The sequence below is a fragment of the Salmo salar genome, unplaced genomic scaffold (assembly GCF_905237065.1).
Source record: "Salmo salar unplaced genomic scaffold, Ssal_v3.1, whole genome shotgun sequence".
Taxonomy (NCBI): domain Eukaryota; kingdom Metazoa; phylum Chordata; class Actinopteri; order Salmoniformes; family Salmonidae; genus Salmo; species Salmo salar.
The window spans coordinates 1-135369 of NW_025549114.1; the positions used below are offsets into that span (position 1 = coordinate 1).

At 46.6% G+C, this 135369-nt stretch overlaps 4 protein-coding genes and 1 pseudogene across 5 annotated transcripts; 3 read left to right on the plus strand and 2 right to left on the minus strand.

The window, feature by feature from the left end:
• The first annotated feature begins 7406 nt into the window (after positions 1 to 7406).
• Positions 7407 to 26578, plus strand: LOC106598751 (uncharacterized). The gene is made up of 18 exons (XM_045713012.1): positions 7407 to 7528; positions 11559 to 11791; positions 12045 to 12211; positions 12315 to 14232; positions 14316 to 14489; positions 15659 to 15832; positions 17082 to 17255; positions 17955 to 18001; positions 18138 to 18711; positions 19947 to 20134; positions 20749 to 20786; positions 21845 to 21909; positions 22042 to 22256; positions 22449 to 22705; positions 22863 to 22988; positions 23089 to 23221; positions 23307 to 23327; positions 26056 to 26578. Exons 2-18 carry the CDS (start codon positions 11586 to 11588, stop codon positions 26454 to 26456), a joined length of 4878 nt encoding a protein of 1625 aa, XP_045568968.1. The 5' UTR covers positions 7407 to 7528; positions 11559 to 11585; the 3' UTR covers positions 26457 to 26578.
• A 2959-nt stretch (positions 26579 to 29537) lies between these two features.
• Positions 29538 to 55955, plus strand: LOC123735260 (NACHT, LRR and PYD domains-containing protein 3-like). Its single transcript, XM_045713013.1, has 12 exons — positions 29538 to 29762; positions 31813 to 32090; positions 46301 to 46467; positions 46569 to 48375; positions 48459 to 48632; positions 48910 to 49083; positions 51781 to 51954; positions 52034 to 52207; positions 52471 to 52644; positions 53284 to 53330; positions 53467 to 54016; positions 55794 to 55955. The coding sequence occupies exons 2-12, from the start codon at positions 31840 to 31842 to the stop codon at positions 55942 to 55944; spliced, it is 3843 nt and encodes a 1280-aa protein (XP_045568969.1). The 5' UTR covers positions 29538 to 29762; positions 31813 to 31839; the 3' UTR covers positions 55945 to 55955.
• Positions 55956 to 56554: 599 nt separating this feature from the next.
• LOC123735259 (NACHT, LRR and PYD domains-containing protein 1 homolog) lies at positions 56555 to 58515 on the plus strand. Its single transcript, XM_045713011.1, has 5 exons — positions 56555 to 56593; positions 57403 to 57467; positions 57600 to 57814; positions 58003 to 58255; positions 58413 to 58515. Exons 2-4 carry the CDS (start codon positions 57460 to 57462, stop codon positions 58137 to 58139), a joined length of 360 nt encoding a protein of 119 aa, XP_045568967.1. The 5' UTR covers positions 56555 to 56593; positions 57403 to 57459; the 3' UTR covers positions 58140 to 58255; positions 58413 to 58515.
• Positions 58516 to 82110: 23595 nt separating this feature from the next.
• Positions 82111 to 90722, minus strand: LOC123735262 (NACHT, LRR and PYD domains-containing protein 1 homolog). Of its 2 annotated transcripts, none has more exons than XM_045713015.1 (10): positions 90571 to 90722; positions 89371 to 89414; positions 88711 to 88748; positions 88004 to 88068; positions 87699 to 87871; positions 87209 to 87468; positions 86923 to 87051; positions 83056 to 83182; positions 82949 to 82978; positions 82111 to 82569 (listed from the first exon to the last, which is right to left on the minus strand). In XM_045713015.1, the coding sequence occupies exons 1-10, from the start codon at positions 90705 to 90707 to the stop codon at positions 82235 to 82237; spliced, it is 1338 nt and encodes a 445-aa protein (XP_045568971.1). In that variant the 5' UTR covers positions 90708 to 90722; the 3' UTR covers positions 82111 to 82234. The 2 variants fall into 2 exon arrangements, with proteins under 2 accessions (XP_045568971.1, XP_045568970.1); XM_045713014.1 differs by having other exon boundaries at positions 82112 to 82569; positions 87657 to 87871.
• Positions 90723 to 91355: 633 nt separating this feature from the next.
• LOC123735261 (NLR family CARD domain-containing protein 3-like) lies at positions 91356 to 107517 on the minus strand (annotated as a pseudogene).
• Between the last annotated feature and the right edge of the window lie 27852 nt (positions 107518 to 135369).

Sequence of the window (135369 nt, forward strand, 5' to 3'; positions counted from 1 at the left end):
TATATATCACGGTGTCAAGGCATATGAATTAACAGGTTATAGAGCACACAATGAAATGATCACAACACATGGGTTTTAATATGGCTGCCTCCCCCAGTGATTTTACCCACGCATCGCTACTGATTCAGAGTTGACCACATTTGACTCGCTAACTCCTCATATCTGATGAACAGTGATTTGTTTACACCGGAGGGAGAAAAGCATCCGGCAGCGTGTGCAACGATGTCCGAGAGGGAAAGAAAACTGTGTTCGTTGTTTGTAGTAACATCTTTGTTGTTGTAACATCCCAAACGGATGGTTTCACCGTTAAGGAATCTAGCTTTAAGAGAACTGTATATATTTACAATTAATCACTTACCTCTTAGAACTGGTGTCTTGAGTATTTAGAGTCAGTGGTTTAGAGAGTGGTCTCCTCCTCTCTCTCCCCAGAGAGACTTGTTTTAGAGGCAGTGGTCTCCTCTCTCTCCCCAGAGCTAGGAGTGGTCTCCTCCTCTCTCTCCCCAGAGAGACTTGTTTTAGAGGCAGTGGTCTCCTCCTCTCTCTCCCCAAGACTCATTTTAGGCGGGTTTCCTCCTCTCTCTCCCCAGAGAGACTCGTTTTAGAGGCAGTGGCCTCCTCCTCTCTCTCCTCAGAGAGACTCATTTTAGAGGCAGTGGTCCCCTCCTCTCTCTCCCCGAGAGGGGCAGTGGTCTCCTCTCTCTCCCCAGAGAGACTCATTTTAGATGTAAGTCACAGCTCACACAGCTACAATAAGAAATAACAGAACAGTCAATATTTCTGAACATTGAAGAACCAATAACAATGACAACACTTTTACAGTCTGTGGTCAGAGTTTAAACAGAGACTTCATGTTGCATTTAAACATTTACAGTCCAATCTGTTATTACTTTGACCTGGATCTCCATTAGCTAGTCTACCTGGTTGGATCCCCTCAGTCCATAACAACAGCTGTCTACATGGGCTCCACACACAACTAAAATACATTATAGACATCTACTTTACATTGAAAGATGGTAGTAGACATTATAATGTGCAATCAATCACCTATAACAACTCTATACCTCATAGCCTATAACATCACATATTAATTAGGCTAATCAATATAAATCAACATAAAAGCCTACAATTATTATTCTTGAAAGTTGAAATCAGTATTGTAATAACTTTACAATTCTGCGGATGTTTAACCCCCTAAATCACCTCTCTCTACAATAGTCTAAGTTCTGCTTAGTAGTAGCCTACAAGGTGACAGCATTGAAACTGATTTAGTACCATTTACATATGTATGTTTTTTCAGGAACAACGCAAAGTGTGAAGGATAGAAATCAGATAATGTTAATCAATCACAAAAACTACAAACATAAATAATAAAAATATGATGTAATCAATATAAATATTCTCAAACACTTTTCTATATTAAATTGTAAAAGGCTACAAACCTCAAACATGTTTCTTCGACCGTTATTTCTCTACTTCCTTATAAAATGTTGGCTACTTCCCATTTCAACACAGTCGACGCGTTCAACACGTATAGGTTTATATTATATGTTCATATTTATGTAACATTAAGTCCCCTAACCCGGACGACGCTGGGCCAAATTTTGCGTTGCCCTATGGGTCTCCGGATCACGGACAGTTACAGCCCGCGATCGAACCCGGGTATGTATTGATGCAGTGGCTTAGACCGCTGCGCTACTCGGGAGCTTAAGTTAAAATAGCTGACAGATATTTCTTCCTTACCCTTTAAGAGAATACAGCCTACACACCATCGTTTCTTGTTCTGGTTTAGTAGTAGCCTACAAGGTGACAGGCATTGCTTTGTTATGCAAGAAAATGTCCAAAAATGGACACATTGGTTTGTCTGGCAAGTCCGTTTGATTGTGCATGACCTAGGGTGTAATAATTGCAAAGCGTTGCAAAACGTTTTGGAAAAACAGTTAATTCAGAGCCGGACCGACTTTTGGAAACCCTGATTTAGTCAACATTTACATCGTTTATGTGCCAATTGTTGCATGTCACTTTTACTTGACCGACTTGACGAGACGGACTAGTTTCTTTAGCGACAGATTTACAAAATTCCGACGCACGTCGTCTTTCAGGAATTGAAACAACGCAAAGTGTCGACTGTGTTGGGGATCATCGGATAGCAAATCACGATAATGTGCAATCAATCACCTACAACAACTCACTACCTCATAGCCTATAACATCACATCATATTAATTAGGATAATCAATATAAATCAACATTTAAGCCTACAATTATTATTCTTGAAAGTTGAAATCAGTATTGTAATAACTTTACAATTCTGCGGATGTTTTACCCCCTAAATCACCTCTCTCTACAATAGTCTAACTTCTCAAACACTTTTCTATAATAAATTGTAAAAGGCTACAAACCTCAAACATGTTTCTTCGACCGTTATTTCTCTACTTCCTTATAAAATGTTGGCTACTTCCCATTTCAACACAGTCGACGCGTTCAACACGTATAGGTTTTTTATATTATATGTTGATATTTATGTCATATAAAGTCTTCATACACTTCATGCAGGTGTTCAGCATTGCCATAAATTATATTGTCACGTCTTGGCGGGTACCTGCTTTATTGTTGTGTTGTTTTGATGGTGTGAGCATATTGTATCTGGTAAAAGTGGATTTGTATTAATGTGATGTGATTGAGTGATGTTTTGCAGTGCTACCAGCAGAGGGCAGTGGGACAACAACCAGGTTCGGCAGAAGGACGCTGGACGGGTCATATCTGTGTTGTTATGGTAACATGATAGGATGGGTAACCAATGATAGACAATGATTCTGCAGAACCCAAAACAGACTGATTATAATGTATAGTATATGATGTTACATTGAACTAATCACATTTATTAAAGACCAACTCACAGAGACACATAAATACATTCTATAACTTTTCCTTTTATTTATTGAAGATGTATTTGACAGGGATACTGCACATCAATCAACATTTCTGTAAATGTGACAGATTTAGCCAGCTAGCTAGGTTTCAACTGTAGTCCCTGGGCTGGTAGATAAACATTTTAATAAAAACAAAATAAATGTTTTTGCCCTAACACAACTGATTCTACTAATCAAAGGCTTGATGATAATTAGTTAATTAGTTTAATCTAAGGTGTTCGTTCTCGGGTAAAAACTAAAACATGCAGCCCTTTGGGGTCCCAGAGGAGAGGTTTGGAATAAACTGACCTACAATGTTACACAAATTAACTCATTATTTATTAATTATCTCACCAATTCACACACACACACACACACACACACACACACACAGAGGCCGGGACACACACACGAGCATGTACACAGACACACAGAAAGAGACAGACACACAGAGATTAAAACACTACATATTAATAAACACAATATTTCACTTTTACTAAAAATATCATTAAGGTCTATATTTTCATAGTGACTATGTACATGGTTGGGGCCACTTCCATTAGAATTCGTCAATTCAGAAAGTAAGTCAAATTCCAAATCTAATTTGTCTTAATTGAAAAGCATTGAGGATAAATGGAATTAGAATTTCAGTCTACTTCCTGAATTGAGTGGAATTTAAATGGAATTGACCCCAACCCTGACTATGTATTGGTTTACCAACCTTTCTCAATATATTTTTCACTGATGAATTCTCACACCTAGGGGCCATTTAAATCAAATGTTATTGGTCCATTCACATATTGAGCAGATGTTATTGGTCCATACACATGTTTAACAGATGTTATTGGTCCATACACATGTTTAACAGATGTTATTGGTCCATACACATATTTAACAGATGTTATTGGTCCATACACACATTGAGCAGATGTTATTGGTCCATACACACATTGAGCAGATGTTATTGTGGGTGTAGCGAAATTCTTGTGTTCCTAGCTCCTACAGTGCAGTAGTATCTAACAGTACACAATAACACACAATAACACACAACAATACACAATAATAAAAACAATACACAATAATACAAAACAATACACAATAATGGACAATAATACACACATCTAAAGTAGAAGAATATGTGAAGACACACACACACACAAAGCACACGCGCAGACAGACACACAGACGCACACACACTCTCCTTCCCGCTAACTTTAGACCAGGCATCCTTACAGTTTCTAGTGGTTGAAGTCTTGCTTTGCAAGAAGACAAAAGTAGACTAGTAGTAGCCTGGTGCAGATGGGGAATATATGACGAGACTCTTATTCAGAACTAAAGAACAGGTAGACCTGGCTAAATATAATAACAAGATGCAATCATTAGCTGTAAGTGAGAAGAGCGTTAATCGATGTATCTTTACATTCTATAATAACTAGAAATAGGCATATATTTCCTGTTATTTATTTCATTTCCATGATCATTGCAGAATAAATCCTATACTCGCCAAATATCCTATAGGCCTATAACAAGTTAGGATTGGCTACCATTCGTCCCATCTCTCATTTAATTGGACCCACTTCACAGTAGTAAACAGATAAGCTACGGTATTTCAAGCAGACTATTTTGCTCTGTGCGATAGAGCAAAATAGTCTGCTTGAAACACCGTAGTTATCATCTGACCCCAGTCTCTCTGAAGTGTAACTGACGAGTGCTGCTCCAAGACAGGTTAGTTAACATCTTAACCCAGTCTCTCTGAAGTGTAACTGATGAGTGCTGCTCCAAGACAGGTTAGTTAACATCTTAACCCAGTCTCTCTGAAGTGTAACTGATGAGTGCTGCTCCAAGACAGGTTAGTTAACATCTTAACCCAGTCTCTCTGAAGTGTAACTGACGAGTGCTGCTCCAAGACAGGTTAGTTAACATCTTAACCCAGTCTCTCTGAAGTGTAACTGACGAGTGCTGCTCCAAGACAGGTTAGTTAACATCTTAACCCAGTCTCTCTGAAGTGTAACTGACGAGTGCTGCTCCAAGACAGGTTAGTTAACATCTTAACCCAGTCTCTCTGAAGTGTAACTGACGAGTGCTGCTCCAAGACAGGTTAGTTAACATCTTAACCCAGTCTCTCTGAAGTATAACTGACGAGTGCTGCTCCAAGACAGGTTAGTTAACATCTTAACCCAGTCTCTCTGCAGTGTAACTGACGAAGTGCTGCTCTAAGACAGGTTAGTTAACATCTTAACCCAGTCTCTCTGAAGTGTAACTGACGAGTGCTGCTCCAAGACAGGTTAGTTAACATCTTAACCCAGTCTCTCTGCAGTGTAACTGACGAGTGCTGCTCCAAGACAGGTTAGTTAACATCTTAACCCAGTCTCTCTGAAGTGTAACTGACGAGTGCTGCTCCAAGACAGGTTAGTTAACATCTTAACACAGTCTCTCTGAAGTGTAACTGACGAGTGCTGCGGCTCAAAATATACTGTTATACTATTATGTATCCACGTATTCTACAGATATACTACATATTCTATCCACATACTGTCTATAATGTCTCTACATCCCATTATATATATATATACTACATATTCTATCCACATACTGTCTATAATGTCTCCACATCCCATCATATATATATATATATATATATATATATATATATATATATATATATATATATACTGCATATTCTATCCACATACTGTCTATAATGTCTCTACATCCCATCATATATATATATATATATATATATTCCATTTCAATTCCAGCCTTATGAAAAAAAATGTTTTTATTCCCCTCAACTATACTCCATAATGGCTAAGCAAAAACTGGTTTTTAGAAATTTTAGCAAATACATTTTTTTAAAGAACACGGAAATATCACATTTACATAAGTATTCAGACCCTTTACTCAGTACTTTGTTGAAGATCCTTTGCCAGCGATTACAGCCTCGAGTCTTCTTGGGCATGACGCTACAAGCTTGGCACACCTGTATTTGGGGAGTTTATCCCATTCTTCTCTGCAGATCCTGACAAGTTCTGTCAGGTTGGATGAGGGCTGTTGCTGCACAGCTATTTTCAGGTCACGCCAGAGATGGTTGATATGGTTCAAGTCCGGGCTCGTTGGGTAACTGCGAATGTGTCTGTGGAAACTGGCTCTGAGAATGGTTGTATTGATATTCAGTCTCTCTCATGAACCTCTAACAGGAAAACTGCTGATAGACTGAGGTGGTTGTGTTGATATTCAGTCTCTCTCATGAACCTCTAACAGGAAAGCTGCTGATAGACTGAGGTGGTTGTGTTGATATTCAGTCTCTCTCATGAACCTCTAACAGGAAAGCTGCTGATAGACTGAGGTGGTTGTGTTGATATTCAGTCTCTCTCATGAACCTCTAACAGGAAAGCTGCTGATAGACTGAGGTGGTTGTGTTGATATTCAGTCTCTCTCATGAACCTCTAACAGGAAAGCTGCTGATAGACTGAGGTGGTTGTGTTGATATTCAGTCTCTCTCATGAACCTCTAACAGGAAAGCTGCTGATAGACTGAGGTGGTTGTGTTGATATTCAGTCTCTCTCATGAACCTCTAACAGGAAAGCTGCTGATAGACTGAGGTGGTTGTGTTGATATTCAGTCTCTCTCATGAACCTCTAACAGGAAAGCTGCTGATAGACTGAGGTGGTTGTGTTGATATTCAGTCTCTCTCATGAACCTCTAACAGGAAAGCTGCTGATAGACTGAGGTGGTTGTGTTGATATTCAGTCTCTCTCATGAACCTCTAACAGGAAAGCTGCTGATAGACTGAGGTGGTTGTGTTGATATTCAGTCTCTCTCATGAACCTCTAACAGGAAAGCTGCTGATAGACTGAGGTGGTTGTGTTGATATTCAGTCTCTCTCAAGAACCTCTATAAGGAAAGCTGCTGATAGACTGAGGTGGTTGTGTTGATATTCAGTCTCTCTCAAGAACCTCTATAAGGAAAGCCCCTTCAGAAAGTATTCAGACCCCTTGACTTGTTACATTACAGCTTTATTCATCATATCTTTACTGTAATATATTCTAAATATATACCACAGCATATCTTTACTGTAATATATTCTAAATATATACCACAGCATATCTTTACTATAAATGTAGTGTAGTCAGTCTGTTAAGGTGAGGTGCTGTAAATGTAGTGTAGTCAGTCTGTTAAGGTGAGGTGTGTGTGAGTTAGTGAGAGAGACAGATCCTTTGTCAATAATCTATAAGGTCCTATGTTACCACACAGTGTATAGAGTACGTACCCTCAAATGACACCCTTTTCCCTATATAGTGCACTACTTTTACAGTATATCACTGATACCTCTCTACCTTCCTCTCTCCTCCCTCCACCTCTCCATGTCTTCTCCCTCCCCCTCTCTCCTCCTCCCCCTCTCTCCCTCCTTCCCCCTCTCCTCCCCTCCCCTCTCTCTCTCCCTCTCCTCCCCTCCCCCTCTCTCTCTCCTCCCTCTCTTCCCCTCCCTCTCTCCTCCCTCTCCTCCCCTCCACCTCTCCCTCTCTCCTCCCTCCACCTCATGTCCCAACACAGGTAGTCCATGTTTAAGGACCTAGAGGAAGAAATGGACCTTACAGGTAGAAGACTGAAACATTTGAGGTTTGTTACGTTCTTTTATAATTTAATGTAGAAAAGTGTTGTGGAGAAGTTAGGCTTTCATATAGAGACAGATGATTTAAGGGAAACACACCTGAAGAATTGTTAAGTTAATACAATACTGATTTCAACTTTACAAAATGATAAGTTTAGTCTTATTTACATTGGTGTTGATTCGTATTAATTAGCCTAATCAATATGATCCAATGTGATGTTATAGGCTACAGGGCTATGAGGGTATTATTGGTAAAGGCGACTGACAGCGCATTATCGTGATTATTATCCGCATGATGAAACTACGTTAGAAGACATGAATCGGAATTATGTAAAGCTGTCACTAAAGAAAACGCTCTGTTTCGTCAAGTCAGTCAAGTAAAGTGACGAGCAACAATGGTACATAGAAACTATTTAAATGTAGGGCTAAATCAAAGATGAAAATGCTTTCTGGCGACACGGATCAGGAAAGTGGTCGTCCGTTTTGCTCACTGCTGTGCGCTCGATATAAGTTGGACGGCGCACCGTTGCATAATGTTACCCACTGGTTCAATCGCTGTCGACACACCTTTCTTCTGAATACAAGCCCCGGTACAACGGGCGAGATAAACTGATCGCACCTCATGTGAACTCAAGCAGTGCTGAATGTATTTATAGCTGTCTTGTAGTTTATTCTTATCTTTTGTTGTTGTAATGATGGAATTGTTGTCCTCAAGACACCATTATAAATGAGACACTGGTCTCAATTGAGCTCCCCTGATTCAATTCAATTAAATAAAGAAATAAACAATAAACCATATTTAATTAATTTACATATGAAGATGCAGCCGCGGAGATGAACAGCCACGAAGTCAGAAGGTCCGCCTACCCGACCAATCAGATGAGGGAGTGTGATGACGCGTAATCTTACCGACCAATCATATGGTTGCGGGAAACGCTGCTTTCTCCAAATGGTAAATCTCGAGTTCAAGTTCTGAGGACCAAATAACGAAATACATTCAGGAACAAGAATTGGCATCGTCACTAAAATTCATAACATTAGGAAAATACAAAAGTTTTGTCCCAAAAAGTTGTTTTTCTTTTTGTGGATAACTAGTATTTAAATGATTAGATCACCTGTTGTTTTTTACGCACTACAAAGCCTTGACCAGAATGAAGCGCTCTCCCCACTATTTATTGTTTCTGCAGTCAGGATTCACCCTCTTTAGAGAATTATTGTGTCACTTATCTGCAGGTAATCGTTGTTTTGAGCTCAAAAAGCACCTCGTAGCTGTATGTAAACCAGGGAGATAAATGAACGGCTCGTTCACCGATGCAATTCGGTTACCGACGTTCACCAAAACGATCCGTTCAAAAACAACCTTTCGTTACCGAACGACCATCACTAGTTGAAACAGGAAATACTAGTATAAGGAAGTAGAGGAAGTAACGGACGTTATCGTCGGAGAAACATGTTTCAGAGGTTTGTAGCGTTCTTTTACAATGTCATGTAGAAAAGGATTTTTGAGAAGTTAGGTTATCATAAAGAGAGAGATGATTTTAGTTAATACAATATTGATTTAAACTTTCAATAATTATTATTTTAGGTTTATTTACATTGTTGTTGATTCATAGTGATCAGCCTAATCAATAAGATGTGATGTGATATAGGCTACAGGGCTATGAGGTATGGTATTATTGTTATAGGCTACAGGGCTATGAGGTATGGTATTATTGTTATAGGCTACAGGGCTATGAGATAGGGTATTATTGTTATAGGTGATTGACAGCACATTAAGGTGATTATTATCTGTGGAAACTGACTCACTTTCACTTCCTGAAAGAAGACGTGCATCGGAATTATGTATAGCTGTTATTAAATAAAATAGTCTGTCTCGTCAAGTAAATGTGACGTTCAACAATGTGCATATAAACTATTTAAATGTAGGGCTAAATCACATGTTAAGTTTAAAGCTTTCTGGTGACAGATCAGGAAGGCGGTTGTCCGTTTCGTGAACTGCAGGTGCGCTCGATATAACGTCACCGGCTCATCTACGCGCATTGTGAACCCCGGGTTGAATCATCAGCGCTACTTTTCTCAGAATACAAACCCGGTGCGCCGGGCGAGATAAAGTGATCGCACCTCAAGTGAACTCAAGCAGTGCATGGGTCTATTCACTAAACCAGGGATGGACAACTGGCGGCCCGGGACCAGTAATAAAACATTGTTTTGGAACTCAGTCTGGGTCTCAACTTACTGTTGACCGTTAGAATAATAGAAAACACATGGTTCAGTGTGTAAATGTGGTTGTGTATCAGCAGTCAGTCTATTAGCCCATGTTAGCTACATGTTTTTACATTGGTAAATTAGTCTAGCTGCTAAACTTGTAGTCAGCATGGTTGAATTACCTACCGGGGTGGGACCATTGATCATCAGTTATCACATTAAAAACTGTTAACATTTGCCTCCACTCTATGGCAACATGTGTAGAATTAGCTGTAAAACTGAAAATGTTTTCTTTGAATTGCAGGAAATGAGTTATGAAATTTCTACATGGCAACATGGCCCCATGGCAACATGTGCAGGATAAACTGATATTCATTTGTATTCATTCATTATTAAATGATTAAAACTAGTAATTATGTTACCAAATCTGAAACTAAAATAATTAAGAAAATCGTTTGAAAAACTAAAACTATAATCATTGATTCCAAAACAAAAATTAAATAAAAACCATCATAAATTATGTTCAGGATTTTTTTTCCTTCTATACATTGTCTGGTAAATGCTGCCAGGAGATGGTGATGTTTCAAATAGGCCTAACTTGTTCATCACTAGTCTCCCTAGACAGACAGGTTGCCTCCCACAATGTACCAATGTTCCTGCATGCAAGCAAAGATTGTCTATTATATTGAGAAGATACTCAAGTGACCGCTCTAACAATGGAAATGCATGTCCTCAAAGATGGAAGGCAGGCGGGAGGAGGTGAGATCTGGTGGGACCATCTAGCCAATGAGAGGGCAGATATGCGTGTGAACAACAGGCCATAGAGATGAAGGGACTGATTTTTATATCTGAGCCATTATAGCCTCTGTGACAGCATAGGCAGAGCCATTGACGATATCTCCATTTTAAAGTAGTACATTTTCTTATTCATTGGCTGATTGCTCCCAACTCATAGGAATTCCCACTCAGTTGACTATTTTAAAATGGTGGAAGGCCTCAAGCACAATGTCCGTTCTAAAACAGATTATATCCATGATGAATCCTCCATCTCTATGACAACAGGCACAACTCCAATATAAAGTATTTTCCCTCGTAACAACCTAACCATTACGGAACTTCTATTAGATCAAATAAGCCTCACGTAGCAATTTAGTAATTCCATTTTTTGTTGACCAAATTCGACAAACTCTCACTGACCTCCATACAAAAACTCCTCACATCGTGGGCTTATTTTCGTGGACAGAGTTTGCGCTGAGTAAAACCTCTCGCTTCGCCTCTTCCTCTCTGATACATGTCTGTAGAAGTTTCTGAGGTCAGTTGGGACAGAGAGGAAGAGGCGAAGTGAGAGGATTTACTCTGCCCAAAATCTGTCTTTTATTTTATTTCACCTTTATTTAACCAGGTAGGCCAGTTGAGAACAAGTTCTATGAGAGTGTGGAGTTACGTGAGGCTTATTTGATCTAATAGAAGGTTTGTAATGTTTAGACTGTTACAGATGTACTGATATAAGTGGATGGATGTTGCATTCCGGTGTTATGATACTGATGATTTGTCTCCATAGATGGTTTGTTTATGTTTCTACGGTTGTGGCTAGATGGAGTAGAGCTGTAGGCCTACAGCTCCATCTAGTGGTTGAGTTGGGGATAACAGATTTTGACAAATGTCAGCAAATGGGGATCCAAGTCAAATCAAATGAATAACATATTGGACTGTGTATGTTTGAATACAATATGAAGTCTGATTTAACTCTTTGACCTCAGACAGGAAATGTGTTGTTAATGGTTCTTCAACAATGTTCAGAAATATTGACTGTTCTGTTATTTCTTATTGTAGCTGAGTGAGCTGTGACTTACATCTAAAATGAGTCTCTCTGAGGAGAGAGAGGAGGAGACCACTGCCTCTAAAACGAGTCTCTCTGGGGAGAGAGAGGAGGGGACCACTGCCTCTAAAACGAGTCTCTCTGGGGAGAGAGAGGAGGAGACCACTGCCTCTAAAACGAGTCTTTCTGGGGAGAGAGAGGAGGAGACCACTGCCTCCAAAATGACTCAAGACACCAGTTCTAAGAGGTAAGAGATGACATGTAAAATATACAGTTCTCTTAAAGATATAAAACTAAAGAGAAAAGTGTTCCCAAATTACATAAAATGTAGGTCTATATCATTCACTTAAAATGCCAGAAATGGATTTACCAATTGCAGACTGTAGCTTTATAAAGAAACATCACGACTTCTAGAAGTTCCACTATACAGTTGTTAAAAGGAAGTAGATGAGGTATTGATGAGGTATTGATGAGGTGATCTGTCTCCCTGTTTTGTTCAGTGTCCAGAAGCCCAGAGCAGAGTCCCCTACAACCAGCCTGCTATCAATGACGAGTGATCAGCCACCTGCTTTCAGCCAGGAACCATTACCAGATGACAATAATGAAGTGGAGAGTTTGGACAGTGAGGATCCATTAAAGATCCCACACAACCTTCTGGACAGAAGAAGTGAGACTGTATTTCATACAATATTACAAAGAACGGTACAAAGACCCTTATAAAACACACACACACAAACTTATGAGTCCCAACTCTCATTGTTTTCCTACAGGTCAAACTCTGCTGACAGTCCAACAAGACATTAAGGCTAAACTGAAACACAAGTATCAACACATATCTGAAGGAATTGGACACCATGGAAACCAAAGTCTGTTAAAGGACATCTACACAGAGCTCTACATCACAGAGGGTGGAAGTGGAGGGCTCAATAATGAACATGAGGTTAGACAGATAGAGATGGCATCCAAGAAACAAACCACACAAGAGACACCAATCAAATGCAACGACATCTTCAAGCCTTTACCTCGACAAGACAAACCTAGCAGAACTGTGCTGACAAAAGGAATCGCTGGCATTGGAAAAACAGTCTCTGTGCAGAAGGTCATCCTTGACTGGGCAGAGGGAAAAGCAAATCAGGACGTTCATTTCATGTTTCCTCTTCCTTTCCGTGATCTGAACCTGAAAAAGGACCAATACAGTCTGATGCAACTTCTTTCCCACTACTTCCCAGAGCTGAAAGAAATTGACAGCATTGAAGATGGTGAAACCAAAACTGTTTTCATTTTTGATGGTCTGGATGAGTGTCGACTTCCTCTAGAATTCAAAAACAATGAGAAGTGCTGTGATGTCATGAAGCCAACCTCAGTGGACGTGCTGCTGACAAACCTCATCGAGGGGAATCTGCTTCCCTCTGCTCTCGTCTGGATAACCTCACGGCCTGCAGCAGCCAATCAGATCCCTGCTGAGTGTATTGACCAGGTGACAGAGGTACGAGGGTTCAATGATCCACAGAAGGACAAGTACTTCAGGAAGAAAATCCCAGATCAGAATCTGGCCAATGAAATCATCAAACACATGAAGACATCAAGGAGCCTCCACATCATGTGCCACATGCCAGTCTTCTGTTGGATATCAGCCACTGTCCTTGAGATGATACTAAAAGAGGCAGAGAAGGATGAAGTCCCCAAAACTCTGACCCAGATGTATTCACACTTCATGCTCATCCAAACCATTGTGAAGAACAAGAAGTACAACAAAGCAACAGAGACAAACCCAAAGGAACTGTCTCAGTCAGACAAAGAGATGATCCTGAAACTGGCAAAGCTGGCTTTCCAACAGCTGCAGAAGGGCAACCTGATCTTCTATGAGGACGACCTGAGAAAGTGTGGCCTTGATGTCACAGAGGCATCAGTGTACTCAGCATTGTGTACAGAGATCTTTAAAGAAGAATCTGGGCTGTACCAAGAGAAGGTCTACAGCTTTGTGCATCTGAGCATTCAGGAGTTTCTAGCAGCAGTGCATGCTTTAGAATCATGTCTGGGCAAGACGGAAAATGTTTTCCCCCACAAAGCAGTCACTAGTGATGATGATGAGGAGTCAATCAGAAAAGCAGTCACTAGTGATGATGATGATGATGATGATTACGATGCTGATGAAGATTATCATGATGAAGACGAGAAGGATGATGATGATGACGATGAAGAGGAGTCAATCCAGTTGTCTTACTTACACAAGAGAGCAGTGGACCAGGCATGGAAAAGTAAGAATGGACACCTGGACCTGTTCCTCCGCTTCCTTCTGGGTCTCTCACTGGAGTCCAATCAGAAACTGTTACGAGGCCTTCTGACACAGACAAGAAGTACAACACAGACCATTGAGGAAACAGTTGAGAGAACAGTCAGGTACCTTTCATACAAGATCAAGTACGAATCCTCACCAGAAAGGATCATCAACTTGTTCCACTGTCTGAATGAACTTGGTGCCAACTCTCTAGTTGAAGACATGCAGACCTCCCTGCGATCAGGAACTCTTTCAGAAACAGAGCTAAAACCTGACCAATGTTCAGCCCTGGCCTACCTGTTACTGATGTCAGAGGAGGTGCTGGAGGAGATTGACCTGAAGACATACAACACATCAGAGGAAGGTTATCAGAGGTTGCTGCCGGTAGTGAAAACCTGCAAGAGAGCACTGTAAGGTCTGTTATTGAGTTGATGTATACAGTATCATTATAATGAAGGATTTGTATATCTAACAGATTATCTCCTCTCTCCAGACTGGATGGCTGTAAACTCACATATGAATCCTGTGAGACTCTGGCCTCAGCTCTGCAGACACCAAACTCCCCCCTGAGAGAACTAGACCTCAGCTACAATGACCTGGAAGACAGAGGAGTGGAGCTGCTCTGTGTTGGACTAACCAGTCCACTCTGCAACATACAGACACTAGTGTGAGTATCCACTGTCTTTATAGTGTTTATATATTTATAGTAATTATGTGTTATAATGTTTTTAACATTATTTGAACATCTTGGTAAATATGCAGAAACATACATGAAATGTGATAAATATATGAAACTAAGGTTAAATATCTTGAGTGAGTTAGTATGTTTTTAACATAGTCTAGTCATGTCCTTCTGTTATTGTCTTAATGCATCTCGTTATTCTTAAAGCTTTGCATATTTAACAGTGTATCGACATATCTCCTCTCTCCAGACTGGATCACTGTAAACTCACATATGAATCCTGTGAGACTCTGGCCTCAGCTCTGCAGACACCAAACTCCCCCCTGAGAGAACTGGACCTCAGCTACAATGACCTGGAAGACAGAGGAGTGAAGCTGCTCTGTGTTGGACTAACCAGTCCACTCCGCAACATACAGACACTAGTGTGAGTTAACTATCTTCAGTATCCACTGTCTTTATAGTGTTTATATATTTGTAGTTATTATGTTAACATTATTTTAACATCTTGGTAAATATGCAGAAACATTCATCAAATGTGATAAATATATCAAACTAAGGTTAAATATATTGAGTGACTTAGTTTGTGTTTTTAGTAAAAAATATAAACTATAGGAACCAAGACTTAAAAAGAATTGATATTGGTCACAAGATGGAGGGAATGTTGGAACATAACTAATGAAATTAAAGTTAGCAAAAATATATGATTAATCCAGTATAAACTAATGTATAGAGTTTATTACACGAGACAAAATTAACAAATTGTACAGCACAACGACAGTCATGTCTTAAGTGTAAAACTAACAATGAGTCAATAATTCATGCTTTCTGGGAATGCTATAATTCCAAAAGTTATGGGCGGAGTTAGAAGTTGTCTGTCAGAAGTATTACAATGTAAACATACTTTTAATCAGTCTGTCTGCATATTTCATGACATGGCATATGGGGGGTGTAGAGAGAGACCCAATGAGCTGGATGATTCACTTCTCGTCACTCATCTTGTAAAAACGTATACTAAAAATATATGAAAATATGAAAATGGTTGTAAAAAGTTAACATTGGTTAATAATGTGTCCTTCTGTTATTGTCCTAATGCATCTCATTATTCTTAATGTTTTGCATATTTAACAGTGTATCGACATATCTCCTCTCTCCAGACTGGATCGCTGTAAACTCACATATGAATCCTGTGAGACTCTGGCCTCAGCTCTGCAGACACCAAACTCCCCCCTGAGAGAACTGGACCTCAGCAACAATGACCTGGAAGACAGAGGAGTGGAGCTGCTCTGTGTTGGACTAACCAGTCCACTCTGCAACATACTGACACTAGTGTGAGTTAAACATCTTCAGTATGAGTTATTATGTGGATGTTTTAAACATGTGTTAATCATGTGCTCTTCTGCCCTCTAGTCTAGTTCAGTGTGGTCTGACAGAGGGTTGCTGTTCAGATCTGGCCTCAGTCCTGAGTTCACCCAACTCACAACTGAAACAACTGGAGCTGAGAGACAATGACCTGCAGGACTCAGGAGTTACACTGCTGTCTGCTGGACTGGAGGATCCAGACTGTAAACTACACATACTGGGGTAAGTACAGCTGTTTCAGTCAGGTCAGTACTGAGCTGAGTTACACTGCTGTCTGCTGGACTGGAGGATCCAGACTGTAAACTACACACACTGGGGTAAGTACAGCTGTTTCAGTCAGGTCTGTACTGAGCTGAGTTACACAGCTGTCTGCTGGACTGGAGGATCCAGACTGTAGACTACACACACTGGGGTAAGTACAACTGTTTCAGTCAGGTCCGTACTGAGCTGAGTTACACTGCTGTCTGCTGGACTGGAGGATCCAGACTGTAAACTACACACACTGGGGTAAGTACAGCTGTTTCAGTCAGGTCTGTACTGACCTGAGTTACACTGCTGTCTGCTGGACTGGAGGATCCAGACTGTAAACTACACACACTGGGGTAAGTACAGCTGTTTCAGTCAGGTCTGTACTGAGCTGAGTTACACTGCTGTCTGCTGGACTGGAGGATCCAGACTGTAAACTACACACACTGGGGTAAGTACAGCTGTTTCAGTCAGGTCAGTACTGAGCTGAGTTACACTGCTGTCTGCTGGACTGGAGGATCCAGACTGTAAACTACACACACTGGGGTAAGTACAGCTGTTTCAGTCAGGTCGGTACTGAGCTTAGTAAAACAAGTACTGTGAAAATCTAATGTTTCATCACAATGTTTGTGTCATGGACTAATGTATTTATTTTATTTATTTTATTTCACCTTTATTTAACCAGGTAGGCAAGTTGAGAACAAGTTCTCATTTACAATTGCGACCTGGCCAAGATAAAGCAAAGCAGTTCGACAACATACAAAAACACAGAGTTACACATGGAGTAAAACAACATACAATCAATGATGCAGTAGAATAAAAAAAAAAAATAAAAAAAAATTAAAAAAAATAATAAAAAAAAAAATAACAAAAAATATAAAAAAAAATAAAATAAAATGGGTGTATGGGTGTCCTACAAAATGATTGACACCAGTACACCAACCTAGACAGCTGTTGTGTGTCTCTCTGTAGGCTGTCTGGCTGTCTGGTCACAGAGGAGGGCTGTGCTGCTCTGTCTTCAGCTCTGAGGTCCAACCCCTCCCACCTGAAAGAGCTTGACCTGAGCTACAATCACCCAGGAGACTCTGCAGGAGGACTGCTTTCAGCTGCTCTGGTGGATCCCACATATAAACTGATGAAGCTGAAGTAAGTCAGAATAGATGTCCTAATAGTGTGAGCAGTGGTTGTGTCATATGTAGTGATGTAGGGTCAGTAAAAGGAGGACATGATGGTAGAATTAAGAGGAAGTTTACTCAGCAGGCTGAGCACTCCAACACAGCATACATCATCACCACATGAATACTCTTCTTCTGCATCTCTGATATCCTGTTGGAATTGTACTCTGTTCTGTATGCAGTAGGTAGGATAGAATACCTGTATGTCTCTAGTAATGAATTGTACTCTGTTCTGTATGCAGTAGGTAGGATAGAATACCTGTATGTCTCTAGTAATGAATTGTACTCTGTTCTGTATGCAGTAGGTAGGATATAATACCTGTATGTCTCTAGTAATGAATTGTACTCTGTTCTGTATGTAGTAGGTAGGATAGAATACCTGTATGTATCTAGTAATGAATTGTACTCTGTTCTGTATGCAGTAGGTAGGATAGAATACCTGTATGTATCTAGTAATGAATTGTACTCCGTTCTGTATGCAGTAGGTAGGATAGAATACCTGTATGTCTCTAGTAATGAATTGTACTCTGTTCTGTATGCAGTAGGTAGGATAGAATACCTGTATCTCTCTAGTGATGAACTTGGATAGTGCACCAGAACACAACAATATGGTTTAAATGTTGACTGCTTTATTAGGTCTTTGTCAGTCAATAACCTGTTTCTCCTACAGTGTTGATCATGGTGGAGAGTGCAGGCTGAAATCAGGGCTGAGGAAATGTAAGTCTCTTCAATCCTAATTAACTGCATATTCAGAACTATAGTAACATAGTAACTAATCAATACTTGTTCTGTAACTACAAAACAACATTTTATATGAAGATGTGGTTTGATTAAACTCTCCTTTTGTCTACAGATGCCTGTCATCTCACCCTGGACCCAAATACAGTAAACCCAAACCTGATACTGTCTGAGGGGAACAGGAAGGTGACATTGGTGGAAGAGAAGCAGCATTATGAAGACCATCCAGACAGATTTGACAGTTGTCACCAAGTTCTCTGCAGAGAAGGCTTATCTGGATGTCGTTATTACTGGGAGGTGGAGAGGGATGGTGACAGGGATGGTGACGTGGCTTTCATTGGTGTGGTGTACAGAGGAATAAAGAGGAAGGGACAGGAGAGTGAATGTTGGATTGGATTCAATAGGAAGTCCTGGTGTTTATTCTGCTATGATAAAGGTTATCACTTTTACCATGCTGGAGTCCGTACGAGATTCATCGCTCGTCCTCATTCTGACAGAGTTGGAGTGTATCTGGACTGGCCAGGTGGTATTTTGTCCTTCTATAGTGTGTCCTCCTCTGGTACACAGACACACCTTCACACAGAACACACCACATTCACTGAACCCCTCTATCCTGGATTTTGGTTTTCCCCCTCCTCCTCAATGACCTCAGTGACCCTGTGTCAGATAGATGACCAACACATTCAGAGGTGAGTCATAGCAATGTTTCATCATTTGTTTTCCTCTGGAATCATTTCTATAATTACATTAGTAGTGGTGTGTTTTAATGTGTTCTGTTGGACCTACAGACAGTTAGATTAGTAGTAGTGGTGTGTTTTAATGTGTTCTGTTGGACCTACAGACAGTTACATTAGTAGTGGTGCTGTGTTTTAATGTGTTCTGTTGGACCTACAGACAGTTAGATTAGTAGTAGTGGTGTGTTGTAATGTGTTCTGTTGGACCTACAGACAGTTACATTAGTAGTGGTGCTGTGTTTTAATGTGTTCTGTTGGACCTACAGACAGTTAGATTAGTAGTAGTGGTGTGTTGTAATGTGTTCTGTTGGACCTACAGACAGTTAGATTAGTAGTTGTGGTGTGTTTTAATGTGTTCTGTTGGACCTACAGACAGTTACATTAGTAGTTGTGGTGTGTTTTAATGTGTTCTGTTGGACCTACAGACAGTTAGATTAGTAGTAGTGGTATGTTTTAATGTGTTCTGTTGGACCTACAGACAGTTAGATTAGTAGTAGTGGTGTGTTTTAATGTGTTCTGTTGGACCTACAGACAGTTACATTAGTAGTAGTGGTGTGTTTTAATGTGTTCTGTTGGACCTACAGACAGTTAGATTAGTGGTAGTGGTGTGTTTTAATGTGTGCTGTTGGACCTACAGACAGTTAGATTAGTAGTAGTGGTGTGTTTTAATGTGTGCTGTTGGACCTACAGACAGTTAGATTAGTAGTAGTGGTGTGTTTTAATGTGTTCTGTTGGACCTACAGACAGTTACATTAGTAGTAGTGGTGTGTTTTAATGTGTGCTGTTGGACCTACAGACAGTTAGATTAGTAGTAGTGGTGTGTTTTAATGTGTGCTGTTGGACCTACAGACAGTTAGATTAGTAGTAGTGGTGTGTTTTAATGTGTTCTGTTGGACCTACAGACAGTTAGATTGGTAGTGGTGTGTTTTAATGTGTTCTGTTGGACCTACAGACAGTTAGATTAGTAGTGGTGGTGTGTTTTAATGTGTTCTGTTGGACCTACAGACAGTTAGATTAGTAGTAGTGGTGTGTTTTAATGTATTCTGTTGGACCTACAGACAGTTCGATTAGTAGTAGTGGTGTGTTTTAATGTGTTTGACCTACAGACAGACTGTATATATGCTATATCAAGCCTTTATAAGTTGTATTTAGTTTAATCACAGTCTATCTTTTTGCTTCTCCAACACCAGAGACCATGGTGGAGAGAGTTGGATCAAGCCTGGACCTGAGAACACCAGAGACCATGGTGGAGAGAGTTGGATCAAGCCTGGACCTGAGAACACCAGAGACCATGGTGGAGAGAGTTGCATCAAGCCTGGACCTGAGAACACCAGAGACCATGGTGGAGAGAGTTGGATCAAGTCTGGACCTGAGAAATGTGAGTGTTAACTGATAATTGTTTTTAAATCAAAATAGTTTTAAAGCGTTCATTCTAGTTGAGTCCCAGTCAAGGAACACAATCATGATCTATTTGGTCAAAACAAACTTAAAGGTAGAGTCAGCAATATGACGTAGATGCACAAAGTAAACAGCATAGTGGGTCAATTTGTACAACAACTAAGAGTGTTGGAGCACAAGGCTAAATTTCTCTGCTGTTTTAGTCCCGTGACTAACACTCTGTAAGAGTGAAGAGAACCCTTGCACATGGGCAGATACTGTGTGAGAGAGAAGTCAGGCATCTTGCTCATCACAATATCTGTGGTGCTGCTCGTACATCATCATTTAGCTGACTCTACCTTTAAGCTCTCATCCTAGGATCTACCAGAAATCAGACCCCAACATCTACAAAACATGGACCAGAACGATGTTGTTTCCTGCTTCCACAAACATTAATTAATATAACACTAATGTCAGATTATGGTATGCTAATGAGTGTACATTCTGAGACTGTTGATCACTTATATTCATTTTTATTTAAAGTCTATTTAATAATTATTCATTCATTTTTACATGAGATTGTCCATTTTAAATAACAACTTCTTTTGACTTCAGGGATTCCTCAGAGCTGTAAGACTTGTGACCATGTTGAGGTAAGTCATAATGTCAATTCTTACTTTTACATACCTGCAGGAGTCAGGCACAGTCTCAAAGCCAGGTGTGTACTGACCAACCATTCATACTGGGATATAGACAGTCCTGTGTTCTGCTTTAGTAATATAAACACAGTCTCAAAGCCAGGTGTGTACTGACCAACCATTCATACTGGGATATAGACAGTCCTGTGTTCTGCTTTAGTAATATAAACACAGTCTCAAAGCCAGGTGTGTACTGACCAACCATTCATACTGGGATATAGACAGTCCTGTGTTCTGCTTTAGTAATATAAACACTGTCTCAAAGCCAGGTGTGTACTGACCAACCATTCATACTGGGATATAGACAGTCCTGTGTTCTGCTTTAGTAATATAAACACAGTCTCAAAGCCAGGTGTGTACTGACCAACCATTCATACTGGGATATAGACAGTCCTGTGTTCTGCTTTAGTAATATAAACACAGTCTCAAAGCCAGGTGTGTACTGACCAACCATTCATACTGGGATATAGACAGTCCTGTGTTCTGCTTTAGTAATATAAACACAGTCTCAAAGCCAGGTGTGTACTGACCAACCATTCATACTGGGATATAGACAGTCCTGTGTTCTGCTTTAGTAATATAAACACAGTCTCAAAGCCAGGTGTGTACTGACCAACCATTCATACTGGGATATAGACAGTCCTGTGTTCTGCTTTAGTAATATAAACACAGTCTCAAAGCCAGGTGTGTACTGACCAACCATTCATACTGGGATATAGACAGTCCTGTGTTCTGCTTGTAGGCATGCAGGATTTTAGCTGTTGTCACCTTTGTTCATTAGACAGTTTAATTGATAAATCACCAGCATTCTATGTAACATTGAATAAATACATTAGATACGATAGTTTGGTTAATGGGCCAGTTTCCCAGACACAGATTAAGTCTAGTCCTGGACCGTAAAGAACTTTCTATTGGAACTTCCATTGAGCATGCTTTTTAGTCCTGCACTAGACTCAATCTTTGTCCAGGAAACAGGCCCCATATGTATTACTGACATGCTTGTCCTTGTTCAGGACTCCACACACTGGCTTCAGATTGAACCCTTGACTTCCACTGTCCAGGGAGTGACAATGTTCAGGTAAAATAACTACTTTTAACATTTCATTCCACTTGCTAGTGTATTTCCCCATTACCTTTGGGAATAGTCTTCTAATCCAACCTCTCCATTTGACCATTGACCCTCTCTACCATATCTTGTTGTTGCACTCAGGCACAGGACACCCAAAGGGAGTTATGAGTGCACAGTGTCTGGGCTCCGCTGGCTGTGTGAGAGAGATGTCATTCTGAAGTATCATTTCAGGAACTGGGAACCCTACAGTCAACTTCTGAAAGACATGCAGTACACACAAGGTGGTCCATTGCTGGACATCACGATGGAGTTAGGTGAACTGGAGGAAGTTCATCTGCCACACTTTGTCTGTTTAGGTAAAACCATATAGAAATAGTATTCAGAAAGACATTTCCATGTAACTGACTTTCACTTCCTGAATTAATGAATGAATGAACTATTCTGGGAGTTTGAGTTTACTGTGATCTGGTACTGCATATTCTTTGTGTTTTAGTTGGATGAATACTATAATATTTGTCTTTCTGTCTCCTTTTTATTGTGTTGTTCAGGGACCAACCCTTCCCTGAGGAATGAGATGAAGATTCTTCATGTAGAGGAACATGGAGTGTCTTTAGAGGAAGTGCATGAGGTCACCAGATTCCATGCTAAGATTCTCCATCCCAAATTCTCTGCTTTCTCTGTTATACTGAGATTACTGTCTTGGAAAGTAGATGTCCACTGTGAGCTGATGCTCTATCTGACAGTGATGAAGGAATCACTAATTCCACGCCTATACCTGTTCCCTAGTAACCCCGGCCAAATACAGGTGAGGGACCATTATTATAGAGATGACCTTAACTAACCAGTGGTGCAGTTTATGTTGACACTCATTATATGAAGATAAGTGTGTTGCTAGTTTTCTGAATAATGTTTGAATTAGACTATACAGTGACTGGCTGTGTATTCCATGCCTCGTTTCGCAGGCTGTGGAACAACAGGAAAAGTCTCAAGGGTCTTCAAGGATTCTCATCTCCAGACCAGAGCAGTCCTTCAAACTGAATAGTTCCTTCAGACTGAACATTCCCCGTTCTACCTCCATCAATCCACAGGTACAGTTTTAGTAGACTAAGAACATTAATCTGACATTTAAGTCACATTTCTATGCATTGATCTCTCTCTCTCTCTCTAAATCTCTCTCTCTCCCTCCAGAGGATTCATCTCATACATAGAGACACCACACCAAGCTTTTTCAGGGCGGTTGTGAAAATGACAGGGATTGACATTGAGATGGAGTTATTCAGTGATGATGAGAGGACAGTATGGAAAGAAATTGTATTACGAGGTAGGAGCACATGTCAATCATCACTTTGTACTTTTGTACCAGATGCTATTTATAGTGATATAACCTCATGTTGTTTATCTTTCAGATGAGTACTATCAGAACCAAGGTAAGACCCAGATGCAGACTGTCCAATTAACAGTGTTTATTGTAACAGGGGCAGGCAAAGACCGGTCAAGGCAGAGGTCAGTAATCCAGAGAGGGTGGAAAAGGTACCGATCGGCAGTCAGGGACAGGGTGGTCAGGCAGGCGGGCTCAGAGTCAGGACAGGCAGAGTGGTCAGGCAGGCGGGCTAGAGTCAGGACAGGCAGAGTGGTCAGGCAGTGGGCTCAGAGTCAGGACAGGCAGAGTGGTCAGGCAGGCGGGCCAGAGTCAGGACAGGCAGAGTGGTCAGGCAGGTGGGCTCAGAGTCAGGACAGGCAGAGTGGTCAGGCAGGTGGGCTAGAGTCAGGACAGGCAGAGTGGTCAGGCAGGTGGGCTCAGAGTCAGGACAGGCAGAGTGGTCAGGCAGGCGGTCTCAGAGTCAGGATAGGCAAGGGTCAAAACCAGGAGGACAGGAAAAGAGAGACTGGGGGGAAAAACAGGAGCTGAGACCGCTGGTTGACTCGAACAAACAAGACGAACTTGCAACAGACAAACAGAGGAATAAGTACACGGGGTAATGGGGAGATGGGCGACACCTGGAGGGGGGTGGAGACAATCACAAAGACAGCTGAAACAGATCAGGGTGTGACAGAATACGTCACTGACACCCATTCAACAGGTAAGTAAACATGAGAGTTACAGTGCATTCGGAAAGTATTCAGACCCCTTGACTTTTCTACATTTTCTTACATTACAGCCTTGTTCTAAAATGGATTCAGTTGTTTTTTCCCTCATCAATCTACACACAATACCCCATAATGACAAAACAAAAACAGGTTTAGACATTTTTGCAAATGTATTAAAAATAAAAAACGATAACATTTTACATAAGTATTCAGACCCTTTACTCAGTACTTTGATGAAGCACCTTTGGCAGAAATTACAGCCTCAAGTCTTCTTGGGTATGACGCTACAAGCTTGGCACACCTGTATTTGGGGAGTTTCTCCCATTCTTCTCTGCAGATCCTCTCAAGCTCTGTCAGGTTGGATGGGGAGCGTCGCTGCAGAGCTGTTTTCAGGTCTCTCCAGAGATGTTAGATAGGGTTCAAGTCCGGGCTCTGGTTGGGCCTCTCATAGACATTCGGAGACTTGTCCCGAAGCCACTCCTGCGTTGTCTTGTCTGTGTGCCTAAGGTCATTGTCCTGTTGGAAGGTGAACCTTCTCCCCAGTCTGAGGTCCTGAGCACTCTGGAGCAGGTTTTCATCAAGGATCTCTTTGTACGTTCATCTTTCCCTCGATCCTGACTAGTCTCACAGTCCCTGCCGCTGAAAAACATTCCCACAGCATGACGCTGCCACCACCATGCTTCACCGTAGGGATGGTGCCAGGTTTCTAACAGACGATTGGCATTCAGGCCAAAGAGTTCAATCTTGGTTTCATCAGACCAGAGAATCTTGTTTCTCATGATCTGAAAGTCTCTTTGTGCCTTTTGGCAAACTCCAAGCAGGCTGTCATGTGCCGTTTACTGACGAGTGGCTTCCGTATGGCCGCTCTACCATTAAGGCCTTATTGGTGGAGTTCTGCTGAGATGGTTTTCCTTCGGGTAGGTTCTCCCATCTCCACAGAGGAACTCTGGAGCTCTGTCAGAGTTACCATCAGGTTCTTGGTCACCTCCCTGACCAAGGCTCTTCTCCCCCGATTGCTCAGTTTGGCCGGGCGGCCAGCTCTAGGAAGAGTCTTGGTGATTCCAAACTTATTCCATTTAAGAATGATGGAGGCCACTGTGTTCTTGGGGACCTTTAATGCTGCAGACATTTTTTGGTACCCTTCCCCAGATCTGTGCGTCGACACAATCCTATCTCAGAGCTCTACGGACAATTCCTGAGACCTCATGGCTTGGTTTTTGCTCTGTCAACTCTGGGACCTTATATAGACAGACAGTTGTGTGCCTTTCCAAATCATGTCCAATCAATTGAATTTACCACAGGTGGACTCCAAGTTGTAGAAACATCTCAAGGATGATCAATGGAAACAGGATGCACCTGAGCTCAATTTCAAGTCTCATAGCAAAGGGTCTGAATACTTATGTAAATAAGATATCTGTTTTTTATCTTTAATACATTTGTAAACATTTGCAAAAACCTGTTTTCACTTTGTGGAGGAATTTTAGAATAAGGCTGTAACGTAACAAAATGTGGAAAAAGTCAAGGGGTCTGAATACTTTCGAACAACCCTACAAACCTACCTACTGAATTCATCACTGAAACCCATTCAACTAGTAAGTAAACATGAGAGATACAAACCAATGACTTGAGGGCCAGTCAACATGGTTTACTGTAGGACCTGGACTAGTCCTGATTATAAAAGACTGTCTTCAAGAACAATGACATCTCCTCCAGGACTTGATGTAGATTAGCCTGGTTCTGAATGCCCCAATGACATCTCCTCCAGGACTTGATGTAGATTAGCCTGGTTCTGAATGACCCAATGACATCTCCTCCAGGACTTGATGTAGATTAGCCTGGTTCTGAATGCTCCAGACTGTTTTTCTGTGAAACTGAATATGAATGAAACAGTAGTGGTGTGATGTGTTCATTGATGCAGGTCGTTATTGTTATAGAATATGTTCTTAGTGCAAAGATTCAATAATACAATTTAGACTTTTATTGTAGGTCACTTTGAAAGAAGTCTGTTTCTAAATGTCTGAAATGTGAATGAACAAATGTAGTTATTTTGGAACCTGACTCTCTCAGGTGTTGTGTTGTGGGCAGGAGGTCCGGCTGAGAGCAGTCTGACTGGTTCTCCAGAGCAGCAGCTGCGTTCTGTAAGGACAGAGTTTGTGAAACGAGTATCAGGACCTGTCCTGGATGGTCTGCTGGATGGACTCCTGCAACAAACAGTCATCAACCAGGAGGAAATGGAGTCAGTGAGGGTGATAGCTGAGAGGGCAGAGAAGGCACGAGTCATCATCGACATGGTGTTGAGAAAAGGAAATGAGTCAAGTTCCAGGATGATCAACCTTCTTGGGGAGCTGGACCCCTGTCTTTGGTCACAGCCTCAGATCAACAGTTGTAGTCAACCCCTGGGTGTGGGGAGACCAGGCAGAATAGACAGGCAGGATGGTTCAACATGTTCTTGCTGTCTGTTGCTTTAATTCAGGCTCCCAAAAATGTACAGAAAATGTCAATCAAACATGACCACTATAATAGCAATAAACTTACTGAAGGACCAACCACACAGCATCTCTCCTTCTGCAGCCTCCTGGAAGTGTGGATCTTCTAGCAGAGGGTATAGTCTCACTAGGTACCTAGCTGACCCTATCTAGCAGGAGGGTCAGTCAGTCCTCCACTAGGTACCTAGCTGGACCCCTATCTAGCAGGAGGGTCAGTCAGTCCTCCACTAGGTACCTAGCTGGACCCCTATCTAGCAGGAGGGTCAAGCTCACTAGGTACCTAGCTGGACCCCTATCTAGCAGGAGGGTCAGTCAGTTCTACACACATTCAACATAAATGTATTTGATGAATATATTGTACAGTGTTGACCTGTTAGAGTTTCATGAGAGAGACTGAATATCAACACAACCACCTCAGTCTATCAGCAGCTTTCCTGTTAGAGGTTCATGAGAGAGACTGAAAATCAACACAACCACCTCAGTCTATCAGCAGTTTTCTCAGTGAGAGCCTCACGTCTGGAACACATTGACCATTGAAGAACATATAAGGAGCTGTGTAACCTGTCACTCCTTTACCAATGACTTGAGAGTGGCTGAAGGACATATAAGGAGCGGTGTAACCTGTCACTCCTTTACCAATGACTTGAGAGTGACTGAAGGACATATAAGGAGCTGTGTAACCTGTCACTCCTTTACCAATGACTTGAGAGTGTCTGAAGGACATATAAGGAGCTGTGTAACCTGTCACGCCTTTACCAATGACTTGAGAGTGGCTGAAGGACAATCAGACCCCATGTATACACAATGTTTTACTAAATGTTTTTTAATGTTGTATTTTTTATGTTTATCTACCTGCCCAGGGACTACAGTTGAAAACTAGCTAGCTGGCTAAATCTGGCACATTTATAGAAATGTTGATTGATGTGCAGTATCCCTGTCAAATACATGTAATACATTGTGTGTGTGTATATCTATGTATGTTAGTAGGTCTCTGATTACTGTTAGTTCAATGTAACATCATATACTATACATTATAATCAGTCTGTTTTGGGGCTGCAGAATCATTGTATATGATTGGTTACCCATCCTATCATGTTACCACACAGATGTGACTGACTAGCTCAGCAGTTCCCAACCTTTTCCATTCTGGAGACCATCAAGTCACCGTCAAAAGCTCTTGAGGACCACCATTCACAGAGTCGCTGATATTTTTCCACATCAAATATATTGCCGGTCAAATTCTATCAATACATGTGAATGTAATAAGGCCTGTAATGGTCTATTATTATCATAAACTATTTGCATTGTGAAAAGGAATGTAACATTGCTTATAATACCATTAATACTCCTAACTGTTATTATTGTTGAATAATAAAATACTGTAATCTAAAAATAATTGTGGACCAGCTGCACCACCCCCAGGGACCACAGGTTGTGAACCACTGGTCTAGAGTCCTACTGCCAAACCTGGTTGTTGTGTCACACTGCCCTCTCCTGGTTAAACTGCAAAATATCACCTAATTAAAGCAAATCAGGAAATTAAAACAATGTAGCTGCACTTTTACTAGATAGAATCTTAATTTATAGGCTGAATACTGGTATTAAGTGTATGAAGACTTTACATGACATAAATATCAACAAATAAACCTATAGGTGTTGAATCCGCCCACTGTGTTGAAACAGGAAGTCCATTTATAAGGAAGTAGTAGAGGAAAGGGTTTCTTATTATAGCGTTGACATTTATTAACAGCATTAATAGTAATGATTACTAGATAGCTGTCGTGGTAACAGCAGTAATACAAATAACAAAACATTATTTATAATGCTTCTATTCATAACAATAATAATAACAATTAATAGTGTTATTATAACAATAATACATTTAGAGTTTATTAGTCACATGGACAAGGGCAGGGTAAGAGTCTGTTGGGTGGGGGGGCAGGGTAAGAGTCTGTTGGCTGGTGGGTGGGCAGGGCAAGAGTCTGTTGGGTGGGGGGGGGGCAGGGTAAGAGTCTTTTGGGTGGTGGGGGCAGGGTAAGAGTCTGTTGGGTGGTGGGGGGGCAGGGTAAGAGTCTTTTGGGTGGTGGGGGCAGGGTAAGAGTCTGTTGGGTGGTGGGGGCAGGGTAAGAGTCTATTGGGTGGTGGGGGCAGGGTAAGAGTGTGTTGGATGTTTGGGGCACGGTAAGAGTCTGTTAGGTGGTGGGGGCAGGGTAAGAGTCTGTTGGGTGGTGGGGGGCAGGGTAAGAGTCTTAGGTGGTGGTTGTGGGGCAGGAAAAGAGTCTGTTGGGTGGTGGGGGCAGGGTAAGAGTCTGTTGGGTGGTGGGGACAGGGTAAATTTGTATCACATTACTTTCTGTGTGTGTCTGTGTCTATTTCTGTGTGTGTGTGTGTGTGTGTGTGTGTGTGTGTGTGTGTGTGTGTGTGTGTGTGTGTGTGTGTGTGTGTGTGTGTGTGTGTGTGTGTGTGTGTGTGTGTGTGTGAATTGGTGAGATAATTAATAAATAATGAGTTAATTTGTGTAACATTGTAGGTCAGTTTATTCCAAACCTCTCCTCTGGGACCCCAAAGGGCTGCATGTTTTAGTTTTTACCCGAGAACGAACACCTTAGATTAAACTAATTAACTAATTATCATCAAGCCTTTGATTAGTAGAATCAGTTGTGTTAGGGCAAAAACATTTATTTTGTTTTTATTAAAATGTTTATCTACCAGCCCAGGGACTACAGTTGAAAACTAGCTAGCTGGCTAAATCTGTCACATTTACAGAAATGTTGATTGATGTGCAGTATCCCTGTCAAATACATTTTCAATAAATACAATTAAAAGGCATGAATGTATTTATGTGTCTCTGTGAGTTGGTCTTTAATAAATGTGATTAGTTCAATGTAACATCATATACTATACATTATAATCAGTCTGTTTTGGGTTCTGCAGAATCATTGTCTATCATTGGTTCCCCATCCTATCATGTTACCATAATAACACAGATATGACCCGTCCAGCGTCCTTCTGCCGAACCTGGTTGTTGTCCCACTGCCCTCTGCTGGTAGCACTGCAAAACATCACTCAATCACATCACATTAATACAAAACCACTTTTACCAGATACAATATGAATTTATGGGCTGAACACCTGCATGAAGTGTATGAAGACTTTATATGACATCAATATCAACATATAATATAAAAAAAACCTATACGTGTTGAACGCGTCGACTGTGTTGAAATGGGAAGTAGCCAACATTTTATAAGGAAGTAGAGAAATAACGGTCGAAGAAACATGTTTGAGGTTTGTAGCCTTTTACAATTTAATATAGAAAAGTGTTTGAGAAGTTAGACTATTGTAGAGAGAGGTGATTTAGGGGTTAAACATCCGCAGAATTGTAAAGTTATTACAATACTGATTTCAACTTTCAAGAATAATAATTGTAGGCTTAAATGTTGATTTATATTGATTAGCCTAATTAATATGATGTGATGTTATAGGCTATGAGGTAGTGAGTTGTTGTTATAGGTGATTGATTGCACATTATCGTGATTTTCTATCCGATGATCCCCAACACAGTCGACACTTTGCGTTGTTTCAATTCCTGAAAGACGACGTGCGTCGGAATTTTGTAAATCTGTCGCTAAAGAAACTAGTCCGTCTCGTCAAGTCGGTCAAGTAAAAGTGACATGCAACAATTGTTACATAAACGATGTAAATGTTGACTAAATCAGGGTTTCCAAAAGTCGGTCTGGCTCTGAATTACCTGAATTTGAAACTCGTTGTCGTTCCAAAACGTTTTGCAACGGTTTGGTACGGTGTGCACTAGGTAGTACACCCCAGCTCATGCACAATCAAACGGACTTGCCAGACAAACCAATTGTTCAATTTTTGGACATTTTCTTGCATAACAAAGCAATGCGTGTCACCTTGTAGGCTACTACTAAACCAGAACAAGAAATGATGGTGTGTAGGCTGTATTCTCTTAAAGGGTTAGGAATAAATATCTGTCAGCTATTTTAACTTAAGCTCCCGAGTAGCGCAGCGGTCTAAGACACTGCATCAATACATACCCGGGTTCGATCGCGGGCTGTAACCGTCCGTGATCAGGAGACCCATAGGGCAGCGCACAATTTGGCCCAGCGTCGTCCGGGTTTGGGGACTTAATGTTACATAAATATGAACATATAATATAAACCTATACGTGTTGAACCCGACCACTGTGTTGAAATGGGAAGTAGCCAACATTTTATAAGGAAGTAGAGAAATAACGGTTGAAGAAACATGTTTGAGGTTTGTAGCCTTTTACAATTTATTATAGAAAAGTGTTTGAGAAGTTAGACTATTTTAGAGAGAGGTGATTTAGGAGGTTAAACATCCGCAGAATTGTAAAGTTATTACAATACTGATTTCAACTTTCAAGAATAATAATTGTAGGCTTAAATGTTGATTTATATTGATTATCCTAATTAATATGATGTGATGTTATAGGCTATGAGGTAGTGAGTTGTTGTTATAGGTGATTGATTGCACATTATCGTGATTTTCTATCCGATGATCCCCAACACAGTCGACACTTTGCGTTGTTTCAATTCCTGAAAGAAAACGTGCGTCGGAATTTTGTAAATCTGTCGCTAAAGAAACTAGTCCGTCTCGTCAAGTCGCTCAAGTAAAAGTGACATGCAACAATTGGCACATAAACGATGTAAATGGTGACTAAATCAGGGTTTCCAAAAGTCGGTCCAGCTCTGAATTATTATTATTATTGCACAATCAAACGGACTTGCCAGACAAACCAATGTGTCCATTTTTGGACATTTTCTTGCATAACAAAGCAATGCGTGTCACCTTGTAGGCTACTACTAAACCAGAACTTAGACTATTGTAGAGAGAGGTGATTTAGGGGGTTAAACTTCCGCAGAATTGTAAAGTTATTACAATACTGATTTCAACTTTCAAGAATAATAATTGTAGGCTTTTATGTTGATTTATATTGATTAGCCTAATTAATATTTGATGTTATAGGCTATGAGGTATAGAGTTGTTGTTATAGGCGATTGATTGCACATTATAATGTCTACTACCATCTTTCAATGTAAAGTAGATGTCTATAATGTATTTTAGTTGTGTGTGGAGCCCTTGTAGACAGCTGTTGTTATGGAGTCAGGGGATCCAACAAGGGAGACTAGCTAATGGAGATCCAGGTCAAAGTAATAACAGATTGGACTGTAAATGTTTAAATGCAACATGAAGTCTCTGTTTAAACTCTGACCACAGACTGTAAAAGTGTTGTCATTGTTATTGGTTCTTCAATGTTCAGAAATATTGACTGTTCTGTTATTTCTTATTGTAGCTGAGTGAGCTGTGACTTACATCTAAAATGAGTCTCTCTGGGGAGAGAGAGGAGGAGACCACTGCCTCTAAAATGAGTCTCTCTGGGGAGAGAGAGGAGGGGACCACTGCCTCTAAAATGACTCTCTCTGGGGAGAGAGAGGAGGAGGCCACTGCCTCTAAAACGAGTCTCTCTGGGGAGAGAGAGGAGGAGACCACTGCCTCTAAAATGAGTCTCTCTGGGGAGAGAGAGGAGGGGACCACTGCCTCTAAAATGACTCAAGACACCAGTTCTAAGAGGTAAGCGATTAATTGTAAATATATACAGTTCTCTTAAAGCTAGATTCCTTAACGGTGAAACCATCCGTTTGGGATGTTACAACAACAAAGATGTTACTACAAACAACAAACACAGTTTTCTTTCCCTCTCGGACATCGTTGCACACGCTGCCGGATGCTCTTCTCCCTCCGGTGTCAACAAATCACTGTTCATCAGATATGAGGAGTCAGAGAGTCAAATGTGGTCAACTCTGAATCAGTAGCGGTGCGTGGGTAAAATCACTGGGGGAGGCAGCCATATTAAAACCCATGTGTTGTGATCATTTCATTGTGTGCTCTATAACCTGTTAATTCATATGCCTTGACACAGTGATATATAGGACTAAAGGTCTAGACAATAAGACACTGTGATATATAGGACTAAAGGCTGAGACAATAAGACACAGTGATATATAGGACTAAAGGCTGAGACAATAAGACACAGTGATATATAGGACTAAAGGCCTAGACAATAAGACACTGTGATATATAGGACTAAAAGCTGAGACAATAAGACACTGTGATATATAGGACTAAAGGCCTAGACAATAAGACACTGTGATATATAGGACTAAAGGCTGAGACAATAAGACACAGTGATATACAGGACTAAAGGCCTAGACAATAAGACACCGTGATATATAGGACTAAAGGCTGAGACAATAAGACGCTGTGATATATAGGACTAAACGCCTACACATTAAGACACAGTGATATATAGGACTAAAGGTCTAGACAATAAGACACAGTGATATATAGGACTAAAGCCTGAGACAATAAGACACAGTGATATATAGGACTAAAGGCTGAGACAATAAGACACTGTGATATATAGGACTAAAGCCTGAGACAATAAGAAACAGTGATATATAGGACTAAAGGCCTAGACAATAAGACACTGTGATATATAGGACTAAAGGCCTAGACAATAAGACACAGTGATATATAGGACTAAAGGCCTAGACAATAAGACACAGTGATATATAGGACTAAAGGCTGAGACAATAAGACACTGTGGCAGAATAAATTCAACCACACCTTTGTTTTATCACAAAACCGGATAGAAACCTCTGTCCAGTGAAGTCCACAAAGCATATTGCATGTAACAAACAGGTACATGACCTACAGCATGGTCAAGGTAATGTTTCTGACATTTTCTGACCACTGAACAACTATTGATTTAGAACCACAGAGAGTTACAGCAAGTCACAAAGAAAACAGGAGCTGCTTCCACTGTTCCAACACCAGTTCAACCAAAAATAATTTAGTCCAATCAACATAAGCTAAATATGATGTGGCTGTGTGTGTGGAAGTAGAAAGATAATGTTGACTCACCCTACTTGTAAAGAAACACAAATGCCATCCTCCTGTCTTTCATGTTGACAAAACAGTCTATCACTCTGTCACACAGTACCCACTTTAATGAATGAATGGTTGGATCAGAATCGCCGTTATAATCATTAGCCATTACGGAGATTTAAGTAAAACCACAAGTCCAAATCCCTATCTCCATCCATGGCTAATTTAGGAAAGGGCAAGATTTACCTAGCTGGCAAGCAAGCCACAACGAGGTGCAACAATTAAAGTTCTTCTGTCAATGAAATATGCTCTCAATGGGATTTGATAGGAGTGAAGCCAAATCCAAACTGGCTTCCCTTGACACTGTTTTTTTGTGAGCCAGGACCATTCACAGTTAAGCTCACTCAGTTTAGCTCAGGGGTGTCAAACTCAAATACCCAGTGGGCCAAAATGTAAAACCTGAACAAAGTTGCGGGCCAACATTGAACAAATGAACCTTTTAATATGGACCCAAACAAGTTTTGCTTTAACATTGAATATGGAACAAGCATCGCTTATTACCATACAATATATAATTTAATAGTGGAGACATGCAAAATCGAATTTCAAATGAAAAAACACATCAATGGCATTCATTTATTAAATAAATAAAATTTAAATAAAAATCGTATGCCTCTTTTCTATTTGCAGCCTTCTGATTTAAATACCAAAATAAACTTTTTCCACTGGCTAATAATTTTACAAATAAAATGATAATAAATCAATCAACCATTCAAGCCCATGCCTTGTAGCAAGAAAAAGTGCACAAAGAAAACGTTAATTATTGCACACTGATCTAATCTGATGTGCCCAAGCCAGATACCTGGCATCTCTTCTTGGATGCTAGTTCATCAATGTCTGGGCTCAGGCTCTGAGCTGAAGAAATCCTCAGTATCGAGCGAAGGTGTTCATCAGTCAGACGTCTCCTGTGAGTTGTTTTGGTCATCTTCATCGAGGAGAAAAGTTGCTCGCTGTCACGTCCTGACCAGCAGATGGAGCTGTTGTTGTAGTTTTGGGGTCAGGACGTGGCAGTCTTGTGTGTGTGATTGTTCTGTGTTGGTCTTGTGACTCCTGATCAGGAACAGCTGGGGATCGTTGTTCCTGATTGGGAGTCATATATGTAGGAGTATGTTTGTCACTTGGTTTTGTGGGTAGTTGTTTTTGCACTGCGTGTTGTGTGCCTGCAAAACTGTTCCTGTCTGATATATTGTTTGAATTGTTAAGTGGATGCTCTACTCCTTTATTTTAACTAAAGATGAGTATTCACATACCTGCTGCGCCTTGGTCCATTTTTACAGAAGACAGCCGTTACAGAACTACCCACCACCAAAGGACCATGCAGCGGAGAAGAGGAGAGAGGCAAGTGAGGGAGGAATGTTGGAGGCAGCCCCAAGAATTTTTTAGGGGGGGGCACAAGGGCTATTTGGCGGGGCGAGATTACAGCCCCAGGCCAGCTCCCCGTACCCTTGTAGGGCAGACTGGACAGGTCCCGTGCTTTGGGGTTGGGGCTGTGGTGAGGCCTGGGATTTTCAGGCCGGTAGGCAAGGTACCAGCGCCCCGCATGTGCCAGGGCGAAGTAGGCATCGAGCCGGAACGGGTGATGCCAACCCTGCGCTCAAGACCGCCAGTGCGCCCTTTCGGTCCGGTGTTTCCCGCCAGACGCACTAGCATGGAGGTGCGTGTCTCCAGGCTGGTACGTCCAATACCTGCCCCACGCATCAGGAGTCAACAGTCGTGATCAGAGCTGCCCGCCAGTCAACAGTCACCAGAGCTGCCCGCCAGTCAACAGTCACCAGAGTTGCCCGCCAGTCAACAGTCGTCAGAGTTGCCCGCCAGTCAACAGTCGTCGGAGCTGCCCGCCAGTCAACAGTCGTCGGAGCTGCCCGCCAGTCAACAGTCGTCGGAGCTGCCCGCCAGTCAACAGTCGTCGGAGCTGCCCGCCAGTCAACAGTCGTCGGAGCTGCCCGCCAGTCAACAGTCGTCGGAGCTGCCCGCCAGTCAACAGTCGTCGGAGCTGCCCGCCAGTCAACAGTCGCCGGAGTGGCCGGACTGCGCTGAACTGCCGGAGTGGCCGGACTGCGCTGAACTGCCGGAGTGGCCGGACTGCGCTGAACTGCCGGAGTGGCCGGACTGCGCTGAACTGCCGGAGTGGCAGGACTGCGCTGAACTGCCGGAGTGGCCGGACTGCGCTGAACTGCCGGAGTGGCCGGACTGCGCTGAACTGCCGGAGTGGCCGGACTGCCCTGAACTGCCGGAGTGGCCGGACTGCCCTGAACTGCCGGAGTGGCCGGACTGCCCTGTCGGGAGTGGCCGGACTGCCCTGCTGCGGAGTGGCGGACTGCCCTTTTGCCGGAGTGGCCGGACTGCCCTCTGCCGGAGTGGCCGGACGCCCTTTCTGCCGGAGTGGCCGGACTGCCCTGTTCTGCCAGAGTGGCCGGACTGCTTTGCCAGAGTGGCCGGACTGCCCTGTTCTGCCAGAGTGGCCGGACTGCCCTGTTCTGCCAGAGTGGCCGGACTGCCCTGTTCTGCCAGAGTGGCGGACTGCCCTGTTCTGCCAGAGTGGCCGGACTGCCCTGTTCTGCCAGAGTGGCCGGACTGCCCTGTTCTGCCAGAGTGGCCAGACTGCCCGGTTCTGCCAGAGGTGCCCGCCTGCCCTGATCTGCCAGGGTGCCCGGCCTGTCAGGATCAGCCCGAGTGGTCCTCCTGCCCTCCGGTCCAGCCCGAGTGGTCCTCCTGCCCTCCGGTCCAGCCCGAGTGGTCCTCCTGCCCTCCGGTCCAGCCCGAGTGGTCCTCCTGCCCTCCGGCCCAGCCCGAGTGGCCCGCATGCCTTCCGGCCCAGCCCGAGTGGCCCGCATGCCTTCCGGCCCAGCCCGAGTGGCCCGCATGCCTTCCGACCCAGCCCGAGTGGCCCGCATGCCTTCCGGCCCAGCCCGAGTGGCCCGCATGCCCCCGGCCCAGCCCGAGGGGCCCTCCTGCTCTCCGGCCCAGCCCGAGGGGCCCTCCTGCTCCCGGCCCAGCCCGAGGGGCCCTCCTGCCCCCGGCCCAGCCCGAGGGGCCCTCCTGCCCCCGGCCCAGCCCGAGGGGCCCTCCTGTCCCCCGGCCCAGCCCGAGGGGCCCTCCTGTCCTCCGGCCCGGCTCGAGGGGTCCGTCTGCCTGGCGCAGCTATCGGCTCCACCGAAGTGGGCGACGCCGAGGGTGGAGCAGGGTCCACGTCCTGCACCGGAGCCACCTCCAGGATAGGTGGGTTGGGGAGGGAGGGTGTAGCACAGTGCCGTCGTTGACGGCAGCCACCCTCCCTTCCCTCCCTTATTGTTTAGGGGTTATTGTTTATGGGTTTTGTTGGGGATTTTGTTTGTTGGTGTTTTTTTCGTTGTTAGGTGCATTCCGGGGTCTGCACCTTGAGGGGGGGTACTGTCACGTCCTGACCAGCAGATGGAGCTGTTGTTGTAGTTTTGGGGTCAGGACGTGGCAGTCTTGTGTGTGTGATTGTTCTGTGTTGGTCTTGTGACTCCTGATCAGGAACAGCTGGGTATCGTTGTTCCTGATTGGGAGTCATATATGTAGGAGTATGTTTGTCACTTGGTTTTGTGGGTAGTTGTTTTTGCACTGCGTGTTGTGTGCCTGCAAAACTGTTCCTGTCTGATATATTGTTTGAATTGTTAAGTGGATGCTCTACTCCTTTATTTTAACTAAAGATGAGTATTCACATACCTGCTGCGCCTTGGTCCATTTTTACAGAAGACAGCCGTTACACTCGCATAGATAAGTGCTGCCGAACATGGAGAGCATCTGAGCAGCTTGGGTGCGGAGCTGAGGCATTGTGTCAGGGATGAACCGTGGAAACTGTGCGGCGCCCACAGCATCATACTTTGACTTCAGCGTGTCGTTGCACTGGAGTTCAATCAGCTCCATTTGGATGTTGGTTGGTGCATTTTCCACATCAACTGCGAAGGGATTACTAAGCAGTTCAAACCTACATTTCTGGACATCGAAGTCGGCAAATCGCCGGCTAAACTCAGCGGAGAGAACACTGAGTTTTTCAGCAAACTGTGCGCATGGGAACACGGCGGTAGAGATCTGCGGTTTTATGGTTTGGCAGCAGGGAAAATGGCAAGGGTTTCCTTGCAGCATCTGATTCTCCCACAGGCACAGTTTAGTTTTAAAGGCCCTCACTGCAGCGTACATGTCTGTGATGATGCACCCCCGCCCCTGAAGCTGCAGGTTCAGCGCATCGAGATGGCTCGAGATGTCACAGAGAAAGGCCAGCTCACACAGAAACTTTTGCTCCCGGAGCTCTGCTGTATCCTTCCCTTTGGTTTCCAGGAATTGACATATTTCCTCACGCAGCTCGAAACATCTGTTCAGTACTTTTCCTCTGCTTAGCCATCTCACCTCTGTGTGATACGGCACGTCTGCGTATTCCGAACCACACTCCTCTAGAATTTTTTTAACTGGCGGTGATTCAGACCTTTGGCTCTTATAAAGTTAACTACCTGTGTTACTGTGGTCATAACATGTTCCATCTTTAGGGCTTTGGCACACAGTGATTCCTGATGTATGATGCAGTGGTAAACAGTTAGCTCACCTGCACAGTTCTCTTCCCGCATCTTCTCCCAAACCATGCCCACCAGTCCACTCTTTTTACCGCACACGCTGGCACACCATCTGTCGTTAATCCAACGAGTTTATCCCACGGCAGCTTTATTTCAGTTACACATTTGGAAACCTCCTCAAAGATTTCCTTTCCTGTGGTTGTGCCATGCATTGATTTGAATCCCAATAGCTCCTCCGTAACACACAGATTTGAGTCCACTCCACGGATGAAGACTGACAGCTGAGCAGTATCAGATGCGTCGCAGCTCTCATCCACAGCGAGGGAGAACGCAACGAAATCTTTTCCCTTTTCCATCAGCTGGTCATACAGATTGGTGGCAAGATCACATGTGCGATCAGCTACTGTGTTCCTGCTCAGGCTCACGTTTGAAAATGCTTGCTTTTTCTCTGGGCATACGAGGTCACAAACTTTCATCATGCACTTTTTCACGAACTCTCCCTCATTAAAGGGCCGGGCTGATTTTGCGATCTCTGCTGCCACTATATAACTAGCCTTTACAGCAGCCCCACTTTGTGATGTGGCTTTTTTTAACATATTCTGTTGTGAAACCAAACTTCTTTTCATCTCCTCTACTTTCTGGCTCCTTTGAGTCATGTCCAGGTCCTTGTATTTGTCATGGTGTTTCGTTTCATAGTGTCGTCTAATGTTGTACTCCTTACTTACAGCCACGTTGACTCCACAAACAAGACAAACAGGTTTGTCTTTTACATATGTAAACAGATATTCTGCCTCCCAATTGTCCAGAAAGCTCCTGTTTTCTGCCTTTCTTTTCGCCATTTTTGGGAAGGGATAGCGCGCTGACAGTTGTAGCGTCTATGTTGCTATGACTACTGTCACAGAGGAGAGGGCGTTTCTGGGTCCTGTCCTGATTGGCGCGCGAAAACAACAGCAGAGCATTATGGGATTCGTAGTATTAGCGGTGAATGCGCTGTATAATACAGGCGGGCCAGCTCTAGTAGTAATTTGGTATTGTCTCGCGGGCCAAATATAATTACCCCGTGGGCCAAATTTGGCCCGCGGGCCAGAGTTTGACACCCATGGTTTAGCTCAACGCTGATTGGCTAATTTTTTTATACTTTTTTTGTCAAGGAATGCCAGATGCTCTCTGGCTTCCCTTGTCTTCAATGCTACAGAGTACACAGTGGCAGAATACCTGACCACCGCGACTGACCCAAAATTAAGAAAAGCTTTGACTATGTACAGACTCAGTGAGCATGGCCTTGCTATTGAGAGGCTGCAATAGGCAGACCTGGCTCTCAAGTGAAAACAGGCTTTGTGCACACTGCCCCCAAAATGAGGTGGAAACTGAGCTGCCCTTCCTAACCTGCCAAATGTATGACCATATTAGAGACACATATTTCCCTCAGATTACAAAAACCCACAAAGAATTCCAAAACAAATCCAATTTTGATGAACTTCCATATCTACTGGGTGAAATACCACAGTGTGCCATCACAGCAGCAATATTTGTGACCTGTTGCCACAAGAAAAGGTCAACCAGTGAAGAACAAACACCATTGTAAATACAACCCATATTCATGTTTATTTATTTTCTCTTTTGTACATTAACCATTTGTACATTGTTATAACACTGTACATAGCCATAATATGACATTTAAAATGTCTATTCCTTTGAAACGTGTGAGTGTAATGTTTACTGTTCATTTTTTATTGATTATTTCACTTTTGTTTATTATCTATTTCACTTGCTTTGGCAATGTAAACATATGTTTCCCATGCCAATAAAGCCCCTTGAATTGAATTGAATAGATGTCCTACATGTATAGAGACAGAGGGGGCGCTGTTTCACTCACTCAGATGCTTTCTCCTCTGAGATACATTCAGCCTCTTGTGAATTGAAGGAACATTATGAAACGCAGAGAGACGAAAGATGAATGGTTTTATGTTTTGTATTTTTTTTGGCATCCATAAATACCTGCCACTGCTCTGAGTTCAACTCGAGATACCCAGTACCACGAGTGGCTCATCTTTTAGCCAGGTACATCTCTATGGCAACGAATCCTTCAGAACTAACCTAAGTGTTACACTACGAAGCAAGCTACAGCTACATCTACTCAGGCATTTATAAATCTAGCCAGCTTCAGTTAGCCAGTTTCAGTTAGCCAGCTTCCATTAGCCAGCTTCCGTTAGCCCGCTTCAGTTAGACCGCTTCAGTTAGCCAGCTTCAGTTAGCGTCACATTCCAGGTCAGGCTTCATCCATAATACGACGGTGGAAATTGCTCACCCGCCTGCCACTATTAAAGCCAATTTCTGCTTGATCTGGCAATGTGGTATACGGTTCAGAGGATCAGCCAGAAGAGGACTGGCCACCCCTCACAGCCTGGTTCCTCTCTAGGTTTCTTCCTAGGTTCTGGCCTTTCTAGGGAGTTTTTCCTAGCCACCGGGCTTCTACACCTGCATTACTTGCTGTTTGGGGTTTTAGGCTGGGTTTTTGTACAGCACTTTGAGATATCAGCTGATGTAAGAAGGGCTTTATAAATACATTTGATTTGATCAGTTAAGCAATTGTGGAACCTCCATAGGCTTGGAGGCCAAATTGAGCTTTGTACGGCGATGCCATGCGCCTCCCAAATGTTGCAACAAATGCGGAGGGCTCCGTATAGCTCCGCATTGACATGATTGGTTGATGGTAGGTGGGGCGGGAGGTTTAAACTTCCTGATCAACAGCTCTGCTCTACTCAGCAAAGTGAAGAAGTATGAATGCCCTGACTTCTGGTCAATGCAGACGGCGGATTGACCATGCAGAGCCTTTTCACTCTAGCAGGCTTTTAACTGCTCGTGAATGAGGCACATTGCTAGTCCAACACCGAACACTTCGTTGAGATAATGCTGAAATATCAAATCCATGAGGCAGTAACACATTTTCATTTGTGCCGAAATTACAATCAAAGAAAAGTTATCTTGCAAGTTCAGCAGACTATGTTGTGAAATAGGTTTTTGGAAGTTCCTCCTTTATTTTATTACTTAGCGTTAATACCGACTTCGGATGCTTTGCATTCATAAGCACACCAATCTGTTTAACAGCTTGTTGCATTGTGGCTGTAGACATATCATCCATAGAAGGTTTTGGTAGGCTGTCATTATAAATAAGAATTTGTTATTTTTTATTTATTTTTTATTTCACCTTTATTTAACCAGGTAGGCAAGTTGAGAACAAGTTCTCATTTACAACGGCGACCTGGCCAAGACAAAGCAAAGCAGATCGACACATACAACAACACAGAGTTACACATGGAATAAACAAACATACAGTCAATAATACAGTAGAAAAAGGCTATATACAGTGTGCAAAAGAGATAGGATAACGGGGTTAAGGCAATAAATAGGCCATGGTGGCGAAGTAATTACAATATAGCAATTAAACACTGGAATGGTAGTTTGCAGAAGATGAATGTGCAAGTAGAGATACTGGGGTGCAAAAGGAGCAAGATAAATAAATAAATACAGTATGGGGATGAGGTAGTTGGATGGGCTATTTACAGATGGGCTATGTACAGGTGCAGTGATCTGTGAGCTGCTCTGACAGCTGGTGCTTATTAAAGCTAGTGAGGGAGATATGTCTCCAGCTTCAGTGATCTTTGCAGTTCGTTCCAGTCATTGGCAGCAGAGAACTGGAAGGAAAGGCTGCCAAAGGAGGAATTGGCTTTGAGGGTGACCAGTGAGATATACTTGCTGGAGCGCGTGCTACGGTTGGGTGCTGCTATGGTGACCAGTGAGCTGAGATAAGGCGGGGCTTTACCTAGCAAAGACTTGTAGATGACCTGGAGCCAGTGGGTTTGGCGACGAGTATGAAGCGAGGGCCAGCCAACGAGAGCGTACAGGTCGCAATGGTAAAATCAAATCAAATCAAATTTATTTGTCACATACACATGGTTAGCAGGTGTTAATGCAAGTGTAGCGAAATGCTTGTGCTTCTAGTTCCGACCATGGTGGGTAGTATATGGGTCTTTGGTGACAAAACGGATGGCACTGTGATAGACTGTATCCAATTTGTTGAGTAGAGTGTTGGAGGCTATTTTGTAAATGACATCGCCGAAGTCGAGGATCGGTAGGATGTTCAGTTTTACGAGGGTATGTTTGGCAGCATGAGTGAAGGATGCTTTGTTGTGAAATAGGAAGCCGATTCTAGATTTAATTTTGGATTGGAGATGCTTAATGTGAGTCTGGAAGGAGAGTTTACAGTCTAACCAGACACCTAGGTATTTGTAGTTGTCCACATATTCTAAGTCAGAACCGTCCAGAGTACTGATGCTGGATGGGCGGGCAGGTGCGGGCAGCGATTGGTTGAAGAGCATGCATTTAGTTTTACTTGCATTTAAGAGCAGTTGGAGGCCACGGAAGGAGAGTTGTATGACATTGAAGCTCGTCTGGAGGTTTGTTAACTTCTCTAGGGCCAGTGCGACGATTTCGTCCCACCTACGTAACAGCCAGTGGAATCCCGTGGCACGTTATTCAAATACCTTAGAAATGCTATTACTTCAATTTCTCAAACATATGACTATTTTACACCATTTCAAAGACAAGACTCTCGTTAATCTAACCACACTGTCCGATTTCAAAAAGGCTTTACAACGAAAGCAAAACATTAGATTATGTCAGCAGAGTACCCAGCCAGAAATAATCAGACACCCATTTTTCAAGCTAGCATATAATGTCACATAAACCCAAACCACAGCTAAATGCAGCACTAACTTTTGATGATCTTCATCAGATGACAATCTTAGGACATTATGTTATACAATACATGCATGTTTTGTTCAATCAAGTTCATATTTATATCAAAAACCAGCTTTTTACATTAGCATGTGATGTTCAGAACTAGCATACCCCCCGCAAACTTCTGGTGAATTTACTAAATTACTCACGATAAACGTTCACAAAAAACATAACAATTATTTTAAGAATTATAGATACAGAACTCCTCTATGCACTCGCTTATGTCCGATTTTAAAATAGCTTTTCGGTGAAAGCACATTTTGCAATATTCTAAGTAGATAGCCCGGCATCACAGGGCTAGCTATTGAGACACCCACCAAGTTTAGCCCTCACCAAAGTCAGATTTACTATAAGAAAAATGTTATTACCTTTGCTGTTCTTCGTCAGAATGCACTCCCAGGACTTCTACTTCAATAACAAATGTTGGTTTGGTTCAAAATAATCCATAGTTATATCCAAATAGCGGCGTTTTGTTCGTGCGTTCAAGACACTATCCGAAAGGGTAAAGAAGGGTGACGCGCCCGACGCGTTTCGTGACAAAAAAATCTAAATATCCCATTACCGTACTTCGAAGCATGTCAACCGCTGTTTAAAATCAATTTTTATGCCATTTTTCTCGTAAAAAAGCGATAATATTCCGACCGGGAATCTGTGTTTTAGTACAAAGAGAGAGAAAATAAAAACATGGGGTCGCCTCGTGCACGCGCCTCAGTCTGATTGTCCTCTGATAGACCACTTACCAAAGGCGCTAATGTTTTTCAGCCAGGGGCTGGAATTACATCATTCAGCTTTTTCCCGGGTTCTGAGAGCCTATGGGAGCCGTAGGAAGTGTCACGTTACAGCAAAGATCCTCAGTTTTCAATAAAGAGAGTCAAGAAGAACAAGAACTTGTCAGACAGGCCACTTCCTGTAAGGAATCTTCTCAGGTTTTTGCCTGCCATATGAGTTCTGTTATACTCACAGACACCATTCAAACAGTTTTAGAAACTTTAGGGTGTTTTCTATCCAAAGCCAATAATTATATGCATATTCTAGTTTCTGGGCAGTAGTAATAACCAGATTAAATCGGGTACGTTTTTTATCCGGCCGTGTAAATACTGCCCCCTAGCCCTAACAGGTTAACACAGTGTCCAAGGAAGGGCCAGAAGTATATAGAATGGTGTCGTCTGCGTAGAGGTGGATCAGGGAATCACCAGCAGCAAGAGCGACATCATTGATGTATACAGAGAAGAGAGTTGGCCCGAGAATTAAACCCTGTGGCACCCCCATAGAGATTGCCAGAGGTCCGGACAACAGGCCCTCCGATTTGACACATTGAACTCTATCAGAGAAGTAGTTGGTGAGCCAGGCGAGGCAGTCATTTGAGAAACCAAGGCTGTTGAGTCTGCCGATAAGAATGTGGTGATTGACAGAGTCGAAAGCCTTGGCCAGGTCGATGAATACGGCTGCACAGTAATGTCTCTTATCGATGGCGGTTATGATATCGTTTAGGACCTTGAGCGTGGCTGAGGTGCACCCATGACCAGCTCTGAAACCAGATTGCATAGCGGAGAAGGTATAGTGGTGTTCGAAATGGTTGGTAATCTGTTTGTTAACTTGGCTTTCGAAGACGTTAGAAAGGCAGGGTAGGATAGGATAGATATAGGTCTGTAGCAGTTTGGGTCTAGAGTGTCACCCCCTTTGAAGAGGGCAATGTTCGCGGAAGCTTTCCAATCTTTGGGAATCTCAGATGATTTGAAAGAGAGGTTGAACAGGCTAGTAATAGGGGTTGCAACAATTTCGGCAGATAGTTTTAGAGAGGGTCCAGATTGTCTAGCTCGGCTGATTTGTAGGGGTCCAGATTTTGCAGCTCATTCAGAACATCAGCTATCTGGATTTGGGTGAAGGAGAAATGGGGGAGGCTTGGGCGAGTTGCTGTGGGGGGGTGCAGTGCAGTTGGCCGGGGTAGCGGTAGCCAGGTGGAAAGCATGGCCATTGACCGCAGACCCATTACCGATGCAGGCAATAAGGCAGTGATCGCTGAGATCTTGGTTGAAAACAGCAGAGGTGTATTTGGAGGGCAAGTTGTTTAGGATGATATCTATGAGGGTGCCCGTGTTTACAGATTTGGGGTTGCAACTGGTAGGTTCATTGATAATTTGTGTGAGATTGAGGGCATCAAGCTTAGATTGTAGGATGGCCGGGGTGTTAAGCATGTCCCAGTTTGGTCACCTAGCAGCACGAGCTCTGAAGATAGATGGGGGGCAATCAGTTCACATATGGTGTCCAGAGCACAGCTGGGGGCAGAGGGTGGTCTATAGCAAGCGGCAACAGTGAGAGACTTGTTTCTGGAAAGGTGGATTTTTAAAAGTAGGAACTCGAATTGTTTGGGTACAGACCTGGATAGTAAGACAGAACTCTGCAGGCTATCTCTGCAGTAGATTGCAACACCGCTGACTTGCCTGACTTGCCTAGTTAAATAAAGGTTAAATACAAAAATAAAGGCTCTGCATGGTCAATCTGACGTCTGCATTTGCCGTGCAGCATTTTACGGTGATACGGCCTCTGCAGAAGTCAGGGCGTTCATACTTCCTGTTCTTCGAGGAGCAGTGCAGAGCTGTTTTCAAGGAAGTGAGTTTGTGTTTATACAGTACCTCCCGCCCCCACCTACCTTCAACCAATCATGTCAATGTATTAATCATATAGCTCTGCAATCTTTAAATCGGTTATCTTCCTCAAATGAAGGGGAGGATGACCAAATCTGTGTGAGAGGAAGGGTATCTGATTTCATTGGTCCTCAACTAGTGGCTCAGACACTTCATTCAGGATAAGTGGACTTAGCTCTGAGTTAACCGGCCTAAATGAAGAGTTTGGGGTTCGACTAGCCATGTGCAACACACAGTTATAAGACTACTACACTTAGCAGCGGGAGTATACACCATCATAGTATGGATGAAGCCGGACCTGGAATGTGAAGCTAACTGAAGCTGGCTAGCTAACTGAAGATGGATAGCTAACTGAAGATGGCTAGCTAACTGAAGATGGATAGCTAACTGAAGATGGCTAGCTAACTGAAGCTGGCTAGCTAACTGAAGATGGCTAGCTAACTGAAGATGGATAGCTAACTGAAGATGGCTAGCTAACTGAAGCTGGCTAGCTAACTGAAGATGGCTAGCTAACTGAAGATGGCTAGCTAACTGAAGATGGCTAGCTAACTGAAGATGGATAGCTAACAGGAAGCTGGATAGCTAACTGAAGCTGGATAGCTAACTGAAGCTGGATAGCTAACTGAAGATGGCTAGCTAACTGAAAATGGCTAGCTAACTGAAGATGGCTAGCTAACTGAAGATGGCTAGCTTTATAAAAGACAGAGTAGAAACCACTCAGTGCTGCTGTTTTCCCAATTGTGGATTCATTTAAAAAGAAACATCAGTAATTATACAGTAGAAGGTCCATTATACAGTTGTTAAAATGAAGTTGATGAGATATTGATGAGGTGATCTGTCTCCCTGTTTTGTTCAGTGTCCAGAAGCCCAAAGCAGAGTTACCTACAACCAGCCTGCTATCAATGAAGAGTGATCAGCCACCTGCTTTCAGCCAGGAACCATTACCAGATGACAATAAGGAAGTGGAGAGTTTGGACAGTGAAGATGCATTAAAGATCACACACAACCTTCTGGACAGAAGAAGTAAGACTGTGTTTCATACAATATTACAAAGAACAGTACAAAGGCCTATATAAAACACACACACAAAGTTATGAGTCCCAACTCTCATTGTTTTCCTACAGGTCAAACTCTGCTGACAGTCCAACAAGACATTAAGGCTAAACTGAAACATAAGTATCAACACGTATCTGAAGGAATTGGACACCATGGAAACCAAAGTCTGTTCAAGGACATCTACACAGAGCTCTACATCACAGAGGGTGGAAGTGGAGGGCTCAATAATGAACATGAGGTTAGACAGATAGAGATGGCATCCAAGAAACAAACCACACAAGAGACACCAATCAAATGCAATGACATCTTCAAGCCTTTACCTGGACAAGACAAACCTATCAGAACTGTGCTGACAAAAGGAATCGCTGGTGTTGGAAAAACAGTCTCTGTGCAGAAGGTCCTCCTTGACTGGGCAGAGGGAAAAGCAAATCAGGACGTTCATTTCATGTTTCCTCTTCCTTTCCGTGATCTGAACCTGAAAAAGGACCAATACAGTCTGATGCAACTTCTTTCCCACTACTTCCCAGAGCTGAAAGAAATTGACAGCATTGAAGATGGTGAAACCAAAACTGTTTTCATTTTTGATGGTCTGGATGAGTGTCGACTTCCTCTAGACTTCAAAAACAATGAGAAGTGCTGTGATGTCACACAGCCAACCTCAGTGGATGTGCTGCTGACAAACCTCACCGAGGGGAATCTGCTTCCCTCTGCTCTCCTCTGGATAACTTCGAGGCCTGCAGCAGCCAATCAGATCCCTCCTGAGTGTATTGACCAGCTGACAGAGGTACGAGGGTTCAATGATCCACAGAAGGAGGAGTATTTCAGGAAGATAATCCCAGATCAGAATCTGGCCAATGAAATCATCAAACACATGAAGACATCAAGGAGCCTCCACATCATGTGCCACATGCCAGTCTTCTGTTGGATATCAGCCACTGTCCTTGAGATGATACTGAAAGAGGCAGAGAAGGATGAAGTCCCCAAAACTCTGACCCAGATGTACTCACACTTCATTCTCATCCAAATCATTGTGAAGAATAAGAAGTACAACAAAGCAACAGAGACAAACCCAAAGGACCTGTCTCAGTCAGACAAAGAGATGATCCTGAAACTGGCAAAGCTGGCTTTCCAACAGCTGCAGAAGGGCAACCTGATCTTCTATGAGGAGGACCTGAGAAAGTGTGGCCTTGATGTCACAGAGGCATCAGAGTACTCAGCATTGTGTACAGAGATCTTTAAAGAAGAATCTGGGCTGGACCAAGAGAAGGTCTACAGCTTTGTGCATCTGAGCATTCAGGAGTTTCTAGCAGCAGTGCATGCTTTAGAATCATGTCTGGACAAGAAGGAAAATGTTTTCTCCCCCACTAGTGATGATAAAGAGAAGGAGTCAATCCAGTTGTCTGACTTACACAGGAGAGCAGTGGACCAGGCCTTGAAGAGTGAGAATGGACACCTGGACCTGTTCCTCCGCTTCCTTCTGGGTCTCTCACTGGAGTCCAATCAGAATCTGTTACGAGGCCTTCTGACACAGACAGGAAGTACAACACAGACCAATGAGGAAACAGTTGAGAGAACAGTCAGGTACCTTTCAAACAACATCGAAAGGGAATCCTCACCAGAAAGGATCATGAACTTGTTCCACTGTCTGAATGAACTTGGTGCCAACTCTCTAGTTGAAGACATGCAGACCTCCCTGCGATCAGGAACTCTTTCAGAAACAAGACTAAAACCTGACCAATGTTCAGCCCTGGCCTACCTGTTACTGATGTCAGAGGAGGTGCTGGAGGAGTTTGACCTGAAGACATACAACACATCAGAGAAAGGTTATCAGAGGTTGCTGCCGGTAGTGAAAACCTGCAAAACCTGCAAAAACCTGTAAGTTCTGTTATTGAGTTGATGTTTACAGTATCATTATAATGAAGGATTTTTATATCTAACAGATTATCTCCTCTCTCCAGACTGGATGGCTGTAACCTCACATATGAATCTTGCGAACTCTGGCCTCAGCTCTGCAGACACCAAACGTCCCCCCTGAGAGAACTGGACCTCAGCAACAATGACTTGGGAGACAGAGGAGTGAAGCTGCTCTGTGTTGGACTAACCAGTCCACTCTGCAACATACAGACACTAGTGTGAGTTAAATATCTTCAGTATCCACTGTCTTTATAGTGTTTATATATTTGTAGTAATTATTTGTTATTATCTTTTACATTTTTTTGGAACATCTTGTTAAATATGCAGAAACATACATACGATGTGATAATTATATGTGACTAATGTTAAATATCTTGAGTGAGTTAGTGTGTTTTAAACAGTCTAATCATGTCCTTCTGTTATTGTCTTAATGCATCTCATTATTCTTAAAGCTTTGCATATTTAACAGTGTATCGACATATCTCCTCTCTCCAGACTGGATCGCTGTGAACTCACATATGAATCCTGTGAGACTCTGGCCTCAGCTCTGCAGACACCAAACTCCCCCCTGAGAGAACTGGACCTCAGCTACAATGACCTGGGAGACAGAGGAGTGGAGCTGCTCTGTGTTGGACTAACCAGTCCACTCTGCAACATACAGACACTTGTGTGAGTTAACTTTCTTCAGTAGCCACTGTCTTTATAGAGTTTATATATTTGTAGTTATTATTTGAACATCTTGGTAACTATGCAGAAACATTCATCAAATATGATAAATATATCAAACTAAGGTTAAATATCTTGAGTGAGTTAGTTTATATTTTCTTCTAAACACATTCTATAGGAACCAAGACTTAAAAATAACTGATATTGGTCACAAGATGGAGGGAATGTTGGAATATAACTAACAAAATTAAAGTTAGCAAAAATATATGATTAATCCAGTATAAACTAATGTATAGAGTTTATTACACCAGACAAAATTAACAAATTCTACAGCAGAACGACAGTCATCTTCCAAAGGTGGTGAAGTGGAAATCTTTACCAAGGAACACCTTCAGTGCTCGGTTGTCTCCACCAAGTCTGTCCCCAAACAATTTGATTTGCTGGTTTTAAGCATTAAACTTTAAAATAGCTCTTTGTTGACTGTTGCTGGGTGCTCGTCCTCCTTCAGCACCGGCCTGTTAAATCTAGACCTGGTTTCCTCTATCAGGCCTGTTAAATCTAGACCTGGTTTCCTCTATCGTAGTCGCTCCTCTTTCACCCCAGCTGCCAAACTAACCCTGATTCAGATGACCATCCTACCCATGCTAGATTACGGAGATATAATTTATAGATTGGCAGGTAAGGGTGCTTTCGAGTGGCTAGATGTTCTTTACCATTCGGCCATCAGATTTGCCACCAATGCTCCTTATAGGACACATCACTGCACTCTATACACCTCTGTAAACTGGTCATCTCTGTATACCCACCGCAAGACCCACTGGTTGATGCTTATTTATAAAACCCTCTTAGGCCTCACTCCTCCCTATCTGAGATATCTACTGCAGCCCTCATCCTCCACATACAACACCCGTTCTGCCAGTCACATTCTGTTAAATGTCCCCAAAACACACACCTCCCTGTTTCGCTCCTCTTTTCAGTTCGCTGCAGCTAGCGACTGGAACGAGCTTCAACAAACACTCAAACTGGACAGTTTTATCTCAGTCTCTTCAGTCAAAGACTCAATCATGGAGACTCTTACTGACAGTTGTGGCTGCTTTGTGTGATGTATTGTTGTCTCTACCTTCTTGCCCTTTGTGCTGTTGTCTGTGCCCAATAATGTTTGTACCATGTTTTGTGCTGCTACAATGTTGTGTTGCTATCATGTTGTTGTCATGTTGTGTTGCTACCATGTTGTTGTTATGTTGTGTTGCTACCATGGTGTTGTCATGTTGTGTTGCTACCATGTTGTTGTTATGTTGTGTTGCTACCATGTTGTTGTCATGTTGTGTTGCTACCATGTTGTTGTTATGTTGTGTTGCTACCATGCTGTGTAGCCATGTGTTGCTGCCTTGCTATGATGTTGTCTTAGGTCTCTCTTTATGTGGTGTTGTGTTGTCTCTCTTGTCGTGATGTATGTTTTGTCTTATATATTTTTTTTATCCCAGCCCCTGTCTCCGCAGGAGGCCTTTTACATTTTGTTAGGCCATCATTGTAAATAAGAATTTGTTCTTAACTGACTTGCCAAGTTCAATAAAGGTGAAATAAAAAGTTCTGTTCAGTTTGTCCCCTCCTGCCATCCCTATATAGGGCTGTTCTGTTCAGTTTGTCCCCTCCTGCCATCCCTATATAGGGCTGTTCTTTTCATTTTGTCCCCTCCTGCCATCCCTATATAGGGCTGTTCTGTTCACTTTGTGCCCTCCTGCCATCCCTATATAGGGCTGTTCTGTTCAATTTGTCCCCTCCTGCCATCCCTATATACGGCTGTACTGTTCAGTTTGTCCCCTCCTGCCATCCCTATATAGGGCTGTTCTGTTCAATATATCCCCTCCTGCCATCCTTACATATGGCTGTACTGTTCAGTTTGTTCCCTCCTTGTCACGGCTGTCAAAAGGAGAGGACCAAGGTGCAGCGTGTGTGTCGTTCCACATTTTATTTACTCTGTGAAACTTTGCAATACATAAATAAACTGAAAAAACAACAAACCGTGATGCAGAGGAGAAACAAACAATACTCTAAATAATCACCCATAAAACCCAGGAAGAAAAACCCCTACTTAAGTGTGATCTCCAATTAGAGACAACGAGGACCAGCTGCATCTAATTGGAGATCATCCCAAACAAACCAACACAGAAATAGAACACATAGAATAAACAAACAAAAAAAACACCCCCTGTCACGCCCTGACCTACTCTACCATAAAAAATAACATCTTACTATGGTCAGGACGTGACACTCCTGCCTAAATGAAAATAAATAAACAAAAAATGTCTTAAATGTAAAACTAACAATGAGTCAATAATTCATGCTTTCTGGGAATGCTATAATTCCAAAAGTTATGGGCGGAGTTAGAAGTTGTCTGTCAGAAGTATTACAATGTAAACACACTTTTAATCCGTCTGTCTGCATATTTCATGACATGGCATATGGTAGTGTAGAGAGATTCCCAATGAGCTGGATGATTCTCTTCTCATCACTCATCTTGTAAAAAAGTATACTAAAAATATATAAATAAATAAATATATATAAAAAAAATTAAAAGGGTTGTAAAAAGTATGTTTTTAACATTGGTTAATCATGTCCTTCTGTTATTGTCTTAATGCATCTCATTATTCTTAAACCTTTGCATATTTAACAGTGTATTGACATATCTCCTCTCTCCAGACTGGATGGCTGTAAAATCACATATGAATCCTGTGAGACTCTGACCTCAGCTCTGCAGACACCAAACTCCCCCCTGAGAGAACTGGACCTCAGCTACAATGACCTGGAAGACAGAGGAGTGGAGCTGCTCTGTGTTGGATTAACCAGTCCACTCTGCAACATAGTGTCACTAGTGTGAGTTAAATATCTTCAGTATGAGCTATTATGTGGATGTTTTAAACATGTGTTAATCATGTGCTCTTCTGCCCTCTAGTCTAGGTCAGTGTGGTCTGACAGAGGGTTGCTGTTCACATCTGGCCTCAGTCCTGAGTTCACCCAACTCACAACTGAAACAACTGGAGCTGAGAGACAATGACCTGCAGGACTCAGGAGTTACACTGCTGTCTGCTGGACTGGAGGATCCAGACTGTAAACTACACACACTGGGGTAAGTATAGCTGTTTCAGTCAGGTCTGTACTGAGCTGAGTTACACTGCTGTCTGCTGGACTGGAGGATCCAGACTGTAAACTACACACACTGGGGTAAGTACAACTGTTTCAGTCAGGTCGGTACTGAGCTTAGTAAAACAAGTACTGTGAAAATCTAATGTTTCATCACAATGTTTGTGTCATGGAGAAATGTATGGGTGTCCTACAAGATGATTGACACCAGTACACCAACCTAGACAGCTGTTGTGTGTCTCTCTTTAGGCTGTCTGGCTGTCTGGTCACAGAGGAGGGCTGTGCTGCTCTGTCTTCAGCTCTGAGGTCAAACCCCTCCCACCTGAAAGAGCTGGACCTGAGCTACAATCACCCAGGAGACTCTGCAGGAGGACTGCTTTCAGCTGCTCTGGTGGATCCCACATATAAACTGATGAAGCTGAAGTAAGTCAGAATAGATGTCCTAATAGTGTGAGCAGTGGTTGTGTCATATGTAGTGTAGTATGTTCCGTAACATGAGGACATGATGGTAGAATTAAGGGGAAGTTTACTCAGCAGGCTGAGCACTCCAACACAGCATACATCATCACCACATGAATACTCTTCTTCTGCATCTCTGATATCCTGTTGCAATTGTACTCCGCTCTGTATGCAGTAGGTAGGATAGAATACCTGTATGTCTCTAGTAATGAATTGTACTCTGTTCTGTATGCAGTAGGTAGGATAGAATACCTGTATGTCTCTAGTAATGAATTGTACTCTGTTCTGTATGCAGTAGGTAGGATAGAATACCTGTATGTCTCTGGTAATGAATTGTACTCCGTTCTGTATGCAGTAGGTAGGATAGAATACCTGTATGTCTCTAGTAATGAATTGTACTCTGTTCTGTATGCAGTAGGTAGGATAGAATACCTGTATGTATCTAGTAATGAATTGTACTCCGTTCTGTATGCAGTAGGTAGGATAGAATACCTGTATGTCTCTAGTATTGAACTTGGATAGTGCACCAGAACACAACAATATGGTTTAAATGTTGACTGCTTTATTAGGTCTTTGTCAGTCAATAACCTGTTTCTCCTACAGTGTGGATCATGGTGGAGAGTGCAGGCTGAAATCAGGGCTGAGGAAATGTAAGTCTCTTCAATCCTAATTAACTACATATTCAGAACTATAGTAACATAGTAACTAATCAATACTTGTTCTGTACCTACAAAACAACATTTTATATGAAGATGTGGTTTGATTAAACTCTCCTTTTGTCTACAGATGCCTGTCATCTCACCCTGGACCCAAATACAGCAAACCCAAACCTGATACTGTCTGAGGGGAACAGGAAGGTGACATGTGTGGTGGAGGATCAGCATTATGAAGACCATCCAGACAGATTTGACTGTAGTCCCCAAGTTCTCTGCAGAGAAGGCTTATCTGGATGTCGTTATTACTGGGAGGTGGAGAAGGATGGTGGCAAGGCTGACATTGGTGTGGTGTACAAAGGAATGAATAGGAATGGATGGGAGGACGACAGTAAGATTGGAGGCAATAGGAAGTCCTGGAGTTTAGTCTGCTCTCACTGTGGTTATCACTTTAACCATCCTGGAGTCAGTAGATCCATCTCTGGTCCTGATTCTAACAGAGTTGGAGTGTATCTGGACTGGCCAGCTGGTACTTTGTCCTTCTATAGTGTGTCCTCTGGTACACTGACACACCTTTACACAGAACACACCACATTTACTGAACCCCTCTATCCTGGGTTTGGGGTTTGCTCCTCCTCCTCCTCAGTGACCCTGTGTCAGATAGATGACCAACACATTCAGAGGTGAGTCATAGCAATATTTCATCATTTCTATAATTACATTAGTAGTAGTGGTGGTGTGTTTTAATGTGTTCTGTTGGACCTACAGACAGTTAGATTAGTAGTAGTGGTGTGTTTTAATGTGTTCTGTTGGACCTACAGACAGTTAGATTAGTAGTAGTGGTGTGTTTTAATGTGTTCTGTTGGACCTACAGACAGTTAGATTAGTAGTAGTGGTGTGTTTTAATGTGTTCTGTTGGACCTACAGACAGTTAGATTAGTAGTAGTGGTGTGTTTTAATGTGTTCTGTTGGACCTACAGACAGTTAGATTAGTAGTAGTGGTGTGTTTTAATGTGTTCTGTTGGACCTACAGACAGTTAGATTAGTAGTAGTGGTGTGTTTTAATGTGTTCTGTTGGACCTACAGACAGTTAGATTAGTGGTAGTGGTGTGTTTTAATGTGTTCTGTTGGACCTACAGACAGTTAGATTAGTAGTAGTGGTGTGTTTTAATGTGTTCTGTTGGACCTACAGACAGTTAGATTAGTAGTAGTGGTGTGTTTTAATGTGTTCTGTTGGACCTACAGACAGTTAGATTAGTGGTAGTGGTGTGTTTTAATGTGTTCTGTTGGACCTACAGACAGTTAGATTAGTAGTAGTGGTGTGTTTTAATGTGTTCTGTTGGACCTACAGACAGTTAGATTAGTAGTAGTGGTGTGTTTTAATGTGTTCTGTTGGACCTACAGACAGTTAGATTAGTAGTAGTGGTGGTGTGTTTTAATGTGTTCTGTTGGACCTACAGACAGTTAGATTAGTAGTAGTGGTGTGTTTTAATGTGTTCTGTTGGACCTACAGACAGTTAGATTAGTAGTAGTGGTGTGTTTTAATGTGTTCTGTTGGACCTACAGACAGTTAGATTAGTAGTAGTGGTGTGTTTTAATGTGTTCTGTTGGACCTACAGACAATTAGATTAGTAGTAGTGGTGTGTTTTAATGTGTTCTGTTGGACCTACAGACAGTTAGATTAGTAGTAGTGGTGTGTTTTAATGTGTTCTGTTGGACCTACAGACAGTTAGATTAGTAGTAGTGGTGTGTTTTAATGTGTTCTGTTGGACTTACAGACAGTTAGATTAGTTGTAGTGGTGTGTTTTAATGTGTTCTGTTGGACCTACAGACAGTTAGATTAGTAGTAGTGGTGTGTTTTAATGTGTTCTGTTGGACCTACAGACAGTTAGATTAGTAGTAGTGGTGTGTTTTAATGTGTTCTGTTGGACCTACAGACAGTTAGATTAGTAGTAGTGGTGTGTTTTAATGTGTTCTGTTGGACCTACACACAGTTAGATTAGTAGTAGTGGTGTGTTTTAATGTGTTAGTAGATTCCTGTCCTCTATTTAATTTCAGTCTGTTAAATAGAACAGCCTCTCTGTAATGTCATTCTCTCTCTAACCACTAGAGGGCATCAGAACCTGTTAAATAGAACAGCCTCTCTGTAATGTCATTCTCTCTCTAACCACTAGAGGGCATCAGAACCTGTTAAATAGAACAGCCTCTCTGTAATGTCATTCTCTCTGTAACCACTAGAGGGCATCAGAACCTGTTAAATAGAACAGCCTCTCTGTTATGTCATTCTCTCTCTAACCACTAGAGGGCATCAGAACCTGTTGAATAGAACAGCCTCTCTGTAATGTCATTCTCTCTCTAATCACTACCTGGGGGTATGTAACTCATGATACCTGGTGACTTCACACCTCTAAGGGCTTTCCTCAAGATATGCAATGTCTTCATTAGTATTACCAACACCAGAGACCATGGTGGAGAGTGTTGGATCAAGCCTGGACCCGAGGACACCAGAGATCATGGTGGAGAGAGTTGGATCAAGCCTGGACCTGAGAACACCAGAGACCATGGTGGAGAGAGTTGGATCAAGCCTGGACCTGAAAAATGTGAGTGTTAACTGATAATTGTTTTTAAATCAAAATTGTTTTAAGCGTTCATTGTAGTTGAGTCCCAGTCAAGGATCACAATCATGATCTATTTGGTCAGAACAAACTTAAAGGTTGAGTCAGCGATATGACATAGATGCACAAAGTAAACAGCATAGTGGGTCAATTTCTACAACAACTAAGAGTGTTGGAGCACAAGGCTAAACTTCTCCACTGTTTTGGTCCCGTGGCTACCACTCTGTAAGAGAGTGAAGAGAACCCTTGCACATGGGCAGATACTGTGTGTGACTGTGTGAGAGAGAAGTCAGGCATCTTGCTCATCACAATATCTGTGGTGCTGCTCGTACATCATCATTTAGCTGACTCTACCTTTAAGCTCTCATCCTAGGATCTACCAGAAATCAGACCCCAACATCTACAAAACATGGACCAGAACGATGTGGTTTCCTGCTTCCACAAACATTAATTAATATAACACTAATGTCAGATTACGGTATGCTAATGAGTGTACATTCTGAGGCTGTTGCTCACTTATATTCATTTTTATTACAAGTCTATTTAATAATTATTCATTCAATATTCCATGAGATTGTCCATTTTAAATAACTTCTTTTGACTTCAGGGATTCCTCAGAGCTGTAAGACTTGTGTCCATGTTGAGGTAAGTCATAATGTCAATTCTTACTTTTACATACCTGCAGGAGTCAGGCACAGTCTCAAAGCGAGGTGTGTACTGACCAACCATTCATACTGGGATATAGACAATCCTGTGTTCTGCTTTAGTAATATAAACACAGTCTCAAAGCCAGGTGTGTACTGACCAACCATTCATCCTGGGATATAGACAGTCCTGTGTTCTGCTTTAGTAATATAAACACTGTCTCAAAGCCAGGTGTGTACTGACCAACCATTCATACTGGGATATAGACAGTCCTGTGTTCTGCTTTAGTAATATAAACACAGTCTCAAAGCCAGGTGTGTACTGACCAACCATTCATCCTGGGTTATAGACAGTCCTATGTTCTGCTTTAGTAATATAAACACAGTCTCAAAGCCAGGTGTGTACTGACCAACCATTCATCCTGGGTTATAGACAGTCCTATGTTCTGCTTTAGTAATATAAACACAGTCTCAAAGCCAGGTGTGTACTGACCAACCATTCATACTGGGATATAGACAGTCCTGTGTTCTGCTTGTAGTCATGCAGGATTTTAGCTGTTGTCATATTTTGTAATTCGACCGTTTAATTGATAAATCACGAGCATTCCATGTAACATTGAATAAATACATTAGATTAGTTACTTTGGTTAATGGGCCAGTTTCCCAGACACAGATTAAGTCTAGTCCTGGACCTTATAGAACTTTCTATTGAAACTTCCATTGAGCATGCTTTTTAGTCCAGCACTAGACTCAATCTGTGTCCAGGAAACAGGCCCCATATGTATTACTGACATGCTTGTCCTTGTTCAGGACTCCACACACTGGCTTCAGATTGAACCCTTGACTTCCACTGTCCAGGGAGTGACAATGTTCAGGTAAAATAACTACTTTTAACATTTCATTCCACTTGCTAGTGTATTTCCCCATTACCTTTGGTAAAAGTCTTCTAATCCAACATCTCCGTTTGACGATTGACCCTCTCTACCATATCTTGTTGTTGCACTCAGGCACAGGACACCCAAAGGGAGTTATGAGTGCACAGTGTCTGGGCTCCGCTGGCTGTGTGAGAGAGATGTCATTCTGAACTATCACTTCAGGAACTGGGAACCCTACAGTCAACTTCTGAAAGACATGCAGTACACACAAGGTGGTCCATTGCTGGACATCACTATGGAGTTAGGTGAACTGGAGGAAGTTCATCTGCCACACTGTGTCTGTTTAGGTAAAACCATATAGAAATAGTATTCAGAAAGACATTTCCATGTAACTGAGTTTCACTTCCTGAATGAATGAATGAACTATTCTGGGAGTTTGAGTTTACTGTGATATGGTACTGCATATTCTTTGTGTTTTAGTTGGATGAATAACACAATATTTGTCTTTCTGTCTCCTTTTTATTGTGTTGTTCAGGGACCAACCCTTCCCTGAGGAATGAGATGAAGATTCTTCATGTAGAGGAACATGGAGTGTCTTTAGAGGAAGTGCATGAGGTCACCAGATTCCATGCTAAGATTCTCCATCCCAAGTTCTCACCTATCTCTCACTGAGATTACTGTCTTGGAACGTAGATGTCCACTGTGAGCTGATGCTCTATCTGACAGTGAAAAAGCAAACACTAATTCCACGCCTATACCTGTTCCCCAGTAACCCCGGCCAAATACAGGTGAGGTATCATTATTATAGAGATGACCTTAACTAACCAGTGGTGCAGTTTATGTTGACACTCATTAAATGAAGATAAGTGTGTTGCTGGTTTTCTGAATAATGTTTGAATTAGACTATACATTGACTGGCTGTGTATTCCATGCCTCGTTTCACAGGCTGTGGAACAACAGTAAAAGTTTCAAGGGTCTTCAAGGATTCTCATCTCAAGACCAGAGCAGTCCTTCAAACTGAATAGTTCCTTCAGACTGAACATTCCCTGTTCTACCGCCATCAATCCACAGGTACAGTTTTAGTAGACTAAGAACATGAATCTGACATTTAAGTCACATTTCTATGCATTGATCTCTCTCTCTCTCTCTAAATCTCTCTCCCTCCCTCCAGAGGATTCATCTCATACATAGAGACACCACACCAAGCTTTTTCAGGGCGGTTGTGAAAATGACAGGGATTGACATTGAGATGGAGTTATTCAGTGATGATGAGAGGACAGTATGGAAAGAAATTGTATCACGAGGTAGGAGCACATGTCAATCATCACTTTGTACTTTTGTACCAGATGCTATTTATAGTGATATAACCTCATGTTGTTTATCTTTCAGATGAGTTCATCACTGACACCCATTCAACAAGTAAGTAAACATGAGAGTTTACTGTGCATTAGGAAAGTATTCAGACCCCTTGACTTTTCCACATTTTCTTACATTACAGCCTTGTTCTAAAATGGATTCAGTTGTTTTTTTCCTCATCAATGTACACCCAATACCCCATAATGACATCACAATACCCCATAATGACATCACAACACCCCATAATGACAAAGCAAAAACAGGTTTATTAAAAATAAAATATCACATTTACATAAGTATTCATACCCTTTACTCAGTACTTTGTTGAAGCACCTTTAGCAGAAATTACAGCCTAGAATCTTCTTGGGTATTGTAACGGTTTTGACTTGAGGTTATCGTTTATAGGGGTGCCAGGTAGGTTGTGCCTACCAGAGGAAATATTGGTTTCTCCTTTTGGTTTGTGGAGGGAATGAGTCCCATCTGGTCCGTCAAGTCTACACCAATACAAAGGACTCATGTAAAAGTCAGGATGGAAATACACTTTTCATAAACCCTTAAAACATTGGAAAGAACCTCAAAAACAACTATTCTTTTGCGTGGGTTGTATCAACAACAAATGATCACACACACACACACAACAATATAACAACGATGAGCTTTAAAGAGCTCTGGTTCCTCCAGAAATGTCCTGTACCTCGGGCCTAAAGAGAGTCCAGCCCGGTAAACAAGTTCAGGGAACTCAAGTGACCTTAGTCACGCAATGTTTGTCCGTTCATACCAGTGTAGCGTAAACCCAGTGTCAATCATACTGTAGCGACCCGCACAGACAGTTGTGGGTTATGTGTTAGGCTATTAGTGGGTTGTGTCGTACTTACCAGTGTTCGCGGGGTCATGCCAATCAACCTGCTATCTGCCAATCACGGGATTGCCTGGAATGTTCGGATACCGGGCAGCCTGGTGGTTGGCGGAGTGGCGTGAAGGGGGTTGGGCAGGGGGATGGAGCATTGGAAGTTAAGACCGGGTTTAGCCATTGTTCTCTCTCTTACGTCTGGGCTTCACAAGAGAAGGCCACGGTTCGTTTTGTAGTGTACCTTTCATTTATTTTGCGTGGGCTACGGCCAAACAGTAGCCTGTGTTAAGTTGTGTTAATAAACCGTCCATTCGTGAACTCCATCCTCTGTCTGGACAATTGTTCCTTCATGATCTAGTCAGGTCATTACACTGGTGTCAGAAGTAAAAACGTGTATAGAAGTTAGCCAGCTAGCTGACGTCGGTGGCTAGCTAACGTGGGTGAGAACGGGGTTGAAAATGCTTCAAGGGAATCCAAAAGTGACGGTGGAGGTAGGGGACGGTTATGGCCAAGGAGGTGCGTGTGCATGGACGTCGGAGGATCTGGCTGAGGAGATCGCCAGGGCGTCGGATCCCAGAGGCCGCTTGAGGGAGGACGTTAGAGTGATGGCGGCTGAAGCGGGCATGAGTGCTTCGTCTAACGTGTTTCGCGCGGATTCTGGTGGGCGGACCGAAGGGGTGATGTCGACGCGGCGGGACGAGGAATCTGGGGCTCGGAATGTAAACAAACATGGCGGCGCCCAGCCCCCGGCTGCGTCCGTATCCGTTAAGACCCCAAAGTATTCCGGTAAGGCGGATTGGGAAGCTTTTCATGCTCAGTTTGAACTGTTAGCTCATTTTAGGGGGTGGTCGAATGAAGATAGGGCACTGCAGTTGGCTTTATGCCTGACGGATGATGCTCTGGCCTGTTTGTTATTGATTAGCCCCGAGGACAGACGCGATTATGGTGCCTTAGTGGGAGCACTGAGGAGGCGCTATGGACAGTGTGTACAGCCCGGGCTGCTGCGCTCCGAACTGAGTAATAGACGCAGGCAGCCTGGAGAGCCTCTACGGGTGCTAGCTAATGACATTGAGAGCCTCTCTCGGCGGGCATATGCTCACATGCCCCCCTACGTGCAGAGCGAGCTAGCACGGGACCAGTTCATACAGGCGCTTTCTCCTACGGAGCTGCGCATACAGACCCAGCTGGCTCATCCTGAGTCATTGCAGATAGCCTTGGAGATGGCTTTGGAGAGGGAGCTGGTGTGGGCTGGGGCTTCAGCTGGGTCTTTGGTGGGGGCGCAGGGAGGCAGACCCTCTGGGAGAGCTGGGGGGCAGAGCAGCCCAGAGCCGGAAAAGCCTGCATGCGTGGCTGATATGACAGAACTCATTCGTGCTGTGTCGCTACAGGTGGAACGAAACACGCGCCGGGGTCCCCGGGTCTGCTGGGGTTGTGGCCAGACAGGCCATCTGCGCCGAGATTGCCCCAAGTTCCCCGGAGCTCAGGGAAACGGCTCGGGGTCCGCATTGACCGGGTAGTGCGGACCCCTGGCTTTCTATCCCAACCACCACCATCTTCTTCAGGAGGAGCCCACCGGCCCAGACGGGGAAGCAAGGCTCCACTTCCCCCAGAAGCAGACGTGGGCAAGCGGACGGAGCCTGTTGTCGTGGTGGGCCGGACCTGTGTTGGGGACTTTTGTCATGTCCCTGTCACTGTGGAGGGGGTGCCCTGCTCTGCCCTGGTGGACACTGGGTCCACAGTAACCCTGGTGAGGCCAGATATTGTACCAGGTTGGATTCAGTGTGAGCCCACAACTGTGCAGCTCCGCACAGTCACAGGTGAGCTGGCACCCATGAAAGGGAAGGGAATAATGACTCTGACAGTAGGGGGGCAGGACTGTGCGTCATCCCGTGTGGGTGGCGGCTGTGCAGGACCCTTGTATCCTGGGGTTGGACTTTCTTAGGAGCACAGGCTGCCAGTTAGACCTAAATGGGGGCACACTGAGCTTCCAGGGAGGGCCTGCAGTCATCATGGCCCCCCTAATATCACATACACTCAACCCAACAAACCCTTTACTCCAACAGTTAAAGCAGCAGAGACTCATCGCTGCCCCCCTCCTCCACATCTGTGTGTGACTTTTCCCCAGCCCCCCTGTCACCTACGGCTGTGTGTTACATTCCCCCAGCTACCCCCACGACACAGCCCTCCGTGAGCCCGGGCCGCACCCCCCAGCCCAGCTACCCCAGATGGGAGAGGAGAGGACACTGTCTGCAGTGAGGGAGATATGGGGGAGGAACTGTGTTGGTCTTGACCCTGAGCAGCAGGAACGGTTGTGGCAGTTGCTGTTTGAATTCAGAGACAGCTTTGCGCTGAGTGAGGGAGAGGTGGGTCAGACTCATCTGGTGCAGCATGAGATCGACACAGGTGATGCTCGACCCATCAAGATGCGTCCCCGCCGTATCCCGCTGGCACGCCAGGAGGCGGCAGACAAGGCTGTGTTGGAGATGCAGCGGGCAGACTTCATCGAGCCCTCAGACAGCCCCTGGGCGGCGCCGGTTGTCATGGTTCCTAAGAAGGGGGGCAAGCTGAGGTTCTGTGCGGACTACAGGCGGCTGAATGAGGTAACCAGGAAGGACTCATACCCCATACCACGTATCGATGAGTCGCTGGACCTGGTTAGGGGGTCCTCCTGGTTCTCCTCACTAGACCTCCGCAGTGGCTACTGGCAGGTGCCCCTCTCCCCAGAGGCCAGAGCCAAAACTGCGTTCTCCACTAACAGAGGACACTGGCAGTTCAAGGTCCTGTGCTTCGGCCTGTGCAACGCTCCAGCTACTTTTGAGCATTTGATGGACAGGGTGCTGGATGGCATCCCCCGACAGCAGTGTCTGGTATACCTCGATGACATCCTGGCCCATGGCAGCTCCTTCCAGTCAGCTCTGGTGGCGCTACGGAGTGTGCTGGAGCGGGTGGCTGCCGCAGGTCTGAAGCTCCACCCCGAGAAGTGCCACTTCATGAGGAGAGAGGTGTCCTTCCTGGGCCACCGAGTGGGGAAGGAGGGGATCAGCACCATGGAGGACAAGGTGGGGGCTGTCCGAGACTGGCCCACCCCCACCGACCAGCATCAGCTGAAGAGCTTCCTGGGCCTGGCCTCGTACTACAGGAGGTTTGTACGGGGCTTCTCAAGCGTCGCTGCTCCCCTGAACCGCCTGCTGCAGAAGGACAAGGCCTTCACTTGGACAGGGGAGTGTGAGGAGGCCTTCAACACCCTCAAATGTGCACTGATCGAGGCCCCTGTGCTCGTCCCCCCTGACCTCACCTTGCCCTTTATCCTGGACACAGACGCGAGCAATGTGGGCATAGGTGGGGTGCTGGCCCAGGTGGGGCCAGAGGGGGAGAGAGTGGTGGCGTACTTCAGCAGAACATTTAACAAACATGAGCGTCGCTACTGTGTCACCCGGCGGGAGCTCTTGGCTGTTGTGGCTTCCATCAAACACTTCAAGTACTACCTGGGTGGCCTGCCATTTACTGTGAGGACTGACCACTCTGCTCTCCAGTGGCTCATGTCGTTCAGAGAACCAGAGGGGCAGGTGGCACGCTGGTTGGAGGAGCTTCAGCCGTATGACTTCACAGTGGTGCGCAGGGCAGGGGCACGCCACTCCAACGCCGACGCCATGTCCCGTCGGCCCTGTACTGCGGATGGCTGCCACCACTGTGAACAGAGAGAGGGATGGGAGAGAGCGCTGAGTGCAGAGGAGGGGGTCTGTGCCACGGTGTGTCGGGTGAGCGGCCCTGTCTGCTGTGAGCTGCAAACTGTCGACGTGGCTGAATGGGGGCAGCAGCAGGGACGGGACACAGACCTACAGCCAGTGCTACAGTGGGTATAGGCACAAGTGAGGCCACCACGGGAAGAGGTGACAGCGCTCTCACTCGCGACCAAAGGGTTGTGGTCAAAGTTTGAGAGACTGCGGCTGGCTGATGGCGTGCTACAGCGGGCATGGAAGGAGTCAGCTACGGGAGAGGAGAGGTGGCAGGTGGTGGTCCCAAAAGCACTGCGGGAGGCGGTGCTCCAGAGTACTCATGGGGGGGTGGGGACTGGACACTTTGGGGTCACAAAAACACTCCGCCGCCTCCGTCAGGGCTTTTACTGGGGGCAGCACAAGAGGGATGTGGAGGACTTTTGCCACCGCTGTGACAACTGCACAGCGAGAAAGGGCCCCCCAGGCCGCTCTCATGCTCAGCTCCAACAGTTCCCAGTGGGGGCTCCCATGGAGAGGGTGGGAGTGGATGTAGTTGGGACATTCCCCACCACAGACAGTGGAAACCGCTGGGTGCTCACAGCTATGGACTATTTCACAAAATGGCCTGAGGCCTATGCTCTGCCTGACCAGGAGGCAGAGACCATCGTCGACGCCCTGACAGCGGGGATGTTCAGCAGGTTTGGAGCTGCGGAGTCCATCCACAGCGACCAAGGCAGAAACTTTGAGTCCCGTGTGTTCGCCACCATGTGTGAGAGGCTGGGTATGCACAAGACCCGCACTACTCTTCTCCATCCTCAAAGTGATGGTCTTGTGGAGCGCTTCAACAAAACGCTTGGACAGCAGCTGGCCATCGTCTCTGCCAAACACCAGCGTGACTGGGACAAGCACCTGCCTATGGTCCTCATGGCATGCCGTTCCGCTGTCCAAGACTCCACCTCCTGCACGCCTGCCCTCCTCATGCTGGGGAGAGAGATCCGCACCCCTGCGGAGATGGCGTTTGGTCGTCCCCTGGATAGCCCTCATGTTCCCCTGGGGCCGGAGTATGCCCGGAGACTCCAGGACCGCCTGGAGACAGCCCACAACTTCGCCAGAGAGCAGCTGGTGAATGCAGGTGTGAGGCAGAAGAGGAACTATGACGTGCACACCCGAGGAAGGCACTTTGTGGCTGGGGAGCTGGTCTGGGTCTACAGCCCCCTAAGGAAAAAAGGCAGATGCCCCAAGTTGGACAGTCACTGGGTGGGGCCCTGCAGCATCCTGGAGAGGGTAGGGGAGGTTGTGTACCGGGTGCAGCTTCCTTCCAGGGGGAGAAAGGTGGCACTGCACCGGGACAGGTTAGCCCCATACAGAAGGGCCGCTTCTCCCCAAACCCCAGGGACCCCCACAATTCCCCTCTCTGGCAAGGACATTCTCCAGGCACCCACCCCCAGGGGCCGTCGACAAGGCTCCAGACGGCCCACTCCCCCTGTCTCCCTCCCTGTGTCACCGCGTGGTTCCCCGGTGCCACGGACTGTATTCCCCGTTCCCGCTTCCTTGTCCCCCATATCCCTTCCTTCATCCCCTGGGTCCCAGAGGGGCAGCCCCCTGCCACGGATGGAGCCCCCTGTTTCACATCTGGACACTCTGCGACCATCACGGCCACGCAGGCAAAGGAGACCTCCGGGTCGCTTCAGAGACTTTGTTTGTTCCCTCGGGGACGAGGGACTTTGTGGTGGGGGGGGCTGTGTAGCGACCCGCACAGACAGTTGTGGGTTATGTGTTAGGCTATTAGTGGGTTGTGTCGTACTTACCAGTGTTCGCGGGGTCATGCCAATCAACCTGCTATCTGCCAATCACGGATTGCCTGGAATGTTCGGATACCGGGCAGCCTGGTGGTTGGCGGAGTGGCGTGAAGGGGGTTGGGCAGGGGGATGGAGCATTGGAAGTTAAGACCGGGTTTAGCCATTGTTCTCTCTCTTACGTCTGGGCTTCACAAGAGAAGGTCACGTTTCGTTTTGTAGTGTACCTTTCATTTATTTGGCATGGGCTACGGCCAAACAGTAGCCTGTGTTAAGTTGTGTTAATAAACCGTCCATTCGTGAACTCCATCCTCTGTCTGGACAATTGTTCCTTCATGATCTTGTCAGGTCATTACAATACAATCAAAATAACAAATATTTTACCACACAACTATAAAGCGTATCACATCTTAATAAGTCCTCAACTACAACTAACTACATAAATCATCACGGTATACATCACACCAAAACAAATGAAATGCCCTATACAAAAAGGTTGTAGTCTGTCGGTCAGTCAAACATACAATCAGCCGACAGATCTCCAGCGGAGAAAGGCCACAAAAAACAACGGAGAGGTGTAGTCCACTGACGCAAAGAGTGGATCCGATCCTGAGTAGACTTTCTATTAGGCTACAAAGCACACTTTTAACTGCAACAAAACAAACGGAAGAGAGAAGCTTCGGAACTGAGGGTTGAACACATCCTCATTCACGTCTCCATCACAACCCCACTTTTGCGCAGCTGATGCTGGCTATTTAATTGGGAATTAAAGGGGAAGCGCCCTATTGGAAGGAGAAGCACTATTTAATTGAGAATTAAAGGGAAAGCGCCCTATTGGAATGAGAAGCACTGAGACGGTTCAGGAAAATTCAGGGCCGTCACAGTATGACGCTACAAGCTTGTCACACCTGTATTTGGGGAATTTCTCCCATTCTTCTCTGCAGATCCTCTCAAGCTCTGATAGGTTGGATGGGGAGCATCGCTGCACAGTGATTTTCAGGTCTCTCCAGAGATGTTAGATCGGGTTCAAGTCCGGGCTCTGGCTGGGCCTCTCATAGACATTCAGAGACTTGTCCCGAAGCCACTCCTGCGTTGTCTTGTCTGTGTGCTTAGAGTAGTTGTCCTCTTGGAAGGTGAACCTTCACCCCAGTCTGAGGTCCTGAGCACTCTGGAGCAGGTTTTCATCAAGGATCTCTCTGTACTTTGCTCCATTCATCTTTCCCTCGATCCTGACGAGTCTCCCTGCCGCTGAAAAACATTCCCACAGCATGACGCTGCCAACGCCATGCTTCACCGTAGGGATGGTGCCAGGTTTCTTCCAGACGATTGGCATTCAGGCCAAAGAGTTCAATCTTGGTTTCATCAGACCAGAGAATCTTGTTTCTCATGATCTGAAAGTCTCTTTGTGCCTTTTGGCAAACTCCAAGCAGGCTGTCATGTGCCGTTTACTGAGGAGTGGCTTCCGTATGGCCGCTCTACCATAAAGGCCTTATTGGTGGAGTGCTGCAGAGATGGTTGTCCTTCTGGAAGGTTCTCCCATCTCCACAGAGGAACTCTGTAGCTCTGTCAGAGTGACCATCGGGTTCTTGGTCACCTCCCTGACCAAGGCTCTTCTCCCCCGATTGCTCAGTTTGGCCGGGTGGCCAGCTCTAGGAAGAGTCTTGGTGGTTCCAAACTTCTTCCATTTAAGAATGATGGAGGCCACTGTGTTCTTGGGGAACCTTCAATGCTGCAGAAATGTTTTGGTACCCTTCCCCAGATCTGTGCCTCGACACATTCCTATATCAGAGCTCTACGGACAATTCCTGAGACCTCATGGCTTGGTTTTTGCTCTGACATGCACAGTCAACTGTGGGACCTTATATAGACAGGTGTGTGCCTTCCCAAATCATATCCAATCAATTGAATTTACCACAGGTGGACTCCAAGTTGTAGAAACATCTTAAGGATGATCAATGGAAACAGGATGCACCTGAGCTAAATTTCGAGTCTCATAGCAAACGGTCTGAATACTTATGTAAATAAGGAATTTCTGTTTCTTATTTTTTATACATTTGAAAAGAAATTCTACACCTGTTTTCACTTTGTCGTTATGTGGTATTGTGATGTCATTATGGGGTATTGTGATGTCATTATGGAGTAGTGTGATGTCGTTATGGGGTATTGTGTGTAGATGTTTTTGATTAACTGTTATTTAACTAGCCAGTTAAGAACAAATTCTTATTTACAATGTGTGCGCCGCCCTATGGGACTCCCAATCACGTCCGGTTGTGATACAGCCAGGAATCGAACCAGGGTCTGTAGTGATTCCTCTAGCACTGAGCTGTGTCACTAGATTGCTGAGGATTGTGTGGAAAAGTCAAGGGGTCTGAATATTTCTGAAGGCACTGTATATGAGGCTTTCAAAAACATCCCTGGTCTTTGTGTATAGTTGAATCTGTGCTTGAAATGTGATACTGGACTGAGGGACCTTCCAGATGTTGAATGTATGGGGGACAGGTCCACTTTGACATTACAGAGTATTTTCAATAGATGTTTGACTAAACATTACAATTAAATACATTTTAATCCCACTATGTAACACAATAGAGAATTCCAAGGGGTATGAACACTTTTGTAAGGCTCTGTATGTTATGTAGAATAGGCAATCGTGTCAGCCAGGGTAGGTGGCAATACCAAATAAATCAGTCAATTCAGGAAGTTAACTGAAATTCCAATTCAATAACTGGAAATGGGCATCTATTTTCAATGACTTATACGAAGAAAAAAAACATTTCAGTGTTTTATTTTAAATTGACTGACTTGAATGTGAATTGACTACAACCCTGGAGTCAGCTCTATACAAGAAATGACTATCAGGGGAATGATAACTGGAGAGACTGTTAGATGTAGAAACAGCTGCTGTTCACCCTAAAGACATATTCATTTAATTCACCCCCCTTCAGCATTAACACTCCCTGGGATTCCTGCTGAGGAGTTTCTGAAGAAACACAGGGCTGAACTCATTCAGGGAGTCAAAAACCCAATGCCAATAGCAGATGATCTGTCGTCAAAGAGCATGATTGGCGATGAAGAGTACTCCAGAATAAAAGCTGAAACAACTGAACAGGCCCGAATGAGAGAACTACTGAGATCAGTCCTCCCTAAAGGACCAGAAGTGACGGGAGCTTGTCTCAAAGCTCTCATTGAACATGAACACCATCTTGTTAAGCACTTGAGTGAATCTAGGTAAGATGTTTTCTTTTCTCCCTCCCTTCAGTATGTGGAATGATTAAAAATAGGTCAAATAAAAACATAGCTACCCAGATCAAAGAGAAAGTGTTTTTCAGAATGGAAGCATGTTTTTGTGTTGTTGCCTGTAATAAATGTATCTTATTATAGTTCTATCATAGGACCATCATCACATCATTATCTCAGGTGTATCATAGGTCCATCATCACATCATTATCTCAGGTGTATCATAGGACCATCATCACATCATTATCTCAGGTGTATCATAGGACCATCATCACATCATTATCTCAGGTGTATCATAGGACCATCATCACATAATTATCTCAGGTGTATCATAGGTCCATCATCACATCATTATCTCAGGTGTATCATAGGACCATCATCACATCATTATCTCAGGTGTATCTCACTCCTCATTCTTCTCCATACTTTTTGATCTCTCTCTTCCCTTCTCCTCCATCCTCTGTCTTGTAGCACCTAATCTGAAGACGCAGAGACCTGTCTCCTAGTCTGTGGACTAAGATACTTCTTCACCTAATCTGAAGATGCTGAGGCCAGTCTCCTAGTCTGTGGACGAAGACACTTCTTCACCTAATCTGAAGATGCTGAGGCCTGTCTCCTAGTCTGTGGACAAAGACACTTCTTCACCTAATCTGAAGATGCTGAGGCCTGTCTCCTAGTATGTGGACAAAGACACTTCTTCACCTAATCTGAAGATGCTGAGGCCTGTCTCTTAGTCTGTGGACAAAGACACTTAAATGATTGTAAGGGAAATGTTTATGTTTGTGCTATTCTTTTAACAAATGTCTGTGTTTTATTAATGTGCTGTTCTATAAACTAATTTGTGTGTTCATCAAGTGGCTGACTGTACAAATCCTCACTATCAGTAGCTGTAATTTGGCAGTAAGCCCAGATGTTGTTTTGAGAAGGAGATATCTCAGTTTCAAGGTCTCAGCTTAGAGAGAAGAAGACTGGTGAGGTGTCGGTCTGTCAAATGTTATGAACCAGTATTGGTCTGTTAAATGTTATGAACCAGTATTGGTCTGTTAAATGTTATGAACCAGTATTGGTCTGTTAAATGTTATGAACCAGTATTGGTCTGTTAAATGTTATGAACCAGTATTGGTCGGTCACATGAATGGAACAAAACGGTAATGATTCATTAATTATACTAAATCATGCAAATATAACTTGTCTGTGTATAGCCGTATATAAGACAACTGCTGGGTCTGACCAGGGAGAGATCCTGATTGACATGTGTTCTATGGTACATTGAGTTGGGTCTGACCAGGGAGAGATCCTGATTGACATGTGTACTATGGTACATTGAGTTGGGTCTGACCAGGGAGAGATCCTAATTGACATGTGTACTATGGTACATTGAGTTGGGTCTGACCAGGGAGAGATCCTGATTGACATGTGTACTATGGTACATTGAGTTGGGTCTGACCATGGAGAGATCCTGATTGACATGTGTACTATGGTACATTGAGTTGGGTCTGACCAGGGAGAGCTCCTGATTGGTTGGAACCTCTCCAGCTCGCTGACAATAAACAATGATTCTTTTCAGATTGACTTCGAGTGTCTCTGTGTGAAAGAATTTCCACAACATGATTTTGAAAACACAATTAAGGGAATGATCTCTTGTTCTATACAGATGGGGAGGCTGATAGTCAGGCTAGTCAAAGATACACACCACCATGTTGACATCTTGACCAAAGACCTTCCTTAGATTCTTTATGGGATTACAACTCACCCTGTCTGAAGGAAGTGAGGAAATGGACTCACTAAAGGGGATAGCTGAGAGGGCAGAGAAGGCACGTGACATCATCGACATGGTGTTGAGAAAAGGAACTGAGTCAAGTTCTAGGATGATCAACCTTCTTGTGGAGCTGGACCCCTGTCTTTGTTCACTGCTTCAGATCAACAGTTGTAGTCAACCCCTGGGTGTGGGGAGACCAGGCAGAATAGACAGGCAGGATGGTTCAACATGTTCTTGCTGTCTGTTGCCTTAACCCCTGGGTGTGGGGAGACCAGGCAGAATAGACAGGCAGGATGGTTCAACATGGTCTTGCTGTCTGTTGCTTTAACCCCTGGGTGTGGGGAGACCAGGCAGAATAGACAGGCAGGATGGTTCAACATGGATAGTAACAGTGTTGGGGTACCAACCTAATGGTAGAATGGATAGTAACAGTGTTGGGGTACCAACCTAATGGTAGAATGGATAGTAACAGTGTTGGAGTACCAACCTAATGGTAGAATGGATAGTAACAGTGTTGGAGTACCAACCTAATGGTAGAATGGATAGTAACAGTGTTGGACTACCAACCTAATGGTAGAATGGATAGTAACAGTGTTGGGGTACCAACCTAATGGTAGAATGGATAGTAACAGTGTTGGGGTACCAACCTAATGGTAGGATGGATAGTAACAGTGTTGGGGTACCAACCTAATGGTAGAATGGATAGTAACAGTGTACAAACGTTGTGGAGAAAAAACATTGTGTGTGTGTGACGACTCTCCCGGGGATAAATACACCTTTCCCCCATTCATTGAGGAGAATCTCTCCACCCAGACACACTGTTGTTTTTGGTTGTGGCATTTCATTTGTTCATTTGTTTTGGCACCTCTCAACAGCCCTCATTATCACCATCTGTGAACACATCCACTCCCTTCCACTACTGACTACATACCCCATTGTTACTTGTATATAGTTCACTTTATTTAATAAATATATTTTTTTCTATATCTCCACGTTGTCTCCCTCTTTGTTACGGACTATGAGCCGGTTCGTAACAGTGGATCAGAATTATAATCTGAATCATTTGGACCGGGGACAACTGATCCTAGATCAACACTCCTATTCAACACCATGGGGTGTATTCACTAGGAAACAGACCTGATCCTTGATCAACACTCCAATTAAACACCATGGGGTGTATTCACTAGGAAACAGACCTGATCCTAGGTCAACACTCCTATTCAACACCATGGGGTGTATTCACTAGGAAACAGACCTGATCCTAGATCAACACTCCTATTCAACACCATGGGGTGTATTCACTAGGAAACAGACCTGATCCTAGATCAACACTCCTATTCTACACCATGGGGTGTATTCACTAGGAAACAGACCTGATCCTAGATCAACCCTCCTATTCATCACCATGGGGTGTATTCACTAGGAAACACACCTGATCCTAGATCAACACTCCTATTCAACACCATGGGGTGTATTCACTAGGAAACAGACCTGATCCTAGATCAACCCTCCTATTCAACACCATGGGGTGTATTCACTAGGAAACAGACCTGATCCTAGATCAACACTCCTATTCAACACCATGGGGTGTATTCACTAGGAAACAGACCTGATCCTAGATCAACCCTCCTATTCAACACCATGGGGTGTATTCACTAGGAAACAGACCTGATCCTAGATCAACCCTCCTATTCAACTCCATGGGGTGTATTCACTAGGAAACAGACCTGATCCTAGATCAACCCTCCTATTCAACACCATGGGGTGTATTCACTAGGAAACAGACCTGATCCTAGATCAACCCTCCTACTCAACACCATGGGGTGTATTCACTAGGAAACAGACCTGATCCTAGATCCACACTACTACTCAACATTTAGGATTACACTGAAGGCTTCCCCCCATTATGCTACAGTGGTGACTTAAATACACCCCTGATCTAACTGGGCTGTAATTCTTTGTTAATAATAGCAATTAAATTATATTGTTTTTGGTTCCTAAAATGGTTCCATAATGCTCTTGTTTAACTGGAATTTTAATGAGAGAGAGAGAGAGAGGGGAGAGAGAGAGGAGAGAGAAGAGAGAGAGAGAGAGAGAGAGAGAGAGTTAATATAGTCTTTGTTTCTGGGTAGTTCACTGGACATACACATGTCCATACGCCTCATACACACACACATATATATAAATACACACACACACCTGTTGTACATACAGTGGCAAGAAAAAGTATGTGAACCCTTTTGAATTACCTGGATTTCTGCATAAATTGGTCATCAAATTTGATCTGATCTTCATCTAAGTCAACAATAGACACACAGTCTGCTTAAACTAATAACACACAAATTATGTATTTGTCTTGTCTACATTGAATACATAATGTGCACTATATAGGGAACAGGGCCCTGGTCTAAAGTAGTGCACTTCATAGGGAATAGGGCCCTGGTCAAAAGTAGTGCACTTCATAGGGAATAGGGCCTTGGTCAAAAGTAGTGTACTACATAGGGAATAGGGTGCCATTTGGTACAGACAAACACTCAGCCTTTAGTCTCTAACAGTAAAAAGAGATTGAGAAATGACAACAGAGAAGTAGGTTAAAAGTAGGGAGAGCACCGATGCAGAGAGAGATACCAGTGGAGAAAAGAGAGTGAGATACCAGTGGAGAAAGAGAGAGATACCAGTGGAGAATAGAGAGAGAGATACCAGCGGAGAAAAGAGAGAGAGATACCAGTGGAGAAAAGAGAGAGACCAGTGTAGGAGATAGAGATACCAGTGGAGAAGAGAGATTCCAGTGTAGGAGAGAGAGATACAAGTGGAGAAGAGAGATACCAGTGATTAAAGACTAACCAAAACCCAGCCATTAGTGACTGAGCAACAACAAGGGTCATGAGGAGTGTAGTTTGGTTTGACTTCCAAATGGCCCCCTAGTCACGATCTAGTGCATTACTGGTCAAAGGTAGTGCACTACATAGGGAATAGGGTACCATTTAGTACTCAGCCTTTAACTCAGGTGAGTATTCCACCACGCTTCTGTCTGTTCACCATTGGTTGGCTGGGAAGCCTGTAAGCATTCATCTAATACACACACATTAAAAATGACACACACAGACACACACACACACACACACACACACACACACACACACACACACACACACACACACACACACACACACACACAGAGAGAGAGCAGTAACGCAAAAACATCTCCTGCCCCTTGTCACTGAACAGGTAAACAAAAACCAGAACAGGTAAACAAAACAACAGGGTGAAGAAAAACAAACAGTTCAGTTCCGTTCATTCTGCATCGCTGATCAGTCCTCCGCCTGTCGCTAAGCAACGGTCACTAGGCTGACACTACAACCCAGCACCATGGATACAGGAAACCGGCCCATGTCCAGGTGTAGCATACGGGTCCATACAAATAGGCTCTAATCCCAACTGGCACCCTGTTCCCTATGAAGTGCACTACTTTAGACCAGAGCTGTGGGGGAAGCAATACATTAAATAAGGAGAAGGGTGCCATTTGAGGGTGTGACCATAGACTACAGTCAGAGTTTGTGTGATTGTCTCTGGTTTAGAGGTGACAGTCTAGTGTGCAGAGATGAGGGGGAGAGGGGAGTCTAGAGCTGTGTTCGAATACCCATACTAACATACTGTATACTACATACTTAATGAGTATATACTACATACTATTAGTTCATTTTAGTATACTGTATACTACATACTTAATGAGTATATACTACATACTATTAGTTCATTTTAGTATACTGTATACTACATACCTAATGAGTATATACTACATACTATTAGTTCATTTTAGTATACTGTATACTACATACCTAATGAGTATATACTACATACTATTAGTTCATTTTAGTATACTGTATACTACATATTTAATGAATAAATAGTACATACTATTAGTTCATTTTAGTATACTGTATACTACATACTTAATGAGCATATACTACATACTATTAGTTCATTTTAGTATACTGTATACTTGTCACACTCGTCGTTAGAAATGGCGGACCAAAACGCAGCAGGTATGTGTATACTCATCCTCTTTATTTACGGGAAAAGAAGGAAAAACCAAACAAACACGTATACAAAAATAACTAAAACGATGAACGACAAAATGACAGTCTTGAAGGCAACACAGCAATCCAAGAACAATCTCCCACAACAGACAAACACACCCTCATATATTGGACTCTCAATAAAGGCAAATAGACAACACCTGCCTTCAATTGAGAGTCCCAACCCCAATGAACCCAAACATAGAAACAGACACACTAGACTCAACATAGAATTATATAAACATAGATCATAAACCAAAAACCCGGAAATACTAAATCAAACGCCCTCTTACCAACACACCACCCTGAACCACATAAAACAAATACCCTCTGCCACGTCCTGACCAAACTACAATAACAATTAACCCTTATACTGGCCAGGACGTGACAATACTACATACTTAATGAGTATATACTACATACTATTAGTTCATTTTAGTATACTGTATACTACATATTTAATGAGTATATACTACATACTATTAGTTCATTTTAGTATACTGTATACTACATATTTAGTGAATATATAGTACATACTATTAGTTCATTTTAGTATACTGTAACCGACCAGCTCTTTGCCTTCTTTACCGGAAGTTGATGCTGTTGCTATGCAACATCTTGCTAGCTAGTTAGCATAACAAATTACTAGTTAGACATTGTTCGACTTTGGGTGTGTTATTAATTTCAATCTGGAGTGCTGGACGCTCAGGCCGAGGAGTAGGGTTGATTTTAGCTTTCTGGTGCTGCTGGAAACAATTTAATTACACTTTTTTTGACGACGTTTACCATATTTAACGGGTGTTGAGCGGCTCGTAAATTCATTATTCTGCGCTCTGGTCTCTCAGGGGAGATGCTCTGAAATCGGAGTAGAGAGCCAGAGAGAATTTACGAAAGCACAACGACTATACCATTTAGCTAAGCTAAGAATGACGGGAATAATCAAGTCAATTAACATTGAGTAGTTAGTTAGCCTGTAGTTAATATACTGGCACGTTTGATGTATAAGTAGCCAACTACTGTAACGTTAGGTAGGTGTTATGGGTGTAAGATGGCACAGTGATGCCATCTATTGGTAAATGTTAATTACTGCAACTCCAGTGTTTTTTACCGGTGTGCTTGAAATACCTGGATGTATTGCAATATACTGAACAAGACTGGTTACTCGCATCAATGCCTCTGTCTCGTCATTTAACATTCAAACATGGTGTCAGAAGTGGGATAACTAACCATGCTTTCCGCAAATTAGAGTCACCTGTTCTGGTTTACCCCCAAAAATGCTTATTTGAGTAAAACTTCGCGGACGCCGGAATTGTCCTTAGCTAGAGTGAGTTTGCTAGTTAGCTTCACTGTTGTTAGCACCGGTTAGACATGGCAGCGAACATTCCCCTCCCGCCATTATGAAGCTCAGCGGAGATTGGAGCACAAACTGGGATACGTTTAGAGGTGAATGGGAGGACTATGCACTAACAACGGGACTTCGGGAAAAGGACGATGAGGTAGTGGCTGCCACTTTGAGGACTATAATGGGAACAGAATGCCGACACGTATACAAACACAACCTGAACCTAACAGCAGCTCAGCAAGGTAACGCGACAGCTATTCTTGATGCTCTTGAACATTGCTTTAAGCCAGCAAAGAACGTTATCTACGAGCGTTATGTTTTCGGTTGTTCCAAACAGGAGGACGGGGAGTCCATTGACAGCTTTGTCACTAGGCTAAGGGAAAAGGCAGCTACATGTGACTATGGTGCTTTAAGAGATGAACTGATCAGAGATAAGATAGTGCTTGGCATAACTGATGAGGGCACCCGCAGACGTTTGCTGAGAGAACGTGACCTGACGCTGGTCTTGGCAGTGGAGACATGCCGTGCAGCAGAGCTTACTGATATACGGATAAGGTCCATGGAGCTAGAAAGGCAACATATGGACAATGTCAATGCTACATTCAGGCAGCCTGTAAAGAAATTCCCCTTTGCCACAGCTAATGCTAATACTACAGCCAACTCTGCAGCAGACAACCCCAATACATGCCGATATTATGGCATTTCTCATGGACGAGGAAAAGAACACTACCCAGCCTATGGAAAAATATGCAAATCCTGTGGTACAGCCAATCACTTCGCAAGAGTCTGCATGAAAAGCAAGAGAAAGGAGGGTAAAGTGCACTCCATTGAAACAAACACAGATGAAGGGAACAACAGCACAAAGGATGTATATGCTAGCGAGTGCATAGGGGCAATGAGGGCAAAAGGACAAAAGTGGTTTGTCACTCTGCTACTTAATAATAAACCACAGCAATGCCAGCTAGATTCAGGGGCCACATGTAACGTTATGAGCCTTAAAGACAAAAAGGAGGCTCGCGCCCAGAGACAAACTCACACAGAGTAGCACCAAGCTGAAACTGTATTCAGGACAGTTCATGACCTCTTTAGGCCTGTTTGTGACAGAGTGTGTTTTACGTGGCCAGAAACACACCCTTGCGTTTGAAATAGTTAAGGCTAGTCAACAGCCATTACTGTCAGGTTCTACATGCGAGCGCCTTGGACTTATTAACTTCACCATCCCAGCTGATCTTAACATTATAGACAATGTCCAGGCTGGGCCCCTGAGCAAGGAGACACTCCTAAGCAAGTACCATGATGTCTTCAACGCACCGGTCGAGTCAGTTCCCGGTGAAGTCCACTTTGAGTTGGACGCAGCAATCCAGCCTGTCCAGTGTGCATCCCGCAATGTACCAGTGGCCATGAAAGCAGCTACAAAGGCTCAGCTTGACAAATACGAAGCAGATGGCCACATGATATCTTTCACCGAGCCTACAGACTGGATAAGTAATATGGTCATCGTCAAGAAACCAGACAAGCTACGGATATGCATTGATCCTAAACACCTCAACCGGGCTCTGCGATGCTCACATTACATTATGCCCACATTGGAGGATGTTCTTTACAAGCTCCCAAAGGCCAGAGTCTTCACGCTCGTGGACGCCAGAGATGCCTTCCTGTAGTGCAAGCTCGACGAGCCCAGCAGCTACATGACCACCTTTTGGACACCCTGGGGCAGGAGGAGGTGGTTGAAGCTCCCGTTTGGTGTCTCCGTGGCTCCAGAGGTGTATCAGCGGAAACAGCATGAGCTGTTGATGGGATTCAGTAGCGTGGAACCCATAGCAGATGACATCCTCGTAGTGGGCTGTGGGGACAGTGATGAGGAGGCAGAATGTGACCATGACGCCAAGCTGCTGGCCCTGATGGTCAGATGCAGACAGGTCAAGCTAAGGCTAAGCATAAAAAGCTTCAGTTTAAAGTGCCAGAGGTCCGCTTTCATGGGCACATCTTGTCCTCCACCGGATTGAAGGCGGATCCTGAAAAAGTGAAGGCTGTCTTGGAAATGCCCCACCCATCTGACGTGAAGGCAGTGCAGCGCTTCGTCGGATTCGTCACCTACCTGGCCAAGTTCCTACCGCGGCTCTCTGAAGTGTGTGAGCCACTAAGGAGGCTCATGGACAAGGACACCATCTGGCATTGGCTCCCAAAACATGACGCAGCGGTGAGGGAAATAAAACAACTGGTCACCCAGACACCTGTACTGCGATACTACGATATGTCAAAACCTGTCACGATTCAGAGTGACTCAAGCCAGTATGGACTTGGCTGTTGCCTCATGCAGGAGGGCCAGCCTGTGGCATTCGCCTCTAGGGCACTCACCCCAACAGAGCAGAACTATGCCCAGATAGAGAAGGAGTGCCTCAGCATTGTGTTTGCATGCCAACGCTTCCACCACTACCTGTACGGGCGCGACAATATTACCGCAGAGACAGATCACAAGCCCCTTATTGCTATATTCAGCAAGCCTCTCCTGAATGCCCCGAAACAACTGCAGAGCATGCTACTGGCCCTACAAAACTACAACCTCAAGGTGGTGTATAAGCCAGGGCCAGAGATGTATGTGAGTGACACGCTCAGCAGGGCTACTGCATCAGGCACTCACACACGCTCCATGCATGAACGACACGCAGTGTGCCGCTTACAAACAGAGCAAGTGGATGTTGAACACATCAACCAGGCTGACTACCTCAATGTCACGGACCAGTGCCTTATACAAATCAGACAGCACACAGACCGGGACGAGCAACTCCAGGCATTGAGGTCTGTGATTCTGATGGGCTGGCCCGACTGCAAGGAAGAAACTGCTTTAGCCGTCAGAGATTATTGGCCCAGTGTTCAAAATGGAGTAATATTCAAGGGTCAGAGAGTCGTTATTCCCTGGTCTCTGCGCCTGAGATGTTGGTGCGCGTGCACTCAAGTCACATTGGAGGTGAGGCCTGTTACAGACAAGCACGTGACACACTGTATTGGCCAGGAATGCAGAGTGAAATCAAAGACTATGTCAGTAAATGCACAATCTGCAATGAATATGCCATTGAGCAACAGAGAGAGACGATGATGTCCCACGAGCTACCGATGCGCCCCTGGCAGATAGTAAGTCTAGATCTCTTCCAGCACAGTGGCAAAGACTTTCTGCTGGTAGTCGATCATTACTCAGACTTATGGGAGATTGACCTCCTCCCTGACCTCTCAGCAGAGACAACGATCAAACGCTGCAAGGCTCAGTTTGCCCGCTATGGCCAGCCAGATAGGGTAATTTCAGACAATGGACCCCAATTCTCCGGAGATGAGTTCTGAAAATTTGCTGCAGAATGGGAATTCGAGCACGTCACTTCATCACCACGACACCCAAAAGCCGTATGGGAAGGCGGAGTCCGCAGTCAAAATCGCAAAGAACCTGTGCAAAAAAGCGCTGCGAGAGTGCAAAGATGCCTGGAAAGCAATCCTGCAGTGGCGCAATACCCCGACAGAAGGCACGGATAGCAGCCCTGCCCAGCGCCTCATGGCACGGGCGCTTAAAAGCAGCTCTGCCAGTAGTCAGCACTCTCCTGGAGCCATGTGTGGTGACAGACGTGCTGGTGAAGCTACGTCACAGAAGACAGGTCTCCAAGTTCATCTATGACAAATCAGCAAAAGACTTACCTGAGCTCAGGGTGGGTGAAACAGTGCGGATGAAGCCCCTACCAGGGGACCGGATGGGCCTCTGGAGACTCGGATCCTGTGTACAGAAAGTGGCACCACGCTCCTACTTGGTCGAAGTGAATGGATCACTGTACCGTCGTAACAGGATTGACCTTCGGATTGCTGAGCCAGCACCTACTCAGAACCCTGATGGTCAAAGGGGTCGCATGACAAAAGACAGAACCCCAGCAAGTCACATGGGGCCTGAGGCACTGGGCGAAGAGCCAGGGGATCACAGGTCAGCCACTCCCTCGCCCATCAATACTCCCCTTAGACAGTCAGGTGACACGCCTGTGCGGGAACCCGCAGTCCTAGCAGACAAGCCCCCTGTCTTTTCACGCTGTGGGTGTCTGTCCCAGCCACCAAAAATACTTAATCTGTAGGTTTCACATTAGGGATTGTTGACAGACAGAGATAAAAGTGAAGAGAGTATCAAAATGTGTTAAGTTGTTACCTGGGAAAAAAATAAAAAAATAAACTAAACTGTTCATGTTGGAAATTATTACTATGTTTGTTTTGCTAGTGAATTGACAGCTCCTGTCCTACTTATATAAGGGAAGATGTTATGGGTTTAAGATGGCACAGTGATGCCACTTGTTGGTAAATGTAGGATCAGGTCTGTTCCCTAGTGACTACACCCCATGGTGTTGAATAGGAGGGTTGATCTAGGATCAGGTCCGGTTCCTAGTGAATACACCCCATGGTGTTGAATAGTAGTGTTGATCTAGGATCAGGTCTGTTTCCTAGTGAATATACCCCATGGTGTTGAATAGGAGGGTTGATCTAGGATCAGGTCTGTTTCCTAGTGAATACACCCCATGGTGTTGAATAGGAGGGTTGATCTAGGATCAGGTCTGTTTCCTAGTGAATACACCCCATGGTGTTGAATAGGAGTGTGGATCTAGGATCAGGTCTGTTTCCTAGTGAATACACCCCATGGTGTTGAATAGGAGTGTGGATCTAGGATCAGGTCTGTTTCCTAGTGAATACACCCCATGGTGTTGAATGGGAGGGTTGATCTAGGATCAGGTCTGTTTCCTAGTGAATACACCCCATGGTGTTGAATAGGAGGGTTGATCTAGGATCAGGTCTGTTTCCTAGTGAATACACCCCATGGTGTTGAATAGGAGTGTTGATCTAGGATCAGGTCTGTTTCCTAGTGAATACATCCCATGGTGTTGAATAGGAGGGTTGATCTAGGATCAGTTCTCCCCGGTCCAAATGATTCAGAGTATAATTCTGATCCACTGTTACGAACCGGCTCATAGTCCGTAACAAAGAGGGAGACAACATGGAGATATAGAAAAACATATTTATTAAATAAAGTAAACTATATACAAGTAACAATGTGGTGTGTAGTCAGTAGTGGAAGGGAGTGGATGTGTTCACAGATGGTGATAATGAGGGCTGTTGAGAGGTGCCAAAACAAATGAACAAATGAAATGCCACAACCAAAAACAACAGTGTGTCTGGGTGGAGAGAGTCTCCTCAATGAATGGGGGGAAAGGTGTATTTATCCCCGGGAGAGTCGTCACAAACACACAATGTTTTTTCTCCATAACGTTTGTACACTGTTACTATCCATTCTACCATTAGGTTGGTAGCCCAACACTGTTACTATAAATTCTAACATTAGGTTGGTACTCCAACACTGTTACTATCCATTCTACCATTAGGTTGGTACCCCAACACTGTTACTATCCATTCTACCATTAGGTTGGTACTCCAACACTGTTACTATCCATTCTACCATTAGGATGGTACTCCAACACTGTTACTATCCATTCTACCATTAGGTTGGTACCCCAACACTGTTACTATCCATTCTACCATTAGGTTGGTACCCCAACACTGTTACAATCCATTCTACCATAAGGTTGGTACCCCAACACTGTTACTATCCATTCTACCATTAGGTTGGTACCCCAACACTGTTACTATCCATTCTACCATTAGGTTGGTACCCCAACACTGTTACTATCCATTCTACCATTAAGGTGGTGCCCCAACACTGTTACTATCCATTCTACCATTAGATTGGTACCCCAACACTGTTACTATCCATTCTACCATTAAGGTGGTACCCCAACACTCTTACTATCCATTCTACCATTAGGTTGGTACCCCAACACTGTTACTATCCATTCTACCATTAGGTTGGTAGCCCAACACTGTTACTATCCATTCTACCATTAGGTTGGTACCCCAACACTGTTACTATCCATTCTACCATTAGGTTGGTAGCCCAACACTGTTACTATCCATTCTACCATTAGGTTGGTACCCCAACACTGTTACAATCCATTCTACCATAAGGTTGGTACCCCAACACTGTTACTATCCATTCTACCATTAGGTTGGTACCCCAACACTGTTACTATCCATTCTACCATTAGGTTGGTACCCCAACACTGTTACTATCCATTCTACCATTAAGGTGGTGCCCCAACACTGTTACTATCCATTCTACCATTAGATTGGTACCCCAACACTGTTACTATCCATTCTACCATTAAGGTGGTACCCCAACACTCTTACTATCCATTCTACCATTAGGTTGGTACCCCAACACTGTTACTATCCATTCTACCATTAGGTTGGTAGCCCAACACTGTTACTATCCATTCTACCATTAGGTTGGTAACCCAACACTGTTACTATCCATTCTACCATTAGGTTGGTACCCCAACACTGTTACTATCCATTCTACCATTAGGTTGGTAGCCCAACACTGTTACTATCCATTCTACCATTAGGTTGGTAACCCAACACTGTTACTATCCATTCTACCATTAGGTTGGTAGCCCAACACTGTTACTATCCATTCTACCATTAGGTTGGTAACCCAACACTGTTACTATCCATTCTACCATTAGGTTGGTACCCCAACACTGTTACTATCCATTCTACCATTAGGTTGGTAGCCCAACACTGTTGATCTGAAGCAGTGAACAAAGACATTGGTCCAGCTCCCCAAGAAGGTTCATCATCCTGGAACATGACTCAGTTCCTTTTCTCAACACCATGTCGATGATGTCACGTGCTTTCTCTGCCCTTTCAGCTATCACCTTCACTGACTCCATTTCCTCCTGGTTGATGACTGTGTGTTGCAGGAGTCCGTCCAGCAGTTCATTCAGGACAGGTCTTGACACTCGTTTCACAAACTCTGTCCGTACAGAACGCAGCTGCTGCTCTGCAGAACCAGTCAGACTGCTCTCAGCCGGACCTCCTGCCCCCAACACAGCACCTGAGAGAGTCAGGTTACAAAATAACTACATTTGTACATTTACATTTCAGTCATTTAGAAGCAGACTCCTAAAATAAAAGTATTGAGAAAACATGATCTTTTACAATAACGACCTGAACATATCACATATTCACATTTAGGGACGGTTTCACAGACATAGAAAAACAGTCTGGGGCATTCAGAACCAGGTTAATCTACATTAAGTTCTGGAGGAGATGTCATTGGGTCATTCAGTATCAGGTTAATCTACATCAAGTCCTGGAGGAGATGTCATTGTTCTTGAAGACTGTCTTTTATAATCAGAACTAGTCCAGGTCCTACAGTAAACCATGTTGACTGACCCTCAAGTCATTGGTTTGTATATCTCATGTTTACTTACTAGTTGAATGGGTTTCAGTGATGTATTCATCTGAAAGAAACAAAAATAGGTTATATCACTCTAAATAGCATCTGTCAGAAAAAGTTATGATTGACATATTCTCCTACCTGTTGGTACAATTTCTTTCCATACTGTCCTCTCATCATCACCGATTAACTCCATCTCAATCCCTGTAATTTTCATAACCACCTTGAAAAAGCTTGGTGTGGTGTCTCTATGTATGAGATGAATCCTCTGGAGAGAGAGAGGAGAGAGAGAGGTTAAACAAAAACATGGTTAAACATCAATTAAAAACACAACACCAAATCTTCCTCCACAGTAACTCAACACAACAGCCTCTGAATACCCCATATACTCAAACAGATCAATGTTAATCATTTTGTAACAGGCAAACTCAACCCTCAGTCTGGCTGCCAACATCCCCTCCAGCATTCCCACCACGTCCACAGACCCCTGTCCTCGAATACTGTTCTTTCATGTTTTCCAAATTGCTAATTTAGCTGCCCCTGACACAAAGTTAAGAGAACTACACCCCTTCTACTAAACCTGTACTTTGTCCCAAATATAAGAGAAAACCTCTCCCAGACCTGAGAATCAGCTAGTGATCAGGTCAATCATCCCCACCAACCTGGGACACTGTAAGAACAGTGTTCATCCCAACCGTGGAGTGGACCCTATCTGAAGCTGACCTGCCCACAGCGATTCACTCTTTCCCCAATTAACTCTACCTGAGGAGACCCCCTCACACACCTTTAGAGCGTTTGAGAGAACCTTAACATCCTCAGCCCCTGTAATAAAAACTGTCACGTCATCTGCATACGCAGACAGTGCTATCGTGGGACCCTTCATAACCCCTGGCACAGAGAAACCAGTAAGCCTCGCTCTTAAAAAACAAAGCATTGGTTCAATTGCCAGACAATATAACTGTCCTGAAGTTGGGCATCCCTGCCCAATGCCCCTTTGGACAGGGATGGGGCAGCTCAACCCACCCCCCCACCTTCATCATACATGAGGCCCCAGCATACAGTAAACTCATCCAAGACAAAATAACATCCCCAAACAGAAAGGCTTTTATTGTCTTGATGAAGTACTGGTGGTCCACACGGTCAAAAGCCTTCTCCTGATCCAAAGAAAGTAAACCCACATTCACATCAGACAGTTTACAAATGTCTAAAACATCTCTTATCAGAAACAAGTTCTCAACGATAGAGCGGTCAGGTACACAGTCAGACTGGTCCTTGTGGACCAACAGCCCCAGATATTCTTTCAACCTGTTTGAGAGACACTTAGATATCATTTTATATTCTGCACACAGCAATGCAACAGGTCACCAGTTTTTTAAAGGGCCAAATCCTCCCTTTTGGCAACAATGAAAGCACAGCACGTTGACAGGATACAGGAAGAGAATCCTCATGAAAAGATTCACACACCACTTCATAAAAATCCCCCCCAATAGACAGCGGGGGTAGCACCCCAGTGCTTATAGAACTCAGATGGTAAAACATCGATGCCAGGGGCTCCGGGGTCCCTCTGAGTGAGCAACTTCAATTCAATAGATTTGATGTCCTGTTCAAGGGCCCTGATAGTCTCTTTAACTTCAATACAAGACAGAGCAGTATACTGTTGACAAGACACACATATTTGGGCCTTCCCAACCTCCCACCATTGTCTCAAGGATTCAAAAATTCTAATTAATAACCCTCAATGTTTTCCAGAACAACAAAAACTTTTCCCAAAACATGGCGTCATGTAATATCTTCACATTAAAATACCAATAAGGTGATGACCTTCATGGACAGGACAAGTGAATATCAACAGTAACAATATGGTGATCAGAAAAACCCTCAGGAGTAATGTCAACCCTACTACAGTAGTGATCAGATACATACAGCCTGTCTAACCTTGCTGCACCGACACCACCTTCATTAACTACTACAGTAGAGCTCAGATACATATAACCTGTCTAACGTTGCTGCACTGACACCACCTTCATTAACTACTACAGTAGAGATCAGATACATATAACCTGTCTAACCTTGCTGCTCTGACACCACCTTCATTAACTACTACAGTAGAGATCAGATACATACAACCTGTCTAACCTTTCTGCACCGACATCACCTTCATTAACTACTACAGTAGAGATCAGATACATACAACCTGTCTAACCTTGCTGCACCGACATCACCTTCATTAACTACTACAGTAGAGATCAGATACATACGACCTGCCTAACCTTGCTGCACCGACACCACCTTCATTAACTACTACAGTAGAGATCAGATACATACGACCTGTCTAACCTTGCTGCACCGACACCACCTTCATTAACTACTACAGTAGTGATCAGATACATATAACCTGTCTAACCTTGCTGCACCGACACCACCTTCATTAACTACTACAGTAGAGATCAGATACATACAACCTGTCTGACCTTGCTGCACCGACACCACCTTCATTAACTACTACAGTAGAGATCAGATACATACAACCTGTCTAACCTTGCTGCACCAACACCACCTTCATTAACTACTACAGTAGTGATCAGATACATATAACCTGTCTAACCTTGCTGCACCGACACCACCTTCATTAACTACTACAGTAGAGATCAGATACATACAACCTGTCTGACCTTGATTGATTGAGTCATCGCCAGCTGCTATCATATCAGAAATATCCATATCCTTCTCCTGATCCTCCTCAACTGAGGACACAGACCCCTGACTCCCCTCTGCCACATCCCTCTCAACACTCCTCACCTGTACCACATTACTCGTACCGGGCATCTCCTCCACTACCTAGGAGACTAGCCCCACCTGAACCCCCTCCTGTACCCCATTACTAGTAGTGGACATCTCCTCCACTACCTGGGAGACTAGCTCCACCTGAACCCCCTCCTGTACCCCATTACTCGTACCGGGCATCTCCTCCACTACCTGGGAAACTAGACCCACCTAAACCCCCTCCTGTACTCCATCACGCGTACTGGGCATCTTCTCACCAGTCTGGGGAAATGGCTCCCCAGATCCATCCTGAGCTCCTACAACAAAAATGTTCTGCTGCACATCAGACGCTATGTTCCCCTCTGTTACAAACTGCAACTCAGTACCCTCAACACAAACAACTTGTTCCTTGGCAACAGGTGCTTGTGGCTGCTCCTACCACTGTCAGCCCACCTCTCCCTACATCAGTGAGTCCAGGCGTTACGAGGACCACCTGCAAGCATGTCACTTATGGCCAACATCCCCACACTCAAATCACTGTTGACTACCCGTACTAGTATAAGCCATATACAGTCTGATGTCATACTTGACTTTAAATGATAACTCCAAAGTCTGCTCCGGTGAATCCAAAAACATAAACACCTGTCGCCGAAACAACAACCTTTTTCAGAGTCGAGTGTTTGAAACCCAATTTCCCAAACCGCAATAACTCGCATTCCAACCGCTCATTTGCAATAAAAGGCGGTACATTCAAAATCGTAACCCTTGTTGACGGAGAAAAAGCGACGTAACTTTTTCATAGTCTACCTTGTCTCCTACTGAGACCAGATACTCCTCCACAGTGACAGCAGCTTCAGTAACACACCTCAAGCCGTGCCCAAGTGGCAGGGACGCCGACCACATGTGGGTCGCCATCCCCACCAAAACAAGGACAATTCAACAAGAAATACAATATATCTAATTCTACCACTGAAAAAAACCTGAATCAGCAGAAAAAGGAAAACCACCAAGAAAAGTAAACCAGAAAGAAACCACAGGCGATCTAACTCAAGACAACACTCACCCTCACTCATACAATACCCAGCATGCACCAAACACTGCCAGCATAGAGAGAGAGAGAGAGAGAGACAGAGAGAGAGAGAGAGAGAGAGAGAGAGAGAGAGAGAGACAGAGAGAGAGAGAGAGAGAGAGAGAGAGATGTGACTTAAATGTCAGATTCATGTTCTTAGTCTACTAAAACTGTACCGGTGGAAAGATGGAGGTAGAACAGGGAATGTTCAGTCTGAAGGAACTTTTCAGTTTGAAGGACTGCTCTGGTCTTGTGATGGGAATCCTTTTAGACCCTTGAAACTTTGATTCCTGTTCTTCCACAGCCTGTGAAACGAGGCATGGAATACACAGCCAGTCAATGTATAGTCTAATTCAAACATTATTCAGAAAACTAGCAACACACTTATCTTTATTTAATGAGTGTCAACATAAACTGCACCACTGGTTAGTTAAGGTCATCTCTATAATAATGATACCTCACCTGCATTTGGCCGGGGTTACTGGGGAACAGGTATAGGCGTGGAATTAGTGTTTCCTTTTTCACTGTCAGATAGAGCATCAGCTCACAGTGGACATCTACGTTCCAAGAAAATATATATCTCAGTATAATAGAGATAGCTGAGAACTTGGGATGGAGAATCTTAGCATGGAATCTGGTAACCTCATGCACTTCCTCTAAAGACACTCCATGTTCCTCTACATGAAGAATCTTCATCTCATTCCTCAGGGAAGGGTTGGTCCCTGAACAACACAATAAAAAGGAGACAGAAAGACAAATATTGTATTATTCATCCAACTACAACACAAAGAATATGCAGTACCAGATCACAGTAAACTCAAACTCCCAGAATAGTAATTTAATTAATTCAGGAAGTGAAATTCAGTTACATGGAAATATCTTCCTGAATAATATTTCTATATGGTTTTACCTAAACAGACACAGTGTGGCACATGAACTTCCTCCAGTTCACCTAACTCCATAGTGATGTCCAGCAATGGACCACCTTGTGTGTACTGCATGTCTTTCAGAAGGTGACTGTAGGGTTCACAGTTCCTGAAGTGATACTTCAGAATGACATCTCTCTCACACAGCCAGCGGAGCCCAGACACTGTGCACTCATAACTCCCTTTGGGTGTCCTGTGTCTGAGGGCAACAACAAGATATGGTAGAGAGGGTCAATGGTCAAATGGAGAGGTTGGATTAGAAGACTATTCCCAAAGGTAATGGGGAAATACACTAGCAGGTGGAATGAAATGTTAAAAGTAGTTATTTTACCTGAACATTGTAACTCCCTGGACAGTGGAAGTCAAGGGTTCAATCTGAAGCCAGTGTGTGGAGTCCTGAACAAGGACAAGCATGTCAGTAATACATATGGGGCCTGTTTCCTGGACACAGATTGAGTCTAGTGCTGGACTAAAAAGCATGCTCAATGGAAGTTCCAATAGAAAGTTCTTTACGGTCGAGGACTAGACTTAATCTGTGTCCAGAAACTGGCCAATTAACCAAAGTAACTAATCTAATGTATTTATTCAATGTTACATGGAATGCTGGTGATTTATCAATTAAACTGTCTAATGACAAAATATGACAACAGGTAAAATCCTGCATGACTACAAGCAGAACACAGGACTGTCTATATCCCAGTATGAATGGTTGGTCAGTACACACCTGGCTTTGAGACTGTGTTTATATTACTAAAGCAGAACACAGGACTGTCTATATCCCAGTATGAATGGTTGGTCAGTACACACCTGGCTTTGAGACTGTGTTTATATTACTAAAGCAGAACACAGGACTGTCTATATCCCAGTATGAATGGTTGGTCAGTACACACCTGGCTTTGAGACTGTGTTTATATTACTAAAGCAGAACACAGGACTGTCTATATCCCAGTATGAATGGTTGGTCAGTACACACCTGGCTTTGAGACTGTGCCTGACTCCTGCAGGTATGTAATAGTAAGAATTGACATTATGACTTACCTCAACATGGTCACAAGTCTTACAGCTCTGAGGAATCCCTGAAGTCAAAAGTAGTTATTTAAAATGGACAATCTCATGGAATATTGAATGAATAATTATTAAATAGACTTGTAATAAAAATGAATATAAGTGATCAACAGTCTCAGAATGTACACTCATTAGCATACCATAATCTGACATTAGTGTTATATTAATTAATGTTTGTGGAAGCAGGAAACAACATCGTTCTGGTCCATGTTTTGTAGCTGTTGGGGTCTGATTTCTGGTAGATCGTAGGATGAGAGCTTAAAGGTAGAGTCAGCTAAATGATTTTGTACAAGCAGCACCACAGATATTGTGATGAGCAAGATGCCTGACTTCTCTCTCACACAGTCACACACAGTATCTGCCTATGTGGAAGGGTTCTCTTCACTCTCTAACAGAGTGTTAGCCACGGGACCAAAACAGCAGAGAAGTTTAGCCTTGCGCTACAATGCTCTTAGTTGTTGTAGAAATTGACCCACTATGCTGTTTACTTTGTGCATCTACGTCATATTGCTGACTCTACCTTTAAGTTTGTTTTGACCAAATAGTTCATGATTGTGTTCCTTGCCTGGGACTCAACTACAATGAACGCTTAAAACAATTTTGATTTAAAAACAATTATCAGTTAACACTCACATTTCCCAGGTCCAGGCTTGATCCAACTCTCTCCACCATGGTCTCTGGTGTTGGTAAAGCAGAAGTATAGACTGAGATTAAACTAAATACAACTTATAAAGGCTTCATATAGCATACATACAGTCTTCATAAGACATACAACAAGTTTATATGGGGTGAGAGAACAACTCCCTATGTAGGGCACATTGCCTAAATGTGACATAACCCACTATGTCAACTTTCATATAGGCAATACTGACAGGTGACATTGCATATCTTGAGGAAAGCCCTTAGAGGTGTGAAGTCACCAGGTAGTGGTTAGAGAGAGAATGACATTACAGAGAGGCTGTTCTATTCAACAGGTTCTGATGCCCTCTAGTGGTTAGAGAGAGAATGACATTACTGAGAGGCTGTTCTATTTAACAGGTTCTGATGCCCTCTAGTGGTTAGAGAGAGAATGACATTACAGAGAGGCTGTTCTATTCAACAGGTTCTGATGCCCTCTAGTGGTTAGAGAGAGAATGACATTACAGAGAGGCTGTTCTATTTAACAGGTTCTGATGCCCTCTAGTGGTTACAGAGAGAATGACATTACAGAGAGGCTGTTCTATTTAACAGGTTCTGATGCCCTCTAGTGGTTACAGAGAGAATGACATTACAGAGAGGCTGTTCTATTTAACAGGTTTTGATTCCCTCTAGTGGTTAGAGAGAGAATGACATTACTGAGAGGCTGTTCTATTTAACAGACTGAAATTAAATAGAGGACAGGAATCTACTAACACATTAAAACACACCACTACTACTAATCTAACTGTCTGTAGGTCCAACAGAACACATTAAAACACACCACTACTACTAATCTAACTGTCTGTAGGTCCAACAGAACACATTAAAACACACCACTACTACTAATCTAACTGTCTGTAGGTCCAACAGAACACAAAACACACCACTACTACTAATCTAACTGTCTGTAGGTCCAACAGAACACATTAAAACACACCACTACTACTAATCTAACTGTCTGTAGGTCCAACAGAACACATTAAAACACACCACTACTACTAATCGACCTGTCTGTAGGTCCAACAGAACACATTAAAACACACCACTACTAGTAATCTAACTGTCTGTAGGTCCAACAGAACACATTAAAACACACCACTACTAATGTAATTATAGAAATGATGAAACAAATGATAAAACATCGCTATGACTCATCTCTGAATGTGTTGGTCATCTATCTGACACAGGGTCACTGAGGAGGAGGAGGAGCAAACCCCAAACCCAGGATAGAGGGGTTCAGTGAATGTGGAGTAGAATGTGTAAAGGTGTGTCAGTGTACCAGAGGAGGACATACTATAGAAGGACAAAGTACCGACCTGACTGAAACAGCTGTACTTACCCCAGTGTGTGTAGTTTACAGTCTGGATCCTCCAGTCCAGCAGACAGCAGTGTAACTCAGCTCAGTAAAGACCTGACTGAAACAGCTGTACTTACCCCAGTGTGTGTAGTTTACAGTCTGGATCCTCCAGTCCAGCAGACAGCAGTGTAACTCCTGAGTCCTGCAGGTCATTGTCTCTCAGCTCCAGTTGTTTCAGGTGTGAGTTGGGTGAACTCAGGACTGAGGCCAGATGTGAACAGCAACCCTCTGTCAGACCACACTGACCTAGACTAGAGGGCAGAAGAGCACATGATTAACACATGTTTAAAACATCCATATAATAACTCATACTGAAGATATTTAACTCACACTAGTGTCTGTATGTTGCAGAGTGGACTGGTTAGTCCAACACAGAGCAGCTCCACTCCTCTGTCTCCCAGGTCATTGTTGCTGAGGTCCAGTTCTCTCAGGGGGGACTTTGGTGTCTGCAGAGCTGAGGTCAGAGTCTCACAGGATTCATATGTCAGTTTACAGCGATCCAAGCTAGAGAGAGTAGATAATCTGTTAGATATACAAATCCTTCATTATAATGATACTGTAAACATCAACTCAATAACATAACTTACAGTGCTCTTTTGCAGGTTTTCACTACCGGCAGCAACCTCTGATAACCTTCCTTTGTTGTGTTGTATGTCTTCAGGTCAAACTCCTCCAGCACCTCCTCTGACATCAGTAACAGGTAGGCCAGGGCTGAACATTGGTCAGGTTTTAGTCTTGTTTCTGAAAGAGTTCCTGATCGCAGGGAGGTCTGCATGTCTTCAACTAGAGAGTTAGAACCAAGTTCATTCAGACAGTGGAACAAGTTGATGATCCTTTCTGGTGAAGATTCCCTTTTGATCTTGTCTGAAAGGTACCTGACTGTTCTGTTAACTGTTTCCTCATTGGTCTGTGTTGTACTTCCTGTCTGTGTTAGATTCTGATTGGACTCCAGTGAGAGACCCAGAAGGAAGCGGAGGAACAGGTCCAGGTGTCCATTCTCACTCTTCAAGGCCTGGTCCACTGCTCTCCTGTGTAAGTCAGACAACTGTATTGACTGCTTCTCTTCATCACTAGTGGGGGAGAAAACATTTTCCTTCTTGTCCAGACATGATTCTAAAGCATTCACTGCTGCTAGAAACTCCTGAATGCTCAGATGCACAAAGCTGTAGACCTTCTCTTGGTACAGCCCAGATTCTTCTTTAAAGATCTCTGTACACAATGCTGAGTACTCTGATGCCTCTGTGACATCAAGGCCACACTCTCTCAGGTCCTCCTCATAGAAGATCAGGTTGCCCTTCTGCAGCTGTTGGAAAGCCAGCTTTCCCAGTTTCAGGATCATCTCTTTGACTGAGACAGTTCCTTTGGGTTTGTCTCTGTTGCTTTGTTGTACTTCTTATTCTTCACAATGATTTGGATGAGAATGAAGTGTGAGTACATCTGGGTCAGAGTTTTGGGGACTTCATCCTTCTCTGCCTCTTTCAGTATCATCTCAAGGACAGTGGCTGATATCCAACAGAAGACTGGCATGTGGCACATGATGTGGAGGCTCCTTGATGTCTTCATGTGTTTGATGATTTCATTGGCCAGATTCTGATCTGGGATTATCTTCCTGAAATACTCCTCCTTCTGTGGATCATTGAACCCTCGTACCTCTGTCAGCTGGTCAATACACTCAGGAGGGATCTGATTGGCTGCTGCAGGCCTCGAAGTTATCCAGAGGAGAGCAGAGGGAAGCAGATTCCCCTCGGTGAGGTTTGTCAGCAGCACATCCACTGAGGTTGGCTGTGTGACATCACAGCACTTCTCATTGTTTTTGAAGTCTAGAGGAAGTCGACACTCATCCAGACCATCAAAAATGAAAACAGTTTTGGTTTCACCATCTTCAATGCTGTCAATTTCTTTCAGCTCTGGGAAGTAGTGGGAAAGAAGTTGCATCAGACTGTATTGGTCCTTTTTCAGGTTCAGATCACGGAAAGGAAGAGGAAACATGAAATGAACGTCCTGATTTGCTTTTCCCTCTGCCCAGTCAAGGAGGACCTTCTGCACAGAGACTGTTTTTCCAACACCAGCGATTCCTTTTGTCAGCACAGTTCTGATAGGTTTGTCTTGTCCAGGTAAAGGCTTGAAGATGTCATTGCATTTGATTGGTGTCTCTTGTGTGGTTTGTTTCTTGGATGCCATCTCTATCTGTCTAACCTCATGTTCATTATTGAGCCCTCCACTTCCACCCTCTGTGATGTAGAGCTCTGTGTAGATGTCCTTGAACAGACTTTGGTTTCCATGGTGTCCAATTCCTTCAGATACGTGTTGATACTTATGTTTCAGTTTAGCCTTAATGTCTTGTTGGACTGTCAGCAGAGTTTGACCTGTAGGAAAACAATGAGAGTTGGGACTCATAACTTTGTGTGTGTGTTTTATATAGGCCTTTGTACTGTTCTTTGTAATATTGTATGAAACACAGTCTTACTTCTTCTGTCCAGAAGGTTGTGTGTGATCTTTAATGCATCTTCACTGTCCAAACTCTCCACTTCCTTATTGTCATCTGGTAATGGTTCCTGGCTGAAAGCAGGTGGCTGATCACTCTTCATTGATAGCAGGCTGGTTGTAGGTAACTCTGCTTTGGGCTTCTGGACACTGAACAAAACAGGGAGAGATCACCTCATCAATATCTCATCAACTTCATTTTAACAACTGTATAATGGACCTTCTACTGTATAATTACTGATGTTTCTTTTTAAATGAATCCACAATTGGGAAAACAGCAGCACTGAGTGGTTTCTACTCTGTCTTTTATAAAGCTAGCCATCTTCAGTTAGCTAGCCATCTTCAGTTAGCTAGCCATTTTCAGTTAGCTAGCCATCTTCAGTTAGCTAGCCATCTTCAGTTAGCTATCCAGCTTCAGTTAGCTATCCAGCTTCAGTTAGCTATCCAGCTTCCTGTTAGCTATCCATCTTCAGTTAGCTTCACATTCCAGGTCCGGCTTCATCCATACTATGATGGTGTATACTCCCGCTGCTAAGTGTAGTAGTCTTATAACTGTGTGTTGCACATGGCTAGTCGAACCCCAAACTCTTCATTTAGGCCGGTTAACTCAGAGCTAAGTCCACTTATCCTGAATGAAGTGTCTGAGCCACTAGTTGAGGACCAATGAAATCAGATACCCTTCCTCTCACACAGATTTGGTCATCCTCCCCTTCATTTGAGGAAGATAACCGATTTAAAGATTGCAGAGCTATATGATTAATACATTGACATGATTGGTTGAAGGTAGGTGGGGGCGGGAGGTACTGTATAAACACAAACTCACTTCCTTGAAAACAGCTCTGCACTGCTCCTCGAAGAACAGGAAGTATGAACGCCTGACTTCTGCAGAGGCCGTATCACCGTAAAATGCTGCACGGCAAATGCAGACGTCAGATTGACCATGCAGAGCCTTTATTTTTGTATTTAACCTTTATTTAACTAGGCAAGTCAGGCAAGTCAGCGGTGTTGCAATCTACTGCAGAGATAGCCTGCAGAGTTCTGTCTTACTATCCAGGTCTGTACCCAAACAATTCGAGTTCCTACTTTTAAAAATCCACCTTTCCAGAAACAAGTCTCTCACTGTTGCCGCTTGCTATAGACCACCCTCTGCCCCCAGCTGTGCTCTGGACACCATATGTGAACTGATTGCCCCCATCTATCTTCAGAGCTCGTGCTGCTAGGTGACCAAACTGGGACATGCTTAACACCCCGGCCATCCTACAATCTAAGCTTGATGCCCTCAATCTCACACAAATTATCAATGAACCTACCAGTTGCAACCCCAAATCTGTAAACACGGGCACCCTCATAGATATCATCCTAAACAACTTGCCCTCCAAATACACCTCTGCTGTTTTCAACCAAGATCTCAGCGATCACTGCCTTATTGCCTGCATCGGTAATGGGTCTGCGGTCAATGGCCATGCTTTCCACCTGGCTACCGCTACCCCGGCCAACTGCACTGCACCCCCCACAGCAACTCGCCCAAGCCTCCCCCATTTCTCCTTCACCCAAATCCAGATAGCTGATGTTCTGAATGAGCTGCAAAATCTGGACCCCTACAAATCAGCCGAGCTAGACAATCTGGACCCTCTCTAAAACTATCTGCCGAAATTGTTGCAACCCCTATTACTAGCCTGTTCAACCTCTCTTTCAAATCATCTGAGATTCCCAAAGATTGGAAAGCTTCCGCGAACATTGCCCTCTTCAAAGGGGGTGACACTCTAGACCCAAACTGCTACAGACCTATATCTATCCTATCCTACCCTGCCTTTCTAACGTCTTCGAAAGCCAAGTTAACAAACAGATTACCAACCATTTCGAACACCACTATACCTTCTCCGCTATGCAATCTGGTTTCAGAGCTGGTCATGGGTGCACCTCAGCCACGCTCAAGGTCCTAAACGATATCATAACCGCCATCGATAAGAGACATTACTGTGCAGCCGTATTCATCGACCTGGCCAAGGCTTTCGACTCTGTCAATCACCACATTCTTATCGGCAGACTCAACAGCCTTGGTTTCTCAAATGACTGCCTCGCCTGGCTCACCAACTACTTCTCTGATAGAGTTCAATGTGTCAAATCGGAGGGCCTGTTGTCCGGACCTCTGGCAATCTCTATGGGGGTGCCACAGGGTCTAATTCTCGGGCCAACTCTCTTCTCTGTATACATCAATGATGTCGCTCTTGCTGCTGGTGATTCCCTGATCCACCTCTACGCAGACGACACCATTCTATATACTTCTGGCCCTTCCTTGGACACTGTGTTAACCTGTTAGGGCTAGGGGGCAGTATTTACACGGCCGGATAAAAAACGTACCCGATTTAATCTGGTTATTACTACTGCCCAGAAACTAGAATATGCATATAATTATTGGCTTTGGATAGAAAACACCCTAAAGTTTCTAAAACTGTTTGAATGGTGTCTGTGAGTATAACAGAACTCATATGGCAGGCAAAAACCTGAGAAGATTCCTTACAGGAAGTGGCCTGTCTGACAAGTTCTTGTTCTTCTTGACTCTCTTTATTGAAAACTGAGGATCTTTGCTGTAACGTGACACTTCCTACGGCTCCCATAGGCTCTCAGAACCCGGGAAAAAGCTGAATGATGTAATTCCAGCCCCTGGCTGAAAAACATTAGCGCCTTTGGTAAGTGGTCTATCAGAGGACAATCAGACTGAGGCGCGTGCAAGAGGCGACCCCATGTTTTTATTTTCTCTCTCTTTGTACTAAAACACAGATTCCCGGTCGGAATATTATCGCTTTTTACGAGAAAAATGGCATAAAAATTGATTTTAAACAGCGGTTGACATGCTTGAAGTACGGTAATGGAATATTGAGATTTTTTTTGTCACGAAACGCGTCGGGCGCGTCACCCTTCTTTACCCTTTCGGATAGTGTCTTGAACGCATACGAACAAAACGCCGCTATTTGGATATAACTATGGATTATTTTGAACCAAACCAACATTTGTTATTGAAGTAGAAGTCCTGGGAGTGCATTCTGACGAAGAACAGCAAAGGTAATAACATTTTTCTTATAGTAAATCTGACTTTGGTGAGGGCTAAACTTGGTGGGTGTCTCAATAGCTAGCCCTGTGATGCCGGGCTATCTACTTAGAATATTGCAAAATGTGCTTTCACCGAAAAGCTATTTTAAAATCGGACATAGCGAGTGCATAGAGGAGTTCTGTATCTATAATTCTTAAAATAATTGTTATGTTTTTTGTGAACGTTTATCGTGAGTAATTTAGTAAATTCACCAGAAGTTTGCGGGGGGTATGCTAGTTCTGAACATCACATGCTAATGTAAAAAGCTGGTTTTTGATATAAATATGAACTTGATTGAACAAAACATGCATGTATTGTATAACATAATGTCCTAAGATTGTCATCTGATGAAGATCATCAAAAGTTAGTGCTGCATTTAGCTGTGGTTTGGGTTTATGTGACATTATATGCTAGCTTGAAAAATGGGTGTCTGATTATTTCTGGCTGGGTACTCTGCTGACATAATCTAATGTTTTGCTTTCGTTGTAAAGCCTTTTTGAAATCGGACAGTGTGGTTAGATTAACGAGAGTCTTGTCTTTGAAATGGTGTAAAATAGTCATATGTTTGAGAAATTGAAGTAATAGCATTTCTAAGGTATTTGAATAACGTGCCACGGGATTCCACTGGCTGTTACGTAGGTGGGATGAAATCGTCGCACTGGCCCTAGAGAAGTTAACAAACCTCCAGACGAGCTTCAATGTCATACAACTCTCCTTCCGTGGCCTCCAACTGCTCTTAAATGCAAGTAAAACTAAATGCATGCTCTTCAACCAATCGCTGCCCGCACCTGCCCGCCCATCCAGCATCAGTACTCTGGACGGTTCTGACTTAGAATATGTGGACAACTACAAATACCTATGTGTCTGGTTAGACTGTAAACTCTCCTTCCAGACTCACATTAAGCATCTCCAATCCAAAATTAAATCTAGAATCGGCTTCCTATTTCACAACAAAGCATCCTTCACTCATGCTGCCAAACATACCCTCGTAAAACTGAACATCCTACCGATCCTCGACTTCGGCGATGTCATTTACAAAATAGCCTCCAACACTACTCAACAAATTGGATACAGTCTATCACAGTGCCATCCGTTTTGTCACCAAAGACCCATATACTACCCACCATGGTCGGAACTAGAAGCACAAGCATTTCGCTACACTTGCATTAACACCTGCTAACCATGTGTATGTGACAAATAAATTTGATTTGATTTGATTTTACCATTGCGACCTGTACGCTCTCGTTGGCTGGCCCTCGCTTCATACTCGTCGCCAAACCCACTGGCTCCAGGTCATCTACAAGTCTTTGCTAGGTAAAGCCCCGCCTTATCTCAGCTCACTGGTCACCATAGCAGCACCCACCCGTAGCACGCGCTCCAGCAAGTATATCTCACTGGTCACCCTCAAAGCCAATTCCTCCTTTGGCAGCCTTTCCTTCCAGTTCTCTGCTGCCAATGACTGGAACGAACTGCAAAGATCACTGAAGCTGGAGACATATCTCCCTCACTAGCTTTAATAAGCACCAGCTGTCAGAGCAGCTCACAGATCACTGCACCTGTACATAGCCCATCTGTAAATAGCCCATCCAACTACCTCATCCCCATACTGTATTTATTTATTTATCTTGCTCCTTTTGCACCCCAGTATCTCTACTTGCACATTCATCTTCTGCAAACTACCATTCCAGTGTTTAATTGCTATATTGTAATTACTTCGCCACCATGGCCTATTTATTGCCTTAACCCCGTTATCCTATCTCTTTTGCACACTGTATATAGCCTTTTTCTACTGTATTATTGACTGTATGTTTGTTTATTCCATGTGTAACTCTGTGTTGTTGTATGTGTCGATCTGCTTTGCATTGTCTTGGCCAGGTCGCCGTTGTAAATGAGAACTTGTTCTCAACTTGCCTACCTGGTTAAATAAAGGTGAAATAAAAAAATAAATAAAAAAATAACAAATTCTTATTTATAATGACAGCCTACCAAAACCTTCTATGGATGATATGTCTACAGCCACAATGCAACAAGCTGTTAAACAGATTGGTGTGCTTATGAAAGCAAAGCATCCTAAGTCGGCATTAACGCTAAGTAATAAAATAAAGGAGGAACTTCTAAAAACCTATTTCACAACATAGTCTGCTGAACTTGCAAGATAACTTTTCTTTGATTGTAATTTCGGCACAAATGAAAATGTGTTACTGCCTCATGGATTTGATATTTCAGCATTATCTCAACGAAGTGTTCGGTGTTGGACTAGCAATGTGCCTCATTCACGAGCAGTTAAAAGCCTGCTAGAGTGAAAAGGCTCTGCGTGGTCAATCCGCCGTCTGCATTGACCAGAAGTCAGGGCATTCATACTTCTTCACTTTGCTGAGTAGAGCAGAGCTGTTGATCAGGAAGTTTAAACCTCCCGCCCCACCTACCATCAACCAATCATGTCAATGCGGAGCTATACGGAGCCCTCCGCATTTGTTGCAACATTTGGGAGGCGCATGGCATCGCCGTACAAAGCTCAATTTGGCCTCCAAGCCTATGGAGGTTCCACAATTGCTTAACTGATCAAATCAAATGTATTTATAAAGCCCTTCTTACATCAGCTGATATCTCAAAGTGCTGTACAAAAACCCAGCCTAAAACCCCAAACAGCAAGTAATGCAGGTGTAGAAGCCCGGTGGCTAGGAAAAACTCCCTAGAAAGGCCAGAACCTAGGAAGAAACCTAGAGAGGAACCAGGCTGTGAGGGGTGGCCAGTCCTCTTCTGGCTGATCCTCCGAACCGTATACCACATTGCCAGATCAAGCAGAAATTGGCTTTAATAGTGGCAGGCGGGTGAGCAATTTCCACCGTCGTATTATGGATGAAGCCTGACCTGGAATGTGACGCTAACTGAAGCTGGCTAACTGAAGCGGTCTAACTGAAGCGGGCTAACGGAAGCTGGCTAATGGAAGCTGGCTAACTGAAACTGGCTAACTGAAGCTGGCTAGATTTATAAATGCCTGAGTAGATGTAGCTGTAGCTTGCTTCGTAGTGTAACACTTAGGTTAGTTCTGAAGGATTCGTTGCCATAGAGATGTACCTGGCTAAAAGATGAGCCACTCGTGGTACTGGGTATCTCGAGTTGAACTCAGAGCAGTGGCAGGTATTTATGGATGCCAAAAAAAATACAAAACATAAAACCATTCATCTTTCGTCTCTCTGCGTTTCATAATGAGGCTGAATGTATCTCAGAGGAGAAAGCATCTGAGTGAGTGAAACAGCGCCCCCTCTGTCTCTATACATGTAGGACATCTATTCAATTCAATTCAAGGGGCTTTATTGGCATGGGAAACATATGTTTACATTGCCAAAGCAAGTGAAATAGATAATAAACAAAAGTGAAATAATCAATAAAAAATGAACAGTAAACATTACACTCACACGTTTCAAAGGAATAGACATTTTAAATGTCATATTATGGCTATGTACAGTGTTATAACAATGTACAAATGGTTAATGTACAAAAGAGAAAATAAATAAACATGAATATGGGTTGTATTTACAATGGTGTTTGTTCTTCACTGGTTGACCTTTTCTTGTGGCAACAGGTCACAAATATTGCTGCTGTGATGGCACACTGTGGTATTTCACCCAGTAGATATGGAAGTTCATCAAAATTGGATTTGTTTTGGAATTCTTTGTGGGTTTTTGTAATCTGAGGGAAATATGTGTCTCTAATATGGTCATACATTTGGCAGGTTAGGAAGGGCAGCTCAGTTTCCACCTCATTTTGGGGGCAGTGTGCACAAAGCCTGTTTTCACTTGAGAGCCAGGTCTGCCTATTGCAGCCTCTCAATAGCAAGGCCATGCTCACTGAGTCTGTACATAGTCAAAGCTTTTCTTAATTTTGGGTCAGTCGCGGTGGTCAGGTATTCTGCCACTGTGTACTCTGTAGCATTGAAGACAAGGGAAGCCAGAGAGCATCTGGCATTCCTTGACAAAAAAGTATAAAAAATTAGCCAATCAGCGTTGAGCTAAACCATGGGTGTCAAACTCTGGCCCGCGGGCCAAATTTGGCCCACGGGGTAATTATATTTGGCCCGCGAGACAATACCAAATTACTACTAGAGCTGGCCCGCCTGTATTATACAGCGCATTCACCGCTAATACTACGAATCCCATAATGCTCTGCTGTTGTTTTCGCGCGCCAATCAGGACAGGACCCAGAAACGCCCTCTCCTCTGTGACAGTAGTCATAGCAACATAGACGCTACAACTGTCAGCGCGCTATCCCTTCCCAAAAATGGCGAAAAGAAAGGCAGAAAACAGGAGCTTTCTGGACAATTGGGAGGCAGAATATCTGTTTACATATGTAAAAGACAAACCTGTTTGTCTTGTTTGTGGAGTCAACGTGGCTGTAAGTAAGGAGTACAACATTAGACGACACTATGAAACGAAACACCATGACAAATACAAGGACCTGGACATGACTCAAAGGAGCCAGAAAGTAGAGGAGATGAAAAGAAGTTTGGTTTCACAACAGAATATGTTCAAAAAAGCCACATCACAAAGTGGGGCTGCTGTAAAGGCTAGTTATATAGTGGCAGCAGAGATCGCAAAATCAGCCCGGCCCTTTAATGAGGGAGAGTTCGTGAAAAAGTGCATGATGAAAGTTTGTGACCTCGTATGCCCAGAGAAAAAAGCAAGCATTTTCAAACGTGAGCCTGAGCAGGAACACAGTAGCTGATCGCACATGTGATCTTGCCACCAATCTGTATGACCAGCTGATGGAAAAGGGAAAAGATTTCGTTGCGTTCTCCCTCGCTGTGGATGAGAGCTGCGATGCATCTGATACTGCTCAGCTGTCAGTCTTCATCCGTGGAGTGGACTCAAATCTGTGTGTTACGGAGGAGCTATTGGGATTCAAATCAATGCATGGCACAACCACAGGAAAGGAAATCTTTGAGGAGGTTTCCAAATGTGTAACTGAAATAAAGCTGCCGTGGGATAAACTCGTTGGATTAACGACAGATGGTGCGCCAGCGATGTGTGGTAAAAAGAGTGGACTGGTGGGCATGGTTTGGGAGAAGATGCGGGAAGAGAACTGTGCAGGTGAGCTGCTTACCACTGCATCATACATCAGGAATCACTGTGTGCCAAAGCCATAAAGATGGAACATGTTATGACCACAGTAACACAGGTAGTTAACCTGTTAGGGCTAGGGGGCAGCATTGACACGGCTGGATAAAAAACATACCCGATTTAATCTGGTTACCACTCCTACCCAGTAACTAGAATATGCATATACTTATTACATATGGATAGAAAACACCCTAAATTTTCTAAAACTGTTTGAATGGTGTCTGTGAGTATAACAGAACTCAAATGGCAGGTCAAAACCTGAGAGATTCCTTTACAGGAAGTGGCCTGTCTGACCATTTGTTGAACTTCTTTTCCATCTCTATCATTTACTAAGGATCTCTGCTCTAACGTGACACTTCCCACGTCGTCCATAGGCGCTCAGAGCCCGGGAAAAAACAGAATGTCATCATTCCAGCCCCAGGCTGAAACACATTATCGCCTTTCTCAAGTGGCCGATCAAGAGACACTAGCTTATGCGCGTGACCCCGACCGCCCCCGCCTTTGGGATTTTTTCCTCTGTTTGCCGAAAAGGAGATTCCCTGTCGGAATATTATCGCTTTTCTACGAGAAAAATGTCGTAAAAATTGATTTTAAACAGCGGTTGACATGCTTCGAAGTACGGTAATGGAATACTTAGAATTTTATTGTCACGAATTGCGCCATGCGCGTGACACTTCTTTACTATTTCGGATAGTGTCTGGAACGCATACGAACAAAACGCCGCTATTCGGATATAACGATGGATTATTTTGGACCAAACCAACATTTGTTATTGAAGTAGCAGTCCTGGGTGTGTATTCTGACGAAGACAACAAAAGGTAATGAAACTTTTATAATAGTAAATATGATTATGGTGAGTGCTAAACTTGCCGGGTGTCTAAATAGCGAGCCCGTGATGCCTGGGCTATGTACTTAGAATATTGCAAAATGTGCTTTCACCAAAAAGCTATTTTAAAATCGGACATATCGAAGTGCATAGAGGAGGTCTGTATCTATAATTCTTAAAATAATTGTTATGCTTTTTGTGAACGTTTATCGTGAGTAATTTAGTAAAATGTTAGCGAATTCCCCGGAAGTTTGCGGGGGTATGCTAGTTCTGAAACGTCACATGCTAATGTAAAAATCTGGTTTTTGATATAAATATGAACTTGATTGAACAAAACATGCATGTATTGTATAACATAATGTCCTAGGGTTGTCATCTGATGAAGATCATCAAAGGTGAGTGCTGCATTTAGCTGTCTTCTGGGTTTTGGTGACATTATATGCTGGCTTGAAAAATGGGTGTCTGATTATTTCTGGCTTGGTACTCTGCTGACATAATCTAATGTTTTGCTTTCGTTGTAAAGCCTTTTTGAAATCGGACAGTGTGGTTAGATTAACGAGAGTCTTGTCTTTAAATGGCTGTAAAATAGTCATATGTTTGAAAAATTGAAGTAATAGGATTTTTAAGGTTTTGAAAATCGCGCCACAGGATAGCAGTGGCTGTTACGTAGGTGGGACGAATTCATCCCGCCTTGCCTAGAGAGGTTAACTTTATAAGAGCCAAAGGTCTGAATCACCGCCAGTTTAAATTTTTTCTAGAGGAGTGTGGTTCGGAATACGCAGACGTGCCGTATCACACAGAGGTGAGATGGCTAAGCAGAGGAAAAGTACTGAACAGATGTTTCGAGCTGCGTGAGGAAATATGTCAATTCCTGGAAACCAAAGGGAAGGATACAGCAGAGCTCCGGGAGCAAAAGTTTCTGTGTGAGCTGGCCTTTCTCTGTGACATCTCGAGCCATCTCGATGCGCTGAACCTGCAGCTTCAGGGGCGGGGCGCATCATCACAGACATGTACGCTGCAGTGAGGGCCTTTAAAACTAAACTGTGCCTGTGGGAGAATCAGATGCTGCAAGGAAACCCTTGCCATTTTCCCTGCTGCCAAACCATAAAAGCGCAGATCTCTACCGCCGTGTTCCCATGCGCACAGTTTGCTGAAAAACTCAGTGTTCTCTCCGCTGAGTTTAGCCGGCGATTTGCCGACTTCGATGTCCAGAAATGTAGGTTTGAACTGCTTAGTAATCCTTTCGCAGTTGATGTGGAAAATGCACCAACCAACATCCAAATGGAGCTGATTGAACTCCAGTGCAACGACACGCTGAAGTCAAAGTATGATGCTGTGGGCGCCGCACAGTTTCCACGGTTCATCCCTGACACAATGCCTCAGCTCCGCACCCAAGCTGCTCAGATGCTCTCCATGTTCGGCAGCACTTATCTATGCGAGCAACTTTTCTCCTCGATGAAGATGACCAAAACAACTCACAGGAGACGTCTGACTGATGAACACCTTCGCTCGATACTGAGGATTTCTTCAGCTCAGAGCCTGAGCCCAGACATTGATGAACTAGCATCCAAGAAGAGATGCCAGGTATCTGGCTTGGGCACATCAGATTAGATCAGTGTGCAATAATTAATGTTTTCTTTGTGCACTTTTTCTTGCTACAAGGCATGGGCTTGAATGGTTGATTGATTTATTATCATTTTATTTGTAAAATTATTAGCCAGTGGAAAAAGTTTATTTTGGTATTTAAATCAGAAGGCTGCAAATAGAAAAGAGGCATATGATTTTTATTTAAAATTGTATTTATTTAATAAATGAATGCCATTGATGTGTTTTTTCATTTGAAATTCGATTTTGCATGTCTCCACTATTAAATTATATATTGTATGGTAATAAGCGATGCTTGTTCCATATTCAACGTTAAAGCAAAACTTGTTTGGGTCCATATTAAAAGGTTCATTTGTTCAATGTTGGCCCGCGACTTTGTTCAGGTTTTACATTTTGGCCCACTGGGTATTTGAGTTTGACACCCCTGAGCTAAACTGAGTGAGCTTAACTGTGAATGGTCCTGGCACACAAAAAAACTGTGTCAAGGGAAGCCAGTTTGGATTTGGCTTCACTCCTATCAAATCCCATTGAGAGCATATTTCATTGACAGAAGAACTTTAATTGTTGCACCTCGTTGTGGCTTGCTTGCCAGCTAGCTAAATCTTGCCCTTTCCTAAATGGATGGAGATAGGGATTTGGACTTGTGGTTTTACTTAATTCTCCGTAATGGCTAATGATTATAACGGCGATTCTGATCCAACCATTCATTCATAAAAGTGGGTACTGTGTGACAGAGTGATAGACTGTTTTGTCAACATGAAAGACAGGAGGATGGCATTTGTGTTTCTTTACAAGTAGGGTGAGTCAACATTATCTTTCTACTTCCACACACACAGCCACATCATATTTAGCTTATGTTGATTGGACTAAATTATTTTTGGTTGAACTGGTGTTGGAACAGTGGAAGCAGCTCCTGTTTTCTTTGTGACTTGCTGTAACTCTCTGTGGTTCTAAATCAATAGTTGTTCAGTGGTCAGAAAATGTCAGAAACATTACCTTGACCATGCTGTAGGTCATGTAACTGTTTGTTACATGCAATATGTTTTGTGGACTTCACTGGACAGAGGTTTCTATCCGGTTTTGTGATAAAACAAAGGTGTGGTTGAATTTATTCTGCCACAGTGTCTTATTGTCTCAGCCTTTAGTCCTATATATCACTGTGTCTTATTGTCTAGGCCTTTAGTCCTATATATCACGGTGTCTTATTGTCTAGGCCTTTAGTCCTATATATCACTGTGTCTTATTGTCTCAGGCTTTAGTCCTATATATCACAGTGTCTTATTGTCTCAGCCTTTAGTCCTATATATCACTGTGTCTTATTGTCTCAGGCTTTAGTCCTATATATCACTGTGTCTTATTGTCTAGACCTTTAGTCCTATATATCACTGTGTCTTAATGTCTAGGCGTTTAGTCCTATATATCACAGTGTCTTATTGTCTCAGCCTTTAGTCCTATATATCACGGTGTCTTATTGTCTAGGCCTTTAGTCCTATATATCACGGTGTCAAGGCATATGAATTAACAGGTTATAGAGCACACAATGAAATGATCACAACACATGGGTTTTAATATGGCTGCCTCCCCAGTGATTTTACCCACGCACCGCTACTGATTCAGAGTTGACCACATTTGACTCTCTAACTCCTCATATCTGATTAACAGTGATTTGTTTACACCGGAGGGAGAAGAGCATCCGGCAGCGTGTGCAACGATGTCCGAGAGAAAGAAAACTGTGTTCGTTGTTTGTAGTAACATCTTTGTTGTTGTAACATCCCAAATGGATGGTTTCACCGTTAAGGAATCTACCTTTAAGAGAACTGTATATATTTACAATTAATCGCTTACCTCTTAGAACTGGTGTCTTGAGTCATTTTAGAGGCAGTGGTCTCCTCCTCTCTCTCCCCAGAGAGACTCGTTTTAGAGGCAGTGGTCTCCTCCTCTCTCTCCCCAGAGAGACTCGTTTTAGAGGCAGTGGTCTCCTCCTCTCTCTCCCCAGAGAGACTCATTTTAGATGTAAGTCACAGCTCACTCAGCTACAATAAGAAATAACAGAACAGTCAATATTTCTGAACATTGAAGAACCAATAACAATGACAACACTTTTACGGTCTGTGGTCAGAGTTTAAACAGAGACTTCATGTTGCATTTAAACATTTACAGTCCAATCTGTTATTACTTTGACCTGGATCTCCATTAGCTAGTCTACCTGGTTGGATCCCCTCACTCCATAACAACAGCTGTCTACATGGGCTCCACACACAACTAAAATACATTATAGACATCTACTTTACATTGAAAGACTGTAGTAGACATTACAATGTGCAATCAATCGCCTATAACAACTCTATACCTCATAGCCTATAACATCACATATTAATTAGGATAATCAATATAAATCAACATAAAAGCCTACAATTATTATTCTTGAAAGTTGAAATCAGTATTGTAATAACTTTACAATTCTGCGGATGTTTTAACCCAAATCACCTCTCTCTACAATAGTCTAACTTCTCAAACACTTTTCTATATTAAATTGTAAAATGCTACAAACCTCAAACATGTTTCTTCGACCGTTATTTCTCTACTTCCTTATAAAATGTTGGCTACTTCCCATTTCAACACAGTGGTCGGGTTCAACACATATAGGTTTATATTATATGTTCATATTTATGTAACATTAAGTCCCCTAACCCGGACGACGCTGGGCCAAATTGTGCGCCGCCCTATGGGTCTCCAGATCACGGACGGTTACAGCCCGCGATCGAACCCGGGTATGTATTGATGCAGTGGCTTAGACCGCTGCGCTACTCGGGAGCTTAAGTTAAAATAGCTGACAGATATTTCTTCCTAACCCTTTAAGAGAATACAGCCTACACACCATCGTTTCTTGTTCTGGTTTAGTAGTAGCCTACAAGGTGACACGCATTGCTTTGTTATGCAAGAAAATGTCAAAAAATTGAACAATTGGTTTGTCTGGCAAGTCCGTTTGATTGTGCATGAGCTGGGGTGTACTACTTAGTGCACACCGTACCAAACCGTTGCAAAACGTTTTGGAACGACAACGAGTTTCAAATTCAGGTAATTCAGAGCCGGACCGACTTTTGGAAACCCTGATTTAGTCAACATTTACATCGTTTATGTAACAATTGTTGCATGTCACTTTTACTTGACCGACTTGACGAGACGAACTAGTTTCTTTAGCGACAGATTTACAAAATTCCCGACGCACGTCGTCTTTCAGGAATTGAAACAACGCAAAGTGTCGACTGTGTTGGGGATCATCGGATAGAAAATCACGATAATGTGCAATCAATCACCTATAACAACAACTCACTACCTCATAGCCTATAACATCACATCATATTAATTAGGCTAATCAATATAAATCAACATTTAAGCCAACAATTATTATTCTTGAAAGTTGAAATCAATATTGTAATAACTTTACAATTCTGCGGATGTTTAACCCCCTAAATCACCTCTCTCTACAATAGTCTAACTTCCCAAACACTTTTCTATATTAAATTGTAAAAGGCTACAAACCTCAAACATGTTTCTTCGACCGTTATTTCTCTACTTCCTTATAAAATGTTGGCTACTTCCCATTTCAACACAGTCGACGCGTCCAACACGTAAAGTTTTTTTTTATATTATATGTTCATATTTATGTCATATAAAGTCTTCATACACTTCATGCAGGTGTTCAGCCCATAAATTCATATTGTATCTGGTAAAAGTGGATTTGTATTAATTTGATGTGATTGAGTGATGTTTTGCAGTGCTACCAGCAGAGGGCAGTGGGACAACAACCAGGTTCGGCAGAAGGACGCTGGTCGGGTCATATCTGTGTTGTTATGGTAACATGATAGGATGGGGAACCAATGATAGACAATGATTCTGCAGAACCCCAAAACAGACTGATTATAATGTATAGTATATGATGTTACATTGAAATAATCACATTTATTAAAGACCAACTCACAGAGACACATAAATACATTCCATAACTTTTCATTTTATTTATATGAATTGTATTTGACAGGGATGCTGCACATCAATCAACATTTCTGTAAATGTGACAGATTTAGCCAGCTAGCTAGGTTTCAACTGTAGTCCCTGGGCAGGAAGATAAACATTTTAATAAAAACTAAATAAATGTTTTTGCACTAACACAACTGATTCTACAAATCAAAGGCTTGATGATAATTAGTTAATTAGTTTAATCTAAGGTGTTCGTTCTCGTAAAGTAATGTGATACAAATTTACCCTGCCCCCACCACCCAACAGACTCTTACCCTGCCCCCACCACCCAACAGACTCTTACCCTGCCCCCACCACCCAACAGACTCTTACCCTGCCCCCACCACCCAACAGACTCTTACCCTGCCCCCACCACCACCCAACAGACTCTTACCCTGCCCCCACCACCACCCAACAGACTCTTACCCTGTCCCGACCACAAAACAGACTCTTACCCTGCCCCCACCACCGCCCAACAGACTCTTACCCTGTCCCCACCACCTAACAGACTCTTACCCTGCCCCCCACCACCCAGCAGACTCTTACCCTGTCCCTACCACAAAACAGACTCTTACCCTGCCCCCACCAACCAACAGACTCTTACCCTGTCCCCCACCCAACAGACTCTTACCCTGCCCCCACCACCCAACAGACTTTTACCCTGCCCCCACAACCCAACAGACTCGTACCCTGCCCCACCTAACAGACTCTTACCCTGCCCACCCACCTAACAGACACTTACCCTGCCCCCCCCACCTAAAAGACTCTTACCCTGCACCACCATCTGCCCGAAACCACTTAAGACTCTTACCCTGCCCCCACCACCCAACAGACTCTTATCCTGCAGCTGCTCCCCAACAGACTCTTACCCAGCCCACCACCACCCAACAGACTCTTATCCTGCTGCTGCTCCCCCAACAGACTCTTATCCTGCCCCCACCACCAAACAGACTCTTATCCTGCTCCCACCACCCAACAGACTCTTATCCTGCCCCCAACAGACTCTTACCCTGCCCCCACCACCCAACAGACTCTTATCCTGCCCCCACCACCCAACAGACTATTATCCTGCCCCCAACAGACTCTTACCCTTCCCACCACCACCCAACAGACTCTTAACCTGCCTCCACCACCCAACAGACTCGTACCCTGCCCCCCACCTAACAGACTCTTACCCTGCCCCCACCACCCAACAGACTCTTACCCTGTCCCACAACCCAACAGACTTGTACCCTGCCCCCACCTAGCAGACTCTTACCCTGCCCCTACCACCTGGCCCCACCACCCAACAGACTCTTATCCTGCCCCCAACAGACTCTTACCCTGCCCCCACCACCCAACAGACTCTTATCTTGCCCCCAACAGACACTTATCCTGCCCCCAACATCCAACACACTCTTACCCTGCCCCCACCACCCAACAGACTCTTCCCTGCCCCCACCAATCAACAGACTCATACCCTGCCCCCACCACCCAACAGACTATTACCCTGCCCCCAACACTCAACAGACCCTTACCCTGCACCCACCTAACAGACTCTTACCCTGCCCCCACCACCCAACAGACTCTTACCCTGCCCCCACAACCCAACAGACTCGTACCCTGCCCCCCACCTAACAGACTCTTACCTTTCCCCCACCACCTGACCCCACCACCCAACAGACTGTTACCCTGCCCCCACCACCCAACAGGCTCTTACCCAGTCCCCACCACCCAACAGGCTCTTACCCAGTCCCCACCACTCAACAGGCTCTTACCCAGTCCCCACCACTCAATAGACTCTTACCCTGTCCCCAACATTCAACAGACTCTTACCCTGTCCCCACCATCCAACAGACTCTTACCTTACCCCCACCACCCAACAGACTCTTACCCTGCCACCATCACCCAACAGACTCTTGCCCTGCCCCCACCACCCAACAGACTCTTACCTTACCCCCACCACCCAACAGACTCTTACCCTGCCCCCATCACCCAACAGACTCTTGCCCTGCCCCCACCACTCAACAGACTCTTACCCTGTCCACACCATCCAACAGACTCTTACCCTGTCCCCACCATCCAACAGAATCTTATCCTGCACTCACCATCCAACAGACTCTTACACTGCCCCCACCACTCAACAGACTCTTACCCTGCCCCCCACCACCCAACAGACTCTTACCCTGTCCCCCACCACCCAACTGACACTTACCCTGTCCCCCACCACCCAACAGACACTTACCCTGCCCCCACCACCCAACAGACTCTTACCCTGCCCCCACCACCCAACAGACTCTTACCCTGCCCCCACCACCCAATAGACTCTTACCCTGCCCCCCACCACCCAACAGACTCTTACCCTGCCCCCACCACCTAACAGACTCTTACCCTGCTCCCTCCACCCAACAGACTCTTACCCTGCTCCCACCACCCAACAGACTCTTACCCTGCCCCCACCACCCAATAGACTCTTTCCCTGCCCCCACCACCCAACAGGCTCTTACCCTGCCCCCACCACCGAAAAGGCTCTTACCCTGCCCCCACCACCCAACAGGCAATTACCCTGTCCCCACCACCCAACAGGCTCTTACCCTGTCCCCACCACCCAACAGACTCTTACCCTGTCCCCACCATTAAACAGACTCTTACCCTGTCCCCACCATCCAACAGACTCTTACCTTACCCCCACCACCCAACAGACTCTTGCCCTGACCCCCCACCACCCAACAGACACTTACCCTGCCCCCACCACCCAACTGACTCTTACCATGCCCCCACCACCCAACAGACTCTTAACCTGCCCCCACCACCCAATAGACTCTTACCCTGCCCCCACCACCCAACAGACTCTTACCCTGCCCCCACCACCCAATAGACTCTTACCCTGCCCCCACCACCCAACAGACTCTGACCCTGCTCCCTCCACCCAACAGACTCTTACCCTGCTCCCACCACCCAACAGACTCTTACCCTGCCCCCACCACCCAATAGACTCTTACCCTTCCCCCACCACCCAATAGACTCTTACCCTGCCCCCACCACCCAACAGGCTCTTACCCTGCCCCAACCACCCAACAGGCTCTTACCCTGCCCCCACCACCCAACAGTCTCTTACCCTGTTCCCACCACCCAACTGACTCTTACCCTTTCCCCACCATCCAACAGACTCTTACCCTGTCCCCACCATCCAACAGACTCTTACCTTTCCCCCACCACCCAACAGACTCTTGCCCTGACCCCCCACCACTCAACAGACTCTTGCCCTGCCCCCACCACTCAACAGACTCTTACCCTGTCCCCACCACTCAACAGACTCTTACTCTGCCCCCACCACTCAATAGACTCTTACCCTGTCCCCACCATCCAACAGACTCTTACCCTGTCCCCACCATCCAACAGACTCTTATCCTGCCCTCACCATCCAACAGACTCTTACCCTGCCCCCACCCATCCAACAGACTCTTACCCTGCCCCCCACCACCCAACAGACTCTTACCCTGCCCTCCACCACCCAACAGACTCTTACCCTGTCCCCCACCACCCAACAGACACTTACCCTGCCCCCACCACCCAACAGACTCTTACCCTGCCCCCACCACCGCCCAACAGACTCTTACCCTGTCCCCACCACCTAACAGACTCTTACCATGCCCCCACCACCCAGCAGACTCTTACCCTGTCCCTACCACAAAACAGACTCTTACCATGCCCCCACCAACCAACAGACTCTTACCCTGTCCCCCACCCAACAGACTCTTACCCTGCCCCCACCACCCAACAGACTTTTACCCTGCCCCCACAACCCAACAGACTCGTACCCTGCCCCACCTAACAGACTCTTACCCTGCCCACCCACCTAACAGACACTTACCCTGCCCCCCCCACCTAAAAGACTCTTACCCTGCACCACCATCTGCCCGAAACCACTTAAGACTCTTACCCTGCCCCCACCACCCAACAGACTCTTATCCTGCAGCTGCTCCCCAACAGACTCTTACCCAGCCCACCACCACCCAACAGACTCTTATCCTGCTGCTGCTCCCCCAACAGACTCTTATCCTGCCCCCACCACCAAACAGACTCTTATCCTGCTCCCACCACCCAACAGACTCTTATCCTGCCCCCAACAGACTCTTACCCTGCCCCCCACCACCCAACAGACTCTTATCCTGCCCCCCACCACCCAACAGACTATTATCCTGCCCCCAACAGACTCTTACCCTTCCCACCACCACCCAACAGACTCTTAACCTGCCTCCACCACCCAACAGACTAATACCCTGCCCCCACCTAACAGACTCTTACCCTGCCCCCACCACCCAACAGACTCTTACCCTGTCCCACAACCCAACAGACTTGTACCCTGCCCCCACCTAGCAGACTCTTACCCTGCCCCTACCACCTGGCCCCACCACCCAACAGACTCTTATCCTAGCCCCAACAGACTCTTACCCTGCCCCCACCACCCAACAGACTCTTATCTTGCCCCCAACAGACACTTATCCTGCCCCCAACATCCAACACACTCTTACCCTGCCCCCCACCACCCAACAGACTCTTCCCTGCCCCCACCAATCAACAGACTCATACCCTGCCCCCACCACCCAACAGACTATTACCCTGCCCCCAACACTCAACAGACCCTTACCCTGCACCCACCTAACAGACTCTTACCCTGCCCCCACCACCCAACAGACTCTTACCCTGCCCCCACAACCCAACAGACTCGTACCCTGCCCCCACCTAACAGACTCTTACCTTTCCCCCACCACCTGACCCCACCACCCAACAGACTGTTACCCTGCCCCCACCACCCAACAGGCTCTTACCCAGTCCCCACCACCCAACAGGCTCTTACCCAGTCCCCACCACCCAACAGGCTCTTACCCAGTCCCCACCACTCAATAGACTCTTACCCTGTCCCCAACATCCAACAGACTCTTACCCTGTCCCCACCATCCAACAGACTCTTACCTTACCCCCACCATCCAACAGACTCTTACCTTACCCCCACCACCCAACAGACTCTTACCCTGCCACCATCACCCAACAGACTCTTGCCCTGCCCCCACCACCCAACAGACTCTTACCTTACCCCCACCACCCAACAGACTCTTACCCTGCCCCCATCACCCAACAGACTCTTGCCCTGCCCCCACCACTCAACAGACTCTTACCCTGTCCACACCATCCAACAGACTCTTACCCTGTCCCCACCATCCAACAGAATCTTATCCTGCATTCACCATCCAACAGACTCTTACACTGCCCCCACCACTCAACAGACTCTTACCCTGCCCCCCACCACCCAACAGACTCTTACCCTGTCCCCCCCCACCCAACTGACACTTACCCTGTCCCCCACCACCCAACAGACACTTACCCTGCCTCCACCACCCAACAGACTCTTACCCTGCCCCCACCACCCAACAGACTCTTACCCTGCCCCCCACCACCCAATAGACTCTTACCCTGCCCCCACCACCCAACAGACTCTTACCCTGCCCCCACAACCCAACAGACTCGTACCCTGCCCCCACCTAACAGACTCTTACCTTTCCCCCACCACCTGACCCCACCACCCAAAAGACTGTTACCCTGCCCCCACCACCCAACAGGCTCTTACCCAGTCCCCACCACCCAACAGGCTCTTACCCAGTCCCCACCACCCAACAGGCTCTTACCCAGTCCCCACCACTCAATAGACTCTTACCCTGTCCCCAACATCCAACAGACTCTTACCCTGTCCCCACCATCCAACAGACTCTTACCTTAGCCCCACCATCCAACAGACTCTTACCTTACCCCCACCACCCAACAGACTCTTACCCTGCCACCATCACCCAACAGACTCTTGCCCTGCCCCCACCACCCAACATACTCTTACCTTACCCCCACCACCCAACAGACTCTTACCCTGCCCCCATCACCCAACAGACTCTTGCCCTGCCCCCACCACTCAACAGACTCTTACCCTGTCCACACCATCCAACAGACTCTTACCCTGTCCCCACCATCCAACAGAATCTTATCCTGCATTCACCATCCAACAGACTCTTACACTGCCCCCACCACTCAACAGACTCTTACCCTGCCCCCCACCCCCCAACAGACTCTTACCCTGTCCCCCACCACCCAACTGACACTTACCCTGTCCCCCACCACCCAACAGACACTTACCCTGCCTCCACCACCCAACAGACTCTTACCCTGCCCCCACCACCCAACAGACTCTTACCCTGCCCCCACCACCCAATAGACTCTTACCCTGCCCCCCCACCACCCAACAGACTCTTACCCTGCCAACACCACCTAACAGACTCTTACCCTGCTCCCTCCACCCAACAGACTCTTACCCTGCCCCCCACCACCCAACAGACTCTTACCCTGCCCCCACCACCCAACAGGCTCTTACCCTGCCCCCACCACCGAACAGGCTCTTACCCTGCCCCCACCACCCAACAGGCTCTTACCCTGTCCCCACCACCCAACAGGCTCTTACCCTGTCCCCACCACCCAACAGACTCTTACCCTGGCCCCACCATTAAACAGACTCTTACCCTGTCCCCACCATCCAACAGACTCTTACCTTACCCCCACCACCCAACAGACTCTTGCCCTGACCCCCACCACCCAACAGACACTTACCCTGCCCCCACCACCCAACTGACTCTTACCATGCCCCCACCACCCAACAGACTCTTACCCTGCCCCCACCACCCAACAGACTCTGACCCTGCTCCCACCACCCAACAGACTCTTACCCTGCTCCCACCACCCAACAGACTCTTACCCTGCCCCCACCACCCAATAGACTCTTACCCTGCCCCCACTACCCAACAGACTCTTACCCTGCTCCCACTACCCAACAGACTCTTACCCTGCTCCCACAACCCAACAGACTCTTACCCTGCCCCCACCACCCAACAGGCTCTTACCCTGACCCCACCACCCAACAGGCTCTTACCCTGTCCCCACCACCCAACAGGCTCTTACCCTCTCCCCACCATCCAACAGACTCTTACCCTGTCCCCACCATCCAACAGACGCTTATCCTGCCCTCACCATCCAACAGACTCTTACCCTGCCCCCCACCACCCAACAGATTCTTACCCTGTCCCCAACACCCAACAGACACTTACCTTACCCCCACCACCCAACAGACTCTTACCCTGCCCCCATCACCCAACAGACACTTACCCTGCCCCCACCACCCAACAGACTCTTACCCTGCCCCCACCACCCAACAGATTCTTACCCTGCCCCCACCACCCAACAGACTCTTACCCTGCCCCCCACCATCCAACAGACTCTTACTCTGCTCCCACTACCCAACAGACTCTTACCCTGCTCCCACTACCCAACAGACTCTTACCCTGCTCCCACTACCCAACAGACTCTTACCCTGCCCCCACCACCCAACAGGCTCTTACCCTGTCCCCACCACCCAACAGGCTCTTACCCTCTCCCCACCATCCAACAGACTCTTACCCTGTCCCCACCATCCCACAGACGCTTATCCTGCCCTCACCACCCAACAGATTCTTACCCTGTCCCCAACACCCAACAGACACTTACCTTACCCCCACCACCCAACAGACTCTTATTTTACCCCCACCACCCAACATACTCTTACCCTGCCCCCATCACCCAACAGACTCTTGCCCTGCCCCCACCACTCAACAGACTCTTGCCCTGCCCCCACCACTCAATAGACTCTTACCCTGTCCACACCATCCAACAGACTCTTACCCTGTCCCCACCATCCAACAGAATCTTATCCTGCACTCACCATCCAACAGACTCTTACACTGCCCCCACCACTCAACAGACTCTTAACCCTGCCCCCCACCACCCAACAGACTCTTACCCTGTCCCCCACCACCCAACTGACACTTACCCTGTCCCCCACCACCCAACAGACACTTACCCTGCCCCCACCACCCAACAGACTCTTACCCTGCCCCCACCACCCAACAGACTCTTACCCTGCCCCCACCACCCAATAGACTCTTACCCTGCCCCCCCCACCACCCAACAGACTCTTACCCTGCCCCCCACCACCTAACAGACTCTTACCCTGCTCCCTCCACCCAACAGACTCTTACCCTGCTCCCACCACCCAACAGACTCTTACCCTGCCCCCCCCACCCAACAGACTCTTACCCTGCCCCCCACCCAACAGACTCTTATCCTGCCCCCTCCACCCAACAGACTCTTACCCTGCTCCCTCCACCCAACAGACTCTTACCCTGCTCCCACCACCCAATAGACTCTTACCCTGCCCCCCACCACCCAATAGACTCTTACCCTGCCCCCACCACCCAACAGGCTCTTACCCTGCCCCCACCACCGAACAGGCTCTTACCCTGCCCCCACCACCCAACAGGCTCTTACCCTGTCCCCACCACCCAACAGGCTCTTACCCTGTCCCCACCACCCAACAGACTCTTACCCTGTCCCCACCATTAAACAGACTCTTACCCTGTCCCCACCATCCAACAGACTCTTACCTTACCCCCACCACCCAACAGGCTCTTGCCCTGACCCCCACCACCCAACAGACACTTACCCTGCCCCCACCACCCAACTGACTCTTACCATGCCCCCACCACCCAACAGACTCTTACCCTGCCCCCACCACCCAATAGACTCTTACCCTGCCCCCCACCACCCAACAGACTCTTACCCTGCCCCCACCACCCAATAGACTCTTACCCTGCCCCCACCACCCAACAGACTCTGACCCTTCTCCCTCCACCCAACAGACTCTTACCCTGCCCCCACCACCCAACAGACTCTTACCCTGCCCCCACCACCCAATAGACTCTTACCCTGCCCCCACCACCCAACAGGCTCTTACCCTGCCCCCACCACCCAACAGGCTCTTACCCTGCCCCCACCACCCAACAGACTCTTACCCTGCCCCCACCACCCAACAGACTCTTACCCTGCTCCCTCCACCCAACAGACTCTTACCCTGCTCCCACCACCCAACAGACTCTTACCCTGCCCCCACCACCCGATAGACTCTTACCCTGCCCCCACCACCCAACAGGCTCTTACCCTGCCCCCACCACCCAACAGGCTCTTACCCTGCCCCCCACCACCCAACAGGCTCTTACCCTGTCCCCACCACCCAACAGACTCTTACCCTGTCCCCACCATCCAACAGACTCTTACCCTGTCCCCACCATCCAACAGACTCTTACCCTGTCCCCACCATCCAACAGATGCTTATCCTGCCCTCACGATCCAACAGACGCTTATCCTGCCCTCACCATCCAACAGACTCTTACACTGCCCCCACCACTCAACAGACTCTTACCCTGCCCCCCACCACCCAACAGACTCTTACCCTGTCCCCCACCACCCAACAGACACTTACACTGCCCCCACCACCCAACAGACTCTTACCCTGCCCCACCACCCAACAGACTCTTACCCTGCCCCCCACAACCCAATAGACTCTTACCCTGCCCCCCACCACCCAACAGACTCTTACCCTGCCCCCACCACCCAACAGACTCTTACCCTGCTCCCTCCACCCAACAGACTCTTACCCTGCTCCCACCACCCAACAGACTCTTACCCTGCCCCCACCACCCAATAGACTCTTACCCTGCCCCCACCACCCAACAGGCTCTTACCCTGCCCCCCACCACAGAACAGGCTCTTACCCTGCCCCCACCACCCAACAGGCTCTTACCCTGTCACCACCACCCAACAGGCTCTTACCCTGTCCCCACCACCCAACAGACTCTTACCCTGTCCCCACCATTAAACAGACTCTTACCCTGTCCCCACCATCCAACAGACTCTTACCTTACCCCCACCACCCAACATACTCTTACCCTGCCCCCACCAACCAATAGACTCTTACCCTGCCCCCCACCACCCAACAGACTCTTACCCTGCCCCCACCACCCAACAGACTCTGACCCTGCTCCCTCCACCCAACAGACTCTTACCCTGCTCCCACCACCCAACAGACTCTTACCCTGCCCCCACCACCCAATAGACTCTTACCCTGCCCCCACCACCCAACAGGCTCTTACCCTGCCCCCACCACCCAACAGGCTCTTACCCTGCCCCCACCACCCAACAGGCACTTACCCTGTCCCCACCACCCAACAGACTCTTACCCTGTCCCCACCATCCAAAAGACTCTTACCCTGTCCCCACCATCCAACAGACTCTTACATTACCCCCACCACCCAACAGACTCTTGCCCTGACCCCCCACCACTCAACAGACTCTTGCCCTGCCCCCACCACACAACAGACTCTTACCCTGTCCCCACCACTCAACAGACTCTTACCCTGCCCCCCACCACTCAATAGACTCTTACCCTGTCCCCACCATCCAACAGACTCTTACCCTGTCCCCACCATCCAACAGACTCTTATCCTGCCCTCACCATCCAACAGACTCTTATCCTGCCCTCACCATCCAACAGACTCTTACCCTGCCCCCACCATCCAACAGACTCTTACCCTGCCCCCCACCACCCAACAGACTCTTACCCTGCCCCCCACCACCCAACAGACTCTTACCCTGCCCCCACCACCCAACAGATTCTTACCCTGCCCCCCCACCACCACCCAACAGATTCTTACCCTGTCCCCACCAAACAACAGACTCTTACCCTGCCCCCCACCACCCAACAGATTCTTACCCTGTCCCCAACACCCAACAGACACTTACCTTACCCCCACCACCCAACAGACTCTTACCCTGCCCCCATCACCCAACAGACTCTTGCCCTGACCCCCCACCACCCAACAGACACTTACACTGCCCCCACCACCCAACAGACTCTTACCCTGCCCCACCACCCAACAGACTCTTACCCTGCCCCCACAACCCAATAGACTCTTACCCTGCCCCCCACCACCCAACAGACTCTTACCCTGCCCCCACCACCCAACAGACTCTTACCCTGCTCCCTCCACCCAACAGACTCTTACCCTGCTCCCACCACCCAACAGACTCTTACCCTGCCCCCACCACCCAATAGACTCTTACCCTGCCCCCACCACCCAACAGGCTCTTACCCTGCCCCCACCACAGAACAGGCTCTTACCCTGCCCCCACCACCCAACAGGCTCTTACCCTGTCCCCACCACCCAACAGGCTCTTACCCTGTCCCCACCACCCAACAGACTCTTACCCTGTCCCCACCATTAAACAGACTCTTACCCTGTCCCCACCATCCAACAGACTCTTACCTTACCCCCCACCACCCAACATACTCTTACCCTGCCCCCACCAACCAATAGACTCTTACCCTGCCCCCCACCACCCAACAGACTCTTACCCTGCCCCCACCACCCAACAGACTCTGACCCTGCTCCCACCACCCAACAGACTCTTACCCTGCTCCCACCACCCAACAGACTCTTACCCTGCCCCCACCACCCAATAGACTCTTACCCTGCCCCCACCACCCAACAGGCTCTTACCCTGCCCCCACCACCCAACAGGCTCTTACCCTGCCCCCACCACCCAACAGGCACTTACCCTGTCCCCACCACCCAACAGACTCTTACCCTGTCCCCACCATCCAAAAGACTCTTACCCTGTCCCCACCATCCAACAGACTCTTACATTACCCCCACCACCCAACAGACTCTTGCCCTGACCCCCACCACTCAACAGACTCTTGCCCTGCCCCCACCACTCAACAGACTCTTACCCTGTCCCCACCACTCAACAGACTCTTACCCTGCCCCCACCACTCAATAGACTCTTACCCTGTCCCCACCATCCAACAGACTCTTACCCTGTCCCCACCATCCAACAGACTCTTATCCTGCCCTCACCATCCAACAGACTCTTATCCTGCCCTCACCATCCAACAGACTCTTACCCTGCCCCCACCATCCAACAGACTCTTACCCTGCCCCCCACCACCCAACAGACTCTTACCCTGCCCCCCACCACCCAACAGACTCTTACCCTGCCCCCCACCACCCAACAGATTCTTACCCTGCCCCCCCCACCACCACCCAACAGATTCTTACCCTGTCCCCACCAAACAACAGACTCTTACCCTGCCCCCCCACCACCTAACAGATTCTTACCCTGTCCCCAACACCCAACAGACACTTACCTTACCCCCACCACCCAACAGACTCTTACCCTGCCCCCATCACCCAACAGACTCTTGCCCTGACCCCCCACCACCCAACAGACTCTTGCGCTGCCCCCACCACTCAACAGACTCTTATCCTGCCCCCACCACCCAACAGGCTCTTACCCTGCCCCCACCACACAACAGGCTCTTACCCTGCCCCCACCACCCAACAGATTCTTATCCTGTCCCCACCACCCAACAGACTCTTACCCTGCTCCCCCACCACCCAACAGATTCTTACCCTGTCCCCACCACCCAACAGATTCTTACCCTGTCCCCACCACCCAACAGACACTTACCTTACCCCCACCACCCAACAGACTCTTGCCCTGCCCCCACCACCCAACAGACTCTTGCCCTGCCCCCACCACTCAACAGACTCTTGCCCTGCCCCCACCACTCAACAGACTCTTACCCTGCCCCCACCACTTAATAGACTCTTACCCTGTCCCCACCATCCAACAGACTCTTACCCTGTCCCCACCATCCAACAGAATCTTATCCTGCCCTCACCATCCAACAGACTCTTACACTGCCCCCACCACTCAACAGACTCTTACCCTGCCCCCACCACCCAACAGACTCTTACCCTGTCCCCACCACTCAACAGACTCTTACCCTGCCCCCACCACTCAATAGACTCTTACCCTGTCCCCACCATCCAACAGACTCTTACCCTGTCCCCACCATCCAACAGACTCTTATCCTGCCCTCACCATCCAACAGACTCTTATCCTGCCCTCACCATCCAACAGACTCTTACCCTGCCCCCACCATCCAACAGACTCTTACCCTGCCCCCCACCACCCAACAGACTCTTACCCTGCCCCCACCACCCAACAGACTCTTACCCTGCCCCCCACCACCCAACAGATTCTTACCCTGCCCCCCCACCACCACCCAACAGATTCTTACCCTGCCCCCCCACCACCACCCAACAGATTCTTACCCTGTCCCCACCAAACAACAGACTCTTACCCTGCCCCCCCACCACCCAACAGATTCTTACCCTGTCCCCAACACCCAACAGACACTTACCTTACCCCCACCACCCAACAGACTCTTACCCTGCCCCCATCACCCAACAGACTCTTGCCCTGACCCCCCACCACCCAACAGACTCTTGCGCTGCCCCCACCACTCAACAGACTCTTACCCTGTCCCCACCACTCAACAGACTCTTATCCTGCCCCCACCACCCAACAGGCTCTTACCCTGCCCCCACCACACAACAAGCTCTTACCCTGCCCCCACCACCCAACAGATTCTTATCCTGTCCCCACCACCCAACAGACTCTTACCCTGCTCCCCCACCACCCAACAGATTCTTACCCTGTCCCCACCACCCAACAGACTCTTACCCTGCCCCCCACCACCCAACAGATTCTTACCCTGTCCCCACCACCCAACAGACACTTACCTTACCCCCACCACCCAACAGACTCTTGCCCTGCCCCCACCACCCAACAGACTCTTGCCCTGCCCCCACCACTCAACAGACTCTTGCCCTGCCCCCACCACTCAACAGAATCTTACCCTGCCCCCACCACTTAATAGACTCTTACCCTGTCCCCACCATCCAACAGACTCTTACCCTGTCCCCACCATCCAACAGAATCTTATCCTGCCCTCACCATCCAACAGACTCTTACACTGCCCCCACCACTCAACAGACTCTTACCCTGCCCCCACCACCCAACAGACTCTTACCCTGTCCCCCACCACCCAACAGACACTTACCCTGTCCCCCACCACCCAACAGACACTTACCCTGCCCCCACCACCCAACAGACTCTTACCCTGCCCCCACCACCCAACATACTCTTACCCTGCTCCCTCCACCCAACAGACTCTTACCCTGCTCCCACCACCCAACAGACTCTTACCCTGCCCCCACCACCCATTAGAATCTTACCCTGCCCCCACCACCCAACAGGCTCTTACCCTGCCCCCACCACCCAACAGACTCTTACCCTGCCCCCACCACCCAATAGACTCTTACCCTGCCCCCACCACCCAACAGACTCTTACCCTGCCCCAACATCCAACACACTCTTACCCTGCCCCCCACCACCCAACAGACTCTTACCCTGCCCCCCACCACCCAACAGACTCAAACCCTGTCCCCCACCACCCAACAGACTCAAACCCTGTCCCCCACCACCCAACAGACACTTACCCTGCCCCCACCACCCAACAGACTCTTACCCTGACCCCCACCACCCAACAGACTCTTACCCTGCCCCCACCACCCAACAGACTCTTACCCTGCTCCCACCACCCAACAGACTCTTACCCTGCCCCCACCACCCAACAGACTCTTACCCTGCCCCCACCACCCAACAGACTCAAACCATGTCCCCCACCACCCAACAGACACTTACCCTGCCCCCACCACCCAACAGACTCTTACCCTGACCCCACCACCCAACAGACTCTTACCCTGCCCCCACCACCCAACAGACTCTTACCCTGCTCCCACCACCCAACAGACTCTTACCCTGCCCCCACCACCCAACAGACTCTTACCCTGCCCCCACCACCCAACAGACTCTTACCCTGTCCCCACCACCCAACAGACTCTTACCCTGCCCCCACCACCCAACAGACTCTTACCCTGTCCCCACCACCCAACAGATTCTTACCCTGTCCCCACCACCCAACAGAATCTTACCCTGCCTCACCACCCAACAGATTCTTACCCTGCCCCAACCACCCAACACTCTTACCCTGCCCCTCCACCACCCAACAGATTCTTACCCTGCCCCCACCACTCAACAGACTCTTAAACTGCCCCCACCACCCAACATACTCTTACCCTGCCCCCCCACCACCGTGCCCCCCCACCACCCAACTGTTTCTTACCCTGTCCCCACCACCCAACAGATTCTTACCCTGCCCCCACCACCCAATAGATTCTTACCCTGCCCCTTCACCACCCAACAGATTCTTACCCTGTCCCCACCACCCAGACTCTTACCCTGCCCCCCACCACCCAACAGACTCTTACCCTGCCCCCATCACCCAACAGACTCTTACCCTGCCCCCATCACCCAACAGACTCTTGCCCTGACCACCCACAACCCAACAGACTCTTGCCCTGCCCCCACCACTCAACATACTCTTACCCTGCCCCCACCTAAAATACTCTTACTCTGCCCCCACCTAAAAGACTCTTACCCTGCCCCCACCACCTACCCCCACCACCCAACAGACTCTTACCCTGTCCCCCCACCTAACAGACACTTACCCTGCTCCCACCACCCAACAGACTCTTACCCTGCCCCCACCACCCAACAGACTCTTACCCTGCTCCCACCACCCAACAGACTCTTACCCTGCCCCCACCACCCAACAGACTCTTACCCTGCCCCCACCACCCAACAGGCTCTTACCCTGTCCCCACCACCCAACAGACTCTTACCCTGTCCCCACCACCCAACAGACTCTTACCCTGCCCCCACCACCCAACAGACTCTTACCCTGTCCCCACCATCCAACAGACTCTTACCCTGTCCCCACCACCCAACAGATTCTTACCCTGTCCCCACCACCCAACAGAATCTTACCCTGCCTCACCACAAAACAGATTCTTACCCTGCCCCAACCACCCAACACTCTTACCCTGCCCCCCCACCACTCAACAGACTCTTACCGTGCCCCCACCACCCAACATACTCTTACCCTGCCCCCCCACCACCCTGCCCCCCCCACCACCCAACTGATTCTTACCCTGTCCCCACCACCCAACAGATTCTTACCCTGCCCCCACCACCCAACAGATTCTTACCCTGCCCCCACCACCCAACAGATTCTTACCCTGTCCCCACCACCCAGACTCTTACCCTGCCCCCCCACCACCCAACAGATTCTTACCCTGTCCCCACCACCCAACAGACACTTACCCTACCCCCACCACCCAACAGACTCTTACCCTACCCCCACCACCCAACAGACTCTTACCCTGCCCCCATCACCCAACAGACTCTTACCCTGCCCCCATCACCCAACAGACTCTTACCCTGCCCCCACAACCCAACAGACTCTTGCCCTGCCCCCACCACTCAACAGACTCTTACCCTGCCCCCCACCACCCAATAGACTCTTACCCTGCCCCCACCTAAAATACTCTTACTCTGCCCCCACCTAAAAGACTCTTACCCTGCCCCCACCACCTACCCCCACCACCCAACAGACTCTTACCCTGAACCCCACCACCCAACAGACACTTACCCTGCCCCCACCACCCAACTGACTCTTACCATGCCCCCACCACCCAACAGACTCTTAACCTGCCCCCACCACCCAATAGACTCTTACCCTGCCCCCCACCACCCAACAGACTCTTACCCTGCCCCCACCACCCAATAGACTCTTACCCTGCCCCCCACCACCCAACAGACTCTGACCCTGCTCCCTCCACCCAACAGACTCTTACCCTGCTCCCACCACCCAACAGACTCTTACCCTGCCCCCACCACCCAATAGACTCTGACCCTGCCCCCACCACCCAACAGGCTCTTACCCTGCCCCCACCACCCAACAGGCTCTTACCCTGCCCCCACCACCCAACAGGCACTTACCCTGTCCCCACCACCCAACAGACTCTTACCCTTTCCCCACCATCCAACAGACTCTTACCCTGTCCCCACCATCCAACAGACTCTTACCTTCCCCCACCACCCAACAGACTCTTGCCCTGACCCCCCACCACTCAACAGACTCTTGCCCTGCCCCCACCACTCAACAGACTCTTACCCTGTCCCCACCACTCAACAGACTCTTGCCCTGCCCCCCACCACTCAACAGACTCTTACCCTGCCCCCACCACTTAATAGACTCTTACCCTGTCCCCACCATCCAACAGACTCTTACCCTGTCCCCACCATCCAACAGAATCTTATCCTGCCCTCACCATCCAACAGACTCTTACACTGCCCCCACCACTCAACAGACTCTTACCCTGCCCCCACCACCCAACAGACTCTTACCCTGTCCCCCACCACCCAACAGACACTTACCCTGTCCTCCACCACCCAACAGACACTTACCCTGCCCCCCACCACCCAACAGACTCTTACCCTGCCCCCCACCACCCAACATACTCTTACCCTGCTCCCTCCACCCAACAGACTCTTACCCTGCTCCCACCACCCAACAGACTCTTACCCTGCCCCCACCACCCATTAGAATCTTACCCTGCCCCCACCACCCAACAGGCTCTTACCCTGCCCCCCACCACCCAACAGACTCTTACCCTGCCCCCACCACCCAATAGACTCTTACCCTGCCCCCCACCACCCAACAGACTCTTACCCTGCCCCCACCACCCAACATACTCTTACCCTGCTCCCTCCACCCAACAGACTCTTACCCTGCTCCCACCACCCAACAGACTCTTACCCTGCCCCCACCACCCATTAGAATCTTACCCTGCCCCCACCACCCAACAGGCTCTTACCCTGCCCCCCACCACCCAACAGGCTCTTACCCTGCCCCCACCACCCAACAGGCTCTTACCCTGTCCCCACCACCCAACAGACTCTTACCCTGTCCCCACCATCCAACAGACTCTTACCCTGTCCCCACCATCCAACAGACTCTTACCTTACCCCCACCACCCAACAGACTCTTGCCCTGACCCACCACCACTCAACAGACTCTTGCCCTGCCCCCACCACTCAACAGACTCTTACCCTGCCCCCACCACTCAACAGACTCTTACCTTGCCCCCACCACTCAATAGACTCTTACCCTGTCCCCACCATCCAACAGATTCTTATCCTGCCCTCACCATCCAACAGATTCTTATCCTGCCCTCACCATCCAACAGACTCTTACCCTGCCCCCACCACCCAACAGACTCTTACCCTGCTCCCTCCACCCAACAGACTCTTACCCTGCTCCCACCACCCAACAGACTCTTACCCTGCCCCCACCACCCAATAGACTCTTACCCTGCCCCCACCACCCAACAGGCTCTTACCCTGCCCCCACCACAGAACAGGCTCTTACCCTGCCCCCCACCACCCAACAGGCTCTTACCCTGTCCCCACCACCCAACAGGCTCTTACCCTGTCCCCACCACCCAACAGACTCTTACCCTGTCCCCACCATTAAACAGACTCTTACCCTGTCCCCACCATCCAACAGACTCTTACCTTACCCCCCACCACCCAACATACTCTTACCCTGCCCCCACCAACCAATAGACTCTTACCCTGCCCCCCACCACCCAACAGACTCTTACCCTGCCCCCACCACCCAACAGACTCTGACCCTGCTCCCTCCACCCAACAGACTCTTACCCTGCTCCCACCACCCAACAGACTCTTACCCTGCCCCCACCACCCAATAGACTCTTACCCTGCCCCCACCACCCAACAGGCTCTTACCCTGCCCCCACCACCCAACAGGCTCTTACCCTGCCCCCACCACCCAACAGGCACTTACCCTGTCCCCACCACCCAACAGACTCTTACCCTGTCCCCACCATCCAAAAGACTCTTACCCTGTCCCCACCATCCAACAGACTCTTACATTACCCCACCACCCAACAGACTCTTGCCCTGACCCCCCACCACTCAACAGACTCTTGCCCTGCCCCCACCACTCAACAGACTCTTACCCTGCCCCCACCACTCAATAGACTCTTACCCTGTCCCCACCATCCAACAGACTCTTACCCTGTCCCCACCATCCAACAGACTCTTATCCTGCCCTCACCATCCAACAGACTCTTATCCTGCCCTCACCATCCAACAGACTCTTACCCTGCCCCCACCATCCAACAGACTCTTACCCTGCCCCCACCACCCAACAGACTCTTACCCTGCCCCCCACCACCCAACAGACTCTTACCCTGCCCCCCACCACCCAACAGATTCTTACCCTGCCCCCCCACCACCACCCAACAGATTCTTACCCTGCCCCCCACCACCACCCAACAGATTCTTACCCTGTCCCCACCAAACAACAGACTCTTACCCTGCCCCCCACCACCCAACAGATTCTTACCCTGTCCCCAACACCCAACAGACACTTACCTTACCCCACCACCCAACAGACTCTTACCCTGCCCCCATCACCCAACAGACTCTTGCCCTGACCCCCACCACCCAACAGACTCTTGCGCTGCCCCCACCACTCAACAGACTCTTACCCTGTCCCCACCACTCAACAGACTCTTATCCTGCCCCCACCACCCAACAGGCTCTTACCCTGCCCCCACCACACAACAAGCTCTTACCCTGCCCCCACCACCCAACAGATTCTTATCCTGTCCCCACCACCCAACAGACTCTTACCCTGCTCCCCCACCACCCAACAGATTCTTACCCTGTCCCCACCACCCAACAGACTCTTACCCTGCCCCCCACCACCCAACAGATTCTTACCCTGTCCCCACCACCCAACAGACACTTACCTTACCCCCACCACCCAACAGACTCTTGCCCTGCCCCCACCACCCAACAGACTCTTGCCCTGCCCCCACCACTCAACAGACTCTTGCCCTGCCCCCACCACTCAACAGACTCTTACCCTGCCCCCCACCACTTAATAGACTCTTACCCTGTCCCCACCATCCAACAGACTCTTACCCTGTCCCCACCATCCAACAGAATCTTATCCTGCCCTCACCATCCAACAGACTCTTACACTGCCCCCACCACTCAACAGACTCTTACCCTGCCCCCACCACCCAACAGACTCTTACCCTGTCCCCCACCACCCAACAGACACTTACCCTGTCCCCCACCACCCAACAGACACTTACCCTGCCCCCACCACCCAACAGACTCTTACCCTGCCCCCACCACCCAACATACTCTTACCCTGCTCCCTCCACCCAACAGACTCTTACCCTGCTCCCACCACCCAACAGACTCTTACCCTGCCCCCACCACCCAATAGACTCTTACCCTGCCCCCACCACCCAACAGGCTCTTACCCTGCCCCCACCACCCAACAGGCTCTTACCCTGCCCCCACCACCCAACAGGCACTTACCCTGTCCCCACCACCCAACAGACTCTTACCCTGTCCCCACCATCCAAAAGACTCTTACCCTGTCCCCACCATCCAACAGACTCTTACATTACCCCCACCGCCCAACAGACTCTTGCCCTGACCCCCCACCACTCAACAGACTCTTGCCCTGCCCCCACCACTCAACAGACTCTTACCCTGTCCCCACCACTCAACAGACTCTTACCCTGCCCCCCACCACTCAATAGACTCTTACCCTGTCCCCACCATCCAACAGACTCTTACCCTGTCCCCACCATCCAACAGACTCTTATCCTGCCCTCACCATCCAACAGACTCTTATCCTGCCCTCACCATCCAACAGACTCTTACCCTGCCCCCACCATCCAACAGACTCTTACCCTGCCCCCACCACCCAACAGACTCTTACCCTGCCCCCCACCACCCAACAGACTCTTACCCTGCCCCCACCACCCAACAGATTCTTACCCTGCCCCCCACCACCACCCAACAGATTCTTACCCTGCCCCCCCCACCACCACCCAACAGATTCTTACCCTGTCCCCACCAAACAACAGACTCTTACCCTGCCCCCCCACCACCCAACAGATTCTTACCCTTTCCCCAACACCCAACAGACACTTACCTTACCCCCACCACCCAACAGACTCTTACCCTGCCCCCATCACCCAACAGACTCTTTCCCTGACCCCCCACCACCCAACAGACTCTTGCGCTGCCCCCACCACTCAACAGACTCTTACCCTGTCCCCACCACTCAACAGACTCTTATCCTGCCCCCACCACCCAACAGGCTCTTACCCTGCCCCCACCACACAACAGGCTCTTACCCTGCCCCCACCACCCAACAGATTCTTATCCTGTCCCCACCACCCAACAGACTCTTACCCTGCTCCCCCACCACCCAACAGACTCTTACCCTGTCCCCACCACCCAACAGACTCTTACCCTGCCCCCACCACCCAACAGATTCTTACCCTGCCCCCCCACCACCCAACAGACACTTACCCTGCCCCCACCACCCAACAGACTCTTGCCCTGCCCCCACCACCCAACAGACTCTTGCCCTGCCCCCACCACTCAACAGACTCTTGCCCTGCCCCCACCACTCAACAGACTCTTACCCTGTCCCCACCACCCAACAGACTCTTACCCTGTCCCCACCATCCAACAGACTCTTACCCTGTCCCCACCATCCAACAGACTCTTACCCTGCCCCCACCACTCAACAGACTCTTACCCTGCCCCCACCACCCAACAGACTCTTACCCTGTCCCCCACCACCCAACAGACACTTACCCTGTCCCCCACCACCCAACAGACACTTACCCTGTCCCCCACCACCCAACAGACTCTTACCCTGCCCCCACCACCCAACAGACTCTTACCCCGCCCCCTCCACCCAACAGACTCTTACCCTGCCCCCACCACCCAACAGACTCTTACCCTGCCCCCACCACCCAATAGACTCTTACCCTGCCCCCACCACCCAACAGACTCTTACCCTGCCCCCACCACCCAACAGACTCTTACCCTGCCCCCACCACCCAATAGACTCTTACCCTGCCCCCACCACCCAACAGACTCTTACCCTGCCCCCACCACCCAACAGACTCTTACCCTGCCCCCACCACCCAACAGACTCTTACCCTGCCCCCACCACCCAACAGACTCTTACCCTGCCCCCACCACCCAACAGGCTCTTACCCTGCCCCCACCACCCAACAGACTCTTACCCTGCCCCCACCACCCAACAGACTCTTACCCTGTCCCCACCATCCAACAGACTCTTACCCTTTCCCCACCACCCAACAGACTCTTGCCCTGACCCCCACCACCCAACAGACTCTTGCCCTGCCCCCACCACCCAACAGACTCTTACCCTGCCCCCACCACTCAACAGACTCTTACTCTGCCCCCACCACTCAATAGACTCTTACCCTGTCCCCACCATCCAACAGACTCTTACCCTGTCCCCACCATCCAACAGACTCTTATCCTGCCCTCACCATCCAACAGACTCTTACCCTGCCTCCACCATCCAACAGACTCTTACCCTGCCCCCACCACCCAACAGACTCTTACCCTGCCCTCCACCACCCAACAGACTCTTACCCTGCCCCCACCACCCAACAGACACTTACCCTGCCCCCACCACCCAACAGACTCTTACCCTGCCCCCACCACCCAACAGATTCTTACCCTGCCCCCACCACCCAACAGACTCACCCTGCCCCCCACCACCCAACAGACTCTTACCCTGCTCCCACCACCCAACAGACTCTTACCCTGCCCCCACCACCCAACAGACTCTTACCCTGCCCCCACCACCCAACAGACTCTTACCCTGTCCCCACCACCCAACAGACTCTTACCCTGCCCCCACCACCCAACAGACTCTTACCCTGTCCCCACCACCCAACAGACACTTACCCTGCCCCCACCACCCAACAGACTCTTACCCTGCCCCCACCACCCAACAGACTCTTACCCTGCCCCCACCACCCAACAGACTCTTACCCTGCCCCCACCACCCAACAGACTCTTACCCTGCCCCCACCACCCAACAGACTCTTACCCTGCCCCCACCACCCAACAGACTCTTACCCTGCCCCCACCACCCAACAGACTCTTACCCTGCCCCCACCACCCAACAGACTCTTACCCTGCCCCCCACCACCCAACAGACTCTTACCCTGCCCCCACCACCCAACAGACTCTTACCCTGCCCCCACCACCCAACAGACTCTTACCCTGCCCCCACCACCCAACAGACTCTTACCCTGCCCCCACCACCCAACAGACTCTTACCCTGCCCCCACCACCCAACAGACTCTTACCCTGCCCCCACCACCCAACAGACTCTTACCCTGCCCCCACCACCCAACAGACTCTTACCCTGCCCCCACCACCCAACAGACTCTTACCCTGCCCCCCCACCACCCAACAGACTCTTACCCTGCCCCCACCACCCAACAGACTCTTACCCTGCCCCCACCACCCAACAGACTCTTACCCTGCCCCCACCATCCAACAGACTCTTACCCTGCCCCCACCACCCAACAGACTCTTACCCTGCCCCCACCATCCAACAGACTCTTACCCTGCCCCCACCACCCAACAGACTCTTACCCTGCCCCCACCACCCAACAGACTCTTACCCTGCCCCCACCACCCAACAGACTCTTACCCTGCCCCCACCACCCAACAGACTCTTACCCTGCCCCCACCACCCAACAGACTCTTACCCTGCCCCCACCACCCAACAGACTCTTACCCCTGCCCCACCATCCAACAGACTCTTACCCTGCCCCCACCACCCAACAGACTCTTACCCTGCCCCCACCACCCAACAGACTCTTACCCTGCCCCCACCACCCAACAGACTCTTACCCTGTCCCCCACCACCCAACAGACTCTTACCCTGTCCCCACCACCCAACAGACTCTTACCCTGTCCCCACCACCCAACAGACTCTTACCCTGCCCCCCACCACCCAACAGACTCTTACCCTGCCCCCCACCACCCAACAGACTCTTACCCTGCCCCCACCACCCAACAGACTCTTACCCTGCCCCCACCACCCAACAGACTCTTACCCTGTCCCCACCACCCAACAGACTCTTACCCTGCCCCCACCACCCAACAGACTCTTACCCTGCCCCCACCACCCAACAGGCTCTTACCCTGCCCCCACCACCCAACAGGCTCTTACCCTGCCCCCACCACCCCAACAGACTCTTACCCTGCCCCCACCACCCAACAGACTCTTACCCTGCCCCCACCACCCAACAGACTCTTACCCTGCCCCCACCACCCAACAGACTCTTACCCTGCCCCCACCACCCAACAGACTCTTACCCTGCCCCCACCACCCAACAGACTCTTACCCTGTCCCCCACCACCCAACAGACTCTTACCCTGCCCCCACCACCCAACAGACTCTTACCCTGCCCCCACCACCCAACAGACTCTTACCCTGCCCCCACCACCCAACAGACTCTTACCCTGTCCCCCACCACCCAACAGACTCTTACCCTGCCCCCACCACCCAACAGACTCTTACCCTGCCCCCACCACCCAACAGACTCTTACCCTGCCCCCACCACCCAACAGACTCTTACCCTGCCCCCCACCACCCAACAGACTCTTACCCTGCCCCCCCACCACCCAACAGACTCTTACCCTGCTCCCACCACCCAACAGACTCTTACCCTGCTCCCACCACCCAACAGACTCTTACCCTGCCCCCACCACCCAACAGACTCTTACCCTGCCCCCCACCACCCAACAGGCTCTTACCCTGCCCCCACCACCCAACAGGCTCTTACCCTGCCCCCCACCACCCAACAGGCTCTTACCCTGTCCCCACCACCCAACAGGCTCTTACCCTGTCCCCACCACCCAACAGACTCTTACCCTGTCCCCACCATCCAACAGACTCTTACCCTGTCCCCACCATCCAACAGACTCTTACCCTGCCCCCACCATCCAACAGACTCTTACCCTGCCCCCACCACCCAACAGACTCTTACCCTGCCCCCACCACCCAACTGACTCTTACCATGCCCCCACCACCCAACAGACTCTTACCCTGCCCCCACCACCCAACAGACTCTTACCCTGCCCCCACCACCCAACAGACTCTTACCCTGCCCCCACCACCCAACAGACTCTTACCCTGCTCCCACCACCCAACAGACTCTTACCCTGCTCCCACCACCCAACAGACTCTTACCCTGCTCCCACCACCCAACAGACTCTTACCCTGCCCCCACCACCCAACAGACTCTTACCCTGCCCCCACCACCCAACAGGCTCTTACCCTGCCCCCCACCACCCAACAGGCTCTTACCCTGCCCCCACCACCCAACAGGCACTTACCCTGCCCCCACCACCCAACAGACTCTTACCCTGCCCCCACCACCCAACAGACTCTTACCCTGCCCCCACCATCCAACAGACTCTTACCCTGCCCCCACCACCCAACAGACTCTTGCCCTGCCCCCACCACCCAACAGACTCTTACCCTGCCCCACCACCCAACAGACTCTTACACTGCCCCCACCACTCAACAGACTCTTACCCTGTCCCCACCATCCAACAGACTCTTCCCCTGTCCCCACCATCCAACAGACTCTTATCCTGCCCTCACCATCCAACAGACTCTTACCCTGCCCCCACCCATCCAACAGACTCTTACCCTGCCCCCCAACACCCAACAGACTCTTACCCTGCCCTCCACCACCCAACAGACTCTTACCCTGTCCCCCACCACCCAACAGACACTTACCCTGCCCCCACCACCCAACAGACTCTTACCCTGCCCCCACCACCCAACAGATTCTTACCCTGCCCCCCACCACCCAACAGACTCTTACCCTGCCCCCACCACCCAACAGACTCTTACCCTGCTCCCACTACCCAACAGACTCTTACCCTGCTCCCACCACCCAACAGACTCTTACCCTGCTCCCACCACCCAACAGACTCTTACCCTGCCCCCACCACCAACAGACTCTTACCCCTGCCCCCACCACCCAACAGACTCTTACCCTGTCCCCACCACCCAACAGACTCTTACCCTGTCCCCACCACCCAACAGACACTTACCCTGCCCCCACCACCCAACAGACTCTTACCCTGCCCCCACCACCCAACAGACTCTTACCCTGCCCCCACCACCCAACAGACTCTTACCCTGCCCCCCACCACCCAACAGACTCTTACCCTGCCCCCACCACCCAACAGACTCTTACCCTGCTCCCTCCACCCAACAGACTCTTACCCTGCCCCCACCACCCAACAGACTCTTACCCTGCCCCCACCATCCAACAGACTCTTACCCTGCCCCCACCACCCAACAGGCTCTTACCCTGCCCCCACCACCCAACAGGCTCTTACCCTGCCCCCACCACCCAACAGGCTCTTACCCTGTCCCCACCACCCAACAGGCTCTTACCTGTCCCCACCACCCAACAGACTCTTACCCTGTCCCCACCATCAAACAGACTCTTACCCTGTCCCCACCACCCAACAGACTCTTACCTTACCCCCCACCACCCAACAGACTCTTGCCCTGACCCCCACCACCCAACAGACACTTACCCTGTCCCCACCACCCAACAGACTCTTACCATGCCCCCACCACCCAACAGACTCTTACCCTGCCCCCACCACCCAACAGACTCTTACCCTGCCCCCACCACCCAACAGACTCTTACCCTGCCCCCACCACCCAACAGACTCTTACCCTGCCCCCACCACCCAACAGACACTTACCCTGCCCCCACCACCCAACAGACTCTTACCCTGCCCCCACCACCCAACAGACTCTTACCCTGCCCCCCACCACCCAACAGACTCTTACCCTGCCCCCCACCACCCAACAGACTCTTACCCTGCCCCCACCACCCAACAGACTCTTACCCTGCCCCCACCACCCAACAGACTCTTACCCTGCCCCCACCACCCAACAGACTCTTACCCTGCCCCCACCACCCAACAGCCTCTTACCCTGCCCCCACCACCCAACAGGCTCTTACCCTGCCCCCACCACCCAACAGGCTCTTACCCTGTCCCCACCACCCAACAGACTCTTACCCTGTCCCCACCATCCAACAGACTCTTATCCTGCCCTCACCACCCAACAGACTCTTACCCTGCCCCCACCACTCAACAGACTCTTACCCTGTCCCCACCATCCAACAGACTCTTACCCTGTCCCCACCACCCAACAGACTCTTACCCTGCCCCCACCACCCAACAGACTCTTACCCTGCCCCCACCACCCAACAGACTCTTACCCTGCCCCCACCACCCAACAGACTCTTACCCTGTCCCCCCACCACCCAACAGACTCTTACCCTGTCCCCCACCACCCAACAGACTCTTACCCTGCCCCCACCACCCAACAGACTCTTACCCCTGCCCCCACCACCCAACAGACTCTTACCCTGCCCCCACCACCCAACAGACTCTTACCCTGCCCCCACCACCCAACAGACTCTTACCCTGCCCCCACCACCCAACAGGCTCTTACCCTGCTCCCACACACCCAACAGACTCTTACCCTGCCCCCACCACCCAACAGACTCTTACCCTGCCCCCACCACCCAACAGACTCTTACCCTGCCCCCACCACCCAACAGACTCTTACCCTGCCCCCACCACCCAACAGACTCTTGCCCTGCCCCCACCACCCAACAGACTCTTACCCTGCCCCCACCACCCAACAGACTCTTACCCTGCCCCCACCACCCAACAGACTCTTACCCTGCCCCCACCACCCAACAGACTCTTACCCTGCCCCCACCACCCA

What these genes read in the sequence shown, in the direction of transcription:
- LOC123735260 (XM_045713013.1), top strand. Translation starts at nt 31,840, where the DNA reads ATGAGTCTCTCTGGGGAGAGAGAGGAGGAGACCACTGCCTCTAAAATG. An exon ending in TGCAACATACAGACACTAGT is followed by an intron (nt 48,633 to 48,909) that starts GTGAGTTAAATA and finishes TCCTCTCTCCAG; the next exon opens with ACTGGATCGCTGTGAACTCA. An exon ending in TATAAACTGATGAAGCTGAA is followed by an intron (nt 52,645 to 53,283) that starts GTAAGTCAGAAT and finishes TTTCTCCTACAG; the next exon opens with TGTGGATCATGGTGGAGAGT.
- LOC123735259 (XM_045713011.1), top strand. An exon ending in GCCACACTGTGTCTGTTTAG is followed by an intron (nt 57,815 to 58,002) that starts GTAAAACCATAT and finishes TGTGTTGTTCAG; the next exon opens with GGACCAACCCTTCCCTGAGG.
- LOC123735262 (XM_045713014.1), bottom strand. Translation starts at nt 90,707, where the DNA reads ATGTCCTCCTCTGGTACACTGACACACCTTTACACATTCTACTCCACA. An exon ending in CAAGCCTGGACCTGGGAAAT is followed by an intron (nt 88,749 to 89,370) that starts GTGAGTGTTAAC and finishes TTTTGACTTCAG; the next exon opens with GGATTCCTCAGAGCTGTAAG. An exon ending in GCCACACTGTGTCTGTTTAG is followed by an intron (nt 87,469 to 87,656) that starts GTAAAACCATAT and finishes TGTGTTGTTCAG; the next exon opens with GGACCAACCCTTCCCTGAGG.
- LOC106598751 (XM_045713012.1), top strand. Translation starts at nt 11,586, where the DNA reads ATGAGTCTCTCTGAGGAGAGAGAGGAGGAGACCACTGCCTCTAAAACG. An exon ending in TATAAACTGATGAAGCTGAA is followed by an intron (nt 17,256 to 17,954) that starts GTAAGTCAGAAT and finishes TTTCTCCTACAG; the next exon opens with TGTTGATCATGGTGGAGAGT. An exon ending in GATGACCAACACATTCAGAG is followed by an intron (nt 18,712 to 19,946) that starts GTGAGTCATAGC and finishes CTCCAACACCAG; the next exon opens with AGACCATGGTGGAGAGAGTT.